The sequence below is a fragment of the Fringilla coelebs genome (genome assembly GCF_963513975.1).
Source record: "Fringilla coelebs genome assembly, chromosome: 4".
NCBI lineage: Eukaryota > Metazoa > Chordata > Aves > Passeriformes > Fringillidae > Fringilla > Fringilla coelebs.
The window spans coordinates 18,597,728-18,741,906 of record NC_140032.1 but is presented as its reverse complement, the minus strand read 5'-3'; the positions used below and the strand labels follow the sequence as shown (position 1 = coordinate 18,741,906).

The following is a 144,179-nucleotide window of genomic DNA, read 5'->3' as shown; positions in this document are numbered from 1 at the left end:
GCTGTAAATCAGAGAACAGCCTTTCTCAATGGCACAGCGAGGGCTGTCCAAAGGGCCTCACCACACATGGTGAGGTGAAGGAAGAGATGATGGAGCATTCCAGCAGCATTTCAGACTGACCAGAACACTGCACAGTGGTACAGTGGTGCAGTTCAATGCAGTGCTACAAAGAGTTTGAAACCGGGGGAAGCAAATGTGGCACTTCAGCAGAGACTAAAACAGCACGGGAGCACCAAAAGGAGCTGTGGACAGCATGGTTAAGTTGCAAGCAGAGGGGAAGAGGACAGAGAACAGGCAATGAGCTGAAGCATTGTTTGCACATTTTGAAAGCTTCTGATGAGTGCAGAGCTCCATGACTTAACTGGTATTGGTTAAATAGTGATAGTCACTGCTGAACTTTGTCCCAGGCAGTTTGGAAACAGAGAGGTGGGTGGCACAACATGTGCCTGTGTCCTGGGTGTGCTTTGATTCCCAAGAGACAGACAGAGAGTCATGGAAGGTGATAAACTATAGTATTTATGCAGGGGTGTAAGAAGCTCTAAGTTTTAAATCATGGGCCTAGGGTGATTACTGCACTTTCAGAAGAAGCCAGTTTATACTTTAGTGCATTAATATCAGTGTTATAAGGAATACTTCTGCTATCTTCATTTCAATAAAGCGTGGTGTAATTGGGAATGAGAGGTGCTTTTGGAGCTGGTTCCTCAGCTACTATTGAGCTCATAATTAGGAAGTCTAATAACATTTTTAATACTCTGTAACACATTTAAAGAGCACTTTTTATTTCTCTCTGTCTGGCTAATTTTAAGCTCCATAGGTCATGTGTGATTTTAAAAAAAGAGTAATACGGATATTTTTGCCAGGTATAAGTCAGACAGCACTCAGGCCACAGGGTATAAGGAGCATTGCAGAGACACTGTTTGCCAGAGAGCACAGGAAGAATCTGAGCCTGGAACAGTGACACAGATAATTTGTGGTGACTTGTCATGCATCCTGTTGCCACAATAGCACTGGCTTTGCTCTTACATGTTTGCCTTCACTAAGGACTGTCTGTAGCACTCTGTCAGAAAATATCTTGACCCACAGAGTTGCACTGAGCAATTCCTTTTATTTTTCTCCATATGAAAATCTCTCTTTCATATGAAAATATTGGACACACAGGTGCTTTTCTCTAGTGCTCAGTGCTAAAAAACCTCCTCATTCTTGCACACAGCATCAGCTCAGGCTAGAACTTGTCTGAATACTTATTTCTCTGCAAGGTTCCATGATAAATATTACAAAAATAATTTTTTTAAACATCTCTTTATTTTTACATTCAATGCATGAGGACAGACAAGATGAACATTCATGACAAAATATAAAGACATATACTGTCCTTGAAACAGTTAAAAGATGAAGCGTTTAAGAGTTTAAAAAAGTATTTTAGAAACATCGTATTTCCAAAATTTCTCATTACAGAAAATTCAAATCTTTTAGAAACATAGTGTTTAATATCCTTGTGCAGTAAGCCATATTATGAAAGTCTATAGTTGTTTTTCGTCTTTAAGAAATCTGTCTCTGCATTACTAACAATCTTTAAGTAACCTATGGATGGAGCCAACAGTCTCCATAATACACAGTATACACAGTTACAAACAATTGAAAAGTTATATTACAAAATATACAGTAGTGCCTTTTTACATTTTTATAGATAAACATTGCATAGTTTTCAAATATGTAATATATAACACAATCACGAGCCTTCTTCTCTATAAGTTATGAAAAATTCTGTACACTCAAACAATTATAAATAAAGAGTAAATATCTTTTATTAAGAGTGTGAGGGTGAGTGTACCAGGATATATCATGCTGTATTAAACAGAAACATTTGTTGGAATCTGCTTAACACAATGGCACGGTATGACCCGGAGCGAGGAGAGGAGAGCGTAGGGGAGACGTTACAGAGAGGAACCATAAAGTACTGATATGCCTGACAATTATTACCCTGACTCGTTTGCAAGAATTGCTTTCCCACAGTTATTATCACTGTTCTTGAAGGCTTTACTTCAAGAAGCAAAATAAGGTGCATGTTGTTAAAGAAGTGAGTAAAAGTAGACTAAAATGTTTCCTCTTTCAATGGGTGGTCAATGGAAACGTAAGATAACTTGAAAACAATTCTGGATATTTTTCTCATATTTTCCCAAAGAAACAGAGCCTGGGAAATGCACATTGGGGTTTAAAGAAACAGATTCAAAAAGTACCCAGAATTGTGAGAACTAAATGAAGAAGAATTACTGAAAATATAAAAATTCCACTTTAAAAATGAGATGCTGACAAAATTGTCTCAACTATATGAAGCATAAAGAAAATAACTTTAAAAAGACCATATGACATAATCCTGCTATTTGGTACTACACTCCAAAAGAGCAGAACTATACCAAAACTAGATGTTTCTGGAATTTCACTCTGATTCTAAGCATTTTGTCACTGGCTCACAATTACAGAAAGTTAGAATCTCAGTTTGAATGCAATTTGCAAACACATATTTTGCCAGTTTTAATGTTAGCTTAAAAAAGGAAATGAAAACAATTTTCACTTCTAAAATATATGTATTTACTTGATTGCTGAATTTAACCTATTGAATTCCAAGCTCTGCAGAAAACAACTATTCAGAAGTAATTGTGTTCTAGCAGCACTGAGTAGCTTTGTTGCACTAAGGGTCTTCTCAGCATTTTCATTACACATTAAATTTAAAATTCAGCCACTTAAATGAGCTTTAAATGACACTTGGTTTGCACTCAGCCATCTAATTTTTTTTGGAACATTAATAATTGGACATCAGATATTGTCTCGTACTCAGTAATATATAAGCTGTTGAAAACCAGCAGAAGTACTGAGTGCATCTTTGAAATGTTCTTCTTCTGACTCTGAAATTATGCCTTCTGTCAGCCCATGATTCAGAGCAGTCTCACAAGCGTTTACTAAAACATCACTAAGGTAAAATTTGAGCACAAGCAGCTTCCTATCAAGTATTGCACTACCCATGGATTTGCTAGGTATTGTAGTGACTACACTCCTAATGGTTTTTATTTGGGATTTGGATTGCTACATACAATTGCCAGTAAAATTCACATTATTTCCAGGTAGGGTGGTTCAGAGCACAAAGGGGTGGTGAAAACCCCTTTCTCTCCAGTAAATGTTACCAGATGCCCTGTGCTAGCCACAATCTGCTCTACAGGCTCCCTCTGTTGTAGACCTAAAGCCATTCTCCACTTCTACCCTGAAAGCTCCTTTTGTGGAGCCACAAATGGAGCCACAGCTGCACATACAGCTCCTGGCATCAGCCCAGGCTGGCACAGCTCTCTCCTCTCCTACTGGTGCTCCTTGCTGCCCCAGTCCATAGCTGTGGGGTTACACGGTGAACAGGACTGAAGAGGACCATCTAGAGGGAGGAATGGCCACACAATCACATCCTCAGTCAGTCAAGACCTTTGGTAGCAACCCAATGTCTCCATACACAGTTCTTAACGTTCAGCAGGCAGAGAGAGCAGCAATTACCTTTATGGTCTTTAGCCTGGGATAACAAAAGATTATAGCTCCTATCCCCACTGTTAGAGGAGACAGAGTGGGCTCCAAATGGGCTTATGTACACTCTTTTGCCAGAGTAGGACTCCAAGAGCTTCTGAAGGACGTCCCAGCATTTCATTTTCCTTCACACACATACAGTAGATTTTGTCTATTCTAGGAAAGCTACTATTTTCCATTTTGACCACTGCAGACAGGCCAATGAAAACATTAGGATTCCCCCTTTTTTTCTTCCTTTTTTTTTCCTCCCCCCACCCTTTTTTTTTTTAAATTTCAAAGGTGTCTTAGGTATTATGAAGTAATTTCTGCTGAGTCAGTAGGTCAGAAAGGCTGTTCTACCAGTGCATTATTTATTGGTTTTTTTAAAGCTTTAATTGATTGCCACTTCTTTCATCCCTCTCTTCATGGGACTACATCAGGATTTCTTTTGTTTGCTACTGATAACATTGGAGGAAGGTACCACATAGTAGATCCTCTGTGAGCAAATCTGTCATTAGCTTTGCAACTGAGCATAGATTTTCTAGGGACTCTGTCAAGCTTGTTTGACTTCCTTCCTTGATGAGTGATGTATCACTGGCTTCAGAAACCTAACAAAATGTTCACTTTGTCCTCAGTGCAAGGTCCAAGGTGGTTTTGATGAGCCTGGCTGTCCTGTGCTGTATCTCTGCTAATATGCATGGATCCAATACTATAAGGCTGTGTTGTTTGTGCCTGTTTTGTCAACACAAGCTACAGCTGGTGCCCTTCTTCCACCTCTTTCTTCATCAGCCATTGCCATGGTGTTATCATAAACTTCCATAGTTTTTAGCTGGTTGTCTTTGGCACCCTCCTGTTCAGCATTGACTTTGCAGCATTTGCAGAAGCCACAGCAGTGTTTCCCACAAAAAGCAAGTGAAGCCATAATTATATTGTCCCAGGGCTCTAGGGAGTGCATCCAGACAGGTAGGAAATCCCAGTTTTGGAGCTTCTCAGGCAGTGAATGAGGTCGCCTTTTCTGCATAACATTAATTACAACCACAGCAATAAAAAGAAGAAACAGGGGAAGGCAAACACCCAGAAGGACTCCCCAGCCTGCCAGCGACAGAGCAAATACAAACAGAGGCAACAGAAAGAAACAGAGGAGAAGATAAAATATAGCAAACCATCTGTACTGGGCTGTTATGTTTCCCAAGGTCTTGCTCATGCGGATTGGCAGGCGGGTATAAGGTATCGGATAAAACAGAATAATCCCAGAGACATTGAAGAAAAAGTGGCACAAGGCAATCTGAAAGCAAAAACATTTGAGAAGTTCATTAACTAAAACATCATTAAATACTCCTACCTACGTCATAACTACTTCCAGCTCTCAGGAAACAGTGCTGTTGTCAAAAAGGTGTGGAAACCATTGGGTTCTGCACCCATAAATTTTCAGTGAAAACATGGGAAGCATAAATTTGATATTGCACACAGGCTACAGAGAAATTTTAATGGTACAAACTTGTATTTTACAAAAAATTAGCTATAAGTTTATAGGGCACTGAGGAGATTCCTGGAAGGTGACTTAGTCTTTGGGTAATTACAATCCTTTGACTCACATGCTTCAAAAATTTTTAAACAAAAATTAGCATTAGAAGGCACAGACTTGCTAAAGCATACAGGAGTCATTTAGACAGAATAAGCATATATTGAACAAAACAGTACATTCCCTGCTTACCTTATCCTATTTTAATTTCGTAACTGTTATCAGACTAAAGTAACTATGAAAGCACAGGTGTTTATTATAAAGGGCATTATAAAACCAGTATGTTATCATGAAATCTGAGCTTTATCAAGATAGCATCTTCTCATGATTACATCTGTTGCCTGAGGACAATAAAATGACTTCTGTAATTTTCTTGATTTATTTCAGCCAGTAAAGACATTCATCCTATTCACCAAGGAAACGTCATTATCTTTTCACTCTTAATCGTAAAGCATTCATTCAAATGTTATCTGCTGCCAGGTTCTTTACTGGGTGGAAAATGGGAGGTCAAAGCCAGGCTTCCTACTTTTTAAATAGTTTGAGGCAAAAAGGAATTCAATAAAACCCAATCAAAGTACATTTACAAGGAGGAAAATAGATGCTGTGATGCTCACTGCAACGTCAGGTAGATAGAGAGCTTGCCAGCTTAAGGATTGTGCAACCTTCACTTGGGTTACAGGAGTCCCTGTACAATTCATGAACTGACTTAGGATCCTGAGAAGTGAGCTTACAGAAATCAATAACCTTCAGAGGGTTCTCAGTACGTGGGCACTGAACTCCAAGCAGAAAAGACCCCAGGCTCAGGAGTCAAGTGGCCTCCCCTGTCTCAGTTCTGAATCAATTCATGCAGATCAAGACAATTTACAAAAGCAAGATTAGCTATATATTGACATTCTGGGACTTTTTAATGCAACACTTCTGCTTTAGCAATTGAAATGAATGCAGTGTTATTAATAGCACAGACAAAATCAGGCACAACATGAACAGCACATTTGCATCCCAGCCACTTTTGTCAGGTTTTTCTTCAGAAAACTTACAACTTCTAAATGAAGTCAAGAAAGCATTGTTTCATACTGACCTGTAATGAATATTTTAATGTACTCCCAGGACTTGCCAAAGCTGCAAGTATAGCTGTTGTGGTTGTGCCAATGTTGGCTCCCAAGGTGAGGGGATAGGAGCGCTCGATGCTTATAACGCCGATGCCTGCGAGAAAACAAACACGGCTGAGTTGGCCTCAGGAGGATGGAGAGGATGAAACATGGGGATAAAGAGCACAGTATTTACAACTTACCAACAAGGGGTGTAATAGCAGATGTGAAAACAGAACTGCTTTGGACAACGAAGGTCATACCAGCCCCTGCGAGCATAGCCAGGTATCCAGCGAGCCAAGTGAAAGGAAATGGAAAATCTAAAAAATAGAGGGAGAACACTGCTGTTAGCATAACAGAGTGATCTATGCAACAATAACACAGCAGTGAAGACTGTTGAGCACTTAAAATGTAGATGTATTGTTTGCATATTGGGTCTCAAATGATGATTTGGGGTCAGTTCTACTACTTTGATTTATCCTGTTTGCTCTATACCTTCTGTGGCCTTGCACCACAGGATGCACTTTGAGATGGATACCAGACTAGACAGACACTTGTCCTGACCTAGGGTAGCATGTGTGTTGTGATACATTTAGGTACCAGAAATGTTTCCTCAGAGGTCAACACAAAACCTTCTGGGTGTTTTGAGAGCCTTGGTTTCAGCAGCCAGGCACCCCTGCATGGATCAGATCTTCAGAAAGCTCTGAAGACCATCCTGAGAGAACCAAGTTGTTTGCTCTAACTAGTTCCAAGCAGGTTATCTCCTAAAAATGCACTTGTAAACTCTTGCAGAGAACAGCTAATTACACTTGTCAGAGAAACTAGGCACAAATGTCCCCTGTAGTCTGCAGATTTATGGAGAGAACTGAGAAGTGAGGACTTAATCAGCTGGGAAGACATGGAGGAACACAGAGCAGATCCCAAATTAAATAAGCAGTAGCTGTCAGCTGTTTGCTTTCTACCCCTTGTTTTTAATTGGGGCAGTGTTCTTTGCCCAGCAGAAGACAGCGTGGGGACCACTTTGTTGCCTTCTGCATTTCTGTGAACCCTCACTTCAACCACAGCCTGAGATCTGTGCCAGGACTGCTTTCCTCTGCTACAGCTTCTAATCCATTAAAGAGAGCATGAAGGAAAAGCAGCACAGTGGAAAAAAAACCATAACATTTGCACTCAATGGATCCATGCTGGAAAAAACACAGGGACAACACAGGGAAGGACAGAAAAACACCACCATTCAAGGCTGCCTTATCCTGCTGAAGAGAGGGTTAGGCAGCAGAACAGGATAAAATCATTAATTACTACAAACTTTTTTCAACTTACTTTAGAAGGAATATGCAGGCCCTGTGCCAGAGCAGGCAATCACAATCTCAGCACTTTGGTGCTATCTTTTGAGGATGGAAACTCTACATTTCTGACAGCTAATGATTATACATCTAGAAACAGAACCTGGACTTTGGTCTCTAATGCTGTTAATCTGCTGCATTTCTCAATCAAGATGTTCACTAATAAATTTTTAAATGAAAGAAAAAAGAATGCTTGGGAGAAAAAATGTTGGGCAGTGTGCATGATTTTCATTTCATAGTATTTTCTTTAAAATATTCTATGATGTCTTCCAGAACAGAAGACATCAATAAACATGCTCAGTGTCCTTGTCATTCCTAAAAACAATCCTCAGGAAAAGCAGATAGTTACCAGTGTTGATTGTCTTCTTGATAACACTGGCCACTTGTCCTTTAAGCACAGAGTTTAATAGCTTAACAATCATTATCAAACAGGAGCAGAGAACAAGCAGGGACAAAGCCAGAAGGATGAGCCCGATGGCAAGATCAGGCAGGTCTGAGTTTACAAAGATGTGTTTGCCTGAAAAAGAAAAGGAAAATTAATTAGCCTACCCACATTTTTGCCTGGGATCCTAAGCCCGGCTCTGGTTTTCATTTGCTCCCCTAAGAAAATTGGACCAAAGCAAAGAGGGTTGATGCAAAGAGAGAAAATGCAACCTTCCCTGCTCCACAAAAGCCATGTCTGAGCGAGGCAGGAGAGCAGGAGAGGTGCTTCTACAGACGTGCTTCCAAAATGCACAGTGGGCACCCCTGTGGGGCAGGCAGGACTTGGTGACCGTGTGCAGGGGAGAGGAGTACAAAGGCAGGAGGAATTTTGGGGTGCTCCAAGCTGCGTGGTGGGTCAGCTTTTCCCAGAGTGGCTGCATACCTGAGCAGGGCTGGTGAAAGTCCTGCAGGGCATGCATAGAGATGGGATATCCTAGCAACCATGACAGCAAAGTAACCATAGCTCCGAGCCATCTGAACATCGAGGGTGACATGATACTGAAGACCTCAATTACTGGTATCAGGCAGCATGGAAAGAGATCCACCTGCAGCCAGATACCATGATGCTGCTGTAACTCCAGCTGTGCAGCCAGAGCAGAGCACAGGCTCCTCAGGCAGCACCTGCAGCAGTGCCATGTGTCCCTACACTGGAGAGGGCTTCTGGATACCTCAGAAGGGGGCTGTTAGCACCATTAGAAAGCTACACACTTTTGTAAACATGTTGCAGAGGAGTAGTTCTACTACTTACATTTAGTGATATAGTCTGTTTCAGTTATATTCTTGAGGGTCCATGTCACATTTCCTTCAGTCCAGCAAAAGTCAGGTGATGTGCAGTTTTCGGAAGGTGGAATTGTGACATTCTGCAGTGTCTAAAGATTGCCAGACAAAGCAGATAGTCCAGTCATCTACAATCCTTTATTAAGAGCTCATGTAGAATTTTCAAATTTTACTACAACCAAGATTCATCAGCTAAAAAGTCAGAATTGTAAGCTGGCACCACATTAATGACATGGTAACATTTTGCATTCTTAAAATAAATTATTATGCTGTTACCCAAGTCAATCAGTACAACATGTAAAGATTAAAATATTCCCAAAATCTTCTACATTTTAATAACATCAGCACCACTCCACTAATAGCTAAGGAACTTAACTACTGATGACAGTTTTTGTGGAGTGAGTTCATGTTTGGCTGCAGTTGTGGGACAGTGGCATTCCTTTTCCAGCCACTGCCACAGCTTTCTTGATGAAAGAAAGATCTCTTTCCTGACATCTCAATGCAGTTCATGATCTGATGAGTCCTACAGGGCTGCGAGTCAGAATTCTACAACACTAGTGCAGCCTCTCTTGCTGGAAGAGCACAAAGTGCTCCAGCTGATTTTCTGTGCCTCAGTTTCCATGTCAGTAGAAACAGAAGTGCTGCTACTACTTTAATTTTCATTTTTCATGTCTAAGATTTACATTACTATGATTTGCAACACTATGATTTGCATTACTAAATTACTGAATTTCTGTGTACACCACAACAAAAGCTTCCTTATAAGCCCTCCTAGGCCGGACATACTGCATTCTGGCTCCAGGTCCATGAGTCATTATGCAGATTCAGGAAGAGCTTGCTGACTGAGCTGTACTTCCACACAAGAGCAGCTAACAGCCAAATGGACTCTGAACCATGCTCCTGAACACAAGGTATCTTTCCAAAGTGCTTGAGTGGATTTTTTTTTGCAGAAATGGGGAAAGAGAAATCATATTTCTTTGCTGGGTACTGCCTACGAACACCTGCATTTGTACCTCTCTCCAGATGATGCAGGTGGGCAAAACTGGGAGTGGATCTAGTGCCCCCACATCTCCAGGGAGCACCTGGGCTCCAGGCACCCCATACCTGGCAAACCTTTACAAGCACAACGCAGTCTTGTTTTGCACCTTCTTGAAATTTTTTCAAACATCTTAGTTTCAAAACAGCTTCACTAGATCAAAAAGTTTGTTTTGCTTTAAACAAATGGGGTCTGCACGTATTTATCCCTGCCATGAGTCTGTTTAATAACTTTTGCTAGAAATTAGTACAACTCAGTAGGAATGCAGATGATTTAAACTATTTTCCTTTTCCCCCCACCAAGTTCAAATCAAAATTCTGGGGGTTTCACATGTTTTCGTAATTTGACTGTAAGCTTGAGCAGCGGGTACACAGCCAAAACACAGGCAACACAGAGGAAAGTGTGTCTAGAAATAAACATTTCCCTTGGCCTGCACTTATTAGTTTCTTGTCTTGTTTTGTGCAGGACTCAGGGGCTCGGGGCTCTGCGGCTGTGCCTGCCGGGGCAGCGAGGGGCGCCGGGCTGCGGCGAAACCTGAGCAGGGTTCAGGGGAGCACAGCCCTGCCCCGGCACTGTCTGCGCAGGTAGCGTTTCACTGCCCAGCCACACCGTCATTCAATAGCAGCTGGGCACCGAATTTCAACCTCCACGGCCTGCAGAGGTTGAAATACTTAAAGACTCCTTAAGTATCTTCTGCCTCAGGACTTCGGGAATTACTTTTCCATACGTGCCAACAGGTAGAACACTCTAATTAGAGAATCAAAGGATGTTTAATGGTGTAATTGGTAGTTAGCTGAACGATGCAAACCAGACACAGCTCCACAGTTAACCAAAATACTCATTGGTGTTGGTCTGGGCAAGAGATTCCTCCAAGCTGTAGGGCTGCTTGGGTGGAGAGGAACAGGACACGGCACCACGGAGGCTTTCTCCAAGGGCGCTTTTCCAAGAAAGCTGCAAAGAGCCAGCTGCCACCAGATCACCCCAACACACGTAAAACCAAAGCTGATTAGATCAGCAGATAAAGGGTGGTTGAAACGATCTTTTCTCTGGCCTATGGTGCAGACTTTTTCCACTTTCAGGGAGTTGGTAGGACTATCAGAGTTTAAAGGCATTTGGGTTTGAAAGGAGTAAAAGGCTTGGTGCCAATCCACCAGTTCTGATAGGCAAGGTCCTGCACAGTACTGAAAGCAGCCAGGTCAAGGTCACCACTGGTGACCATGCTTGGTTTAATTGGAGCAAAAACTGCATTAAATTATTTTCATTCTTTTTCTGCTGATAAAAACCCCACCCTCATAAAAAAAAATCTTATTTTGCAATCCTATGATAAGGAGCATCAGCTACAGATCAGTAATATATTTCCTGAGGTACCTGACAATTAATTTAACATGATACTCACCACATTGGTTTCAGTGACACACCAGAGCTTTACCAGGCTTTTGTTTTTTGCTGATTCATCATTAGTGGCAATTGCATTTATTACTGATTTATCAAGCTTAAAAGAAAGAAGAAATAGAATTTTTAAAATGCTTTATTTCCAGCTTGTATCACATATTTCTGTTCAGCTATACTCAAATAACCCCCTTTGGAAGCTTAACCATATAAAACCTGCATGACTCTTATGCTGGAACTCCAGACCAACAGGTAGGAGGGGGGTTACTCCCAGAAAAAAAAGGAACAACTCTACATGAACAAATGCTTTGTCTCATTCTCCCCACATCATCCACTACCTCATCTCACCCTTTCTGTTTAATCAGCTGCTCTGACACAACTGCCTGACTGTATTTACTGTCACTTCAGAAGCTGTGTGTATCCTCCTGGGCTCTAGATGCACATGATTATGTCCCATAATTTCAGAGTCATCATCAGGTCCTATGCTGATCCTCTGGCTGGGTCTCAGCTAGTGCTATCTGCCAATGCCCAGGCAACAGGCTGCCTTCCCATCCATCCCACATGGCTGAATTTGTCCTCACCTGCCTTCCCAGACCTCCTAACTAGGTCTGCCATTGCTGAAGTGAAACGTGGGGCAAATAGAAACTGCAAACATAGAGCTGGGGCTGTATGAGATGTGAATAAAGAGAAGAATTCATCTGCTAATGAACTTTACCCCGAGGACACAGAGATAGGAGTGGGAAGCCTTCTCATACTCAGAGCATTTTGATTTAGTTGTGACTGAATCAGGTAGGCAGCTTCCTTGAAGTGAGCAAGAGCTTACCTCAATGATGAGCTTTGTGAAGGGGTCTGTGATAACTTTTAGTAGCTCTGGAGCATCCTCACCACTTTCAAGGTGAAAGGACTCAACTATAACATTGGTGAGATGGAAGAGATAGCCAGTAATGACTTCAACGGGTAGCAGCGCAAACACAGCCAGCCAGTTAAAGAAATCATGGATTGTTGCCCCAGCAAAGGCCCTGCAAGAAGAAATTAAAAACCAGAGCTGCTTTTAATTAAACAAAATGTGTATAACATCAATTAGGTATGAAATCGTAAAAGTAGAGATGAAAGGCATTTCAAGGTGGGAACCATTTCATTTCTGGGGTCATACGCGATAGCTTCTTTGTTATGGAGTGCTAGGTTGGCTCCACACTGCTGACCAATTAGAGAGCCAGACAGGTGAGTAAAACAAGAAAAACTAGAAAAGACAAAAGTGATCCATAGCATGAGGCTGCCAAGAGTATTTTTTTGAAGAAAGAAGTGGCTGTACAACCTGTGTTTGTTTTGCCTCTCACCTGTTTTAGTTCATTTTTAATCCTCAACCAGTCATTGCCTCCAGGACCAGTTCTCCCTGACTCCTGGGGCAAGAGGACTTTGCAGCTCCCCCACTTGTTTCTGCAAACTGTTGGTGTATAGGTCCTCTCGATCTTCTCCTCCAAAGCCTGAGGAGCCACAGCTCATCCCCCAGAGGCTTTGGCTAAGAGTATTTCAATATGCCCAGTGCATAAATGACAAGGTACCAAAGTCTCCTATCACTCCCAAGTTTTCTGCCCATCTCCAGTAAGCCTCCAAGTGCTCCATGAGCTCTCTCAGTGGCAATGTCAAGTGTCAGTCTAAAAGATGTCACTGTATATATCTGACAGCCAGAACACTTCACTTCTCTAGAGTTACCAGCTCTAGCTTTCTGCAGACTTCAACTTTGAAATCTCTTTCGAGGAAACCAGACCAAACTTATGTAATATTAACTTCTTGTACAGCCCTCCTATAACTAGAACATAATAAAAGGTGCTTGGTAAAGTGGGAGCACTTGAAAATTCATCCCTGTGTAAGATCATTAAAAATGGTGAATTCTTACAAACCCACAAAATTTCTAAAGGAACATGATATGTTTTTTTTCAAGCATATGAGGCCATGCACATAGGCAGTATTATACCTTTGCCATGGCCATGCTTGTGACTTTCCTATCTAGAAAGGTTGAATGGCTGTAGCAGCGATAGGGAATATAGAAGAAGACCTACAAAAATGAAAAAAACAATATTTTTCAGATCTAGAGTTTAAGTACAATACCTTCTAAATTCATTCCTGTCCCCAGCTTGCATAAGTGCCACAATTGTGTTTGTAACTGAGGTGCCAATGTTTGCTCCCATGATGATGGGAATAGCTGCTCTAACAGTCAGCACTGGAAAACAGAAAAGGAAACACTGAATGAAAAAATCATATTATCAGCAAGCTCTATGCTTCAATGAAAATTACTATTGCTATCAGTGAAATCCTGACTTCCCTCGATGTCAGTGTGATGAGCTGCTTCAATCCCAACAGGTTTGCTTTAATCAAGCCCCCTGGGAACATGGCACTCCCATAGTCCCATGATCCCCACTGACACCGTGGCCCATGGTTATCCATTTTCATCACTTGTTAGGGTTCCCAGGCATTTTCCTACTTACTGCAGAATTTTGAAATGATGCCACAGAAACAATGAAGTTCAGTAACTGCCTAACATGGGAAAATGACGCAGATATTTCCAAAACTAAGTCATTCACTGCCAAGGCTTCCAATTATTTTCATTGCAGTTCTGGTTTTATTATTATTACTATTACTACTACTATTGCTACTACTAATATTAATACCATTATGATTCCTTTTTAAAATTTGACTTTATATCAGGGAAACAGCTGTGAAAAACTTTTCCTACAGTCTCTATTCTTTTACCCAAAGCTTCTACAATTTGAACACAAGTGGGAATGTTTGCACCTGAGACAAGGTTTAGGAGTGATCTCTAGCAGGATTCTGTAGGCAAACTTACACGTGGAGGACACCATGCTGACTATGATGGATGAGGAGGTGCTGGAGCTCTGGACCATCACAGTCACCAGCACTCCAATCACCAGTCCCGCAACAGGATTCGAGAGCACTGAATCATCTTTAAATATGTCCCCTGCTGCTTTACCTATAGAAAAAAAAACATATTCTCAGAGTGGGGGAAGTACAAGGTAAAGTCCATAGAAATTATCAGTGTTTAATTCAAGATCATTCAGCCATTTAATTGATACATATATAATCATGTTTGTTATCCCAAAAAAGTATGATGTAGCCCAGGGATCCAGATTCATGTCCTGGACTCTCAGCTTCTCAGTTTCTAGAGAATACTTTATACTGTCTCATTTTAGTGACTCTGCAGAGAAGCATAAAATGCCACAGCCATCAGCAGAAAGACTGTAGGGCAAAAAAACCACCTACACCTTGATTTAAATGTTATTACTTGGTATTTTTGGACACTGAATTCAGGGAAATGCTTTCAATAATACTGATTAATTCAGTTCCTGTACCATTCTGTGTTTGTAAAATACTTCAACAGAAGTGCACATATTTCTCTGATAACCACTCCTGAGTCCATCACCTGAATTCAACACTTCGAGGTAAATGTAAAAAACACATTTCAATAGTTTTCATCTTTGAAGGATTTGGGGGACATTTCAGTGTAAGATGCTTTGGTCAAGAGCACAATTTTTGTATTTCACCTTGGTGAAATGTCTTTTACATGGGACAGATTTATGTACAGATGTATTTTTTTAAACTGTCACTAAAGTAACAGGAAGCTACTGGGAAATTGGGGCCAATAACCCCTACATCAACTCTTTGGAATTTGAGACAGAAAGACCCTTTTTAACAAATGAAGGTCAGTGTTTAATCAGAGCTGCTTCCTTCTGAATCTATGTCTCATCACATATGAAGAATGTTCCTGAAGAGTGGTAGTTGTAATTAAGTGTCTCAGACAAAATTATTGCCTTATTAATTTATTCTTGATATTTTAGATATTTTCATACCTCCTACCAGTTGAAAAGCAGAGCTCAGTACATCCAGAGAACACACAAACATGTAGAGTAATCCAAGTAGCATAATGAACTTCCCTATCCCATAGAGTACACGAATGACTTTTCCTTTCGTATCCAGTTCTGCAAAACAAATACATTATGTATAAAAGAATCATTTGAATTTTTCTCTGGAATACTCTAGTGCACAAGCAGAGACACTGGAGACAAAGACAGTGACATGGCTCCAGTGTGTGATTAAACCCAAAAGAATGTTCTTAATCACATTTTAACTGCAGAAGCAGGTATTTTGTTTGCCTACTTTTACCACAAAAAAAACCTTTTTGGTATGTGACAAAAGCCTTATGAAATCTGACATTGACCCTTGGTTTTATAGTCATCCTACTGAGTAAAAAAAGACCAACAGCTGCCTGGATATAAAACTGTATTAGTGCTGGACTGTTTTACATATATCTTCTCATGTTTTAAGGAGGGTAAGAAGCATGATTTTGGGATTTTTCTTAGCTGACTGCATATTATACACCCATTAACTCTTGAAGAACATGAGACAAGTGATGGGAAAACAATGAGGGTGACTTATTTACAGAGAAATGGCTACCTGACCACTTGACCCCAGTGTCCTGCAGTTCTGGCAGAGCCCACGGGTCTTCTTCTTCTGGTCTTGTCTCATCTATCAAAGCTACTGTGGAAAATGCAGGTTGAATTTCCCCTTTATTTCCAAGTGAAGCCACATTGCCTGATGAAATAGAACATTTAAAAAATTGTTGAATTACTTTCCATCTTCTCGAAGGATCCCCAAATCCTATATATTTTTTATAGCTCAGAGTGAGCACATTACCTTTGTGATTTTCTCCTTCTTTCCCAGCCATGTTCTGGTTTTGTTTGGAAGAGTCCCCAATATAGTTATTGGTTTCAGGCTTTTCTACCTCCGGCCAGGGAGCCATGATCTGTGACTAACAAAGTAGTGTTGATTGAAATGCAAGTGCAGTCAAAATATTCACCTTATTAGAGTGCATGTGAGAAATATGATCAGGATAAAGAGCACAGGAGATGGAAATTAAATATAAGCAATTTTCCCTTGAACACAAATTTTTACTAAACTTTATGAGTTATTCTTTTTGGGGAATTGATTTCTCAATTATTTTTTTACTCACAGTTTTTTTATTTGTGTACACAATTAAAATATTATTTCAATCTCACATCTATATTTTCATACACTTTTAACTGTCATTAAAGCAAATATTCCTCTGCTTTCCAAAAAGTAGGCATTTCTCCTCTTTAATTAATTTTAATCCTTTCAACAAGAAGTCAGAGAACTGCTTTATTTTCTTCCACCTTCTAGATTTAAGCAACTGCCTGGTAATTCAATACACAGACCTTTACCTTGTAATTCAATACACAGAAATGTTTTAGCAAAAAAATTCTTCCCTAAAGCACTGCTTATTTTGGGTCGTGAATGCTAAACACAATGCCTTGTTGCCTTGACTGGTTCATTCCCATGGGAGCATGAAGAGGAGAATCCTGGACAAGGTGGAAGGAGAGCCCAGGGTTGCTGAGTGCCCGGAGAAGAGAACAATTAGAGAGCAGTGGCCATTTGCAGTATTTGCCTGTAAGTGACAGCTGGTGCTGCAAAGGACACTGAGCTGGTGGCAGCGAGGTGCAGCTCACCCATCTCACACAGCCCTCTCTCTGAACCTCCTCCTTCCTGACCCCTGCTGGGCACATTCTCCATGCACTGTATTAATAATGAATAATAACTTTAAAAGTAAGACAGCACACGTCCAAATCCTGCCAGCATGGGCGCAAGCATGCATGACAGACCTGGTCCAGGCACAAGAGCAGGCCAAGCTTGGAAGAGTCCTCCCTGTTTGCTTCCCCAGTGTTGGAAGCCAGAGGGAGAGACATGAAAGAGGGTGGAAGTGACTATGGAAATAGGAGCCAAAATGTGGCACAATGCTTCTGCCTTTACAGACTTGGTGACATCAGCCAGCACATCTGAAAACTCCGTGGAAAGGATGGGAGAAGTGAGCCCTGCCCAGGAAAGCCCCACCTTCAGGCTGTCTCTTCCACCCTCTCTGCCACACAAGTCAGTCAGAGCTGCTCCATGACCAGCACATCTGGCACCCACACGGCTGAAACACGGGTCAGCAAATTTGCCTCCTATGCTCCTCATACACAGAGCCCCTGTGCCCTGCCTCCAAAAGTCAGAGCTGGTTTCCTGCTCCCATAAATAAGGTTCACCAGCAGTTAGCAGTCACTCTCAGGGAGTATAATTAGTCATTCATTTAATCATAATCCTTTATGTAGCTGATGGCGAAAATGTTTTGTCCCTGCCCACATCAGTAAGCCACACATCCTCCTCCTTCAGCTGGGAAGGAAAAGTCACAGACAAAATCACTTGTGTCTTACTGTAACACAGGCAGGTATTGTTTTCTGGCACTCCACAAAGAAAAGAGTATCTCCTCTTCCACATTACCAGGAAAAGTTATTCTACAATTCCATTAGCAAAAACTTCACGTTTCACATTCTTTATCTGTGGTGTAAGACCCAGAGCAGGTCCCAAGATACACAAAGATCTTCGAACAGATGAAAGAAAGTCATTCTTGCTTGTTTCAACAAGGATTCCCATTTGCTTGGAGCAAATTCTCGCATTTCCATCCATGCCAAAACAACCTCCAGCCCCACCCAGACAAAAACACCTCCATCTTGTTAAACAAGTTTCATTTATATATGTTCATCATTTAAAGAGCTATTAAAAAAATAACTGCTCTGCACAAGGGATTCTTAAGTGAAATGTAATCATGAAAATATATTGGAAAGTCAGATGTGAAGCTGCAACTCATTCCAGCCATGGAGACACAGAATATGCTGGACACCACCATCCCCAGAGATGCCATCAGTACTACAGCTCTTCTGTTACGCTTAGTATGGAAATGAAGGATTCAGCCTGCATTATTACCCTATGGAAACTGAGCTGATGCATTCAGGGGAGAAACTGGAGCTTGAAAACTTCAGCAGACAAACAGCCTCTACGTCTCCTAAATAAAGTCTCTCCAAACAAGAATTCAGCAGAGCATTTTTCCATAATAAGCATCTCCCATGTTCCTGAGGCGCTCAGGAGCCCACAGGTACGTCATGTATTATTATTGTTTTTGCTTTATGTGATTAAACATCATAGAATGAGAGTTAATCACCTCTGTAGAGGAAGTTTTAATAGGTATGTATATAAAGTCATTCATATGAGCCCTAACCAACCTCTGCTTTGAGAAGGTAGAATTGAATACTGGAGGCCTTTACAGCATTTGCCTTGAGCATTTGGGTTTGCAGGGGCATTACTAGAACAGCCCATGCTGTGTGAGTGGTATTAATGACTGACTGATGGCAGCAGAACTTCTATACCCTTGAAGTCCTCCCACAGTTGTCAGCTTTCCCAGGTCCCAGCTCTTGTTAAGAGGAATAGCTGAGAAGATAGTGGAGAGACACCTGATACTCTCTGCTGGAGTCCTAGCCACAGCTACTTACTGTTAATTAATCACTGTGCCACAAAGATAATCTACATTCTATAGTTTTCCCTTTAAAGAATTTTTCCTTGGCCCATGTACAGACATTAACACCTTGAGAAAACACTCAGAGCACAGTCAGTGTGCAGTGGAGGAGCAGAGCAGCGGGGTGGCCAAGCGAGCGCATCGCTCCCTGGCTGCTCACACGCGCCTTGGCAAAGGCTGACGTCAGGTGTGGCAGAAAAGCCCAACACTGCTGACGCAAGGCATCAGTGACAATGAAAACCCTAATAGTGGTTTACTTCTGAGCACCAAAAACAACTACATGCAAAGGAACATCTTAGAGAACAGGCCAATGGCAAGGCACACTGCGACAGCTTGCTGCGCTCAGCTGGACGCACCGGTCCCGGTCCAAAGGCAGGAGAGCCACAATTGCTGGATGAGGTACTGGAGTGATGAGCTCTGCCCACCCCTGTGCCAGCCCAGGTGCCTCAGTGCCACACATATGGTTCCTGCCTTGGCTGGCAGCACACCAGCCAGGGTGCCTGCACCCAGGGTGAAGTCATGGAGCTCACGTCAGGACACGCGTTGGTGCTTTGGATATCCACCTGCTGGGAGCGGTACTGAAACGGGAGCTGATTTCCTCCTGAAAGTGGCAGGTCACAATATGCTATGCATATTGCAAAGGTCTGAAAGCCAATGCCTGTGCAAGATGTAATCCAGTCCGTTTCAGTGAACCTCGTGGCAAATCCTCTCACACCATCGTGTGTGCTTCTTTCGTTGTGAGTATAATCTTTCCTTGCCTTTGGAAAATGCTAACCATGTGTGACATCCTTTCTAACTTCAAAAGAAACTGAACCCTCCCCCTTCTAAGAGGGAGATAGAAGGAAAAAATCAATGGCATTCAAATTTTGAAAAAGTGAGAGAGAAAAACTCAGAGCCAAAGGGGACTTCTATGGTTTTCCTGTCCATACTCTCTCGCTACAGCATTTCAAAGAGTTAAAGTCTCTGGGGAATTATCTGAGCAACACTAGGTGTCATGCAGTTGCCCTATATTGCATTCCTCAGTGACTCACGGGCTGTAACAGCTTTGCCTGTGTTGCAGAGCTGCACTCTCTGTGCTTTGCAGTTCTAAATCAGAAACAGCTGTCAATCTGTTTGTTCTGCTGGACTTAGCACAGCTAAGTGAGCTACCACCGGTGTGTGCCAGCCAGTATTGTTTGTACCTCTCCAGCCATGACTGCTCACCCAAAGGCCACATTGTGCCTGACACAACAACTGTGGAGCAGCAGCAAGCCTTAAAGAAATCTCACTCCTGGGGAAGAGACCCAGTCAAAACAAGATAAAATAAAAAGTACTGAAGAAAAGAGCAGTATTTTCAAGACTAACTGATAATAACTACAACCACCAACGTGACCATACATGCACCTACAGGCTGCTTAAGCAGCTCCATTATCAGATTTTGGGTTCAGCCAGGCTTTCCCCATTCTCTCTCCCTCTCGCTCCCTCCTTCTGTCTCAGCTTTTCTACCAAAGTACCTCATTTCCTTGTCATCCACCACAGCATTATAGTTTTAATCTTAAAAAGTTATTTATTAGCTAGTCTGATATCCAAATATTTTACTTAGTAAATATGAATACTTATCACTCATACTTCATAGGAATAAATACCAACCTACATATCAGCCTTTCTTGTACAAAGTTTGAAGAAATATTGTCTTTTTCTTCTCAAAATGTACTACTTGCAACATAGAAGCACATTATGTAGAGACAGGAAAAGAAAGCTTCTCCCAACACAAATTCATTCAGTAGCTTTACATCAGCTGATAGTTTTGCCCCAGAACCAGTTCCATGGAAGCCACAAAGCCCCAGGTGCAACAGAAGCAGTAACATCTTAAATAAACACCAGCAATGATTCAGCCTTGCTAGGAGCAAGTCCTGTCTTTGCTCTGGCACCAGCTGCTTCCTTGGGGCTTTTTCTTTGGATAAGTCAGCAGGCTTAGCCGGGATGTAAACTTTCAACTCATGCAGTAGTAAAGGCAAAAAGAGATATGCAAAAGCTACAAAAACACTGGGCTCTTATGGATCTGTAAGACTCATTGCTCACAAGCCTGAATCTAACACATAGCAAGACTAAAAAAACACACAAAACAAACTAGAAAAGAGAACTAATATCTAGGTATGTGCAGGGAGAGAATAAATCCCAAAGATTAATTTTTGAATTCACAACCAAGCAAAGCAGTGAGACTGCCCCCGAGGAGCCAGAGCCAGGAAATACCAGTGAACTGCTTGAAATGCCTAGTAGGTATTTAAATAAAACAATTGCTTTTTAAGAATAAAATGCCAAGAAAAGTAATAACTCCACCAACAAAGAAATAGTACAGATCTACCCCATCCCATAGACAAAATACACAGTAAAGAATAAAGAAAGAAAAAAAAATGACATTTAAAAGACTTACTGATCTAATGGAAGAGCTGATAATAAAAGTTACTGAGAAACCAGTTGATTTCTGCCTACTGCCACATTAGTTGAGCAAACTACATCAGAGTCTAATGTATTCCTTTTACCCCCGTGTATCAAACCAAATTAGCATAAGAAAATGTTTCCATCGAGAACAGCCTGACACGGCGGTGGTGAGGCACACAGCCCTTAGAGAAGATCTATGCTAACACATGAACTGACCGTATTTCCTTCCAATGTTTCATTAATCATATCCTAGACATTTTCCATTATCCAATGCTACTGATTACTATAACTTAAAATCTCACTTCTTTTCAAATAATAGTTAAACAAAAACTTTCTCTTGATATAGGCAATTTTTTTGGGGGGGGAGGGTGGTTTTTTGGCAGCTGCTAACAAAATACTTTATTTCTTTATAATATTTAATAAGAATAAAGCTAGCTTAATGCAGAAAAAAAGCACAGTTTATTTTCAGAACTATGTTTTTTATCACTTCCTTAAAACATAAATGCAGTTAAAGGAAAACAAGGTAAAAATGTTAACAAGAGGATGACATTTCACATGCCACTCCAGTACCCCGCATTACCTCTCTCTTGCCATTTCTTGAACTGCAAAAGCAGAGCTTTAGATTTTCAAGCTAAAAAAGTTCAAAAGAGAAGAAAAGAAAACTCAGTCTTAGTTGCTTTTACTTACCACGACTTAATTCCGAGACAATAGAGTGAACGGATCAACTGGGCAGCCACTGAAACCTGCAATATATATAGACAGGTGTTGAGCAAAGTTTGCTTTCATCACTGCACACTAACATTCCTATTTTACAGTCCAGAGGCACTGCCTACCTGCAACTTAATGATCACAATAAAACTTTTTTTTGCAGGAGTGGGAAGCAGCCAACACTGATAAAACTATGGGTTATTTCACAGTTATCACATTCTAAAAAATGTCCCATCAGCATTTAAGTACAAGTTACAAAAGTGTTCATGTGAGTGCTGGAGAACTAATTGTTCCAGCCTGAAAAATTGCCGTCCGCCTGATCATTCAGGAATCTTTTTTCCAATAATAATTTTCCAAAAATATTTTGCAGTCTCAAAAGTCTGTCAAAACAGTGTGAAGGAGATGTAGTACTGTTATTTGTCTGTTCAGGTGCCTATTAATCTGCCTAGGAACAGAAGTGAAGGAGAATCAGATAAAAACGGTGTAAGTAGGAAACACACACGTAAGAACTCCTTAGAACAGAGGATGGAGTTTCATTCTTATCAGTGCTCAATGTTTACAATTAAGGCAAGCTCATTAGCATTTTGGCTGTGGCTCTACTTCCAAAGTAGATTTAAAGGTGTAAGGACACCTTTGATAATCACATTCAGAACGCTAGAGATGAAGACAGATGATGAAGAGATAGGTTATTCAATAAAACAGTGTGGTACTATAGATTAGACAAAGCAGCTGTCAGCTTTGCTGTCTGTTCTAGCGCTGATCATCTTAGCAGGGAGCTGGATGGGGGGCTGCATTAGGCACTGCAGCTTTATTATCTTTGATTTTTTTCTGTTTCAGTAGGCAATTTACACTGGGAAAATTCGCTGTAAACTAGCCATTTAAGCAGCAGATCTGCTTTGTCTGCTTGTATGCAGTCATATCTCCCAGCAGCTTAGTGACTTAGTAACTCAGTAAAGTAAAACTCTTGCTTTTTGCACCTTTCAGTCCCCTGGAGATGCCCAGCCTTTGGAGCGGTGAGTCACAACTTCCCCTTCCCCTGAGTCGGCGTCAGAAATGTTTAATAAGCTGTGGCCAGGAGAGCCTCTGCAGCCCCGTGTGCAGCATCACATCCTGGCAGCAGAACCACCAAGCACCTCCCCTGCCTGCAAGTGGCTCTGCTGGCCTCGACCCCGCTGCCCACACTGCACTGGGCAGGGCTGATGGTGTAGCCCAAGGATGGAAGCACCAGCCCTGCCTCACCCAGCCCGCTTGCAGTTTGCACAGAGGTGGAAAGGATGAAAAGGAAACCAATTTCTCTTCTGTGTGAAGTGGAGAACTGTGCAAAAGTGGAAAGAGGTAATGGAAAAAGGATCCAAGGTCTCCTTGGTGGTTCACAGGCTCAGTTTTCTCAACAGAAATGTACTTTAACATTACATCTAAAAATAGTACATTTTAAGTCATGCCCAACATGCAGGAAATCAGGTGAATCTTTTCATTGGGAATACGTGTATTTCTTTGAGTTATGGCTTATTCTCTTCTGAGTCACTGGTTGTGAAACCCAGCTCTTCTGAGTGGGTTATAAGGAAGTTATAAGATGTGCGCATTTCAAGTACCCAAGTACCCTGCCATGGCTCACCCACAATGTGGTGACGTCCCCCTGCAGTGCTTTTATTTCAACAGAGCTAATTCCATTTGCTAAACACTTTGCTAAGGGCTGACCAAGTTAACAGTTTAGAAAGACAAAAATTCTATATCAGACCTATTGTAGTAAAAAAACCAAACAAACTTTAGAAAAGAAAAAAACTGTCGTTTACACAAAGTCAGACAATCTACAGTCTGTCTTTGAAAGTCCAGGGTGAATCTTCTGCAGAGTCACTCTGAAAGAGCCTCCATAACAAGTTGCTCACAAGGGATGAAGGCGGCTGTTATTTGTTCCAGAAGCCTTCCCTTCATTCAAAATCAGGGGAGAAGAAGCCGATGTTCTTCCCGGAGCACCAGGGCATTCAGAGTGACAGTTCAGAGTGCTTGTCTGGCACACACTCAAAAGATGCTGCTGCTGCTGGTGCTCAGGAAGTGTAAGGCACTGTCTTCCCATTTTAGGGCTGACTTTGAAACAACTGACCTAATTAAAAAAAGAAAATTGGATAGGAAACACTTAATAAAGTAAAATAAGCAAGCAAACTTACAGGGTCCTGGTTGCCTCTAGCAAAGGTGCAGGATTACTCTGCAGCTATTTGGAATACCTGTGAAAGTCCAGCATTTAGCAGGAAGTGCAAACACAGAAAATGTCTTAAACACAGAATAAGAAAAAATTCGTAGCATGTGCAAATTCTGTGAGAGGTGAACTCTGTCCAGTCACTGTTATATGTTGCAAGAAGTTATGACACAGAAAAGAAACACGTCCACATAGCATCTGTGCTACAGGCTCCTTTACGGAACTCCCCCACAAGAGGGGTACCTGCTGTGCAAGTGTCAACCCCACCCATCTTAAGGACCCAAGCCCTAGCACAGCGAACCAAGTGCACCTAATTCACAACTAAAACAGAAATAATTACAAGGAAGTAAAAGAAATGGCCATTTATCCTGCAAAGGTGCGTCAGTGCAGTCCAGGATACATATTCACTAACAGGAATACTAACGTGATGAGGTTTAAGTAGACTCAGCTTCAAAAGACAGCAAGAATGAGCATGGCTCTCAGCTAACACCAGAACAAAACTCTCTCTCTTATATTTTAATTTAATTTTTAATATTACACTAATCCAAAGAATCCACACCTAAACAGTGTACATTCAAAAGGGTAGGAAGCTAGAAAACAGCAATATGACTCTTTATTGAAGAGAACAGGTATTTTTCCCATCATTTGGAAACAGAAGTGTCTATTTTCTCTTGTTCAGAAACCTTGACCAAATCTAGTTGTCTACATTTGGGAACAACATGAGTGTAAATCCCTCTTCCAGATGTGTAAAACACAAAGCCCTGATCATAAAAGAGAGAGGCCACTGCTGATTTAAATTGGAATTATAGGCAGAAGAGTTATTTGGTTAAGGAGTTACGCCCATTCAGCTGGAAAAGATTCTCCTTCTTTGTGTAGTTACCTGGAAAAATTTAAGTCCTGGCTTTATCTATTGTCTGAAAAGTATTCTTCCTATAACACCTTAGCAGTGAACCTTATTCATGAAAACACCCAGTCAGATGTGGTTTTTGAGTATGAACTTCCATAGTGGTACCCAGCTGGTTGTTTATTTTAAACAATATTTGTAGCAGACTTTGACCCTGACATTATATAGGATGCTTTGATTTTGTAACAGAGGGTAAGTGCTACAACTCTGTCGTTCACTAATTAATTCATTTTCCATTAAGAAAGGTAAATTTGTCTTTGAAGGAAATCATTGGCTTTTAGCTACCCTGCACTCTTCTGCCTATTACTGCAATATATGCTCAGAACTTTTATTTCCCAATATTTCTGCTATAGTTGGGAATAGTAAAGAAGAACTCCTAAGTCTACTTTGACAGAAGTAAGAATACCCCCAATTTCATGTATAAAGAAACTGGATCCTATCACAGGGTTCTCTATTATGATTCTGTGCATTTCATCTAACATGAATGATATGCAAAAAAAATTAATGGAGTTACAGTAGTTAACATACTTCCAGAACTGAGTAATGAATAAAGTCATAAAGAGACAGCGTTCAACAGAACCAATGCCAAGAATGGAAGGGGGAAATAAAATGTGAACCAAAGGAGTCACAAAGAGAAAAACTACAGGAAGGGCTTTCAGACATACAAAGGAAAATAAATATTTCAACACCGGGGACATAGTTTTTATGAAGCAATTATAAGGCAAACAATTTTAGACGGATTGAAGTGTGTGGAAGGAAAAAGAAAATCTCTTTTGGTCTTACAGCAACTGAGCAGTTCCTTCAGCATTGAATGAGTCTATTCTTATTACCACCATGTCTCAAATTTTTTTGTCAGTACAAATACATCCTTGGTAATGAGTTAAGGGGGTTATTTTGTTGACATTTTCCATGATAGCTGTGTTTTAATTAAAGTAGCTTATTACAGTTATTTTTATTGTTCCTGAAATATCTTATTTTAACGTCCTATTTAGTCGATGTTTTGCTACAGGATGCACTGTTCTCAACATTTGCTGACATGTAAGGGACTGCTCATCTGGAGGCTGCAGTCCAGCACTGGGGCTGAGGACTTCAGGGCAGGGGCAGTTCTGCTCAGCCCAGAAGCCCACAGCTTCTGACTCTCTCCCAGGCCAGAGGCAACAAGGCACAGGCTAAAATAGGGCAGGAAAAAACAGCACCACCAGTAGCCTGCATTTGATTTCAGCAAGAATGCTAAAAATTTGGATCATGTAATTTGCTTTTACTACTAAATCCCAGATAAATTTTTAAACTTTGCTTACCATAGCTGTTTTAAACTTTCACTTCTTGTCTGGAGTGTATAACTAAAAGGTTTAACTAAAGGTTAAGCTAATTCATTAAAAAATAATCTCCAAAACAAAGACCTGGTGATGCTTTAGCATCAGAAATTTTTAATCACAAAAGAAACCCAATATTATTCCCCTCCTGCTAACCTTTCCTTACACTTTTTATAGTGTCTCCCCTAACCTTACCCTGACACCACAGCCCTCTTTCCCCACTCCTGCTCACTCCCTCAACCAATCTTTTATTCCACAGCCTCTGGTTGCCTCCCAGTTTGGTCACACATGAATGCAAGTAGCACCTTCCCAACAAACAAGTGACAGGGAAGAGGAAGAGAAGTGAAAGGAAATGCGAGAGCTGTTAAATAAATAATAATATTCACACTCTTAGGCAAACCTTAATTTACAGATTCAAGTGCTTAATTTACAGATTCAAGTAAGCGATGTTGGCTCCTTTATTATTCACAGACAGTTTAAATATATGTTTAATTTTAAGAAATCCATTGTTTTCCTGCTGCAGGATTTGTTAACTCTTGGCTGACAGTGGGCATGGCGTTGCTGGTAGCAGGACAAGCCAGTACAATTACAGTCAGCCAGCTGAGCATGATTGCAGAGACAGAGGCTCCATCTCACCCTCCCACCCACGCGCCTGCGCCGCGCAGCCTCCGGCCCCCGCAGGTGCCCACGGGGCACACCCACACTTACTGATCTTCTCCCCAAATTAATTCTGCCCAAAAGGCAGATTTGAGGGTGGCATTAAATGAGGATTTTTGACAAAATAAATAGTCTCTCGAGAACGCACTACTCATTCAAAGGGCATATGCACTAATTCTGTACAAAAATGTATATTCCAAATAAAGCATGAAACACTTCAAACTCCTGGGGAAAAATTACAGCCAGTTTCATCAACGACACTGTTCTGCCCTTATTGTTGCCAAATGTTTGACAGTATCTCCTTTCTGAGCCTTTATTCATAAAACAGCTTTTGGACAGCTCTAGGTGAGTTACCTAAAGGTGATCTGATGCCATAAGGTGAGGGAATAAACCTCTTTTCTTTGAAACTAGTTGCCATACAACTAATTGTCCAACTCCCTAATTCTGTACAAGTCATTAAACTAGATTTCCAAAATTAACAGCAAAATCAAACTATCTGGTATTCAATAAATATCAAACACAGTAACTTTCCTTAATGTACAGTTTATAAGCAATTACCCGTGATTATCATCTAATAAAAAGGTCTTTGAATGTATCTGGAGAAGGGCAACAAAGACGATGAAAGGCTGGAAGGAATGTCCTGTGAGGAGCTGCTGGGGGCTCTGTGTTTGTCCATGTAGGAGAAAAGGAGGCTAGGGAGTGACTTTATTGCTCTCTGTAGCTTCCTGAGGAGGGGAAGTAAAGAGAGAGCTGATCCCTTCTCCTCCGTTCTCCAGGGATAGGACTCACAGGAATGGTTCAAAGCTGCACCAGGAAAGGTTTAGACCGGACATTAGGAGGCATTTCTTTAACAAAAGGGAGGTCAAACCCCAGATCAGACTTCCTAGAGAGGTGGTCAATGGCCCAGGCATGTCAGCATTTAAGAGACATGTGGACAATGCCATAAACAACATGCTTTAACTTTTGGTCAGGCCTGAATTGGTCGGGCAGTTGGACTAGGTGATAATTGTAGGTCTCTTCCAACTGAATCTATTCTATTCCATTCCATTCCATTCCTGCCAGGATAACCAGGAAAGGAATCCAAGTCAAGTCATGTGTGAGGACAGCCCTCTCCTGTGTCAGCACTGCAGTAATTTTCTTACTGCATTAGGCAAACTAGTCTTGCTGCATAGTTGAGAGATCTTGCAATTAGGAGTGTGCCAAACATCAGAAAATTTGTCTCCTTCTTTCACAGCAACATCTCTCAGTGATGCCTGTGCCACAAAACCAGTTTCAATCCAGTCCTGCTGTCAGCCACTGAAACTGTGGATTCTTTTACAGGATTTTATTCTTGAAAACATGACATTGTACATGGTGCAAGAACCATTCCCACTCTCCTTGCAGTATAAATTGGATATAAATCTCAGCCTTAAGTCACACATGAAGAAATGCAAGGCATTTTTTACTACCTTAAATACTATCCCCAGGACTTTCTATAGACGTCAGGTGCCCATCTTCAAGATACATGCAATGAGTGACTTCATTGGAATAAGAAGACATAGCTTCTTACAAACTTTTGAAAGATTAAATCTCCTAGTCACACACAATTACAGTTCCTATTGACTCAGAAGTGTAAATGTGTGTGTCTAAGGCATTATATTGACCAAGGCATGCAGGCAGTAGCTGCTTTTTAATTGTTTACAGTTCATCATTTTACACAAACATTTTTAGCTTTATAAGGGGTAATTAAGGGAGTAACAAGACCAATACTTGCTTTTACAAAGGACAGCTGTAATAGACACAAGGCAAACCTGAAGAGGGACCATAGACAGAAAGCATTTCCTCTTGTGCAGGGATTTTGCTGTTTGCTTCCCTTAAAGGACAGAAAGTGATGGGCTTTTATTGCACTTGTGTCTCTTTATATGAAAAATCATAGAATGGCTTGAGTTGGAAGGGACCTTAAAGACTGCCTGATTCCCACCTCACTGCTGTGGGCAGGAACACAATGCATTGGACCAGGTTTCTCAAAGCCCTGTCCAACCTGACCTTGAACACCTCCAGGGATGAGGCATCCACAGCTTCCCTGGGCAACCTGTGCCAGTGCCTCACCACCCTCGTGGGGAAGAATTTCTTCTGAATATCAAATGTAGACCTGCCCTGCTTCAGTTTAAACCATTGCGCCTCGGTCTGTCACTCTGCTTATGAAAAGTCCTTCTCCCTCCTTTTATAAAGCCTGGAATCTATAAGAGCTTTTCCTACTGAGTACACTAAGCAGAACTCAAAGGTATTAAATAAATATCCAAACCTTCAGGCTGAGTGATGGCAGAAAAATGACAGCAAAATCTCACAACAAAATAGTCTCTGTCATGTTCTTGAGCTGAATTCATGCAACAGAAATTTGAACATTTGTTGGAAATACAGAGTGATACTTCAAGGATATCTGAATACATCTTTAGCTATCTTTCCTAAAGGAAACAGATCTCAGCTTTGGCTGGTTGCTCAAGTGCAAAGAGGAAATACTACAGCAAAGACCTTCTTTTTTTCTTTAAAGAGTGGATCATGTTAGGTTTTAAAAGCATTATAAACAATTCCTCTGCTCAGAAAAATATAATTTTATCTCTTTAAAAAATTAAATCTAAAAAATTAAAATTAAAATCACTGGCTATATTGTTTGGCTGCTCTTTAAAACCTCTTCAAACTTAGGCCCAAATATTATGCTTATTGATAAACTGGAATTTGTCTGGCATAATGTGACCTTATTAACCTCTTGCTTTTAAGTCTTGCAAAGTATCTCTATCAGTTAGCAGAAACACAGTCTTAATAATAATTTAGTGCATTTTCATTGAAGTTTCTGCACTTTCAATAAAAATTATACTATTGCCAACCTATGACTTCCATTACTTTCAAATTAAGTGTTTCTTTGTTTAAGTAACAAGCATAAATTAGTTCAGCGAGAAGACAAGAATTGCTTCTTAATTGTACTGGAAGAACTTCTTTTTTTTAACCTGAAGGTAACAAGTGTCATTTTGCATATATTAAGATTTAAAGAGGTGCTTTTGTTACAGCCGATGTGTAACTCAAGACTTTCAGAGTTGTAAAACTGTAACTTTATGCTAATTTATATAAATAATGTATAGCCCATTTACAATACCTTACGTGCTGTCCTTGATCCTCGCACCATGCTTGGATTGGTCTGCTATTTTTTAATCATCTCTGTCTCCACAGGTCTAGTAAACTGTTGCTGGTTCCAGGAAATAAGGTTTGACCTACCAGCCTTCACCCCTGTCAGTCACAGCAAGGCTTGGCACACGTCGTATGCCACAGAGCACACTCTTTCATTATTAGGTGACTTTGGTTCTTTATTTGAAAAATACTCTTGAATAAAATAAAAAAAAAGTATCAAGTATAGAGCTTGCGATATTCAGAGATGGTCAAGGCAGGCATTTCAGAATAATTATTATGTATGACTTTTCCACAGTCTGAAGCCCTTGATCAGATGTAATTGTTCCGTGCTTGCGGCTGTTCTTTTCACTGAAACTTAGCGGCAGGAATAACAACCAGGATCCTTTTTCAGCCCAGGTGCATTAAGGGCAGCAGGGAACACTGTGCATGGAATGAAAGCCAGTCTGAGGCACCCACTGGGACCCTCAGAGTGCAGAGACAAGCAGTGCTGGGGGTGCAGATGGACAGAGCTGCCCACCTGCTCTCAGGGACATGGACATGGCCGTGCTCCCTTGAGGGTGAGGAGCACACAGTCCAGCAGGTACACAATAGGGTCCTGGCAGCACCTGAGCATCAGTTTCTAGTTGTGGTGCCTGGGAAGCACATGGCTGTTTCTCAGGAGTGAATAAATAGTGTCATGAAATACAAGCCCTGGAAAATTGGAAAATGGGAACACAGCAAACTGCCAAGGTTTCTGATAGGGTTCACAGTGTGATTGCACACACCAAACAAGTGCACAAGGCTCTGTCCAGCTCCCCTTTTAGACACAGAAGCAGTCCCCATAAATGTTGTTTCCAGCTGCAGCGTGTCTTTCACGTGTGAGATACGTCATGCCCTTGCCTGCAAAGCTGCAAGCTCTTCTGTAGCTGGATATTACAGAGATTGAGACAGCAAACCATGACAGCAAAGGGTAGCATGAAGAAGGAGAAATAGCTTTTACAACCCATTTATTTGTAATATCAAGCATGCTATTGTTTGCCTTTTACTGACTTACTGATATTTCCTCTGGAAAGTCACTGACTCTTTTTCTTAGTCCCATCATTTCTGAAAGGTGTCATATTTACTATGTGGCAGATTCAGCCACTGGTCTTGCATTTTGAAAGTTAAAGCAGACCATAAAATGGCATTAGTGCAAAGCCAGCATGACCCGTTCAGGAGGCATATAGAACAGTTTCAGCACATTTTGTGTAACCTCTAAACAAAATACATAAGGCTAATTATGCCTGATAACAGTATAATAATACCTGATTTTTGCATAGTGCATTTCACATTAAAGGGAATCAATCTGTTGAAGATGTAAGATGCATGTTGAAGATACAAGATGGAAATAGCTATAAATGGTGAAGGACAAGATAATGCAGCTTGAGGCAGGTGCCATACCCAGATACTGGCACATCTCTGCAATCCTTGCTTTAAAGTTTCCTGTTTCAGGTGGTCCTGAGCTTAAGATTGTTCTTTGAAAGTGAAGACATGGAGATGCCCATTTGAACAAACATTTCCAAGAATTTTCTGTCCTTGAACTACTTTCTAAAAAGTGACTCAGTGGCAGCTTTATCCAGGCCAGTGAGCACAGGCACATTGGAGTGGCCAGTTTGAGATGGCTGACAAACTTCCGGCTGAATTCTTCAAAATGTGCCGCCTTTCAGTCAGGTGAGAGCATCATATCCTCTCCACCAGTGGAGCAGCTTCCTCTGACTCCCAGTGGCCCCTTGGCCTCCAGGTCAGGCTGCCTGCAGCACCTCAGCTCCTGCTGCCACAATTTGAAACAATATTTGGGTTTTCACAAGCTTCAAGGTAATGGTGGAAACCTTCCTGCTCTAGCCACAGTCCTTGCTGGGATGCTCTGCTTTGAACTGGACCCCCCCAGAGCACCTTCAGTGCAGAGAACTCCACCATCAAACCCCTTTCTCCTCCTGCCCATGCCTCACCCCCTCCCAGGGCAGCCTGAGCACAGCAGCTGCAGCTCTTGCACTGCCAAGAGAAGGGAATTCATTGTGGGTGGGAGCAGCCCTGGGACTCACAGTGCGCCAGGTGCAGGGGTGGCTGCTGCTCCAAAGGGTGCAGGAGCAGCCCAGCACATCACTGCTGCTCACATCACAGCTGCCCCAGCACAAAGTGCCAGCACCCACCAAGGGACACCATCCTTGGGGGACACACTGGGGTTCACAGCTCGAGGATGAGGAGGGGCTGGCAGAGCTGGGCAATGGCACAACAGGGGCACCAAGCCCAAAACTGCACTTCTGACAGAGAGCTGTGTCTGCAAGGACATGTGCAAACTGTGCTCTGCAAGGACAGGCATGCAGAGGGGTGCAGGGGAAGGAGGCTGAGCTGCTCTCTGCTCTCAGTGCAGGAGTTGGTCCTCAGACCCAGCCAGCGGCAAATCCAGCTGTGCTGTGATCTGCTGCCACACTGAAACGTGCACCAGCTCTGATGAGCAGGGTGAGAGGTGCAGCTCTCATCCTCCCCAAAGGGTTTACAACTTGCCAGTAGGAATGAAAGCTCACAGGCCTGGAGGTTCAGGGTGTAACTTGCACATGCTTAGTCTAGTCCACAGATCATGGTGATACAGTAAATTCTTCACAGATAAGAAAATGCAGAGGGTTTTTTGTGGGCTTTGGCTTGCAGGAATTGCAAGATGTGCTTTGTGAGATAACCTCTATCTTATCTTTATTTCTTCTGTTCTAAAGTAGAACAGTCTGGATACAAAAGCCATTTCTGCCACAATATTAACCCCATCAGGTAAAACAAGCTTCACTAAAAGAATTTTAGCCTTGGCCTGGGATTCAAGGAGTTAAAATGTGGCATTAGTGCTACAACAGAGTTTCTAGCACTAGAAGATGTCTCCTTCCTCACTACAGAATGCAGAGAGCCAGAAATAGCTAGATAAACTACTCTCCCTGCTATTCTCCCTACTTCTCTCCTTCTAAACTCTTCTCCTTTCTCTGGCTAAACCAAACAATGGTTGACTGCCAGTACTCTTGCCATCCACTCATTTTGTATATGTATGTATATATATATATGACTGATTTCTAGTACTGCAGTCCTCATGTGGTTTTTTGGCATAATACTCAGGACCAATACCAAGTGACTGATACACGTCTGTCAGATACCTCTTCACCAGCATCACACTTCTCACACCAATATTTCTCCAGATTTAGGTATCACTTTTTTCTGAGAATATATTCAGTTTCACAGGAACACAGATAAGGAATTCAGCAGGACTAGACAACAGATGTTTTTATTCAAAACATTAGTAGGTTAACACATCCCACTTGCACCCAACTTTCTGTTTTGTCAACTTCCATATGTTCATAATTTTTGTCTCAATTTTTTTTTCTGAGGCCTTGCACACTACAACATACCTGCATTGTTTTGGACACCATTTTCTCCCTTCTTTCATGGATAACATGCTACACTTGCTATTTCCAGTCTCATTATCTCCCTCCTGGGCTGGCAGCCATTGAAGCCAGCTGACCCACATTCCCTCTGACCTTTATTACAGAATTTCTTTTCCCTAATGACCAGCCTCCCCAGTGCACTAAAGCCATTCTAGGTATGGTCTATATATTTCCACACTCCTGGACCTCATTGCTTCCCTGTGCTTTTCCCCCTGGAAGAGAAATCTTTTTTTTTTCTTTTTCCCTTCAAAGATGCACCTTCAAAGATCAACCTGGTGATCAACAGGACACAGATACCCTCATCCCTGCATTTCTTTTAGCAGTAAAGAAAGGAAGAGACCATTTGAGGCATGTTTAACAAATCCAATTACCCAAAGCACATCATGGAGTAGATCTCCTATGCCTAGGGGTACAAGCAAAGACAAACTATCTGCCATTTAAAGACAAAATACACACCTATCATTTTCACCGACAGGAAAGGCTCGTATGGAGGATTTATTCTTTTACACTCATGAGCCTTTTGAGGTTCTAGGCTTTTGAAGATAGTAATACTCTATAGAAAAATCCATTCTTAAATCCCCTTTAAGTAGGTCTCAAAGGTAAGGACTGCCTTACAGAACATGCCATCACTCAGCTGTCATTACATCACACAACAGCATGTAAGAGCACGCTGTATTTGGGGTTGCACGTGCAGCATGGAACTCACCAGTATTCACTCAATGCAATTGCATAAAAAACAGTGTTTCCTGAGAAAAAATGCCTGAGAAGCAAAGTGGGGCGCACTTTTAGTCATTGCAGTAAATAATACTTTCCTACCTGACAGCAGAGAACTGTTATTGAAGTGTGTCACACGGAGCAGCTGGCGTAGCCCTCACCTGGTGCAGCCTTCATCCTGTGCCAGGTCACACAGTCACACCTCTGCAAGGTGCATGCTCAGACCAGGACACTGCTCACAGCCAAAGTCACAGCCAGCAGAGCCAGCCCTGGATGGCTGCTAAGCCTGCAGCCACGGGTCCTCTACACCCATCCCAAAATGAAAAGGCTGGGGCAGAGCCTTCCCTCCTCCAAGGAGGAGGAACCACTCCATAGACCTTGAATATAAAACCAGGAGGTGAAAAAGCTTATAGGAAAGTCCTCTTACCTTTCGTGGAAACTTGGCCAGGCTTGCCAGCACAATTTGATCCTTGTCCCATATAGAAATCACTGGGTAGGAAAAGCAGTGTGTCAGCTCTCAGAAATTCTGAGAAGGAAACAACTCTAAATCCCTCTACCTTTAAGCCCTGTCAATTACCTTTGGGGTTTTTACATTTGATTCAAAACAGCTTGTGTAATTTATTACTTCTCTTTTGTAGAAGGCCAACACAGTAAACATGGACTTGTATTCAGCAATAGTGTACATAGGGGTAATCAGGAAATTGGAGTGGAAATTAGGTACAGCAAGATGGTCATCACAGCTTCATGGGAGAACATAATAATTCAGTGTCTTATTGGCCATATATTCAGGGCTTTGTCATTTGAGCACTTCAAGAGAAATGAGAGAAGATCACTCAAGGTGCCTTTCTGAGTTATTCTGTAAAACCCAAGGAGCCAGGAAAGGAGGTTAGAGGTGGAGGAAGGTGTTTGGGACCTTCAACTTATTAGAGAATGCTGATTCATCAAAGCTTTTTGTGATTCATACGTTTTGTAGCAATAAAACTTCAGAAGGAAAGGTTCTTGGGTGGAAAAATGCTGTTCAAAAAAGAGGCAAGATCTGTGGGATGTGAGCCCAGAAAGTTTAGGGCATGAGTAACTCCCAGTAAGGCTTGATTTGTACATTCTCTTCCAACCACGGCTGTCCATGCAAACACTTGTGGACAGGGTCACTGGAAGAGCAACTGCTGGGGACAAGAGCTACTTGAGATATTTTTCCCTTGAAAAGATTAGGAGTTGATAAGCCAAGCAATTGTGCAGCAGAACTGACTTTGGAGCAGAGGCAGCCGTCTGTCAGGGCCTGAAGATGCCCCTCATGTAGCCAACCCAGTTCCCCTTCATACAATGAGAAGTGACCAAAAATTTCAATAGTAACAGCATATACAAATTTTATGTTTGACACCAAACACCAATTGCCTGGTCAGTAAGACTAAAAAGAAACACAATAAACTAGAAATATATTTTTTTATTAACCCTGTGGCCAGAAAATGGTTGCCCATATCAGATGTGTGCCACTCTTTGAGGATACTGAGGACCCGTGTGTGAAATTCTGCATCCTAATAATAGCAATTCACAGCAAAGATTTTAAATTTTGTTTTTTAACCCAAGCATTTATAGGGAAACAAAATAAAGGTCATAATAAAATGAAAGTTTAAAAGTTAGAAGTTCAAAGAAGGCAAGGAAGAAAGGAAAAAATTATGGGTATAGCCAATAATTACAGTACCATGTGAAGAATGTAGTTAAATGCAAAGCTTACTGTGCTTCTAAATAGCCCAAAATAAACAGATGTACAAAGCCGTTTCCAATTTTGATAATTTCCTTAAACATGTCTGTTTTACTGACTCACAGGAGTAATTTGAGGACAACACTTTTAAGAGATGCTTCTGTGGAAACACCTCCCTCATGCTGTTGCTTGCCATATATTTCAGATATAAAAGCAAAGCCACATGACAATTACACCTTTCTTTGAGCATTAGTTTACATTAAAATTTCCCTTTCCTTGAGACTACTGCCCTTACATTTTTATGATTCAGATGTTTAAACTTGATTAGATCTAGCTGTGACTGCTTGCAACAACAACAAGCAATTGCCAAGAAAAGGCAAAAAGTACTTACAGCTGTGATGGGTATCATCAAACAACTCAAAGATCTATAGAGTTTAATGGCATTATTAAAAGCTGGTATTTGTAGTGATACACCAACAAGAAAGCACATTGTGTTTCTAGTGCTGATCTTAACTTTCCCTCTTTAGAAAAATACAGCTTCTCTGTAAAACCTTTGTTTTTAGTTTCTAGTCCTTCACAATCAACGGAGAGAGACCAGCTTTTCCAGAAGGTGTTCAGAAGCTATCCACATACCACAGTACTCCTACAAAAACAGCCTTTTTTTCTCTGCTAATTGAAGAGGCAGCACACAAAAGTGCTTATTTGAATTCTTTCCCCAAACTCATTTTCTGAACTTAACCAGTACTCTGTGACCCCTGCTGACAGATGGGTTATGTCAGGACAAGAGCTCTGGTATCTGGAGCTCCCAGAAGGCAGTGATAAGGATCTTTCCTGTCCCCTGGATTAGGCTGAGGACTCGATGATTTTAGACACAGCAGTGGTGAGCCTTCTCCTTGCCAAGATGGGGCTTCCTGAGCAAAGGCAGTGGGGTCAGGCCAGAGCACAGGGAAAGAAAAGCACTGTGGATATTAGGAGATGATCCCCCAAAAAGAAGAAAAGGGGATGTGGGGTGGAAATACATGCCATGTTTTCAGTTAGGGTGTAGGCCAGACCACAATCTGAACTCTGTCTATCTTAGACCCTTCACAGAGGTCTAAGATACATTTACATGTTCAGTGCAGTCAATATTTAGGTTTTTTAATCTACTGCCAAACCAGCTCCAGAACTGAAACAGTGCAACAGCATCTCCCAAGCTGCAGAGAGAACATTGTAATTATTCTTATTCAAGGACATTGTAATTATTCTTATTCACAATCCTTCCTGCAGCAGCAGTGCTCTCCAGTGCCCCTGCACTGTCCCACGTTAGGGCACTGAACCACATCGATTTCTGCTGCAGGCTTCAGCCAGGATGATGCAGAGTGCTTGGCAAACTTCAGCAGTTTTCAGCAGGGTGAAGAAATATTGGCTGTTGACTTTTCATTTACACAGTTCAGGAAAAAAATGTCGTGGGATATTTAAATAGGCTAAATACTCAGGAACTCTCATCTGTGTCCGGCTGTTGATTGTACACGATACAGAAACCTCAGCTTTGCCTCTGGTGACAAACAGCATGCAAGGAATGGGGAGGTTACCAGCCAGCTTCCCATGATTGCAAGAGGAAAAAAAAAAGGATAAATTAGAAGTTACTTTTCAAAATAATGTTTCTTTCCCTTTTAATCAGAGAATTACAGTTCTGTACAGTTAGAATACAAACCCAAGCCAAACCTAACCAATATCTCCTCAGCTCAAGGAAGTGAGAGGAAGACTAGATTTAAAATAAAGCCACCCTAAAATATGAGTTTCTGTTCTAACTCCACTGTGTTCATCTTTCTGCAGTAGCAGAACTTATTAGGTTAAAAAACTAAAAAGGCATAACAGGCTCCTGGTCAATGTCAAGGGCAGTCCAGTTTCACTGTTTGCACTAGCTCAGGTTTCTAGGTTGAATTTTCTGTAGTTCATTTCTGGTATTTCTAAAAGAATCTGAAAGAGGTTGCATCAGCTTTTAAGGAGCTGTACCTGTTGCTCTGGATCTATGTGTATGTTGCAAAATTCTTTTATGTTTATTTTAACTACTCTCAAAATTCAACTTGCCTTCCAAAGCAGTTTTCTTTATTCCAGAAGTAACATTAAGTCTTTAAATAGACACTTTTACCAGCTGCTGAACAGCAGCATGTCTCAGGCTCCTCACTTGCTCACGTTGGTGTCCATGAACTGCTGGAAGAGAGCACAGATACCTCTGAGGGAGCAGAAATTCAGAGTGGTTGGTGATGCCACCGCACCAGTGCTCAGCAGTGTCTGAACTACCAGGTCATACGTGATGGGGTGCAGCATTTCTGTGCTGCAGCTGTCTTATTTTGGCTCCAAACACACAGCTCAGTGCAAAGGCACTGTTTATGAGCAGAGGAGCTTGAGTTGGCACTGTTCAAGTCTCTCCTGCGCCGTTGCTCAGTGTCTGGGGCAGGCCCTTCCTCTGTGGCTTAGAAGCCCAAATTCCACAGGCATCTAATGAGACTGTTTCTGACACTACTAAGGGCTTAATTTTACTATGACAAACACTCACCTTCTGCCCAGAACAGACAAGTTACAGGCACACATGGGGAACCACAACAGCACATTTCAGGGTACTTCTTCTGTGTCCCTCATTCTCTTAGCTGCTCATGGGGTTGATCACCAACAGTCTTCATGTCTCTGAATATAATTAAAAAAATCATAAAGCAGTATAATAACAATAATACACAATAATACAAAATAGTTCCATTTTAAAAATCTAGCAATTAAAAATAGAAGGTAGCCTTATAAGAGAACAGGCAGGGGTGGGACTGCAGGCAGTGAGACAGATCTCCAGACCTCTGCAGCACGGGCAGCAGGGCTCCAGAGTTACACTTGGCAGCTGAGCAATTTCCAGAGCAACAGAGGATGCTCATAATTAGCTGACAAAAGGCTTAACCTCTGAGGCATTGATCATGTTAAATCCTGTAATGTGGGCTCCATACACTTGCACTTCAGCACAAAACTCCTGCAGAACCATCTCTCTCCTTTTCTGTGTCTCTATGCTCTGCTATTCCCTTGTTAAGATTTTCACCAAACACAGGTAGTAAATTTTCACCATCATTTATAACACTCATGCCTGGAGGGCTTTCCTAAGAGCAACTTGTTTTGTTCTTGTGTTTTCTCCTCTGTGCTAATAGCCTCACAGCCAACAAAACAGATGGAGCTGAAATACAGCTCCAGCAGAAGAGTGAGATTAATGGACTCCCCCCATTTCACACAATGGGAAAAGAACATTAAAAAAAGGAATATAATGTCAGAATATAATTTTTCACGTCAGCTCTAATTCTACTTTGCAGTATCGGAATGACCAAATGCCTCCAGCTGAGATGTCACTGAATCACAGATAAAGACAAAAGCCGAGAACCCTCAGGTTTTTCTGGCCTCTGAAAATGTCAGATTCTGCCCACTAAGCCTTGAACATCTAACCTTGCTTCATTCCTGAGGAGACAGCTTTATGATCTCATTAAAAGAATTGTTTTGTTTGGAAAGCTTGTTAGCCTTCCAGATAGAGTCAGCTTAGCTGAAACCCTATCTATCAAAGTTTTATTTGATTTCAAAAAAGATAGACCAAATAAAAAAGGGTAGGCAAACACCAGCCAAATAAGAAGACTTACATACTCAGGGTTCCCAGGCACTCTCTTTGTTTTCTTTGGATTAAAAGTCATGATTATTCATGACTATTTTTAGCACCAGCCACGTTTCTCTGAATATCAAAGAAACTAGCAGCATCACATTCCTACAAGGAAAGGAAAGTCATACAATACAGCACCTCAGCCTAGTTACTAGCATGGAAAGAGTGAGTCCAAGGAAGTGAATAATACCCCCTGGGAAGTTTGCAGGAACTGTGCCTTGACCAGACCTGTTCAGGTGCAAGCTGGCATGGAATTGGCCCCAAGTATCTTCATTCCTGGGCCATTGATCAAAAGGCACAGTTTTGGGTCAGCAGCAGCAGCAGCTCCCCACCCATTGATTTCTCAGGAAAGAGCTGCAGCTTCCTCCTTCATACAAAGAAAATTTTAAGAGAGATAGCTCTGGATAAAACAGCCTTTGCAAGACACAACTTTGAAAATAACAACAAACAAACAGCAGGTTTTAAATCTGTGTAACACCCAGCACTGCAGGTATTTGCAATTCTGACCAATTAAGCACTGCATGTTCAGGATGTCTAAAGTATAGGCTTATTTTGGAAAATTGAGAAAGTTGAGGGAGTACAAAACAGCAAGCATTGGTTTGCATAGCAGACCTTGCAGGAAAGAGGGGCAACTGAAAGGCTGCAGTTCCATTTCCTCACTCATAGCAAACAGCCCATTGCTCACCACAGTAGGAGTAAATCAGCTGGCCTATAGAAAAGCAATCTCAACAAAAATATTAGAACATAATAGGTGTATTTTCCATTTGTAGACCTGGACCTGCTCCAGACAGACAAGATGAAACATTCCCTTAAAAACATAGGAAAGGAGAACCAGCAAAACACTTGGGTGATTTGTCCCTGGTGGAGAAAGAAGCAGTGGCACTGGCACTTGTTTATTAATAAGTTAGAGCCTGCCCTCCACTCTGCTTTCTCCTCCAAACCAGAGACTGCAGCTGCCATTCCTTGTTGCTTATTTGTGATGATGGTTCTGGTTGTTTCAGTGCCTGAGAACACCTATGACCTTGAAATACATTTAAGAAAGTGTAAAGCTCCCTAACAGCAACAATTTAGGAAAAATTTAGTGTAGATGTAAGAGAAAATTATTATTTATTATCTTATTTCTACTGATTTGCACAGCTGCAGTTTTTGAACTTCACCAAACAACTTATCGTCAAACCCAGAATTTTAGATTAAGTTGAAGCATGTAGAAAATACTTTATCATGGACAAAGAGACCAGAAGATCCAAAAGGCAATAAGTGCTTGAATTGGCTGTTTCCAGGTAAATCATCCTTAGTTAAAACCATGAATGGCACACCAAGCCTCTCTGTCCATCATTGAGATCTTGAATATTTTTCCTCATACAGGGAAATTAAGTATCTGGAAGTAATCAAATTTTGGTTTGAGCATACTTATAACTGTCTGCCAACCTGCCAAACTGAAAAGAAATTGGGAAAAATAGAATTTAAGAGAAGAGCAAGTAATTTTTCCAAGATAATTTTTTACTTCAGAACTGAATGCTGTGGTCAAATCCACATAGAAATCAATTTTTCGTTTTCTGTATTCATTCTACTATGATTATCATTAGAAGATAAATTTTATGCCTCTTAAATTGCAAATAGACATTCACATTCACAGATAAGAAATACAAATTATGTTATAATGTGGAAGAAAAAGCATTGCAAAAATTAAAGAATGGTTTCCATGTCTATTTGTTTGTCCTGTGGTTTCTCCTCCATTATTTATCTTACACATTCCTACTACCAGACCTTTCCCACGTCAAGCAAAGGTGTTTACATTAAAGAATATGACAGCAGTGGCTGACAATAGCTGTGTGTACCAACACCCTTTTCCCATAGCTGGTAAAGTTTTAATTCATCTCCACCATGTATTTACATTTGAAACTGCATCACCTGTGACCATCTGATATCACCTATGCTGGCTGATAGTCAAAGATTTACTTCCCCACAGGCAAACAACTGGATCACACAAGCCTTGTTCACACTCAGCTCTGTTCACCATACCTGGGTTGTAACATCACCCATCAGAGATGCACTCAAACACTGCATATTCCTACCAGAAAGAGCACATCAATTGTGCTGCCATAGAAATAATGCAATCCCTTTGCCTAACCATGAATTTCTATACAATAAATAACAACCAAGCACCTTTTTTTTTATTGTGTTTGCTTTTTGAATCTTTGCTCTTTCCAGAAAGTGTTTACATGCATAAACCCAAAGGGTGCTCAGTAATAAGGAGAACCAAGCCATGCTCAGGTTCCCCAGAGGAGACCAAGGGTGTGACAGGTGTCCCTGTCCCATGCAGGAGAGGGCAGGGGCTGGCACCGTGGGTGCTGCAGTTCTGCACCCCCAGCACAGCTGGCAGCAGGCACCCAGCCTGCCCTGCACAGCACTGCCCAGCACCCTGCACCTCCATAAACCACAGTGGGAGAGACCAGAAAGCTCCACCACATGCAGCAGGGCAGCCATCCACACTAACTAACCCTGGGATGGGTGAGCAGGGAAAGGATTTGTAAGGGTGGCCCCACACCAGTGGCAGTGCTGCAGCCCCAGGTTTGTGGAAGGCTGGCTATCCCACAAACAGGATTTCTCAAACTTGTTTCTGCTGCATCTACACTCACTAAACAAAAGGTATTGGGCCACACCCTACCTCATACTAGGTGACACTCAGATGTAATGCAACATCTAATGTCATGAAACCTGTCTTGCCAAAATTTGTAATGACCTCAGTCAAGGTGCTGCATTCCCACCTTCTTTTGACACAGACACCAGCTCTCCTGCTGAGTAATGTTGCCTTCCCTTCCCTTCACTGCAGCCTTCTGCTTTTTCTTTAACTCTCCTACAGTTCTCACAAAAGGGGCTTGCCTTTTCAGGTCCTCTGCAACTCTCCTCCCCTTTCTATCAGCATCTTACAGATCTCTGACCTTCATTTCTTTCTCTTCACCTTCAACAATTTCTCCCAGAATCCCAAGTGCAAACAAATTATAGCTACAATGTTCATAGCACTGAAGTGTTAAAGAAAATCTTACTTCTTTTTTTTTTAAGTTAGACTCATTCACAAACTAGCAATAGCATCTAGAGAGCATCTCCCATGTTTTGATACAGGTTTTGTATATGACTTCCCTAAAATTTTACATACAGTATAAAAAATTACCCAAGCCAGAGCTACTGCTGAGCTGAACTGTGTTCATAAAATATGCACTTCAATTTCCTAGAATCGAAGAATATCTGAAGTTGGGAGGGACCCATAAGGATTGAGTCCAGCTTCAAAAAGCTGGGGAACAAAACATGACCTGGTAGCTTATTATTTAAGAAATTATATGGTATATAACAAAGACTTACAAGCAAACAAGAAGCAGCATAACTTCTACACAGGCAGGCTTAACAAGGCTGTGCTTTAGCTCATGAAGCTTTTTGCGTTTCCATGTAATTCCTTGAGAAGCACAACCACATGTTGCCTACTGAGATAGCTGTCAAGTGCCCTGCTCTGGGCGTTGTGAGCATGGAGATAAGAAGCTACACCCATCATGAGACAGCTCTTGGCCCTCCTGAAATCAGTGTCAAAACCTCTGCTGACAGCTCCAGCTGGCCTTTCGTCATCAGGTTTAAACCAAGAGGAGCCTATTTCTGAAGCTCGATAGCCTTTGTACAGTCTGCACTGGATGGGATTGTGTCTGGGCTTAGAGTAACCACAAGCACTTCCAAATAGAGCAGAACAACACAACATCTCTTAAAAACACCATCAATAAAGGGCAATAGTTGATTTTACAGATAAACTGATCCGAGCTGGCTTTATCTCAGCGCTGTTCTTAGAGTTTGTGCCCCATCATTGCAAAGTCTGCCTCAGCCCAAAGTTGCAGGGGCAGCAGCAGGTGGGAACAGCACAGGAGATAGGAGTGGGGAAGCCTGGTCCTGTGTTTGTGATGGTCTCAGTGACACTGCCCACCACCAGGAGTGCCATTTCACCTGAAAAAACGTCTGTAGACACAAGAGATTGGGAGAGGAAACAGATTCAGAGTCTGGCATGAATTAATTATCTAAGACTGAGGAGTTGCTGCCGTAGCTGGTCATCAGGGCTGGCTAGATAAGGAGATTAGGGTTTAGAAATTGATGAATTGTCTAGGATGACAAAGGAAGGAGACAAACCTGAAGAGGAGTATTGGTAGGGTTGGTAAAGAGTGTGAGACAGAAAACATGAAAGCTTTGAATGGAAGGGGAGATTGGGGTAAGAAATTACAATTGAGAGGGAGGGAAAGATTAGGGAAAAAGGCATTTTATTTCACAGTTGCTATCCAGACTGCAAAGGTACCAGCTAAACAAACAAAATGATAAAAAGGTCTTGGGGCACTGGTGGGAAACAGAAGAAGGCCACCTGTAGGGGTCCAGAAAGGAGAGTGGTATCTGAGGAGCAGAGAGATTTACAGGCAGGAATCTCAAAGAGCTTGAGTCGTGATTTCCATAGTGAGCTCAGGGTGACATCTAGGCTTGTCTGAAGAAGACTGGTAGAAGATTCCTAAAGAGAGCAGAAGAGCAGAAGAGATGGCAAATCCATCAGGTGCACGAGGGACAGGGCTGGGTCCAGCTCAGATTGTAGAGCTGGAGGGAGAACATGAGCAGCTTGGGGAGAGGGAGGAAATGAAGGAATAATTGAGTCTGTGCCACCAAGTACACACAAGCTTTCTTCATCCCCTGGGATACAATCCAGCACTCAGGACCTTTTTCAGCCCTTTCCCATGGCCAAACTACAGCACTACATTCTACTCCAAAGCAGCACACTTGCTTTGAAGGGGAGTGCCTGCAGGAATGAGTTACTATCATGCTGTTTACCACCTCCTAGCCCAGAGCAGCTACAGTCTGTCACAAGTTGTATCTTTTTGTACATCCCTTTCTGATCTTTGAGTTCGAGCAGTGGGGTTTAACCCAAGTATAATGTTGTTTATTATACTGACACTCATTACAGGAAACAAGAACACAGAGCTTGAGAAACTGTAAACAAGGACCATCAATTTTATCTAATGATTCACCTAACCTGGTTTAGGAAGCTGTAAAACTCATTAAGTATATTTCAACAGTCAATAGGTTGGCCATGACAGATAATTCCAGTTGGCTTCTGCAAGGAAACTTTTTCACATTATTTCAAGCTTAGAAAAATATTAAATTACAGAAAAGTATAATTAATCAAATCTGCTTATTAATTTCATTAGTGGAATAACAAATACTGCTATCAGAGTAGGAAAGCACTTCTAAATCACTGCTTTTTAACAAAGATGAAGTTGAGCTCAGAAGAGGTCATCTGGAACTGGACAATTAGACGTTAACTTGATGAATTTGTTGATTGTCTTTTTCTGGTCTGGCCAGGGTAAGAACATACAGCCAGTGCAGGGGGGAGAGGACAGGGCAGCACTGCAGTGATAACACGTTCTCAGATCAGTGTACATTAGAAATCAAGACTGACCCCACTGAATACAAGGATCATCTTCCTGAATCTAACAATCACCTTCTTCAGCAGCTGTAGACCTGCATTCCTGCATTCCAATCACTCCTGTTTGTGCTTGAGAGGGTGGGTATTACACTGAATTGTTTCATTTGCAGAACAAAATCCTCAGTATTTCATTGGCATTTAGGAAAGAAAAATTAGTAATTTTTAAGGCTGCAAAACTAGATTTTGAGGACCCAGTTTTCCTGTTATTCTTAGGATACACAACTTTTATCTGCTAAGTAAATAGAAATAATGCTCACAACAAAACAATTGGGGTTTTTGGATGTGAATAAGTATTTTTTTACTACACCTATGCTTACATACACATGCACAAGTATTCTTTGGAAAAGACTGCTTGATAGCTGCATGTCCAGATTGTTTTATTTCAGGAAAGACAAAACCAAACTAAACAGCAACCATAAAAACTATTTCCTTACTAAGCTGTGCTGATATGTTTTTGCCAAAACCAGATGAGGATCATGCAGTCCCCTCAAGGAAGAGTTGCTTTTGCCTCCCCTGCCTCAGAGTTCCCAGACAGCCCATTAGCTGGAGCTGGGAACACAAGTTATACAGCACCAATGTGCCAGCCAGAACTTGTGGGCCAAGTTCTGAAATTTTGTAAGGCAAGCTGGAGGAGGAGAGAAGGTTGGGTCCTATCTTCTCCCTCCATCAATTTTACAGTCAGCATTAGAATTGCAATTTCCATTTAGTGCCACTTTCTCAGTACAAATGGCATTAATATTGACAAAGCTTCATGGCAATTGTTTCTATGTCAGCTTTTGGAGTTCCCTTACTGTGTTTGAAGTTAGCACTTTAAAAATAAGATGAAGAAGTTGCTAATTTTGCATTGGGAGCAGGAAGAAACTCGCTAGAAGACTCCTTGTCTGTCTCTGCTTTATGACTGTTCAGTAGGGCCTACACCTTACTGTCATATTGAATCATCTGAAAACTGAACCCTGACCTCATATACAGATACTATTGGACTTAGCTTTGCTTCTGAGCTCTTCATTTAATAGCAACAGTTCTGATATCCTAGACATATGCCTTCATCCTATATCATTTGTTCATTTCAGAATAGTTACAGGTTCAAAATATGAGTAAAATTAGCTGTGATCTTTTTCCATGTTTAACCATCTTCTTTCCATGATGAAGTGTTTGAGCCTTTATTTATTTATGGTAGGAAGGAGCTTGCCATCATCCCTCCTGCACACTTGGAGCTCCTTTTCCTTCTCCAGTATCAGGTGTGTGAAGACCCCCATGAAGGACTGACCCAGGCACAGGGCTCCAGACCAAGTTTGTGCTTGGGCTCTCTGACTGTTGCTAAAACAGCCTGTACAGAATATAGGGAACAGCCTATTGCAGAATATAGGGAACCAAGGCCATGACTTTGTATTTTGGGTCTGCTCTATCTTTAACAGCACTTCTTTTCAAGATGCACTGGCACCTGCACACAGGTAGATTGCAATCCAAAATCAGACTTGAAGAACATTGTTAGCTTCAATCATGAATTCAACATTGGATCAACAGTGGTTGGTAGCTCTGGAAAATACCCTCCTGGAATAAATAATTCATAAAGCTTGTGGTGTTTGGGGCTCCATACACAAAAATTACACAGATTATTTTTGTCAGTCACAGGAAGGACTGATAGTTTACCCTCACTGAAACAACTGTACAAAACAGGTGGAAGGGATGCAAGTGCTTCACCAACTGGCCTGCCAAAGATTTTGCTTTTACCTCTATAAAATGAACTAATTTTGGACTATTCACCAACAGAGGTAGCATTATTTTTATGGATTATTTCATAATCCACATGCTGTGTTTCTGCTCACACTCCTACCTTTTACTTCATGTCTGCACTCCAGGGATGTTGTAGAGCTCAAGAACTTAAAGAGTAACAGCTACATATTCTGAGGAAGCATCAGGAACTGAGGATACATTATACATCTCACTCTCTTCAGCCTCCTTTGGAGAATGATTGACTTCCACCTCTTCCTCTGGGACACTTAAAGAAGATGAATCAACCCCTGACTTGACACACCTAATTATTACATGCTGCTAATATTCAAGGATGCTGCCAGATAAAGCAGAGGGTGTAGCCTTCTTTCAAACGTGTTTTCCAGATCTCAAATCAAAGGCCTTCCTTAAATTACTCATCTAATTAATTTAGGTCCAAATGAGGCTTCAGAGGAAAAAGCAAATTCAGATGAGACATCATAAATGTGCAATTAGAACTTGTTCACTAATCTTATAATTATCAGATACTTTCAAAGCAAGCCTTATAACAAGGCTGAGATCCCCTATTGTTTCTATCAGGAAAGGAAGAAAAGGCTTCCCTAATCATCTTATTTTGAAATGAATTTATATTGAACATTACTAAAATAATAAACACAGTAACCTAAAAAAGTTTAGAAAGCAAATAAGAGAGATTTTGAAATTATTTAAAGCAGCCAAAATTTTTACAGTTATGGGTAATCAAATTCTTTGCTTTGAAACAATTCTAGCAACTGTCCTGTATTTCCTGGATTCCTGATTATTGAAAGGCTGCTCATATTTTTAATTTAGGAACTTCTAACAGAGGGAATCATTAATCCACCCCAAACATCACATTCAGCAGAGATTTGTATTGGATGGCTTTCAGTATTAAGTTCAATATTCAGTTGAATTCTGCTATCAAGCAATGAGTGTTTAACTAATATTTAGGTGTTTATGCAAGTTTCTCCTTCACTTTGGACCAAACTCTCTTTCAGCACATGCTGCCCACTAATCTGGGCAGAAAGGATGGCAGAATGAGTACAACAATATTTTCTCAATCTTTCCTTTTTGGAGGCAGCAAAGAGATGCAGCTGGAGGGTGCTTTATTCTTTCAGCTACAGCAACAAAAGGTGAATGAGATGAGAAGAAAGTGTGAGCTGCAGCATAGCAGGATTTCTGCAACAGGAAAACTGGCTTGTTTCTCTTCCTTTGCACCTGTCTGGTGCTTATCTCCAGGGCAGCACTGCTTACACAGACTATAGAAATACACCAAAGAGTAAAAAATGGAGTGGCCTTTGTGCCAAGGCTTAGAAGGTAAATCCCTGTGCAAGTGCAAGAAAAGAAAGAAGTATGGTCTGTGTTCCCATCTCTGTTCTCATCTCTGGACCCCCACAGTCCACCATCTGGACTAGCACACTAGTCATGTTCTTCCAGGCTTCTTCTGAAAAGCACTGTGAGACAGCAACTAAACCACTGAATCAGACACAAATTTAGGGAGCCTGATACTAATGAAACATTCACAACAATTCTGCTATTTCACCTGAATCCATTTATCATTCTCCCTTCTTGATCCCAGTAATTCAGACAAGCCTCACTTTCAGCTGGAGTTACTATTTTGTGGAGTAGCAGGTTATAATACTCTCAGGTCATTAGCCAGAAGCAGGTCACTGACCTCTTTCAAAGCAAAAGCTAAATGGATTTCAAGAGAGAAGCAATATTTTGGGGCTTTTCAACCAATCTGTTGTGACAACAAACTTTTGAAGACTGAAGAAGCAACTCTGTTTCTTAATGCAACTCTGGGGTTTTTTCCAGCTAATTGTGTTGATCTGATAAACTATAATGATCTCTTTCTATAAATACTGCTTTTCAGAACACCACCCATATATCAAAACTACCACTACAACAAACGAATGAGTTTGATACTAAGAAATCATTTTGGGTTGAACTCTGAGAGAGCATTAAACTTGCAGTGCCAATAACACAGCCACGGCATTTCAGACTGCACAAACAAAGTACCAATTTTAATAGGCCAAATTAAGTTCTAAGTGAGCAAAGTACAGTTCCCCAAAGCACTTTGAGGATGAACCCCAAATGGTCAAAGCAAGATTGCTGACACTGGCTGACCTGCAGAGCCTGGTATCAGAAGATTCCCCAACATGATGATTAGGACAATAGAGAAAGTGTAACGAGGCCTCTGGCAGGTCATTAAACAGAAGACATCGGCATTTGAAGTGTGCACCTGATATAAAGAAAAACATTGCTTGAAGGCTCCAGGAATAAGTGTTTACCTAAGACAAACAGGAATTCAATGGCAGCTTTTACAGTTGGAGAACAATGAATCCCGTAAATATTTTCCACTCGTTTAATTTAAAAACAAATCCACTTAATCTGTGTTCTCATTTTCTGCATTTGCTCTCTGTTCTCACTATTGAAAACAATTTAAATAGGTGGAATATTCTTAGAAACTGACTTTTAAACAATTACTATGAAGAGATCACTTCATATGTAGAGTAGGATATACACAAACTGAAGGCAGGCTGAACTGGTGTAACCTAAAAAACAAAGGGTAAAAAAAAAAAGAAAAGCCATTCTGTGTAGTCAAAATGTAAAAGTAATAAGGCTAATGGGTAAAGCTGCTTTCTTAAAGGTCTATATTCACTTCAGTCACATGCTCCACAAGCTCCTAGTCTCCCCAGAAAGTACAGGAAACCCACAGAAAATTTCTGAAATAAGGCTTCACAACATAATTCCTCTTTTCCACACCTCTCCTGTTTAAAAACACATAGTGGATCTCTGGCTTCTTCTTAGACAACTTCAGTTACTCAAAGAAAAAAATGCTCTGTATTTCTTCTCCAGTTGGGCTCTAACACTCTCAGCCACTCCTAGCTGGGTCTAATGACTGCAGGATCAGCCAAGAAGGCATGGTAACAGTCCTGTAGTGACACATCACAGACATGGAAATGGGAAAGCACAGGGTCTCATCAGAAATCTTAAGTCATAGATATTGGTTTCATCTGAAACAGAAAGGACATAAAGGAAAAAGAACAGCATCAAAAACCTTCCATGATTTCTGTCCCCTGGTACAGAGCTCAAGTTTGGCTTTGAGAAAGCAATGAATAGGCCAGCCACCTGGACCTCTAAAATAATTACAATGCTTTATGTACCAAAATGGGCAAATCATCCAGCAGTCAGGAAGTAGCCACCAAACTTTGAGGATTTCTGTCCCCACACCCTCTTTTTCCCCTTTAGGTCCTGTCTCCCTGTTTTCTGGCTGGGAGGTGGCTGCTGCTCCAGGGGGCAGTCAGGTATCCAAGATACCCCTTGACAATGGCCACACTGCCCTTACAGGCCAGCCTTACAGCGTGGCACAGGCACTGCAGGCAGGCTGAGGGCCAGCAGATTCTTTACCAGAGGCAGTAAACACAAACATCAAGCCTCTCACCAACCTGTTGTGAGAATGCATCAACTCCATATTTCAGATTTGCTCATAACAACAGCAGCATACTCAGATGCTCCAGTCCCATTCTCAGGGAACTTTTCCTGACGGGAGCCCAGGTTTTTCCAGAGGGAGCTTCCTGGTGTGCAGAACCTCTCACAGTCACATGAACCATCCAGTTAGTCCTGGATGGGGTTTTTTCCTGCACATATTCCCACTGTGCTCATCGTAATTATATTAAAAAAGAAGGTTCAGGTTGCTCTTTCACCAGAACCAATTCTACTTGATAGAAAGATATGGAGACATGACACTCAATGAGTTGCTGTGAGCTGAGGCAGGGTGTGTGCTGATTTTCAGCACACACCCAGCATTTCACAGAAGCTGCCCTTGAATGTGCCCTCCTCACACGGTGCTGTGGTGCCCTCACTGCAGGCTGGCTGCTGCTCCATGCTGGGAGTTCCGTGGGAAGGCACTCAGCAGCTGATTTTTATAAATCCAAACACTTACACCCTTATGCCATATCTTGTTTGTGGGTCCATGTCTCCATCCATCCAGACTTCTGAAGGAACTTAGGCCTCTAGCTTAGCTGATAAACATTTAATGGATTGGCACAAGGCAAAATTATGTCAAGGCACTGCTCATATCACAAGGATTACTGTCTAGATTTTCTTTTTTAATTAAGTGATACAGCACAAGACTTTTAAAGCACAGCTCCATCTGCCTGTGTGAAACTTTTGAGCTATGCTAAGAACAGATGGCCTTATTAACATGTAGAAACAGTATTGGGCAGGTATTGGGATTAACCAACAAAGTGTGCTTTATGTTAATTCACTTTTTTTTCAGACAGATAAAAAACTTCAGGTACTTTTTTTTTCAAAGGATTACATACTTGGCACTGCATTAGTATTACCAGCATTTGCTGTCAACAGTCTGAAAAGAAACCTTTCATTATGTCTAGACATGATTTACAGATACAGTCCTTCAAATAGGAACCCAGTGTTAATTTTAAGACAAATAATTTCTTAGGCCCATATCTGATTTACAGTTAGTTTTGTTCAAATAAAAATGTATGACGCACATTTCCAGTTGCATTCTGCCAGGTACTTCTATTTTTAGATGCAGGTCAGCTTTATACTCCTTTAGTGTGCCCACAGCTCCAATACAGCAAAGGATCCACCTTAGCAAGTTTATCTAACATTCTGTTAGATAAAAAAACCTGCAAAATTGCTGACACAATTGTATCAACATTGACAAGAGCAGCGAGGTTTGGACCTCCGACTTGATGGAAGCCTGCTAAAGGAAGTTACTAGGGTTTTTTTCCTTGTCTTTCTTTTTTTTTAAATTGTAATTTATTAATGTGGAAAAAAGCAGAAAACAGAAGCAGGTGCCTGGCTGCACTCCATACTGGAACCACACTGCTCTGACACAAAATGTCTTCCTGAATCTTTCAAGCTGGAGCTGCTCCAGAAGTCTTCCCCGGCTCACGCTGCCAAGGCACAAGATCTCATCTCATCAGCTTCGCCCAGCGTTGCCTCCACCTGTCCCTCCCATTTCCTCTCACACTCACCTCCCAGTCTCCACTCTCTGCCCAAATTACTGATGACTGGCCCTTTTGGATTTTTTTATCCACTCCCAAATGTGAACTTTCTTACATCCCACCCACACTAAGAGAAACAACCTCAGCCAAATATTTCCCCTTCATCAAGGACACTCAGAAAACTTCTGTTCTGAAAAACACTCCACTGTTAAAAATTATGGAAATATGTAGAAAACAGAAAGTGATGGGTACCTTACTTTGTGTCTGATCCTCTGTCTGGCATGTGTTTGGTTACATACAATACAGATAAATACTTTGTTAGCTAAAGGAAAAACAAAAACTATTTCAATACATTCTTTTCCCCAAGTAACAAACCTGGGGTTTGTTTTTCAACAGAAGTGAAAACTCGGTACATATTTGATACATACCTGTTTCTTTTTTCTTCCCTTCCCCATCGAAATATCAAGTCAAACAGAAATTCCTTGATTAGAAAAAGTTTTTTTCTATTTATCATGTCTTTGTGATGGTCTGTAGTTTATAATTTATAAAAAAATGACAACTTCAAATAAATGGATACATAATGAGAGGAATGTGCATTTACTACTCCTCTTCAAACTAAAAAAACTTCCAATCCAAAGTGTGGAAACCCAGACAAAAAGGACTTAATTTGCTAATTCCAGTCTCCATAAGGCCTCTGCAGCATGAGTGATGATCGTGTGACTCAAATGTGCGTTTCAGGAATCTGTAACATTCCTTGCTGCAAGCTTCTGGGAAAGAATCAACTTTTTCTGGTAAGAAGTTCGTCTTTTATAAGCTAAATGAATCTGAGTTATTTGAAACTATAAATATTTGTCCAAATGTTTACATGACTGAGAAATTTTAGGTAAATTCCATCCAAACAATGAAGCAACTTCCAGCAATGTGTAACAAAAATAGTGCCTCCCTTACATTTTTACTTCAGAAAATGTCTAAAAGTGATCCCACAATCAGGAATCACAAGGAGAAATGAAAGGCACTGGGAGGATGGCAACATTTGGAACAAAAACTCTTTTACTGTAATGTAGATAACATATGTGTAGGAAGATAGACTGTATCCAGTTTCATTTCTCAGGGATGTTCTCACTTATCTATTCTTCTCAAAGCTTCCAAATGATTTCTTGCTTTAGAAAAACAGAACTATTTTTAGAGAATTTCTGAATGCTGGATAAATATTTTTAAATAACACTTGGAAAGCCTACTAGAATGGAAATGTCTTTGTGTCCCCCACTGCTTAGTCTAACTGGCACTATAAAATATTTCCCATTTTATTGAAAACACTTCCATAAACTGAGAAAACAAGATCCTGCAAATGATTATACTTAAAGTAAGGCACAATTCTGATCTAATAGGATGCTCTCTGAGAACAAAAATGCAGTCTTGATCACATAAATGACCAGCTCTTTGAAAATCATCTATTGTAGAACTGCAAGGATTTAAAATTAAACATCAGTTTAAGAGCTTTGTCAATGATGCAATTATATAGCATATCCTTACTATTACATGGGTTAAAACAGGAAAACATGAATATGTAGTATGCAGAAAAAAAATATGAACTGAGTTTTGCCTGTAGCCAAAAGTTTAAGTTAACTAAGGAACCTATTAGATTAAAAAAATGCTGTATAGTTATTTTTGTCATATAATATTTTCTCAATTTTCTAAAGAATTAGTGAACAGCGTTGAAAGAAGAGTGTTACCCATGCAGCTTACAAGCCATCTGCAAAAGTACTTTTTTGAAGTCACAGCCTGAAACTTTTGCTGGCTACCTACGAGTAATACATTCCCTCACATCTCAAAAGAGACCTCTGGCTACCATGAAGCTGCAGCACCTTGCATCAGCCCCACATTTTCCATGGGCTTTTAAATATGTAGGAGGAGTCTGAGAATTTAAGCAAAAAACAAACAAACAAAGGACAGTGTGTGATGCAATTACATTAACAATCATGAAATGTGGTACTTGGAAATGTCACTGAGCTCTTTACTCTGAGGGTGCTGAGGCACTGGCACAGGCTGCCCAGAGAAGCTGTGGATGCCCCATCCCTGGCACAGTTCAAGGCCAGGTTGAATGGAGCTCTGAGCAACCTGCTCTAGTGGAAGGTGTCCCTGTTTATGACAGGGATTGGATATAGATGATTTTTAAGGTTCCTTCCAACCCAAACCATCCTGTGATTCTATGGCTGTTGTAAATAACTGTGAAATTTGACGTAGGACTAAATAAGATTAAGATCTACACAGTGGAAGCAGTCTCCAAAGATTTGATAGACAACAGCAATCCAGCACTCTGCAGAAACCAGTACAGGATTTCCACCACTGCTGTTTCCCTATGGGCAAGTTCCCAGGATGTTAGAGAAGGCAAATTCCCACCTCATATTAAGGGCCAGTTTGAGAAGCACTCTTTCACTGTAGAAAATCTGCTATTATTAAATCAGCAGCTGAAGGAATAAAAGACAAGGAGGGTAATGTGTGGCAGGAGCCACAGCCTGCCAGTTGTTTCTCATCCTGCAAAACTTATAATCATACTTTCTGACCTCACCCTGTAGCAGAGTGATGGGATTTTCCAATGTTGTTGAAGTGCTACACAAGGCTAGTAACTCAAAGAGATTGATCAAAGAGACTGATAGAAGAAAACACTCATTAAAGATAGAGCTTCAGGAAACCACCACAACAGACAGCGCTTCCCAGTGCTGACATCTTAGTGACAGGGTACTGTGCTGAAGCTTTAGTTTACTGCCTAGTCTGGTACCTTCTTGAGACTCTAAATTGAGCAATTGTTAATTAATACTTTTAGAGAAAAGGCAACAGAAAGGTTTTGGTGAGCAAAGATACCTGGAGCAACTTATGCTGGAGAGAAAGCGATACAAGAAATACTGACTTTGCAAAAAATCAGCTAAGGAACAGTAAGAAAAATCATTCCAGAAGAGATGGTAACAAAAAAAGGAGGCAATAATGAAGGACATAGAAAAATAATGTAATCACCAAACCAACGTGAGGAGTTTTCAGTGAGGACTCAGGGAAAAATGCTATCCCCTTAAAACACCAGTGCTGTTCTCTATAGCACCTAGAAGTGTCTTGTTCAACTCCCTCAGTCCAGTCATACTTGATTTATAAAATCATAGCAGTTTGCTATAAAATTTCCCCCTTTAAAATATCTTTTAAGGGTTGTTAAAGCTACCACTTCCCTTACAGTACATTTGAAAAATGAAAACAAAACTACCTTTTTTACCTACCATAAATCACATATGCTATAAATCCATAAAACTAGATCACAACTAAAACTATAACGGCCAATAAAAAGTCATTTGGATTTAAAACAAGAAACCAAACCAGTAAACCACAAATTACACACTAAAAATACCCTTCCTAGAAAACCTCCATAAAGTTAAGTTGCTGTGGTCTAGTGGAAGGTGTCCTTGTCCATGGCAGGGGGCTGGAAGTAAATGATCTTAGAGGTCCCTTCCAATCCAACCATTCCATGAGTCTATGATTCTGTACTTCAAGCATCCTGAGATGTTCAAAACAACATGACATCAAAATGTAAGAAAAAAAATTGTCTTATCTGGTAATGCTCAAAACAGGGTATAAATTTGGACCTTGCTGAACACCCATCAAGTGCTGATTTTGCAAAAATCCAGCTGATTTGGTCTGAATTTCCATATTTTCCTTGGAGTCCTTTGGAAGGGAAGCAAGAAAAAAACCTTAAACCTTTCTCTGATGTAAACTCAATAGCTTGTTTCAAAATATTGTCACTTTAATATAAACTTTAGTTATCTCCCCAAGGCACAAAGTGTGCACAGAGTCCAGTCCAGTCTCATGCTGTTGAAGGATCCCAGTCTGAGAGAGAATAGGGAACACTGGAGACAGGTTTCTGTTAAAAGCATTTGCAGATATGTGCAGGCGGGCTGCTTTGTTCACCAAGTCACCTGCAGCTTTTCACTTGAACAAATTACACTCAGAAATAGCCTGAGGACATAGGAGCACCCTTGTGCCTTGTGAGTTCAGCCTGTCCCTAGCACAGCTTTGGAGCTGCAGAGCAGAGCACAGCTCTTCACCCCCAGACACAGCAAAGTCCCACCATGAACCAGAACAACAGACGAACAGGAGAAACACTGAAGGATGCTGTTTAATTAAAACAGACTTCACCTTGTCCAACTCGAATGTGACTTGGCAAGCCAGCAATGTCACTTCCAGCCAGACCTGACTGCACTCAGAACCATTCTTCCCCTCTGCAATACTGCCTGTATATAATTGGTGCAGCAGAAAGGAGAGGCAGCAAAACAAACTGAATTAGTGCCACTGGTTCTTTCAGTGTTTTACTGAAAGTTGCTCACCAAAGATTGGACAATCCCAATCTAGGAAATCAAATTCAAATCAGACTACAAAGTCAACACAGCAACAGCTGTGCTGCATGTGCTTTTGCCATGAGTACATGCATGTTAGCATGTCTGAAAGACATTAGGGGAAAAAAAGGAATGCAATCTCTAATGCAAGCTGAGAAACTGAAAAGAAAGTTTGGGTCTATTACAAGACCTTAAATCTGAAAGTCTCTAGTTGTGACATGGGAAAAGAAAAACACAGTCAACAAACACTGAGGGAAAATGGAAAGTGTAAATTTTACTTACTTTTTTTGGGACACCCTCCCCTCCCTGCACCTATAATTAGCAGGGATACACTTGCTGTCAAGTTCTGCCTGGTTCTTTTTGAGGCAACCCAATTCCAACATGGCTACAGAGATTTTGGCAAAGCTTCCCTTTAAGAGACGGCCTTTGCAATTAAGAGTTCCTGCTGGATTTGTTCTGCAAAGTATGTAACTGGCACTTCTGCTGATGCACTTCATTTCAACAAATTGTAAACAGTTTTGATTTTGTTTACCACTCCTCTTTGAGTGTAAAGCATGCATATTTCTCCTGTTAATGCTATGAAAAGAATCAGATGAGCCTGTTTACTGACATCTTCCAAGCTGCCTATATTAGTAGCTCAGAATTAAGCTAGGAGGAAGGAAAGGAGGGAAGCAGTCTCACTTCCTGAGGGAGCTTCTTCAACCAGGACTTTAGAACCAAAGGCTAACCCCGATTGGCTTTGCTGGGTTGAGGACAGGGTGGCACAGGACTTTGGCTAGAGCTGAGATTGTGCCCATTAAATGTTAATATACTCAACCACAACAGATAAGGCTGCTCCTTCACTCAGTACTGAGCAATCATGGTTCAGGTCAAGGAAATATCAGTAATCTACAAAGATAAAATGCACTGAAGAGACAGAAAACTGGGGACAGAATGTCTCTTCATTCTCTTCTGGTTGCAATTTCTACTACAATTTCTTTCTGGCTTGCAATTTCAAGCCAAACTCACTTTCAGTGGGTTTGCTCTTGCTCCTGAGCAAGCTATCAGATCCCTCAATTTAAACTAAGCATAAACATCCTTAATAGAGACCACAGATAAATCAACACGACCCTAAAACCTAGACTGATATTTTAAGTCTTCCAGAATCATAGAATCATCAAATGATCTGGGTTGGAAGGGACTTTAAGGATCATTTAGCTCCAACACCGCTGCCGTGGGCAGAGATGCCATTCCCTAAACGAGGTTGCTCAGGGTACCATCCAACTTGAACAGCTCCTGGGAGAAGGCATCAGATGCTAAAAATATTTGCATCTAGTTCTTTACCTTAATACTCTTAATAAGAGAGTTCTTAATACTGGGTCCATCCTTTCAAATTTTAAAAGGCACTGGCTCTATCTCTTTGCCTTTGTTTCTTACATAATCAACAACAGCAACATAGCAAACTATAAATTCAGGCAGTGTAAGGGAAGCCAGTTTCATTTTAATACAAAACCAATTTCAGTCACTCACACCCTCATATCCACATACTCATAAGCACCTCAATGTGCATGCCCAAGCAGTCTGCACAAAATTCAGGTGGCAGACTCCTGAATCCAGGTGGTCTGTCCATGAGGACTCCTTGTGACAGCACAGAGAAAAAGGGACACCAGCTATAGTATTGTGAGCATGAACATGCTCGCTCTGGGAGGAGCTGTCAGAATTAAACCTGATAGGATTCTTTACCCTGTAGGGTAAGTGTGAGAACTACATAAAAGTAGGAGCAGACACAATTACACAATCACAGAGCTGGGATGCTGCCAGCGGGGAGCAGAAGCCATAATACCCCCTGTGGGCAGAATGCTGAACACCACAGGACACTTACAGCCCATTGTAACTCCCTTCAACCCTGGACTTCACTGGCACCAATGCTCTACAGATGCTCATTTCCTTGCAGCAACACTACTTAACCTAAAGGAATAGATAAATGTATTTTATTCATATACAAGTGGCATTTTTTCTCTTCAGCTTACAGAGGTGATATGAATTTTTGGCTTTTTTCTTGGAACTCCTCAATGGGGCATTCTCCCTAGAGACCCCTACATCATTCTGCCTCTCTCTTGCTCATCTTACTGCTTTATAATGTGATCCATGGTGAAGTCTTCCCCTCTCCCATATGGGTTTCTTAGACTGCTACCATTGCTCCAAGGCACAAACTAAAACAGCTCTTCTCCTAAAACAGCTTGAGAAGCAAGAAATTGAGATTATAGCCCCAACTCCAAGAGCAACAGCTAGTTCCAGCTAGCATGAGAGATCGCAGATGTTACGGCTGCAGTAGGTGACAAGACACATGAACCAATTCTGACTACAGATATTAAATACAGGCCACATCCTAAGGAATTTCCATGCTTAAAGAAATGGCTTTCCCATTTTGTCAAGGCTTACAAATGGGATCTAAGGCATTTTTTAGGCAGCATTTTCAAAGTCAAAGAGCATTAGGACCAGCTATAGCTTTTGTTATAAAGCTACACATCCCTTGTCCCCTCTGCAAACATAAACCTGTAATAAAGCAAGCTTTTGTTCACTCTAACTCTACAGCCACGTCCTGTGTTTCTGAGCAGCTCAACTGGCTGTTTATGAAGGAAGGTCCAAATGTGCCACAAAATTCATGTCAGTGGGAGGCAATGATACCACAGAACGTCCAGGTTGTGGAGCAAAACAGCACCAGCTGGTGAGAGACTGAAGCACACTTGGCAATGGGGCAAACTTTGAAGAGCTCAGGCAGAACAGAAGAAAACATTTTAGATTTTTAAATGCTGTTTCTAGTTTCTACTGCTTAGCACTACATCATGCCTACAGTAATACATAAACTGCAAGTAACATGATTATGCTGAGAGCAATGCACAACTCCCAGTGCTAAATCAGAATAAAAAAATACATTCTCTGCTGAAATTTTTCATTACAAAAAATCCAGATTGAGAAAACAGGTTTTCAGGAACAAATTCATAGAAACTAGGCAGGCTGAGACATGCAAACATTTGACAAATCATGCACTGCACACACACATTGCACTGAGGACTAAAGAACTGCATAGATTGAAATGCTATGTTACCAAGGACAGATGTTATCCAAAGAGCTTTTAAAGCTATGCATTTCATTAACAGTTGCTAAATTTTGTTGTGTAACTAGCCCTACACTGATTTGCAATCTTATGTTTTGGTTCTACAGGAAACTTTTAAACCCATTACTAGAACACAAAGTCTGAGAAGCAAAAAATTAGGCCCGAAGTTTTGTTGGTTTTATATACAACTTTATTTTATCTTCATAACAGTATCCAGGACTGAACAGACTAGCTACAAAAACTTCAGCTGGTATTTCTTTTTCTCTTCACCTTTTAAAAATGGCAAATAGAAAAGCTTTCAAAGCTTTAGCTGGTACCAAACCATGTGCCAGACAGGAAAGAGTCAATAAATGTACTCTAGAACACAACCTTAGTTGAGAAGCAATACAGAATTCCAGCTTGATTCAGCTGCTTGAGGAGGTATGGGATCCATCATCTCAGCAGCCTGAAGTCAGATTACTTTCTAACTAGTTAGATGACCTTCCAAATGTATCACTCCACATCCTCAGTGCCAGGGACAGTACTGATAGTGTTCCTGCTTACTGTAGCAGCCAGGATGAGTTTGAACTTGCTTTTAGTATTTCCTGTTCATTCTTCAATGCACAATTTCTTTGTGCCATTAAAAACAGCATTTACAGTTCAGTCCTGTCCCTTTTCTATTACCAAAGCCTATTTCAAGGATCCAGACTTGTCTCATGTTCTTCAGTTTCATCAGGTAGTTCTTCAGCAGATGCATCACACACATTGTCCTGGCCATCTGCAGGCTGATTTGGCTCATCAGGCTCCCCAGCTGCAATCTGAGTTGTTTCTTCTTCCTCTTCTTCCTCAACTTCCCCATCATCCTCTACATCCATCTCAAACACCCTGATGTGGCGGAGGTTTGAACTTAGCTGTAGAGAAAGTAAGAAGTTCCTGTTAATGACCAAAGAAGTAAAAATACCACCAGCATTTTAATTGTCAGCCAACAGCTTTGAAAATAACCTTAATCTTTGAAATTAAGGTTTCAAGGGAATTAGCAAACTTTTTTATTACTCTACAGGCTGAGAAGTAAAGCAAGCAGATCTATTACCTTCTGTTAAAGTTTTTCCATCCTGTGCTATTAGACAGGTATGAATGTATCCTGACACACTACTAGCAGATTATGAAAAAATAATCTATTTGTTAAAAAGAAAAAAATTGGTAACTTTTAGGTTACCACTTCCATCAGTACACTTTCTTTAACAGACAGGCTTTTTCAAAGATACTGCACTTACCACACAAGAAACTTTTCTAATGCCATTTACAGAAACATACTGAGCTTTCATGTTCTCCAGCACTCTCCACTGACTCTCCAAGAACACAGTACGTGTGGGTATCTCACTGCTTTGCTCATCCAGCCTGCACACAGCAAGGAAAAAAGCACAAAGCTGCTTCACAAGAAACTACTGCAGTTCTAAGAAAAAACCTCCAGTTTCTTAAGTCTAAATTTCATCATATCCAACAAGCAGATAAGCCTCAGAAACCATCATAATGCCACTAAGATACTCTAGAGCAGGAGATCCAACCGTAGAGACACAGCACGCTCCAATTGAGTTAAAAACATTACAGCAGGTGAGAAGGGAGTTGTAAAGTCTGACCTTCCTACAAGAAATAGCTGTAAGCAGGATGTGGGTGGCTTTTTTCAAACCTCTCCTCTGCACAAAGAGGAGTTTCCAAACACAGTCCTGGATGCAGTACCTTCCCTTACACAGAAGTTTGGCCTCCATGACCTTTCAAATATGCATCACTACCCCATACATAGGGATTGTATGAAGACATTCCCTACCTATTACAGCAGCCAGGATTACTTTCAACTTGCTCTTAATATATTCTGTTCATTCTTCAATACACAATATCTTTTTGGCATAAAAAAGTTAATTTACCGTTCAGTGTGGCTTTTTATTTTGAAATAAAAATGCATCTTAAGCAAACCACCAAAGAAGAATGGGAGAAAAGTAAAAGCAGGGAACACACAGCAACTAAAGGTTTGGATTCACTAATTGAACTATGCTGACCTTTGTGCATGTGTTTACTTTCACCTGATGCTCTCCTCCACCTATGCCAATGCAGACAGCAGTACCAGTTCTGATGTTTTAAGGTCAAGCTGACAATATTTGTAAGGGTGGCTACCAGGGAAAGATCAAGAAATACCTGTGTATTCTTATTACAAGGCAGAGGTATATGAGCACATATGCTGAAAACATCCTGAATTGAAGTATTCTGACTAGCAAAGTTAGCATCTTCTAAGGAAGACTTCTGATTCTGCAAGTTGTCTTCAGCTGATCCTTCCATTTCATGACAGACAGGTATAGAAGTAGTATCAAAAAACTCAAAGTATGAAAAAACTCAAAAACCACAAAACAAACTATTTAGGAAGCTTCCATCTCCCCCATCCTACTCTCCTGGCACAAAAAGAGTTTCTGTCTTTAAAATATTTATACATGCTCAAAGCATGAGTAACTGTACACAATCACAATATTTGCTTCATTTGATTTTCAGTTCTACATTTTCAGATTTGCTCAAGGTTTTTCAGTACCTTCCCATAGAATCCCAGATGAATTTCCTATCTTGGTCCTCATCCGTATATACCGAAGATAAAGGCAGCTGAGCCAAGACTCTCTCCTTGCCCTCTTGTTGCACACTCTCTTTCAGAACTACAGTTACAGTTTCATCATCATAGAAGTGAGCATCCAAACAACTGTAGCATCTATAGGAAAATAATTTAGAAAGCATCAAGTAATATAAGAGAATGAAGAACTAAAATATTTTAAAGTTGACCAAGCATCAAGTAATATAAGAGAATGAAGAACTAAAGTATTTTAAAGTTGACCAGCACTCATGTTAACAATTAGTCAGTACTTAACAATGAGCTTCATTGCAAATATTAATAAGATAATAAAAGAGGTGATAGCCATAACCTGGCAGACTCCTGCATCACGCAGGAAAAATGATTCTGAAGGGGAAAAAAAAGCATCTCACACAAAACCCTCACTAGCAACCTTCACATTTCAGATCGAACATAAGAAACAGCAAACATAATTACCAAAGAAAATTTAGAGATATAGCTGAAGGTTCTGAGGGCAAATCACATCTGGCTTTTCTACATGAAAAGGACAAGTTTACTCTACCATATGCCTTGTAAGATGGCGACATTCAGGCATACCAGCTTTTACCTTACTTAAAGAACATCACAGAGATAAACAATTCTTGTTTCCAGCTAGATTTGTTTCTTGCATATGTGTTAAAGCTTTAGTTTTCAACTGGAAAACTAAAATTTACTTGACACCTTGAGATGAAATGCAAAGTAAGATTTGCACTATTCCGCAGCTTCATGCACCCGTGCCATTTCTTACACCCTGATTCACCCAGGTGAGTTAACTTCAAAGGTAACAATGCAAGAAAACCAACAGGAAATATGATTTTTAATTCAGCAATCTGCAAGAAAAGTCAAATATACTGACCTGGAGTCTGAGCTCTCATTTATACTGTTGTTCAAGAAGTTTCCAAACTCTACTGCAAGAATCCCATTACTGACAGACCTAGAACAACAGAGCTAATTGTCTCAGTGACAAAAGCCTTTCCCTTCACTGGGAATCAAAAATCTCTAATGGTAACTGTGGCACAAAAATGTGTAAAAGCTTATCTAAGCTTAGCCCAACACATGGCTACATATCAAAATTATGTAATTGGTGGATGGGAACCTTTTAAATTCTTCTGCTCCTCAGAAAAACATAGCTAATAGAGTCAAATGGAAAGCTATATTCTTTTCTCTACAGAGAAGAAAAAGACATCATTAAATTGCAGACTGCAAGACATCAATCAAAGAATACTATTTACAGTAAGACAAAGCAACAGTGGAAGCGGGGTTCTTTGTAATTTTTCAAGAAGTTTGCACAAATAAGTAATTCTGTTAGCAGCAATCTAATGGAGTCTCATTTTTTCCTTATCTCAGAACCATCTTGGGTCTTGAGATGAGATTTTCTGAGTCTAATACAACAAAAACTTCTGCTGCAGTTTCCTGCTGCACTTAACGTACTCCTCATTTTCTCTAGTATTCAAGAGGGATTCTATTCATGGTGCTCATTCCTTATTTTTACAAAGAGATTTAAATTGTGTTTCTATACAAATGCAGCAAAACTCACACACCACTTTTTCCCTCTTTTTGTCTTACCTGGAAGTATCAGTATGTCTCCTCAAAATGTGTATTTTGGAAATAGAATTTTCTAACATGGTGAAGAGAACATAATGTAAGTTAGATGTTTTGTCATTCCACCTGCAATGTGAGGGAAGAAACGAAAATTTAGATCAAGGTTTAATAACCTCTAAACTACAAGGAGCAAGGAACAGGAACAAGAATAGCAGCATACTTACAGAAATGGTAACTTAAATAACTGAGGTGTGGAATCTTCACTGCAAAGGAAAGACAAAACAGTTTATAAAATGCTACTCATGCATGAGTTTTAGTTGCACATTTCTTTAGCTGCTTTTAGTAAAGAAATACCTTTGAGAAACTTTGTAGAGAGACAGGCAGACTGCTTGACGCACTGACTTTCCAATTACATCCTAATAAATATAATAAAAATAGGCCATAAAATACGGGCAGTTATTCATAATTATGCAGGTTTTTAAGGAAAAAAACCAAACCCCAACCAACCTACCAACAACACCTGCGTACATCTGAAAGAAAACTCCACCAACATTTATCCTGGAATAAACATCCCTCATGCAAACACTACATACACTATGTCACTTCATACATTTGTTTCATGTTTCTCCATATCAGACTAATGTATTGCCAACTACCACAGTTACCTGCAGCACAAACACACACGCACAGAGACACACACAATTAACATTAAAACCAGATCCCAAAATCATGTGAAGAGAATATGTTAAATAAAAAAATCCCCCACTGTACTTTCCCTGGCCAAAGGCTTGAGATATCCCAGCAGTGAAGTTAGACTCTACCCAAGTCATAGGAACTCAAAGGCAAATATTAAAGCTTCAGGCCTTGCTAAGCATGACTGCTTCCTTCAGTTGACCACTATCCCTAAAAGAAAGTTATCATTTGTAAAAACACAACTTACTGCTGGCTTTTGTAAACACAGATCAATGACCCCTTCCATTTGCCTTTTGACAAAATGCAATGATTTCTCAGGATAATAGGGAAACAGAAGTGGGCTTTCTGTAAACAGAGAAAGTTAATTTAAAAAATGCTTGTATCTGTATAGAAACATATTACACCATTATTAGCTCTAAAACCAGATTTTCTAAAGACTATTTTCCAAACAAAAATGCTACCATTTTCCCCCTTTTTATCAAATTAAATAGGCAGCAAATTCTACTACAAGCAGCTTATGCTGTCAAGGTTTTACAGTCCTTGGTTTCTAAAGTTAAACTAGAATAATTGTCACCATCTGCTTATTATAGTCTCTTACTTCCTTTTCACTACTAATTAACAAAATAGTCTCAGACTCCAGTGAAAGAGAACAAATTAGGACACTTCCCATGGGTACAACCTAAGCATAACTATTACTTTCTTGAACTGGAATTAAGATATCCTAAAATAGACCTCTTCTGAGATTCCTTCCAAGCCAACACTTCTGAGACTGGTACAGAAAAGATGGGGAACTTTCAATATCCAGAAAATGGTAATTGACTGGGTAAGCAGCCAGTTTGCACAAACCCTGTGCAAAATAACAAGGCCCATTTATTTTATTCCACTCAGATGAAGACCAATGAGTAATAAGACAGAAGTAACTCACAAGCATGAAAAAAGATAACTCTTCTACATTGGTTACATTCTGCATATATCTTGCATTCACTTCTTTTTCATGAAAGCACATTACCTTTAAGATGAGTACTATCTTTAAGAAAGTTAAACCACTGGTTTCCCTCTGTATTAGGTGGTGATACAAGATCATCATCTTCATCTTTCAAGTACTAGAAAACAAACACATTTTAAAAACTGTAATTTAAGAATAGGGAACATTAGAATTCACCTTCACTATTGCCCCTAGCAAGAGTAGTAAACATTTTTGGTAAATTAACATGCCATAGTCTTACAACTAAATATTCCACCCCATCTAGAAACAATAAGAAAAATCACTATTGTTTAAGATCACATGATGATATTTCCCAAAGAAACTGATTTTTAAATCAAGTATGAATACAAATGTTTTGAAATGCAGTGATTAATGCCATACAGATGGTTAACCAACATATCAGTTTTACTGAAGCTGGCTTTTAGAGTTTTACTACTGCTGCAAAATATTTTTGTCTTTTCCTAAAAATACAGCATGTGTAAAGTGAAACTACAAAGTTTTAAACCCTCATTTTCCTAATAATAAGGTGAAACAATTTACTCTTTTTTACCATTACTGGTATGTGCAACACAGAGCAAAAAGGCCAGGGAAGCGAAGTGCACACTACTTTAAAAGCATCTCTGCCTAAGGATTTTCTCATTTATTCTTTTTGCATTTATTCCGTAGTCCTTTACCTGGCCAACTCTCTCCACATTGAAGTATTTTCCTTTACGATTGTAAAGTTCTGGTGCCTAAAAAAATAATGCAAACAAACCCATTATTTTAACAGAAAAATAATGAGAAGTAGTGAGCAAAAAGATGATCAAATTATTTCACTCTAGGATTTTTCAGAGTCAGCTATTGTCAGCAAAAATAGTCAAATCATGTACTTGGAAAACAAGTTTCACTGACCTCATTGAAGTGCTCAGTAAGAAAATCAGCAACAAATGTGATATCTTTTTGAGTCATCTAAAAGGGAAAAAAACCAGTGAGAAAAGCAAAGGGTAAGAAACAGATTTCAATGAGCACAGAACACACAATCTATAGGCTGCACAAGCACAGCTCCCTCAGCCTGTGCTCACAGGGCAAACGTTCTAGCCTCCAACCTGCTTGGGAGTGCTCTGCTGAACTCATCCCAGACCATTCTTGTCTTGTACAGGATGGTCCTAAAGTGGAGATGCAACCAAGTGCTAAATAAGGACAATAACTGCTTCCCCTGACCTCCTGGCCATGCTCTCAATACTACAGCCCAGGTCACCCTTGCCCACCTTTGCCAGGACACACTGCTGGCTCCCGCCCAGCGTGCATCCAGTGATTCCCACATCATCTTGGCAGAGCTGACATCTCCCCAGCCGCACGGCTCCAGCGGTGCACTCACAGGGGGTTACCCCACCCCGAAACAGAACCTTGCATTGTGTCCTTCGTGAACTGCAGGGGGTCCCTACCTGTCCATTCCTCCAGCCTAGCTATTTCTGGAAGGCACCTCTGCCCTCATGGGAGGGCAGTGTGATGGTGGCTGCAAATTCGATGCAGGTGTTATTGTATTATTATATTATCATGTTGTTATATATTCCCTCTCCTCTATGGGGGCATTGATAAAGATATTAAGATCTCACTCTGGTTAACTTCAGCATTTAGGGCACTTAAAGAGCTGCTCTACAAAGGCCTTACCCAATGTACTAAATACATCAGTGTTAACAAAGAAAACAGAAAAAGAAATTCAAGCACAACAGCTTATTAGTGTCAATGTGCAGGCATCAACTTTCTCAAAATAATGACACAGACACTACCCTTGAAGTTCTGGAACAAAAAGGAACCTTTAATTCTGCTTTCAAGATGAGCAGAATACCGAGGATATCACCATTTATCAGAAAACTTTACTATTACCTTGTTCAGCTCTGGAAGCACATGATCTTCTGACATCCTCAACATGGCTGAGGGAAAAATTATATTCTTATTGCATTAATACTGTTTTCCTATTATCCTTAATTTTTCACATGTATGTAATAAGACATTGCTGTTAAAAAGGATTAATTCATTAGAAGCAAAAGAGCCTGGGCTGAAGAATTACAAATCAAGACTGAAATTAAGTCTCTCTAGTCTCACTAGCTTACATTACAAAACTTCAAGAATTTTTATCTTTTATCTTCTCCAACTGCATTCTACTCTGTATGAGACTGAAACAAAATTATTATGAAAAGAGCTCAGAAGAATTTGTTCATGTCCATACTAAGAGTACTAAAATAGATTATGTAAAATACATGAAAACTGTCATGCTCAGAAAAGTGTGTTATAAGAGAATGGGATGGGATTAATTTTAAATCTGCAAGGCTTGGATAAAGTTCTCTGCTTAGTCTGAAATGAAACAAACAGTGAACATAACATTATGACAGAGAACTTAGGTAGTTCTGCTTTCTGCAATTTTTAAATTAGTACTATTATATTCCTGCTAGTAAGTGCCAACACTGCATATCTGGTGCTTTTACAATACCTGGTAATAACACTTAGTTTTTTGTAAAGTAGTTCTAAAAAGACCAAATAGAAGTTATAAACTTTTTCATAAACACTTTATAAAAACAAGCAGGGTAAAATACAGCGTGCTTCACTTCCTTCTACAATGTTCTCTGCAGCTAACCAAACACAACTGAAGGCGGCTACTAAGTGCAAGTGGACATTCAGAGACTATTTACATCTGTGCAGAACCTTACAAGTAACTAGCTTTCAAGGAGAAAACAGCAACTAACAAAGCAAAAGAAAATAAGGCGACATTTCAAATTTTGTGTAGACTAAAAAAAGTTTTATTTTTCTCCAAATGAAGACCAGCAAGTTGCTCATGAAGCAGAAAACAGTTTGGAGCAGTATTACAGGTCAAGTATATGCAATACCCACTCTGCATATAATAAATTCAATTGAGAACTGCTAAATTTATAATCTGTGTTTAATATTATAATTACTCTTGCCTCGTCAACTATATTCCTTTATATGTCTAGAAATTTTCTATGATAGAAAAAAAATAGATGGCTCTAACTAAGACTGGCCTAGTTACTTGTCTGCATTTCAATGCCTACAACATAAAACAGATACTGGATGATTACTGTGCGACCAATCTTACCAACATAGAGCCATCGAAAAAATGCCTTGAAGTTTTTCATACTACTGTCGATCACTCTAAACAAGACACAAGAAAAGAAATTACAAAATCTGACTGTCACAAGTCACTGCTTCATGCTTAAGTCCCATCTTTACCACAGAAATGCCTGCAAGCTCTGTCAGTTTTTTTCAAAATGCCCAATGCAACGCTTCAAGTAAGACTATTCTTGTGGTGTAAGTCTGACGTGCAGTGAGACAAGAAGAAAGCTCACCACCAACAGAGGAGTCATTCTCTCCCAACCTCCTCTATTCCCAGCCCATCAACCTCCTCCAATACAAGACTGAATAGGAATGCTTTTTAAACTCTCCAGATTTTATACTTACTGAAGCAGCTCATTTGCCTTCAGGATGAAAGAACCAACAGCAGTAATAGCCTCTGTAAAAAGAAAAAAAAGCTAACCATTACTATTAAGCTTTGAAAAGTGAAATCAGAGCAGGGAGGTAGCACACACACTACTGTACCGTCAATTCCAGATGCATCTAATCCCAGAGACTCATATTTTTGTTTCCATAAAGCCATTCCTTTCAATTCACTCAAGTGGTATAAAAGTGCCTCAGAGCCACTAGGAAGGCAGAGGAAAGAAGCATAATTTTTTATTCACACTCTGGAAATTCAGTGCTGTGCTGCATGCTACATTTTTGTTATTTATTGCACAAAGTGCAAAGCCTTATAAGGTGATCTGACATGAACAAAAGCCATGGGATCACTTCAGAGAAAGGCAGATATTGTCTCAATGACACAAAGTTAGCGTGAATATTTTGCACAGATCCTATAAAACACACCTAATTAAGGCAGCAAATTACAGATTAGACACCATGAAGATAGTTCAAAATACTTCACTAGTTCTCTACTACACAAAAGCAAAATGTTTTGCCATGATCAGTTTCCATACCAGCCCACCTACATAGAAAGCACCAAGACAGCATATTGTCTTTTATCAAAGCATATAATATGCCATTTAATCTAAAATTCATTGGAAATTCTGTGACTTACCTCTGCAAATGACTTATAACCAACTTTTGTATACTAGAATAGGAAGATTCTATGGACTGACCAAGTTTTTTTAAACCCTGTTAGCAAAGAAATACAATAATAATCTGTTAACATAAAATGATTAAAAGATATTGAAAGATTAATTTAAAAAATGTTAACATACCTTTACTGTCAGTTGGTTCATTAGCAGTGCCTGAAGTTCCAGACTGAAGAGGGTAGGGAGAGAACCAAAAAGCCATTTCATTTTATGTTTCAACATCAAGTGCAAAGGCATACTCAGATAAAACAACAGTAACTACCTTGCTTTGCCCCATAACAACAGCTGCATAAACTCATCCTGAACAGAAGTGGTTGTATTCTTTTCCTGTCAGTCAAAATGATTGAAATAGATTGGTGAAGAGATTAAATCCAGCCTACCAAATTATCTCACAAACACTCCATATAAAGTATTTCAAAGAACCCACCCATATCTTTAAATGTTGAAATCAGACTACTGATCACTGAAAATTTTCTGATCACTGAAATTTCTCTAGTATTTCAAGGGATTTTCAACTGCATTACCTAATAAAAATTCTAAACAGTTTGTCACTAAGAAACAATTAAAAAAAATATAAGCAAATTACAAGATTAATTAACTTCTGACCATGGTCAATGAATACAAAATTTAAGCAAATCCAATAGCATCTTAAACACAGATAATTACATGTGCTCTATTGAACTAGGCTGTGTTGTTACTGAACATTTGCAGTGATCAGTTTATCAATCATTTAAGTACAAAGTGCACAGCCTTAAATAAAAAACAACTGATCCACAGCTAGACAAGCTGAAAAGTATGATTTTTAAAAATTCATAATAAATAAAGTATCACAATACAATTATGCTTGATTGTACACAGGTACCTTCAGCATCAGAGCACGTGACACACAATAGCTTCCAGGCTGTCTCTGAACTTAGAGACTCATATCTGGAGGCATTATGCTCAAACATTAAGATATGCAATAGACTAATGAGAACAACAGAACTACTGCAAAAAGTGTTTTTCCAGAAGGATGGTTAATCCTACAGTACCTGTACAAACTTTGTTAGTCGTGAGTCCATCTGCATCAGTATTTCCTCCCATGCTTCACACATGCATGTCAATGACAGCTTTATATACTGCAATACAGAAACTGGCATTAGTATTATTTCCTTTCTCCCTTTCAACAACACAATCAACAAATGGATGTTACAATATAAAGGAAATATACACTGTAGATCTTTTATAAAATTTATCAAATTTCAAGTTGGAGCTCTATATTTACTTAAAACCAACTCAAGCTTCCTATAAGAAAGCATTTATTTCACTTGCATTAGAATGTCAAAGCCTACAAAATCACAAGACTAAAAGGATGGTGTAATACAACTGTACCTGTAACAGAGTTGAAATGTGAGTAAACTTCCGGGCCATTCGAGTTACCTCAGGTAAGTAACTTGATAACAGACTAGTGTCCAGCTATAACAAATGAAAAAAGCAACAGTTAAGAGATTATTTATCTTTTAACAATATATAGATTACAGAAATTAAAAGACAGATTGGAAGAACCCACAGAAAATCTCTTTGTTCTCAACTCCTTACTGTTGATTTTAAAAGGAAAATACATTTAATTCAAAGAAGCAGTAACTATTTTTAATACATCTATAAAAACCCCTGAAAAGGTTCCACATTTTGGAGCTCTAACAGTAATAATTTTAAGGATGACTGTTCTGGAAAGATAGGATAATCAAAAGCATTGCTGCTATGCCCTTGAGTGCAGAATGGAGAAAATCTGAATAATTGTCACTGTAGTTGAATAAATTCACGTTATTCTAAAAGAAGTATTTTGCAAGAATGGCTCAGATCACCATTGTCAGTGTCATCAGTGAAACTGCATGTTAACATCATAATTCAAAAGCTAAACTGGGGTTAATTTCAGAATGGCCGGAACTGGTAGTTTTTGTTATCATGGGAAAGCAATAAAGCTACTAGAATACAATTTAAAAAGTGGTTTTACTTTTAACAGTTTTTAAATTCGTTTACATACCTGAAAATACGTTATCTCGGCTTCGCTGTCTGGAGAGCTTTGTATCTCTGTAATAACTGACAGTGATTTCAAATCACTAGACAAACATAGTCCACGACAAGAACCTGCCACCTGAAGGATTCCAGTTTACAAGTTACTAAAACATTTCATTTCCTCTAAGACATATTTACTGCTCTAACACAAAGATACATACAAAGGTGACTGTGTTCAATGGCAGGTAAAAACAAAGTGCAATTTTAGCTACTGCTCAGGAGCAAACCCACTCTTTTTATCATGTATTAACAGTGAATTTTGAAACAAGAGTTAAATTTCCCAGTTACAAGGTCTTTTCATCAATAACCAACAACCTAATCAATTAGTTTTATCAAATTCAGCAGCCCAGCTTCACTTATGTGTAAGCATATGTATATTTTCACTCAATTCAGCTGCAGTTTGGTAGATCAAGAAGGAAAAAATATGGAAAGGAACCAAACATACCCCATTTACTGTAGCAATCTTGAACATTCCATAAGCATATATCTCAATAAATCCTGAGCTGCCACCAAGGACAAGAGCATTAAGTCTATAAAAATAGAAGAATGTGTTGATAAGCATACTGAAAAGAATTTGAATGCACACAGATTTAATTCTAAGTACTTCAATCCCATCTCTTTAATAATGTTCCTCTAAAGAATCACTGCACAAAAGGAAACATTGTGTTACCTTCCACGAGCCAAGAAATTTAAAAACAAACTTAACAAATTAGCTTGGATTTTATTGATAAAACCAGCCTCTAACATTTATATTAAGAATATTAATTACTACATTGACTGAGAGAATAGGGAAAAAATAGCACAGCTTAGTCACAGAGTCCTTTTCCACCAAAAGTAACAAGTTTCTAGCAACCTTCCCCTTACCAATGCAGGCTGCAAAGCATTATTACAAAGCTACTTTGAATTACCCTGATTATATGTACTTTGAATTACCCTGATTATAGGCAGAGTGAGTTTGTCACACTCACTCAGTGGCATCCCTCAGCACCTCAAAGGCAATGAACATTTGAAATAGGATGCAGCAGCAATAACAGCCACAGAAGTAACAATAGCATCAGAAACAGAAACCCAGTTCAAAGAATACAGTCTGGGACAGACAGATCTATATTTTGCTTATGAACACCAATGTGCTACACTGGCTTGGGAAAAAGCCTACAAATACAAGAAAATTAACTGCAACTTCTGCCTGTAATATATCTTAATAAATATACATTGAAACAGAATATTTCTGTTAAAGCCAACACAGAACTTAGGAAAACAGTATCTTAAAAACTTTTGGTTTGATTAATTGAGCAGATGAAGAGAGCAGAGAGAATTCACAAAGCTCCTACACCACAGACAGCTCACTCTCTCCCAAGCAAGGAAATCCTACTGTAAGAAGAGCAACTGAGTTTTAAAAAGGAGTAACTGGTGATAGGCAGAGATGCAGATTTTAACTAAGGAGGGTGGTTCTGTGTGGTGAGACTGTAAGGAACAGTGAAATGGAAAAAATAAGGCACAGACATTAAGGGCCCCCCTCAAAAAGCAGCACAAGGCACTGCACAAAGCCAGTCTCAGTCTGTTAAACTACACTTCCATCAGCTGCCCTTCATGTGTTCCCTAATAATAGATGTTTATTATAAAGTAACACTGACACAGCTAGTTTCAGAGCTACTTTTAAGTTTAGATTTGTCACGCTCGTACAAACCCTCAGGAATTCTCTGAATAGAAAAAGCATTCAAAAATGTCTCCAAGACCAGCTTAAGTAACACATAAATCAGCCTAAAAATGCACCCCAAGAAATCTGCTAAGATACAACACCAGCAGCAGTTACAGAACTGCCTAATAATCCCTCTAAACTAAGGAGAAAAGGTGACTGATGGCAACTTTAATACAATCTTTGAACTTTATCTTTGTACATAAAAAAAGATATTCCATATAATTTCTCTGAGACTTTAGAAACAATTATGAATAATTTAACAGTAAACTCAATTATCCATTATTTTATTCCTTTAAAAAAGCAACTACACAAAAAACCTCAACCAACAACCCACAGCCAGAATTTACCTGACATCACCCAGAAGCTTCATAATCTCATCTGATTTTTCTTCACTGAAAATATAAAACACATGATTAGGGCTTATGTCGTTTGTCTCAATACCAGAAAACAAAATAAAATGAGAAAATAGCAAGGTATAATATGACAATTTCTTACCTGAAAATTTTTGCAGTGGTACTGTAACTGAAAACAAAATAATTACTCTCAGTAACAATGATCAGACATTTGCAGAGCATTAAAGATGAATAACCGACATAACTACAACAAATGACATACAGTATTTCATCAAGCTTACTAGTGTAACACTTACTTTTTTGGTAGTGCTGGTAATTTAGGCAAAAGGAGGTTTGATTCATCTTCAGCATTGTAAAAAGAAGTGAGAACACTGAAAAAGACATAACACTGTCTTTATTACCCAACATGTACAAATGAGAAGAGACTTTCTTTTCAACTCCAGAGTTAAGAGTATATATTCAATGCATTATGCATATCAAAATTACAAATGTCAGAGAATAATCCTTTGTGGGACCTTTAATAATTTATCAAGTGATCAAATTATTAAAAGAACTGAAAATCCTTTTTTATTTCCAGTGAATAAAGTTTGTATCTGCTGGGTCAGAGGCTTGTCACCAAATCCTTCATTACCTGTAAAGCAGTTACTGTCAGAGGCTTTCTGTTTAAACTCTCTACAAACCTGCAGTACAACCTACCCACACCTCAAAACATCTAAAGACACATTGCAGTGAGAGGAAGATCAAAGCAAAATACTTAAGATCACATCTTAGATATGTTAGAAGGATGAGATTCCCCTTAAGAAGCAAAGCCTACCCCCACCAGGAGAAGAAAGTTACCGTGGTTTAAGACACAGCTATTTTCTTGCTATTTTAAGATTGATGCTTACATCAGTGAGAGGGGAAATCCTCAAGTTAGGAGCTTACATCACCTGCCTCCTTTAAAGAAATGTTTTATTTAACCATGTTCTTGCACTGCTATAAGCTGCATATCGAAGATTTCCTTAAAACAACAGAAATAGGGACCATGATGTCCTCCAGGACACAAGTGCTGCTGAGAATTGTTCAATCACAAAGATTTTGTGGTCACTAGGGATAATCTGACTTCCTGAACAGGATTGCCAATGAAATTGGATGTAAAACAAAGACAAAATATGAATAACGTAAACGCCAAAATAAAGATCCTGAAAACACAGAAGAAAGATTTGAATATAATACTTATTCTAACAACACAGATTAACATAACATTCTTATAATTAGTTTAATAAATTGATTGGTATTGAAGCAAACTGGATCAGAAGACAGGCTATACATACTAACACTAGATTAAGCAGCTCTTAAAAACGAGAAGCACAAGATCATGCTGAAATGTAATGTATTACCCAAAGAACCACAAGACTAAGACATCAGCACTAAAAATAAGCATATAAAAAGTATCTATTCTAAAAAAAGGATAATTTTAGCTGAGTGGTGAAAAAACCCCACAGCTGTGGAGTACTGTATTCCTTTCAGTGACTGCTTTTAACATTCCAAGTACAAATTATCAGTAAAGCGGCATTACACGGCTTGGGATTTATTTCTTTTCAGACTCACCTGCTTTCCTCAGTTACTTCCATCCAATGCATGTAGGTAATAGATAACTCCACAGAGAAGGAGTGCAAGCTTTCAGGCTTTTCTACATCACACAGAATAATCCGCTTGGTATCAGCAAGGCCAAAAGCCAAAACTAGAGAAAGACAAGTAAAATGTATAAATAACAAATATGCAAAATGTGTATCTTACACTGACCTAGAACTGAACATGTTTCTAACACTTCTTACAAGAGTTCTGGATAAAGTAGAGGCTTCCAGTTTTGCAAACTTGAGTCCAATGTTATATACAACATTTTCCACCAGAAAGGTTGGGTGGACAAAAAACACAAATTAGGAGTTGCCAAGCAACTTCTGCACCACTTTCTTCCTAACTTTCTTCATCCATAATAGCAAATAGCAGGCAGAGGTTTCTGTATTTACTTCCTTATAATCAAAGGCAATCACCTAAAAAGAAGTTTCTTAAACTCTTCAGATGACATCATAAAATATGGGTAGTTTTTATCCACATGTCATAGAAGAAGATTGTTTCCATTCTCCAACCTCCAGTGAAGTAAAAATTAACTGATTTCTAGCATAAGTTTATTAAGCTACTAATTTCAACATTATTTCTAATAATAAGGAAAAAGCTACCTTTTTCTTCTCAGGTCTATAATTAGAGTATTTTAGCTTATGAAGTTTTGCCTATGCTAAGTAAGCTAAGCTCTTCAATCAATCCTGATCAGACAGCTTCCTTCTCCCCCAATACACTTTGTAGTTCATACAAAATACCCTGCAGAGTTAAGAGGGTGAAATTTTGCTATACCCTGAAAAACACCATTTGGCACATAAATCTGGCTTACAAATCTTTCTGGCAATTGCATTCAACAGTGTTAATCTCTCTATTGCTGCAAATGAACATACATAAAATAAAGCCACCCTTTCTTCAAACACAGTTGATTTAAAAATTTCCTTCACAGATGAGAGGCATCATCATTCATGATTTCCCATGGGGTTTTATTGCACCCTATCACCTCATATACTTGACATTACTTTTGCCATCTGGTCTCCAAGCAAGAGCAGTCACTTCTTTTCCTGTATTTTCATTTGGAGGCAAACTCCACACGCGTTGAAAGTTTGCAAGACGATGAAGTAAAACCTACAAAGCAAATGCATTAAAGACAAACTTAAACCACGTTCTCCCATTAATAAAAATTTGTAAATTAAAGATGCACAGAGTTTTTTTCCAGTTTTTAACTCCTGTGTTTTAAACACCACCTGCTCCTCTAGCAGATAATTCACTCCTATGCTCTTTTACAGGGCAGCACACAGTTTACAGCAGTACAGAGAAATAAGCTGAGCCTTCCATAACGATACAAGCTCTTAACCAACAGGGGTTACCCATCAGATCTCTAGAAGACAGCCCAAAAGCACGAGTCTTGTTTTCATGCATGATCGCATACTACACGTCCAGGGGAAAAAGTACTTAAAATTTGATTGGATTTAAATAGGAACTTCCACGCACTTTAACATCCCACAAACAAACGAGGAGCGCATCATACGTGAATTTGCTCGGAAATCAGAATGCAAAAAACGAAGGAGCATTATTAAGACTTTTGATTTACAAAACTGCTATCCTTAAATACCTGGCCAGGCTTACGAAAATCATGCCCCAAATAACAGCCAAGGCATCGGGGCCTGCAGGGAGAGGCAGCGCCCGTTCCTCCCGTGCTCCTCACCCGGCACCCGCACTCACCTCCCCCGCCCGGTTGGCCAGGGCGATGAGGTCCCTTTTGGGGGACCAGGACATGAACACGACCTCCTGCGGCAGCTGCTTCTCGCCCACCTGCCTGAAGGCGGGCATGGCTGCGGCACTCCGCGGGGCCCGCCGGGCCTCCGCTCCCTCTTCCGGGGGCGGCGCTTCCCGCCGCGCCACGGAGCGGAGTGGGGCGGGCCCCGGCAGCGGGCGGGCCCCGGGAGCCGTGCGGGGGATTCTGACAGCGAGGCGGAGCCGTGCCACGGGCCCCGGCAGCCGTGCGGGCCTCGGGAGCCGAGCGAGAGACTCTGGCAGCGGGCGGGCCTCGGGAGCCGTGCGGAGACCCCGGCAGCGGGGCGGGCCTCGCCGCAGCGCCGAGCCAGGGCGGGCAAGGGGAGGCGGGGTCAGGCTCTTGCCGCTCAGCTCGCTTAGTACTAAATGCTTTTCTTTTAAGCCCCTTTTTCATTTTGAGAGAATTTTTTTAAAATTCACAAGGCATCCTTTGAGACGACTGTAATTAATAGAGACTAAATTCCTAAAACTCATGCCTTCCCATCACCTACTCTCACTTCCTCCCTTGCCCCACGTCCTCCAATACCAACATAAAATCAGAGCATCCGCCAGTACCTCCCCTCCCAGCGGTAACACCCATAACATTCAACACCCACCAAATTAGACAAATAGCTAATCCTAACTACAAAATTATCACATTATACAAATACATGGTAAGGGCTGCGGTAGTTCACTTAGTTGTTTTGGGTTGGGTTTTTTTCTTGGTACCAGTAATGATGTATAATAAAGAAACTGCCACTTAATTCAATCAGGTTTTATTCTGGATGTTGGCACTTACATTTTTAGAAAATGGAACAAAAGGCTGACAATAAAAAAATAAATTAGCAACTATGTAGCAGCAAGAAAAGTCATGTCTTTTTTTTCTTATTCTTTACTTTCCTCTTGGAGAATATGGCATGTTTCATAGCTAATCTTTTACAGATCCCCATTTTTATCCTCTTTTGAGTTTTCTGCCCTTTCTTTTTGTCAGGTCTGTAAAGCAAAAAAAGGAACATAGAGATTAGAATAAAATGAAAAATACACCCCTCTGTACAAATACATTTGCTGGTATTCTAATTAAGTACATGAATTATGTGACAGTATGTGAAGTACTGTCACAAAAAGTACAATGAACATTACATCTCAAAATGTTATGGTCTTTCAACTCACAAAACTGTCCACTTTATTGCAATTATACATTCATTTTATGTATTTATTCAGCATTTAAATTTACACAGATTGAAAACAAGAAACTCACTCATTAAGTACAAAAAAAGCACACACAGTTTCATGCTGAATATAAAATGCATGAATATATAATAGAAAGACTTAGAAAAAAGTATGTAAAGTTTAACACCATTAGGAAGCATACTGCAATTAGTACAGGACCTAAATGCAACTAGCAAGTGGATTGTTTTCTGCCTCTGACAAAAGATGTCATAATGCAAAACACTGGGTAATTATAACAAAACATTCAAAATTTTTATTAGAAAAAGAGATCTAAGTTATCTTCTGCAATGAATCAGCAAAAGAACTAACTGATGGCCTGAAAATACTAAAACCACTCTGGCACAACTGACAGAACAGTATCTTCCTTGACAGAAAAAACAGATGGGGTTTCATGAAATTCTTTTAGCATCCTTTTTATTTTTTTTTGGTTGAGGAAAAAGAAACATTAAGAGATTAATTTTTTATGAGAGATATATAAAATGAAAAATTGCTGCCTTTTGTGTCTAATACTCCCTAAGCAAAACCTGGTTTAGTATCAGTAGGACAGGAAGCAATACACCTGCACCCATCTGCCATCCAGCAGGCATCTGATGAGACTCTGGATACTGATCCAAGAGGGTAATGGTCTGAATCTCACTGTGTAACATAGGTACAGCTTTTGGGAGGGAAAATTTGCCTTCCACTGCTACAGCCATTCAAGTCCAAAATCACAGAAAAACCCATTTCTTTTGAGAGGAATTAATAGAGTGCAATCAGTTATCCTGAACTGGAAAGACTGAGCCATCTGCTGGACCATCTCTTAGCAAATCCCCTTTCCTCTTTTCAGTTAGCTCCATCTGAAGAAAACCACACACCATTTACTTGGCTCTCTGATACATACAGGTATATGTACAGTGTTGTTCTGTATGTAACAAAAGGAAAATCATGGAAGAATTAAAGTACTCAATATGATCCTCATTAATGGTGGAGATTTAGATCATACTACAAAAAGCAGCAGAAATACCAGAAAGAAAAAAAGCAAAATATGCTACAACAAAGCAAAAGAGACTGGAAGCAGTAACTAGTGACTCTTAGTGCCTCTTATTATAGTGACTCTTCTCTCTGCCGTTTCGTGAGGAATTCAAAGGGGATAAAAGTGTTCCATTACTTCAATTTTCAGTCATCTTGACAGAGTTCCATGCACCAGTCACCAAGTTTGCAATCCATATAAATCAGTTTTGAAAGAAAACCCACAGACAGGGAATTGGGAGCCCCAGTAAGTGACCTGCCTTTTATCCCACCCTCCCTTCACTATAGACTCCCCAGCAATGCAGCAAGTGGGCAACAGGGAAAGCTGACATCAGCACCTAAAGCGAAAAATCATCTCTTTCTGAATCGATTCCCTGACATAAGATCTCATCTCATCTGAATGCTGTATTTGACTGTATAAATGCAATATCACACTTACTGACAAGCTGCTCTGCTGCGGGAGAGACTGGGACAGGCACTGCGCTTGTGACCTGCCTTGCCACAAACGAAACAGCCAGTGTCAGTCTTCTCACAGCTGTGCTTTTGAAGAGTGCAGCAGTTGCAATTGTTACAGTGAAACCAAGCTGCAAAATATATAACATGATTTATGATCCTGGAAAAGTTTAGAACGAACATTCTGAAACTAAGCTTTAAATATAGGCCACATTACCAGGTTTTTAATTCTGGATTAGCTTTACAAAGATTGATGTAGTCACTTTCTGGTCCCTTATCACATTACTAGACATGCTGTTGAATTAAGTGTGAACTATTTTGCCATTAGAACTTTTATCCTGTGCGTCATCTTCAAAACAAAAATAGTGCAGATGTTACAGTGTACTTGCAGATTTTGATTGTTGTAACAATAACAACAATAATGGCTTTAGCAATTTATAGAGGTATAACTAAATTTGTGCATGAAACATAATTTTATCATGATCTCTCAAACATTTTAGTACTTGCCTACTTTTTTAGGAAATTTAAAGTTTAGAAAATTAGGAAATACTTATATGACAAATGGAAATATTTCTGTTTTGCCATGATAAATATAAATGGGACTTAGTGTGCCCTGGCAAGAATTTATTCCACTTCCACACAGTGCAAGTACAGCTAAACTAAAGAATAGTAACTTGTGTGAAATTGAAACTTTTTGTTTATTCTATGTCTTCTGAATTACATTTTACTTCTTTCGCAGAATATTTTCTCTTCTGGTTTGGAATTTCAGTTTCTTTGGACTAAATGCACTTTTACTTAGAAAATAGTTTTCTGTACTTACAAGGCTTTACACATTTTTTGCAAAGAACACAATGTTTCCATCGTCTGCCATCCTACAAAAGGCAAATAAATGGTTTTGTTCATTGAACCCCCCCCGATTCTCTCTTAAAACAGAACTACTCATGTATGGTACCCACAGTTTACAGGAACATCTCCTCTGTAGCAGGGACTATAATTTAGAAACAACAGTCCTGAGAATCTGTGAAATTTCACAGATGAAATTTTGAAATTAGCAAGTTCTACAACTTCAAAGCATAAGCAAAAATGCATGTGTCAACAGACCACAGCTGGGTAAGTTCTGATCTAAGTGGCAAGCAGCAAACGTGTCTTGTCCTCTTGCAACACAAAGGAATTAGGGAAAGAGAAATTCATTCCCAGTGGGTTATGGAAGATGTACTGTGAAGGTAATAAGTCTATGAAACTGAACTGCTGTGGGTTTCCCATGGAACTCAGTATCAGAACAGGTTTTTACCAAAGCAAGTTTTACAGAGGTTGTTTTCTGGCTAATGCAAAAACTTCATTCAGAAAGAAGTGAAAATACTTACTTTTGATGTACATGAATTGCATATCTCACAGTGCTGGTTACCAGAACTAACATATCGCTGACATACAGTGCAAAATCTGGGGAAAAAGATGTACTGGTCCACTATTTGGTCACAAAACAATTAATTTTATACAACCTTAACAACTAATGTAAGGACTGCAAAATCACTTTGTCGAATTAAAAATTCTGTCTTTGCTGCATAAATGACCACATAAGCCATTTACACAAAGTACATTCACACAGTAAAATTTAGGTCAAATTATCAACAGTATCAGTGGTAAATGAAACTAAATGCCTCTCTCCTTGATGATTCTCTTACAAGTTCATTTTTTTACAACTGTATTAACAGCTGATTATCAGATATAGCTGTAAAATTGTCTTTTGTAAGATAGTATTTCCTACAGACAAAATAAGGAATCTCATAATTCCACATGGAAAAATTTAAATGTCTTTTTAGACATTTCAGCTCTCCTACACATTGTTCATATAATATGCAACTTTAGAATGAGACAGAAAAATGTGGTCTTAAGCTTGGCATCCAAGTTAGGCAAGACACTACAGAACAGCACCATCCCAAACTCCTTTGGAGACTTTATGCCCTAGTTAAGAACAAAGACACTCTTTCAAAAGTTACCTGAGCATTACTACATCTTACCTATATCCCTCTTCTTCAGGAAGCACAATCATACTTGGGGTAAGGTTGGTGAAAATACGGACAGGAGACTGTCTACGACCTGTCTTGCCGTGTTTATACAGTGCATGATTATCATAGTCTACCTAGAAAAATAAAACCATAAAAAAGATTCATAAAATGAATGCCAAGAGCAGGCAGAGCTATTTCCATATTCATTATCTTTATAAGTGCCTTATGAAATGTTTGTGTTTATATACAAGACTCTAACCCCAAATCAGATTACAAATTCTACATCAAGTATTTTGTCTCGTTTACCTGTAAATTTGTGCAAACATAGTATTAGGCTAGACTCACTACACTTCAATAATCATATTGTACTTATTCCTTTTTGCTCGTTTGCATGGGGTATGTAAGATAACATTGCACTTGATTACAGAGCAGCCTGCTATTAAAAAAGGATCTATACAGCTCGGTTTGTCAGTACAAGAGATGACATCCAAACCCATCTCAGAAAAATTACAAAGTTGCAAATCTAATCAGCCTGCCTTTTCCAGCATTGCCTTCAGAGACTTGTCACAAAAACTCTCAACTCTGAACACTAGCAGAAATGCAGAGTCTAGCCTAGTATGAGTTTTCCATTTTCTTCAACAATTTTCATTCCACATGACACACTATTCAGAACATCAATGCCAAAATTCATGAAGAATTGTTACATGAAAAAATAAACGTTTAGTATCATGAATACCCATGACTGAGCTCTCAAAACACACTGAAGTAGGTGTGCCTAAACTAGGCACAGAATGGATACAATACTGAAGAACCTGATGCCAGATTATTGCTTTAGCACTCACAAGTTTACTCATTAAGTAATTCCAGACAATTCCATCATTGTAATTGTACTCTGATCCCAGTAGTTTTGCAGATGAAAGACCTTAATTTTGTAATACATATGTATTGTTTTTCCTAGGGCAGGGCACTACCCACTGACATTTAACATCAGTGAAGGATGAAATACTCTTCATCAAGTTACCTCTCACCTCTGCAACAAGCACCTGTCAGAATTAGTGCAAATCTGTAAAACTGAAAGCCTGCCAGAAGAAATGAGTTCATGGATAAATGACAGATGAGTTAAAGATACATAACAGGAACATGATCAAGTTGTCACAGATACAACTAATAGAAATACAGAATCCAGGCTTCACATGAACAAGGCCCAGCTTCAGAGAAGCACTGCCATTGCACCTGCTTTCACTCATATTCCTCTTCGCATTGTACACAACTGGTAATTAGCAGATTCACTGGGTTCAGCCATACCTGGTAATCCATCATACTGAAGCTCGGGAAAAAGTCAAGAATGCGAGACTCAAAGAAGTATGGAAATATCCAGAACATGGGCATCTCTCTGTTGTCATGACCTAGTAATGAAAAAACTTTGGTGTACATAGGAGAAAAACACAGTACATGTAGCATGAGAAATTTACAGTGAACATTCCAAATACATAAACATGGATATGTACATCATGTTGGGCAGAAGAACTAGTTCTCTTAGGCAACAGAAAGTTTTGGCATATTGTACCTGTGGAGATCTAAGTGCCATGTAACTAAACTCTTGACAGCCACTTAGGTTGTTAAGAAAATGTACTGGTTTGATAGCTTATTTTTCTCTACCTTTAAGTCCATTTTAATTGCAAAGTAGATTTGAAAAAAAAAAAAGGGAAAGGTTTTTAAGACAGACTTTGAGAATTGGGCATTACTGAACTAAAAATATCAGGAGAGTAAATCAGGTACATGATAGCTCATCTTTAGAAATTATAACATGAGGCTGCTCACATTCACCTGAGTAGCAAGAATCACAGACTTATAAATAGGTACTTTTTCCTTAAAGCGATGTTACAGCACAAGCCACCCATCTGGCTGTAATACATACCTTCTTTTTCTGTCTTCCTCCACATTGCCATCAGTTTTTTAAAACTAGAAGCCAGTGCTTCCACTAAACCTCCAAATGGGGGATCAGTTACCATAATGACTCTTTCACCATTCTCTTCACACAAGAATTTCCTGCAAGTTTCACATGCAGCCTGTAGGAAACAGAGGTTAATTTCCAGAAATCATGATTCCAGAACTGTAAACATATTGTCTCTGTTAATAAACCAATCACTGCAGAAGTTTCAACTGTGAAGATGGAACTTTGCTCCCCTCTTGTGGAGGTGAATTTCCTCTTGGGTAGCATTAAAAAAAAAAAAAAAAAAACACAAAAAAGGCACCTAGATTTGAAGGACTGAAAACAAGTACCTTGTTCAGCTAACATATAAAAACATTACTGAAAATCAAAGAATGAAACTGCCTCCTTTTCAGCAGTTCTCTTCCATTCAATTCAAAGTTGATTATTAAATTTATGCTAACTAATGTTGCTTACACACCTTAATTGCTGTGTCTATTAAAATGTTCTTAATTCATATTTTCCCATGATGTTTTCTACTAGAGTAGTCATGAGTTTCTTACAAAATTCTGCATCAACAGCATGCACTTTTTTACCAAAGCACTCAATAAATACTTGGCCTTACCTCTCCACCAAAAAAATGATGATTGAACATGTTGTAGTGGCAAAATTCATCCTCTGTGTAAAACTGTGAATACCTGTAAAATAAGTTTTGATAGGAGTAGAAAAATATAAATAACATTTTGTCTATCCTAAGATAGGATATTTAGAGTGAAAACAGGCCTCAGGAAAAACATCATCTTTGGGTTTTGATTACTGACAACACATATCAATACTGAGAAATTATTACGTATACTTACTTTTCTCATCAATTGGATGTCATTTGTGTATGCATACAGGAACAGAGATGAAGAGACAAGAAAGGGAAAACAACCACCAATTTATCTCTTAAAGCAGTGAGAACACCCATCTTTCTATATGTTATTCAGATACATAAACATTTGTTAAAACCTACCTGAAATCAATATCTAGCAGAAGGCTTCTAATGTTGAACTTTTCTTCTTGTGATGCTTTTGACTGGATCATTTCATGAAGCCTGAAGTATAATTGGAAGAAATTTAACACATAATGACTGACTTCAGAAATGATCTTGCAAGACAAGAATGCTGGGTACTTTACTAATGAAAAACCAAACAGATAGAGACAACAGAGTCTAAAGTTAGGTGATTCCATTTGGTCTGTATTACAAGTTAGAAAAAGAGGTTAGCCTTGAAAAATGAGAAGTCAGTGGAGTCTCCTGGATCACTGCACACAAAAAAGCACAAGGTAAGAAACTCAATGCCACTTCCATAACTACCATAAAGATCTGAAGTGTGTATGTGTGTTATTGGCAGTGCTGCCACAGTCGTCTCTGATATAAGCTCAAAGCTAGACCACACTAGATGCTTGGATAACCCCAACCAACAGAGGCTCCCCAATAGTGAACCTCTTATTATGGGGGAATCATTGACTGTAATCATTAGTAAGCTGTACAGCTTTGAGACAGATATATTAATTGAAAGTGTAACAATTCTCAGTGATGTACCTGGGTGTTCCAACAGAGAGGACTCGTGTGAATCCTAAATCTATAAGAAGATTCAGTAGGAACTGGCAACTTCTGTCTGCAAATAAATACTGTGCATTTGTTTTTTTATTCTCCAGTGGATACAGAAGTTGACTTGGACTTTTCAGCTGGGCAATGGTGATATCACGCAGGAACTGGTGATCTGAGTGTTTTTTCCATTCTGCTGGCAATAACAATTGCTGGCATTCCTGACAAAACCTCCTCTTTGATAACGGCAACAGAACAAAATTCTTGTACCTTTAAATACAAAAGACAAGAGGGAACAAAGTTTGGAAAAGGCCTCTCTCAAAGATAGGAAGGGGAGCTATGGAGGGGTATTTTTATATTTTAGGAGTTCAGACATTTAAATAGACAATGCTCTCACAAAACTCCACAAGAATGAAGTATTATTTATTAAAAAAATATTCGAAGGACACTTCAAAATGCATAAAATGCTGCCACCAAATATACTGTGAATTTCCATAAAATAACTGGATTAAAGAGTGAAGACTCGATCAAATATCAGCAAAGTCCTGTAAGTTTACACATGAAATTCAGACATCACTTGTTACTATGTTACCTTTGCTTTTATTCACAATTACTATTTGCCCGTTACTTTTGTAGACTAAAGTCAGGAAGAAATCTTTTTTAACAGAAATTGTTACTAACCTCTTGTAAGCACACTATGAGCACTAACATAGGAATGACTATACATACCCAAAAAAACCCAACACCCCCCCAGGTCCTGGGGTGAAAACACCATGCTCTAGTTCAGTGTTTCATGCTATTTCCTTTCCATTGCCATACAATTCTTACTTGCCCAAATTCATCTTTTCATGTTTTAAAGAATCCTGAAATGTTATCTCTACATTCAGAGCACCCAAAACTGTATTACTACATCTTTACTGCAGAAAATATACATTAACAATACCTGTCCACGTTCTGTCTGTGTGTAAAAAAAGGCTGATGACTTCTATTATATTCTTCACGTGCTGCAAGCCTAGTTTCCGACACCTGTAAAATTTGCATACATGAAAAGTTACAAAACTAACAGCTACTGCTCTGTGTGGTACATCAAATCTCAACATGAAAAAAAGGGTGCATCAAAGGTCTCATGCTTTAGCTACTTAGCAAGGAAAAATGATTACATTTGTTGTTTCAGAAGAACAAGTATGTCTGCAGCACATGGGCTTGCTGCAAAGCAACACAAGCCTCTCTATGCATTTCATTCTCCTATCACATATAATACTCAGAGAAAAAAAACTCAAAAGGGGATTTTGAGGAAGATATAAAAGAGCCATCCTTTCTATTAATGTGTGCCACCAGTTGTGGTCCCTCTGAAGAACTATGACCTGATCCTGAAAAACTGATGACAGCAGAAAAGTTGCCCAAGTCTTTTGTGTGAAATAATTTTAAAAGCATGACAGCTCCTTGTTACGATCTGCACCCGAGTCTTTAACATTTCAGTCTCTCATATTCTTCTCTGAGTCTTCTACCTTGTCCCCACAAGACATACTCATGGTTTCACAAGAGAGCTCCAAAACATTTGGTGAAAACTTATGGAACTGTTTTGCTTAAAGGAGGAGACAATAAAATTCAATATACGAAAAGACATCATAATATAAGTGATATTCAAAATGAATGACGAAGAGAAATGGCTGCAGGTATTCTGAGACTACTAAGCATCATACCAAGCTCCACCATCTCAGCATTTTGTATACCCCACTGTTGTTTGTATCCAATAGATTTTCTCTATCTTAATTAGGGGAAACAAGAGCATCTTGGGATCAGAAGTACCCCATTTTGTTCAACATTGCAAAGCACTGGCAAGTTTCCTATATGTTTTGGCAATAGAATAACAAATGCCAGGTTTGCTCAAAATGTACACAGCCTTTCTTGAAAGCTCTATTTGAAACATGTTCTCCTGACAGAAATAAGTGCTCAGCTAAACACCAAGTATTACACAACATTTAGAAAATAGCACTTGTCAGAGATTTCCACAATAAAATATACTTTTTAAATTGCTAAGTAGAGAAAAAAATAGCCAATGTTTTATAAAACCATAGAATGACTTGGATTGGAAGGGATATAAAGATCATCGAGTGCCAACCCTCCTGCCATGGGTAGGGGCACCTCCCACTACACCAAGTTGCTCAAAGCCCCACCCAGCCTGGCCTTCAACACTTCCGGGGATGGGGCACCCTCAGCTTCTCTGGGCAGGTTTTCCAGTTCATTGCCACCCCCCTTACAGTAAAGAATTTCTTCCTAATATCTCATCTAAACCTCTCCTCTTAATGCTCAAAGCCATCACCCCTGGTCCTTCCACTTCACGCCCTTGCAGAAAGTCCCTCTCCAGATTTCTTGCAGGCCCCCTCCGGGTATTGGGAGGCTGCTATAAGCTCTCCCCAGAGCCTTCTCCACGCTAAATAACCCAAACTCTCACAGGGGAGGTGCTCCAGACCTCTGACCGCCTTCGCAGCCCTGAGTCTTTAGCATAGCCTTAAGCAGCGCTCTCTTACCTTCTCATCTTCCCACTGAAAAAAGTTACAATCCTTTCTATCCCTACAAGCCGAACAAGCATAGAATCTTCTTCCTTCCTCTTTGCCTTGGCCGGCCTTCACAAACAGAAGTGCGGGACCTAGGGACAAACGCGAGGATAGGATAACACAGGGAACGCCTGCAGACCTGCTTCACTGCTCCGCTGCAACACGGCCTTCGCAAGGGCTGCTGCTAACCAGCCCGCGCCGGGAGCGCAGCGGGAGCCGAGCACAGAGACGCTCGGGGGGTGAGCCCCGGGCCCGGCTCACCGTGAGGGCAGCAGGGCGCGCCGGGCGCCGGCCCGAGCAGGGTGAGCGCCGCGGGCCCCGGCGGCTCCGGGCCCGCCGCCGCCATGGCACCGCCTCCTTCCCGGCGGGCGCCGCGCGGGCGGGCGGACGGCGCCCCCCAGCGGCACGGCGGCCCCGCGGAGAGCCCGGGCACAGCCGCGCTGTGTCTGTTATTAATAAACTGCTCGGACAGACACAACCATGGCCAGCTCCCTCCCTTTTGAACGGCACTGTACCGTGCCTTACATTTCAGGTTGTTGAAGTTGCTGACATACTACATTAACATTCACATCCACTCAAAATTATATAAAATACAAGCATTTTATTATTTCTGAGTTCAACAATATTGCTTAGAATTACAAAATACAGCAATGTCTGAAATACTGAAAGTTTCATAAAAGCAGCAATCTTTCTCCCCTTCCCAGTCCTAAATGTCCAGAAAGTTATTAAAATAAAAATATTTCCTACATTACATACGTCACAGACCTAGAAACATGACTGTCAAGTCTTAAACCAGGTAACCTAAACATAAATGCAAATGGCAATTGGCAGGTGAGCACAACATTATTCAGGGCACAAAAGTAATTCTCTGTGCTGTAGGTATTCCAGGTTTTTTTCTTTTTTTTTTTTTTCCCAGTCAAAAAAAACCCAAAGAAACTGTGTTTAGCTAGAAATATAGAAGGCAGACTGGGTTTGTGATGAACACATTAGTGCCTCTGCCATTAGCAGAAGAACCACTCTGGCGACAAGAGATGAACACGTTTTTACACAAATGGCAAAACAAACCTGTAACAACATGGTGCAATTCAATTCCTTCATGGCGATGCATCTCCAAAGAAATATCACAGATCTCCATACATGTGCTTAAATATACAAGTGCCAAACACTATAGTGAAATTTCAGCCTCTGAAACATACACTTAGTGTATTTTGTCACAGTAGAAACTGTGTATTTACTTGGGTTGAATTGTGCTGTAATTCAACTATTTAACTATTTTTGGTCCCTGCGTGCAAAAAAAGCCTACTTGGAGCATTTTTCTCCCTTCTCCACTTCTTTAACTTGTATTTCGAGGACAAATTGATTTTTTTTTTTAAGTGCATGACTTTTCAAGTAACTAGTCTACAAAAACCTATAACCAGTTCAAAATACCAGGAAGAAATTCCAAGAAAAAGCATTTTCACAATCAAAGATAACATTCTAAATGGTTCTTTTAAAGGCCATATAAAAGAAATTTATAGTGTATGGATTCTCACTTTTATATTAAACAAAAAATTCCTATTGTACTCAAAGTTAGTTTCTCAGCATATGCAAATTGTCTTCCCTTATCCAGAATATTATTCAGAATACATTAATTTAGCCTATAAAAATACAGTATGGACAAATTCTTTTCATTCCCTGACATAAGAATTCACAATTTTGACACAAAAATTGTAAACTTTTATTACATTCAAAATACATTTCTTAAGTCTTTAGAATTTAAGTTCTGAGGTGTTGGCAGTCAGAGCTCTTGGTATACAGCAGAAGTACATTATTGCAGAGCCTTTACACAGAAGTAGCTTTCTAAAGTTAAGAGAAACTTACTCTTCCCATGTATTTTGGTTGCTACCAGGAGGAAAAGAAAGGCTTCCTGCTATGAAAGGTCTGTGTGAAAGCATTACTCAGATGAACAATTCGGCCCTGACTTCCAGTGCTACTTCGCTCTACAATCACACGTGGCATCTGAACAAGCTGAATGGGACTCTTTTCATCCTTTAATGCCTGAGTAAGGTTTAGTATCTAAAAAGAGTAAAAGCAGGCGAGGTTAGGGTGCAGAAATAAAACTGTGACTATCATTTTAGTGGATTTAGTGGCTTATCATTTTAGATGCCACTCTTCATTCAATTCTGTAGAGGACTGTACTGCTGAATAAATTAATTTCAAAAGAGCTATTGCAAGTAGAAGTATTTTATTTATTTGGTAACATGAATACATCCTACTGCTGTCTACCCTTCCATTCTTTTCCTATTTCATGCAGTCCTCTTCAAATATTCAGAAAAATTCTACGAATATTTTAAATTTAGCACATCTCTTGAAAGCATTGCACCTTTAGTGAAAAAAAATACCTCTAAGAAAGACATCAACATGATTTAACATAGGATGTACCAGCAGTTTAGCTACAAATTATTTTCATATCAGAAGATATGAAGCCATATAATTAGCTCCTTCCAAACCCAGCGCTAAGACCCAAATTCAGCCCTCAGCTCCCAGGAGTCTGTTATCTTTCTTCCAAAACTTCAGTGCTCATGGACTGCTACTCTATGTTCAATGTTATCCTGCTGAAAACTGAGGCAAGTATTCAATTCAGCTCTAGTGACACATTTGCATTATCCTTAATATCAAGCCTTTTTTCCCATGCACAATGCCCCTTTCTTCCTTGTAAGACTGATCCTCTGCTTCTTCTGCTCTTCCATGGCCACAGAATCCTGACAAAGTCTTTTGCATGATTTACTACAATTTGGTTCTGCCAGCACCTCCACTTGACATTTACATTCTCAAAGTTCTAAGGCAACCTTTTGTAGATGTGTTACCCGTTGCTTAGACTCTACATTCTTGAGAGAACTGTTTCTTTCGGGTTTGAAACCCTTCCCAAAATTTTTCCTACACTTCACAGAAACAGGCTTCTAACTATGTTTGATAGCTTAGACTTAAAGACTCTTGACTCTTCCATACAAGGTATGTTTCCCTACAGTTTCTTTATCTAGATTATTCACTTAAATTCTCATTTTTAAGGATGTATTTGGATACTTTGGATATACTGCAAATTCATCCCAACTTAATGAATCCCTTAGCATGTGATCTAGATAGCCCAGTCTTCTATAATGCCCTTGTAACATACCTTGGTTTTACACCAAAACCAAGTTTAAAATCAGTGCTAAAAGGCACTGTCTGCCAATGTATTTCCAATAGTATCCAAGGATCACTCGTTATCTGCATTTTTTCCATGTCTGAAAACCTGACATTTCCCACAGTGAAACACACTATTGTATAGTTAGAGAGAGGTAAACAAAACCCCAAAACTAAAACAAATATCTGCTAAAATCCACCTGAGGGACAGTGTGTGAAGAAAGGGTACAGATGCAGCCTTTATAGTGGAAAATTAATTTTGACAACCTCAGCTATATCACTCTCAATTATGTCAATCATTTTTTTCCTCAAGCATTTTGTTAAATAACAGATTCCTTGAAGCCTATTGTCTCATCAGAAAAAAGCTACTTAATACAGTTTAGGATGCATGAGTACTTCAAGAACCCACCTTCCAGTAACTACACAAACTTCTCAGGAGAGTTATTTCAGAAACAATTCCTATAATTCAATGAATTTAGTAAGGTTTGCTGTCTTTTAGCTACCACACAAAAGATGTTAACTGGGATTATGTTTGACTAAGCAGAGCTGCAGTCTCATGCAAGGTACATCTTGATACAGGAAATTCTACAGAAAAAACATTGAGTTAAGACACTCTAGGAACTGTCTTAAAACTATCCATGTTGAATTTATGAACACAAGGACTAAGTTTCAATAAATTCAGGGCAAATGGGACTATTAATTTGCCCAGTTCAATTGCCTTACTCTTGCAGAAATCCCTCTTTTATACCTACAATGAACTAAATTTGTTCTTAGCTAAGGCTTTTTCTCTAGTATTTCACATCAGTCAAATTGTAAAATAGGAGGAAATGGAGAAACCCCCTCCTCACTTACTTGAGGGTTTAAAAAAAAACCACAACCCAGAAAACTAAACAAAACAAGCCCAGCATTTAAATACGATCAAATTTCTAAACTGAAAATGGCTGGACTGCTTTGAAGTATAATTTCAACATTTGATAGGATGAAGAAATTTTATTTTATACCTAATATTGTTTTTAATAATCATGTTGACCCTCTAAAATGAAGTCACATTTATTTTAATAGCATAATGAAATCAGACATCAAATTTTCCTTCCAAATGTATGACTCTTTTTAATTTTTAAAATACCTGATTAGAATATACAGTTATGTCCTCCTGTCCCCCACAAAAACAATAAAACAGAATTAGAATAAAAGCATTTTCTGTAAAAATTAAAAAAAAAAAAAAATCGGCATACACTTTCTGCTGTCTTATCTATCCACAAATAAGAACAAAATCTAAAAAGAAATTTAATCTTCTCAGATGAAAATACCTTCAAATGTCATTACAGGAGTTAGTTTTTGTAGCTCTAAAGAAAGCAGCTGAGGAGTGATGACAAATTAAATACATAAATAAAAATGTAAAAAAGCAGTCTTACCTGCCCCCTCATAACAGACATCTGGTTTTCAAAAGTAGCCTTGTCAAATCCTTTGTCAGTCTTTATTTAGAAAACAAACAGTTTATAGTAAATAACCCATTTGTTTTTAGCTATATATTTAGCAAATTCATCAATATCAAAATACACATATTCATATTTACCCATACAATTATAATTTTTGAAAGCTTCAAATTGAATGCCAGTATGAATCACAGAAAGGTCAATTTATTGCATCATGTTTGCATATGTGAAAATGAAGACTGTTCCACATCATAACATAAAATACATCAGTGGACACCAGATTTGGGCATTGGTAAATACCAACAGGTGGTAGATACCAGGCTTAATATTATCACATGTTACAGTGCTCTTTCTCTCATGATGACTCCAGCAGAAAAATACTTCCTCCTTCAGATTTAACAATACTAACAAGCCCAGAGGCATTTTGAACACAAATGAGCGAAAGATGCAAATATAGCAAAAATGTGTTTCAGGATCTAGTTTTGACATTACAGCTGCATTTTCACTAAAAGTTTAAAATTTCCAATTCTTTCAATCCTTAATTGGATTATTTCACTTGAACATCTGACACAAATGCTTACAAAATGTTTTAGAGAAGGACACTCTTTACACGTCAATACTGTAGACAGTTCCAGTATCTTTTAAGTGAGTTTGACTTTCAATTTGATCAGGATTTCAGCAGCAGCTTAGCACAATATATGCATATAAAATTAAGTTTATGAAAGGTATGGAGGTACTTTAAGTTATGTTAAATACATGATTTCCTCACAGCTACACTTAAAGCATATACACACCACATAGGTATGTTAAATGCTGTTTTTACGCAGATCTGTGATGTAAGAGTAAACTAGCTTTAATTAATCATGTGAAACTGAGATATAGAATAATTAATTTAAGTTTTCAGATGAGCTAATTACTATCAATTAACCATATTGGTGACAGTTCCCTTATAATTACATAAACCCTTTCTACCATGACAATGTTAAAGGTAAAATAGCATAGTATCTTGGCATTCAGCAGTTAGATGGTTAGTCCTTTTGTGAATGTAACTGTCCCATGACAAGTATCAGCTACTTCAGTAATAGTCAATTCAAAGAAGCACTTGATTCACCTTAAATAGCTCATAAAGGTCTTCACAAAGGTCCTGTACAAAGTTCATATCAGAAAGGCGAGGAAGAACGAGGTCTCTGGTCTCCTGAGAGAAAGGAACTTTTGCTTGAGGAAGCCAAGCCCAGTGAAAGGGATCTAATGCAGAAAAACAGTGCACTTAAACAAGCAAAAATGAAATTCTGAGTCCAGTACTACCTACTCCAAGTTCTCAACTTGGGCAACACCCCTTCTTCCCATCATTGTCATCCCACACATTGCTTTTGGCTACAGTTACCAGAGCAGCTTTACGACTGCTAAGACATTTTTTCAAACAGTAAAATATATTAAGCAATAAATATTTAGTTAAAGCAATAAGAAATAAAAGGTATATAAATTCAACATGGTAAGCAACAGTCAAGGCCTCCCCCTAGTTTAGTAAGGCAGTTTCCTTTGAAGTAAAATCAGTATTCACTGCCCTCCCCTCAGCCACTGAAGCAGTCATCATTAAAAGCTGCCCAGTTATCAAACACAGTTTGTCCTTGGTAAATCCATGCTGGCTTCCCCATCACCACCTTGTTCTTCATGTGCCTGAACAGCTTCCAGGATGATTCATTCCACAGTCTTCAGGGAGACTGAAACAACCTCTCACATTGCTAGAGTCTTTCAAGAGGGATGAGGAAACTGCATTACAAACAGCATCAGCCAGCTGCCACTGCTTCCACTGCACCCCATCCACTCCTATGAACTTCTGTATGACCACCTTACTTAAGTGCTCCCTTTCTTCTGCCTTGGGGATTCATTCCCAGGGGCTCTACTTCTGAGCTTTGAGATCCAAGAGACAGAGAGCAAATCTTACAAGTGAAAACTGAGGCTAAGTCAGCATTGAGTAACTTGTTTTTCTTATGCCTTTATGTCTTTGCTGCGCTATTCTTCAGCACTTCTTTCACTCCTAATTTACCCAGCCCTTTCTTGTTGCTCTTTATGTCCTCTGTACTCCAGCCAACCTTCAACATTCCAAACTTCACTCTTGCACTTTTGGAAAAATTCTCTATTTTCTCAGGGAAGTCTCTATATCTTTCCTTTTTTAAAAAAATGTACTTAAATTTTGAATGCCAATTCAGTCATGATTTCCCTGTTCATCCCTGCTGGACCATCTTCATGCCCTTTGCAAATTCTGCTCTCTCACTTGGAAAAGGTTATCCTTAGTGACCCAGTAGCTCTAGTCATCAAAATCATGCTCCCGGGGGTAAGAGACTGAAATTTGCAAAAATAATGCTACAAGTTTACTTTGACAAAACTATCACACACCTGTCCATCTGCAAAAGAATTCTAAAGGATCAGGCAAGTTTATTCTTTTTGATGCTGAAGTAAAGATGGTATAAAGTAAGCAGTAATCGCTGTGTCTTTAGAACAGCTACAGAAGTGACTGTAGCCAAGAGATATATAGGACAGCATCTATTTAGTATCAAGACAGAGACTGCACAGAGCTCTGGGTGGAGTATTAACCAGCCTTTTGACAGCATAACTAGCCCACACCTAACTGCCAGAATTACCTGACTGGATAACAGCCCACAGAAGTCACTGCAAGCCCTGTTCCCTCCTAATACTAAAGACTGCTTCCTTCCTAATGATAAGTAGTCAGAGATGTGGTCAAAAATAACCTCATTTTAACAGTAATAGTACTTTCAAGCAGATGGAAAATTGACTAAGTATTAACTTCTACAATGTAAGCTAAAGCTGAAAACAAGAAAAAACAACCTGCCTACTTGTCCACCTACAACAGTACCCTTCATTTTGAAACAGAAATTTGGCCAACAGAGGCACAACTTGCAAATCTTTGCAATCAAGTTATTTTCCACTATGTTTTTCAAGAAAACCTGTGTGAGAAACATGATGCTAAATTCTTCCAATTTTACCAGTACATACAGTACTATGTTTATGAGTGTTCATGTATTTTTTATTGTTTAAAGGTAAAAAATATGAACAAGAACCAGATCACATATACCATTGTAAAAATAGATTTGTTGCTAACTTTCTGAAGAGTATATTATTTGAAAATTCAATAGATAGCTACAGTGATGATTTCTTAGCGCCTTACTACAACAACAAATAAAAATTACTTCTTTGGAAGTTACATTCCCAAAAGGAAAATGATTGAAGAATGCAGTACTTACATGCCCTCCACTCATCAGGATGCTTAAAAGGAAACGCTAAACCGTTGTCAATTGCAGCAATTTTAATAGATTCTTTAGTTATAGTCCATTGGCTATCCTACAGAAGGAATATTCAAAAAGTAAGTGATACATGCCTACACAAACAGCAATACTCATTAAAAAAACACTAAATAATATACATTGTATCTTCACTGGTAAAATTCAACTTAAACAATATAAACAGTATCCAAATAAACTCCACCATGTATAACATTTTACTCTACCACCTTTAAAGAGAAGCCCTTCCCCAAACACAAGATAAGCAGAACACAAAGGGATGAAGAAATGTACCTGAGCAACAGTGGATTTTGTTACTGTTATTATAGCCCAAGCTAGTACAGCAAAAATACAGAACAATAATTTCTAGCACTGTTCTACCTAGTCTAATCATAACAGTTTTTCTGCTCATTTTGCCTACAATAATTTGTAGTTATCATATTTCTTGAGACCATGCACCAGGATTAAGGATATGCCCTTAATCTCCAGAAAGACCAAGTAACAACACTAAACAGTTTAAAGAATGTAAATTTCAAAGTACAATTTTCTTACCTTCTCTGACAGATCAAGTCCATCATCTTGTTTTTCGTACCTGACTAACCAGTTGTCGTTACCTCTGTCTTTAAACAGGAAAATGCATGTCACAACATGTCACTTATTAAAAAATCATCATCTAGAGTGACATACAACAGTATTGTAAACTGACACTTCACCCATGGAGTGAGGCAAAACTGTTCAGAAAGGGTTTTTCCCATCACATGTGGTTTAATTTTACTGAAATGTACAGACAACTAATTCAGTGGAAAGACCAAATTTACCATATGTTCCTAGGTATGTGTTACTTCTTTAGGTTCCCCAACTGGCTGTATATGCAGCAAAATATTAAGAAGGCAAAAAGAAACTATCTTCATACATTTTATGCAGAAAGATTGGTTGTGGTGTGCATTTTTCCTGAGGAAAACACTATCAGACCCAAATGACTTAATTTTTGAGCTTATTTTAATGCTGATGAGGAAATAGAGAAGGCCTCCAAAATTGTAGATAATGTGACCTTTGACTACATGGAGAAAACAGACTCTACAAAGATGGAGAAGGGGCAAAACTGAACAGAAGGGCAAGAAGCTGAAAATGCCTGCACTTGTCAGACAAAATTGTGAGATTAAATACTCTGAGGTGGTCTTTCAGACAGAGGATGACTGCATGCATTTGTAGAACCTTCTGTCATTTTAAGATGCTCCCTTCAGTTTAATCATCAGCAGATTTTCATGTTCTATTATGATTAGATATATTAGATGAAGGCAAAATCATCCATGTAATGAGGTTTTGCCTTTTGAGTATTTTCCTCACAACTTTAAGAATGTCAAAAAACACTGTTTGGAAACACTGAGGCTTATTAGATAAAGTTGACAGACCATGACAACAGCTAGCAAGTATTATGTTCTTATGAAACTTTCTTCTAGTTTCTCTTCTAAAGAGAGAATTTGAGAAAAGGAAAATGAGTCAGACCTGACATGTCTGAAGAAAAGCAAAGATGACCACCTCTGCCAAAACAGCAAAGTAAATATTTTAAACATAAAATTGCCTTTGAATTTCTCAAGAAGTAATTCATCTACATAGGTAACAGAAGAATCCCTGCTCCTAAGTGACAAAAACAAGAGTGCAGGAGAACAGACAGGTACACATTGCAGTGGTACCTCAGTACCTACATAATGAATATGAACTACTGTGAGCTGGTATGAAACTGTGCTATTATCAGCTCCCGTTTAGAAGAAAAGCAATTGTAGTCATGGGTTTTCTTATGGGTCCTGAAACCTCACCATCCTTTATCCTCATTGGGGGAAACAGTTAATAGACTATGCACAGAATTAAAGCCCAATGAAAGCATTTGTTCTTGACTTCTCACATTGCTCAAAAATAGCGAGCAACAATCAAAGAGTTCTTTGGACTGTTTTCATACTGCAATATGTAATGCATTAATTCAACGTTATTTTTTAAAAATTTAAATTACAACTTTATGGCCTTCAATTGTGACAAAAGCATTTGAAATGCATTAAAAGCCTTAAGCACCAGCTTTCAGGCAGCATTGCTTTCTGCCTCACAAACACAGATAGATACCAAGAGATACTAACAAATACCTGTATTTCTGATGACATAATCCAAGATAACCAATCTTTCAAACTGCGACTGAAATTCTTTCCTTGTGTTCTCAGGTAAAGGATCAGCTTCAAATTTCCTGAGCCAGTAGTCAGCTTCCTTATATCCTTCAACAAACAGCTGGAAGGAGCCAACCTGAAATATTAAGAAAGTGCGTTTGGAAAATGCACATGGGTAGGTCACATAAGAAATCTCAACATTAACTGAAAAATGTATTATATACTTTCAAAATTCAGAGAGCAGGAAGTATGACACTAAAAAAATTAAATTAAATAATAAATAGATTTATCTTTCATTCCTATATTCTTAAAAAAAGCTAAGTGTCAAATCATGTGAGGGTGGGTTTCTGGGGGTTCTGGTGGTGGTTTTTTAAAAATATTTCTTTAAATACTCAGTGAGTTTACTAGGAATAAAATATAACCAGGCAGCTCAGTGTAAATGAATAGTTAGTATTACAAGCAAGAAGTATATGAAACAGAGAGAAAGAAGTAACACCTGATCTCTTCTTCACTGGAAAACTTGTTTCAATAGTTCAGAGAACACCCACTAAAATTACAAGAGAAAAGTCTTCCTCTCTGAAAAGCCTTAAAACTTCACTATAAGAACAGCAGCATTAATCACTTTCTTAAAGACAGATGTTTTTTGCAAAAAATGACTGCAATACATTTCCCAAAAGAGTCCAAGGAAGAACATGAGCACTGGCAGGCTCCATATATATGTGTATATATATAAAGGCACTCAAGATTGAAATTCACGAACTTATATTGGAGAACTAAAATGCAGATAGATAAACACACAGCATGTGGAATAACCATGCTCATACAAGCTTGCACAACCCATGTCACATGGATCTAAACTGCTGGGAACTGCAACAAGTGGATTACCCAACTGTATGGAACCTGTGTTTTAAAAGCTTAGGATTAGAACACTGCAATGATATTCTAGGGATACAATAAGGCTCATTAGGCAAGAAAGATGTGAGGTTTTTAGTCAGTGTAGTCTTCACATAAGACAAAAGGGAGGTAGGAAGAACACAACAGCAGGGTACCCAAAAGAATAAAAACAATAGCAGGCAAAAAAAAAAATTTAAAAAAATTTTAATTATATAAACCGCAGGGAAAAAAACCAGACTGACAATATCAAAACATGACACTGACCGGACAGGTAGTAAGCAATCAATAGAGCAAAAATGAGATATATAACAATTAATATGTTGCTACTCCAGCACAAAACTGGACTGTAAACTGAAACAAAAAGTGAAAATATTATTAAAATAGTTCTGAAGAAGGAATGAAGTAAGAGTGGATACATGTTGCATGGAAACAGTTGTTTCAAATTTCAGACAGTTTTCAACAAGCATCACGGTTTTTTTTCTTCTATCGTGGAAGTTACTTATAAATACTCCTTTTTTGAAAAAAAGGTTTTATGTAAGAATCAGGACATGCACAAATGACTTATTTTTGATCTTACCTTAGGAGGTAGTCCAATTCTATTAAATTTTTTAGCAACTTTTGGCACTTTCTCTAAAGCATATCTTTTTCCTCTTGACTTTGCACGATCTATTGCACTGTAATTAAAGGTCTCGCTGACAAGCCAGACAACCTTAAAATCAAACAAAGTTAAACACAGCTCAGAATTCCTCCTTATTTCTATTGTAAATTTACAGTTCATGTTATGTTCAGTTATAAAAAAAATTAAAATAAGAAGCAAGCATTAGGCATTTTCAACAGATAAATTTTATATGAAAAGGTGAATGTTCTCCATTTTACATATCCCAAACAAAAATGGGAGTTTTATATGCTGATTTTTGCAATTTGAATCTCATCAAAACATGAGGCACAAAAGGTATTGGAAGATGCTAGGAAGTAGTTCCAAAGAAGAGATTCAATTCAGATCTCAAAATTATCCATTAAATCCAAAATCACAGTCACTTTTTCTACATCAAACCACTGTGCCTTTGTACTTGCTATAGTTTATAAATTACTTATAAATAACACGATATACAAGGTTATCTATACAACCACAGTTCACAGACTGACAAATATGTTGGCACTTTTTTTTTTAATTCAGTAATTTATGTGTTTTAACTCTTACCTTAGTTTTAGGTACAACTCCAAGCCCCAGCTTCTCATCCACAAGATAGGCACCAGCTTCAGAGAGATATCCCTGATTTGGAACGAGGCAGCCTCTGCCAAAGCAGCAAGGACAACATATTTTGTGAAAATATTTGGTCCATTTTGGATTTAGATGTCCATAAGGCTCTTCAGATTTTGGTTTGAACACTCCAATAATTTTCTAAGGTAAATAATATAAAATTAAAATATAAGCACTTTGAGTTGCAAAATATTAAAATTAGTTTTAAAAGTAGTTATTTGAAAATATTGGTTAAATCCTATCCAGTGTGTTTTACAGTTGTTCGTTTTAGATGATGAAACTAACAAAACAGAATTTCAAATAAATTTATCACTAAGTGCTTCTTTAGGATTAGTACAAATTCAAAATAAGCTCTTCATAGGAGAAAATCCAAGCCAACATTACTTTTTCAAAACATTCTGTCAAAATTCAAAAGAATTGCATTTTAAAATATATATTTATCTTAAGTTCTCAAAAAAGGTAGTTTTAAAAGTACCTTTAAAAACAATTTTCAGCCCACCAACAACACACTGACCAGTTATTTCAGAGATGTAACGGCCCCGGGAAAGCGACAAACATAAAGAACACTAAAAATCAACGGATTTATTTTCTTTTAAATCTACTTTTCTTATTACCCTGAGTTTGAATAGATCAAAATGACCATCAGCCATCATTTACATTAGAGACACACAGTAAATCTTAAAATGAGTCAGAGCCCTGTCCAATTTTGGACACTATGCTTCAAGAAATCTGTTAACAAACCGGAGAAAGCTGGGGGGAAAAAAAGGAATAAGCACAAAATATGTGAATAATGAAGGACAGCAGGAACAATGAATGCTTAAGCTAAGACCAAACTGAGGCAGATGAACTACAGAATGGGTTGCTATAGAAAAAAAAAGAACAACACATTTACTGTTAACGAGCCAAAAAATGACAGGGTTAAAACCCAGCAGATAAGCTGCAAAAAAAGAAATCCTTTAGAAAGTAAAGTGCAGCTCGAGACTGGAACAGCAGCCAGGTTCTGCAGTCTCCTAAACAGGGTGAAACTAACAAAAGGTTAGTTAGACATTCCTCAAGAGTTCTGTTAAAACAATGCTGCTCCACAGCACAAGCATTAAATTGGCAATTTCACAAGGTGCCTTCTACATAGAGTTCTATATCTATTAACCTCAGTCCACAGGGTTATTACCACATTAAAATATATAACCTTTCAATTGTCTGTGATAAACTTTGGTCTAGTACATAAAGTTCTCATAATGACTCTTCAGTAGCTTAAGTGGAATTCCATAGAAATTCTGCATCTTCATCCTTTCTCACTGGACAATGGCAAGTAAATAAAATTCTTTCTGATAAATACTTAAGGACAACTGTTTAAGAAGCATTTTCACATATTAGTACTTTATTAAATCCATATGAAAAAAGTGAGTATTTCAATAAGCTAAACACTACCTGTTGCACCAACACTCAAAGCTGATTCACACTCAGGTCATGAACATGTTTGCTGGCAGTCAGAAACCAGCAGTATTCTTCAGTAGCTGCTGATTCAGCTGCATTTGGGAGAGGATCTGACCAGCTGGTTTAGCTTCTACAGATTTTTCAACCAATTTTTCCAAGACAATCTTGCTTTGTCTAAGACTGCCCAAGACTAAGTAACAACAGAAAATTTAATTCATTCTGTTTGTAAACAAATACACAAGACACCAGGCATTAGTAGTGTCGTATGCCTCATCCATCTATTTTGATTAATTCCCACTAACTAAAGGAAAACTTAGTTACAAAATGCTGTCATTTGCATTCATACCATAAAATTAGTGTCCTATCAACAGTGCCAAGCAACAAATTGACAAAAATTCTCTTGGGTTTGGTATGCTGTTATCAGTGATTCTAAGGTTGCATTCAAAACCTTGAATACAACTGCACAGACAAAATTCGACTTAGACCTATACAAATGCAATGTGAGAGGCCAGCATGGTTTTTGAATGCTTAAATTTTTTTTTTTATTTTTAAATCACAGCATTTAGAATACTACTTTAATCAAAATCCTACTGTTAGGTTTAGAATTGTTAAAAAGTTATTTAATTTTTCCTATTGAATCACATGTATCTACCTGCTTAAAACAAAGCAAGCAGCTTTGCTTTTCTTGGAATCATTGTGGTGTATTTAGAAGTACATGCCAAACCTTTAATTATCTCTTCTGAATCTCTCTCTGGCTAATACTTCCTACTAAGTGCCCATTTAAAAAAGAGCTTAGCTCATTCTGTTACCAGCCTGGACTGTACTGTGCTATACAGTCAAATATAGATATGGTTTTCAAGATTTTGCTGAAGTTAGAACTTTTGCTAAACTTTGCACAGCCACTGTTGTTGAGGACCAGAACAGAACAAAAATGTTCAATCTATAGAACAAGCTACCAAGGGCAGTCTTAATTTTGCCAATCAAAATGCATTTATAGACTGACTCTATTAACACTAGCAATTAGTTTAAACTGTCAGGAACATGTTGCAGAACAATTTGTAACAGACACAATGTCTTTTATTTATTGCTTACACAATGAACAACAAACACAGACATATTCAAGCCTTCTGTAATAGTGCTGCTTAAGTACTGAACTCCATTTCAGTATGCAAATACATAACTTTAGCCAAGAAATGCAAAAAGATAATTTTAATTGTGCAATTTGAAGTTCATCTTTCTGAGAGAACCAAATAAGCATATATGGTGACCTAATGGAAACAGCTTATTTTATCTGTAATTTGGTATGCATTTTGGGCACTTCAGAAGGTGACTAGTAAAAAGGCTTAGCACATCTTTAATGAGCTCCTTCCCAGAATAAGAAAGAGATTACTCAAGAGGAATAGGAGAAAGCAAGTGACAGAACCGGTCTGAAGTGGAATGATGCAATACTCAAACAGGATCTGAAATCCATTCGACACATGAAAGTTGCACTATTGACAAAATGAAGTTTTATCAGACCTTTAATATAGACAGCAAATATATACAAGCTCTAGAACAAAAGCAAAGAATAAAGGCAAAATTTAAACTCTGGTAAGCACTCACTATCATTATTCTCACAGTCCCATATCCCAAATATTTTTCATATTTTGCAATGAATTTTTTCTGAACCATATAAAATAAACAGTCTTCTTCTCTCAATCTCTGTTTCTCCTAAATACTTATATTCAAATCAATGACCTGCATAAGGGAGGAGGGCAAGTCACTACTGGAAACTTAATTAGGAACAAAAACAGCAAAAGAAAAGTAAAATCAATAAGAAAATCACCACATAAGAAACAAGGAATAATATGGCCCTTCCAAAATACTATGGTTACATTTACACTAAAATGATGCACAAATACTCTCTCACCATTGCCAGCGCTCAGTGAGTATCTCAAGCATTTGCTAGTGACCAAAACCCAGCAAAATCAACCTAGATAAGCTTCAGACAAAACAGATTTACACATATGGTATGATTTCTTTTCCCTAGTGATTTGTCTACTAACTTTCTAAGAGTAAAAATATCTTGATTGCACAGCATTAAGAAAAACTCAAAAAACTTAAACAGTTGTAAAGCATTTTTAGCTTGACACTCTAGAATATTGTTTAGATACATCATGCACAGAAATTTTGAAAAACTATAGATTCCAACCAGTAGTTGTCTACTTGCATTTTTTCCTATTGCATATTAAATAAGACATAAACCTACTTTAAAATACTACTTTAAAAAGAGTACCAAGTTTGAATATGTGATAAAAGCACACAACCAGAAAATCTACAAAGATCTAAGCTACAATAAAAGAGAGTGGCCTGAAGCTGGAACTCTGAAGAAGTTTTTATATTTACAGCACTGCATGTCATAGCAAGAATCCCACAAAGCCATTAGAAAAAGGTTTGTTTTCCTTCAGGTTTCAAAAAGAGAGAGAGAGACCCTCCTTTTTATTTTCTCCATCAGAATGAAGGGAATCATTACTAACAAATGTTCCTGGAACACAGGCCCATGAACTGCAGTTTTCAGAAGAGTTTAAAGGGGTGGTTCTGCCACTTTCCATAAAAATAAAATCATAAATTGACATATTTATTCATATTAGTGTTAGGTAGCTATACTTAAAAAAACCCCACTTATTCAATAAAGTGTAAAAACTGTCATCAGAAAATTAGCATTAAAACAAACTAAACAACTATGAGAATTAACTGGTAAAACAGGAATATATTTTCTAATGACCAATAATATGACTAAAACCTAAACAAAAACCATACTACCTCCTAAATGAAAGGGAAATTACTGTTATGGGAATGACAAAAATCTTGAACATGCCCTGAAAACCTAGGCATTCAAAGTGTTCCAACTTCCATTTCCAGTACAACCAGGATCTTCAGGATTAATGAACACCTACATCTATCTAAGAGCTAAAAGCTGTTGATTGAGCTTAAAATAAAATCATATGTGGCAAATTAACAAAAGTTGAGCAGTAAGAGATCTTATTTTATGAAACAGATCAGTAGCAAAGTAATTCTAATTTAAAGAAAACAATGTGAAAATATGTCTGAGACATCATTTCCTCTTACTAAATAATGCAAACCACATGTTACTTTTCAAGACAGAGATTCAGGTAACTACTACTTGTCTCAAAGGACTGATGATCACTATTCAAGGTACCATTTACCAAGCAGAGAATGGAAAACCAAATCTTTCAGAGGGGAAACCAAATCTTGCAGCTAAGATTCAGCAGACAAGTACAAGCTGAAAGGTAGATTTGATTATATCACTCTTCTTGCCTATGAACCAATCATATATGAGAAAGGAGACATGACCTAAATAAAAGGCCAGCTAAGAAGAAAAGCGAGAAAAATATAAGAGGCTTAGCTAAAAAAACTTAAACCATACTGAAATCAGGAGCTCAGTTGGGCAAAAATCAGTTAAAACATACAGAGAACAAGATTCTGCACAAGGGAATTCCTGAATTGTTTTCAGATGTTAGAGGCCCTTTTTTTCTCTCAGATTTCCTTTGGTGCAGATCATTAAAAATGTGATAAAACTGCAGCAGAAATAATAGTTATTTTGCCTTAGCTTATGCAGCTAGATATAATTAGAAATCTAAGTATTACTTGCATTAACTTCTCCAAAATAAATTTTGGCATACAATAAATTATTAAATAACTTATTTAAATTAATTTGCATCTAGATAGAATTTTTTAATTTCCACTTTCTGCTTGCTGCTGATGGTGTATCTGACTTTGCAGTAACATGCTCACCCCTTTTGGATCCTTAGCAAAGTAACTCCCACTGGATCCTTGAGAGATTCTTTCTGGAAAAACTCCACACTCTATAGCTTGTTCTGTCCTCAGAACAATTTCTGCAAATTCTGGATCATCTAAAATTATATTCATATCTGCAGTATGTCCTGTATGCCCTGAAAAACAAGAAAACCAGTCTTAAGTGCAACTTGTACTAGAAATTAAGCATAAGCAAACACACTGATAAGCCAACAGCCTTCCCTGCTGACACCCATCCAACACCAGGCTGAAAAATCTGGTCCACTGAATCAGGGCAAGTTTTTTCCACTGATTTATCCATGTCTAATCAACTTTTTGTTTCAAGTAAATCAGCCAAATCTGCAACAACACATTTGAGACTGCCACTGCTAAGTGTTTACAATTTTCAAGGACTTATCTTTTTAATATTTATTTAAAAAATCTAAGGAACAAAAATATTCAAAGTGACAACAGTAAAAAAAGCATGAAAGATTTTGCATATTATTTTTGTATCCTGACCATTATCCACTTTCAGAATAGTATTGTACCATTCATTTAAGAGCTTGGCTAACATGTTTATTATCTGCTAAAACGCAAGGAAGTTAATCCGCCCAATAATCTGCTACATGTAGCACTCAAGTGGCACCAGGAGAGCAGTGACTACTGCACTCCAGCACCATTCCAGCCTTAAAACACTGTAAGCAACTGGAAGCAATTCTTTGCTTGCAGACCAGAAGTCAGGTCTGTGCAGACATTTGTGCAAACTCTAGGACTCCATGCAAACATTTATAGAGACAAGTAGAAAAGAAGGTGCCAGAATACTACCGGACTTTTCAATTTTTTAAATTGAAATATATTTAAATTTAAATATTTCTTCACAAGTTTTGATACTGTAGATTATTATACCTTCTTTTAAGGCTAGGATTGTTTCACATGTTCACTGAGTGCATTCTAAAGGGCCTGTGCATTAGGGCTCATTTCTCCATTAAGAAACAACTACATTATTTTAAATTAAACATTTACAGATAAAGTTGCTTTGTTCCCATTTCAGCAATTGAAGAAATTCAATATACATCTTTCTGGAATGACAATCAACACAGAATCCATTCAAAAAAATACTCTTTAACAGTTTGTGGAGAGTCAAATATAAAAGAAAAAAAAAACTTTTTCTTTTATAGCTCAGGACAGTTTTTGAGGCTTTTTAGAACATTAGCACTTGCTTGCATGTACCACTTAAAATAGTAACATAGACTCTAAACAAAAGCAGTCAAAAAGAATGAAAAAATAGAAAAATCTTAGTATAAGTTTGCAACAAGGAATAGAAATCTTAAAGCTAATAGATCATTCTTAAGAATCAACAGATACAGCCCATGAGATCAGAGTCTGTTTTAATTATTTGGCCAATACTGTTGTGATAAACTATAAACTACACTTTAAGACTTTAGAGTAGGACAACAAGAGGAAAGGAAGAGGTTCAAAGGTTTTTCTGCCACAAAGTACTCAAATTAGTTAGGGAAATAAACCAAACTTATTTTTATGGAAAAAGTAATTTTAAATCAGTGGTTCTTATTTCACAGTCAAGGCTCAACTATCTCCACGCATCTACATTACCTCCCACAGCTGAGCTCCAACTAGTACATATTTTTGTCAGTGAAAGCAAAATCAGGGTTGTGCATTACACTGTTATCAAATGAAGTGCAACATCCATGCTAACTCATTCCGCACAATTATCTTCCAGATGAAGAAAACCTACAGATGAACTTTGTATCACATGAATTGCAGTTGACTGTGTGGAAGAATCAGAGGTCAGTTTTTAATTTCTGTGCATTTATTCTAGAATCTACAACCAATAAGTAGTCTCACTGTCTGAGGAAATTCTTCAACCATGTCTTTTCTAAAATAAAAGATAACTTCAGAAAAAAAAATTAAAACAAAAAAACTCATTACACTGCATGCTGAAAGAAGAAAAGATAAATAATTTTTGAAGTTCATTATTTGCTCAATATTGTTACTGTGCTGCTACGAAGTGTGTTACAACACTGATGTGTACAAAAACATTTAGGCTGACAAGGAAACTAGCACTTTCAAGGAGTTTATCAACCCCTTCCATATGAAAATAAGCCATATTAATTGAAGATAGTATTTGCTGAATGTGGCAGGGTTTGGGTTTTTTGGAGTTGGTTTCTTTTTTGAAAATTATTTTAATCAAGTTTTCCACTGAGAAAGCATGTTATGTCACAACTTATTCCCAGTAAGTCTCTAGACTTACAACTATAATTAAGGTTCCTCTTGCAATTACTCTTGAAAATTACTCTTCTCATTAAACTCCCACTAAGGAGGCAGGGCTCACGCACGCACAGTCTAACTACCAAGCCTGAGAACTTTTTTCACATTAATTTGAACAAGGCCCAAGTTTGTGAAGCCTCTGTATTGGAATGATGAAGACTTGCTAAGGCAGATACAAATGCTATCCATCCATGTATGCACCTCAACCTGCTCTTCCATCAAGTCAGCATGACATGAGCTAAGCTAAACTAATACACTTTGCAAGAGTAACAGGTATGAACTCCTTCAGCATTAAACTAGATTTATACTTCTTAAACATTAACATGATTAAAGGTAGGCACTTTAACCAATTCCATCTTCTCCTATTCCGACCATAACTCCATTAAGGAAACACTGTGTGTTTCAATAACATACATGAATAACATCTGGTGCACGCTGGTTCCACCTGACACATGAAACAATCCTGCACCTTCAAGGGTTACACATACAGAAAAGGTAAGGACAAGGAAACAAAGGATGAGATGCTGTAATCAATATCAGTTCTGAGATTTTCTTACACACTTTTGGGGCAGATTCCAAGTAGTACACTGCATTCACCACCCTAATTGCTTCAGTAGAGCAAGACCATGGCTCCAGGCTCCACTGCAAAGCATCAACTTCTTTTGAAAGTTTCTAGAAATACTTTGCTAGAAGCACTATCTCCTTAGAAGATCTTAAGTCTTGTAAGAAAAACACATGAAAATCCTAACATTTAATGGCATGTTTACATTACAGGTATGCACTACACTTGAGACCAGTGCTTAAAAGACAAGACTTTTCTGTCTTTATGGCCGAACAAGTAAAAGTTCTCTGTTGTAGTTACTCAAATAGAATTGTTAGCACAACTTATTTTGTTAAACTTGATTGGGGGGGGGGGGGTGTTGAAGTTTTGATTTTTTTCAAGTACTCTATTGTTGCAAAAGAATCAGTGTTGCCATTCTCTGGCAAGAGATCCTACAGTATAATTACAACAGCAAAAACAAAGAAGTGATAGTACTCCACATACTTCCATCAGCAAACCCATCCCAGATGCAAACTTTTATAGAAACTTGCACAAAATCAGAAAGCTTGAAAGTCTAAAGAAAAGAAAGTAAGCAATAAATATCATTAAATATCATGTAATTTATCACGTTACCAGTATATTTAGAATTAGATAATGGGCACCTCCACATCTATTTTCAAATTAATAACTAAGTTCTTGCATTTCTGGACTTTCACATTGTATTTCTCTCTTTAAGAACTGATTTGAAAATACAAAAAGATGATGCATTTTTATGAAAACCAAAAGTATGACAGTAGAGCCCACATCTAAAACTCTTAAAGCATGTGATGGTTACATAGTGAGCATATGAGTAAAACAAAGAGCAAACAGAGACTGACTTGTTTTTCAAGATGAAACGATGGGGGTCACAAAAGAAGTAGTTAGTGGGATAGGCAAGTCAAACTGAAAACTGGACACTTCTCCAGGTGTTCAGGAAGTAACAGTCTCACCACAAAACAGTCTTTAAAACAGGCAAAGCCACAAGTTTCAAACAACATGACAGAAACAAACAAGGCCCAACAAAGCAGCAGAGAGCGGGGAGAAGTGACAGTGGAGACACTCACGAAGATGTAAACGAGTTCGTGCAGCCCTGCACACAGGGACAAAGCAGTGGAATTTCTACCCGTTTGCAGCATCTTCATTATCAGTCAGCGAGCCCATACGTCTAGGGGTCAACACACCTCTGTCCCTCACCGATGCTGTGCCATTGGACGCGGCACAGCGAGCGCACTTCAGTCCCGACAGGTATTTTTGTAGCCTCGCTGGAAGGACACAGCAAGGCAGGGGCTGCCTCTGCCCGCAGAGCCGCAGCCCGACCCGCGCTGCCGCTCCCCGCGCGTCCCGCCGAGCGGCGGCCCCGGGCCGTACCTGCGGCGGCGCGGCGCTCCTTGTCCCAGGCGGCGCCCGCTCGCCGCCCGCGGCCGCTCCCCGACGCCCGCAGGAGAGGCTCGTCCTCTCCATCCCCTTCGGGCCCAGAGTCCTCCGACTCCTCCACCTCCTCGAGCCCCGGCTCCCCGCACTGCCGCACGGCCCCGCCGGGGGCGGCTCTCGCACTCGGCGGCCCCCGCCGGGGCAGCTCCGCCTGAGGCGGCGACGGCAGCGGCGGCGGCTCCACGAGGAGCAGCAGCCGCTCGTCGGGCTCCTCCGCGCCCGGCTCCGCCATGGGCGGCCGGGGCCGAGCGCAGCGGGAGGAGGCGGCGGCGCGGCCGGGCGGGTTCGGGGCTCTCCCGCCGCGCCGGCTCCGGCTCCGCCGCCCCGCGCGTGCGCGCGGCCCCGCGCCCGCCCCGCCACCTGCCTTAAAGGGGCCGCGGCGGGGCCAGCGCCGCCAACGGGGCGGCCGGCGGCGGCTCCACGGGCTGCTCCGGGCCAGCTGCCGGTCAGGAGCTCGGACGGCGGCTTTCAGCGCCGGACGTTTAACAAAAACATCCCTGAAACTCGCTGTAGCTCTACACCTGGAACACGATTTCATCCTGGCCGCCACTTGCTACAGCCAGCTGCTCTCCCTCCCCAAACTTTGCAAAGCGTTGTTCTATACCATCATCACGGTAACTTACAAAACGAAGCCTAAGAACAGCACAAGAGAAAACAGTATGAATACATTGTCGTATTTCCTTGTTCCCCCACTACCCATGCGTTATTAACTGGAAGAAAGTGAATACAGCTATAACCACAACATACTATAACCACAACATCAGATTTCAGCCTGGATGCATTCTCCCAATCCTGTCTATTGAAGACGGGTTTTCCTCAAGTTTTGGTGAAATATGGGAGAAAGATACATGCATTAAATACTTGCATAGTATTGAGATTATGGGTTATACTGTTCTCAGCTAAAAATAGTAATTTTATATATTTATTATTCATTATTCTCATAGTTAAGAGCATGGTATAAGAGTTTAATGTGTGCATAATCTGGATTACAGGGGAAAAATCACTTTTCTTATTTACTGACAAAATATAACCTTACTGAAATGCTGGACTTGTGTTTGTTTTGTCTAGGGTTGCCTGCCAGCCAGTGGACTTTGGAGTTAAGCTGAGTGTCGTTTACCTGTGTAACTATTAATATCTGTAATATTTGATAAAATCTGTTCACACTTGCATTTCTGTTCCTATTCCTTTCTATTAAAGAGAACTCAGTCAGCTGTGACTCCATATTAATAGCCATTTGTTGCCTAGTAAACACAAATATGAAGGTTACAGCAACTGAATGTAATTTTCCATACAGAAAATTAAACAGATGTTAATTTCTGTGTGAAGCAAACAAAAAGATCAAACTAAAAGGGAGAAGTCTGACATTTTCCCCAGCATGCTGTTAAGTAATACTGCACCTCCCTTTAGCTACAAGTGAGTTGCATCTGTTTTAATAATGTTCCATTGAACAGTCAATTCATTAGCTTCTGAAAAGATTGAGAGCTAATGCTTTTGAAAAAAATAAGAAAGAACTCGTTAGTTATTTCACAGAAAGGCCTGGGTTGGAAGGAACCTTAATGATTTTCCTTAAAGACCTTAAAGATATTTGTCCCTGCTTTGTCCCTGCTATGGACAAAGCTACCTTCCACTAAACCAAGTTGCTCAGACCTCCACTGAACCTGGCCTTATACACTTGCAGAGATGGGGCATTCACAACTTCTGTGAGCACTCTGTTCCCGTGTCTCGCCAGCCTCACAGCAAAAAAAAAAAAGGTTCAAAAACCCTTATTTTTTTCTGGTTTATGCGTTCATCTACACATACTACTGTATTTTTAAATGCAGTTAACTGGTAGTTTTCATCTTCTGCTTCAATAAGAATTCTGCAACTTGCTCACAGGTCTTGATCTAACAAAACCTTTACGTTGCCTCACTCTTCAGTAGTGCAGAGTTCAAACACCGTGAGAACTCATAATTTAAAAAAATACACACTACCGTCATAGTAATTAAGAAGCCATTAATTTTAATTCCAAGTAGCTAATACTTTTCAATTAGCCACCTGGATTAAAATTCCTAAGAATTACATCACGTAAATAAGCTGGGTCGTTTTCCTCATGCTAAAACTTTTGTCCCTGTCTTTCTAACCAACAGAGCAAACTCTGTCGTCTGCTCATATGTATTTGAGCACTTTGTCGAAACACTGGCGCGGAAGAAGAAGGAAAAAGAGGAATACCCGCACAATCGGGCGCTTATCGCTTTAGATGAGCGCCCTCTTGTGGTACAGCCAGGAGGAGCAGCTGCTCCGCGGCACATCCAGCAGCGCCGGGGACTGCGGGCGCCGCGGAGGGGGAGAGTTCAGCTTGTGGAGCTCTCTTCTGCTCAAAGGGCTATGAAACTGTGTTAATTATAGTATGAGCCGACAATTCAAACAGGTGGGTAAGATAACTCCGTCAAAACGCTCAAAATATCCTAATCAGGCTAACTAAACTTACAGAATTGGGACGGTCGCTACGTACACTCCACACGCCAATTAGCCGTCTGAGCTTAAAACTGTAAAACAGAAGAAACAGATGAGATTTCATAAAGACATTCTGTCGACCAGATACAGGCTGGTAATAATTAAACACTGGAACAAACACACCACGTACTTAACGCGCCTCTTAAATTTTTTTCGCTCCTTACTAGTTATTTCAAGGAGGCAAATGGGAACCTGCCGGTGCCCGTGGCCGCCGGGGGGCAAAGGACAGCGACGGCGGCCGGCTGCCCGTGCTCCAGGGAAGCTTCCACCTGCTGAGGCCTTACTGGCAGTTCCTAGCAAGGGTGCAAAGCCTGGCCTGCAAATCTCCTGCTGGTGTAACTGCTTTTCCCCAAGTTGTGTAAAAAAAAAAAAAAAAATCAGATCTCGCTGATGTCTTTGTCCTTGTGACCTTGTGATGCAGTTTTGGGATAAGCCCGCAGCCTTAGCAGGCTGCTGCTATTCCCTGAGGATCGTCCCACAAGCACCTGTGCCCCCAGACACATCCCGAGGAGCAGAGAACGCCCTCGCCCCGGCCCTGGCGGAGCAGCGGGGAGGTACGTGGCTGTTCTCAACAGCCTAATGCTAAACTCTGCAGGGCAGAGAAAACCATCCCACCAACAGGCTCTTCCCAGCCTAGCACTCTTGGTTCTGGCGAGCTGCCTCTCACAGCACGACGTCGCTGTGACAGACCCCAAGCTCGGCCCCGCACCTGCACCGGGAGCGGCCCAGCCCCGCCCAGCGGCCGGGAAGGGCCGGGCAGGGGCGGCCCCGCGGAGCGCGGCCCGCAGCTCGGATCTGGCGGCGGGGCGGGGCCCCGGAGCTCCACGGCGCGGCGTGCGCCGCACCGCCCCCGCCGGCCCCTTCCCGCCGGGAAGTGCCCGGCTCGCACAGGCCCGCTCGGCGCGGAGGGGGAGCGGCGGCGGCTGCGCCGGGAGCGCCGCGGCCATGAACGCGGAGAACCAGGGCTGCAGCGAGCGGCTGGTGACGGCGGCCTACGTGCGCCAGGGGGCGCAGGGCCGCCGCGCGCACGAGCTGCGCCTGCGGGCGCTGCTGGAGCAGGTAATGGGGCCGCCGCCCCCCGCCCCTGCGCACCCAGGCCCGAGCGGGCCGCCGCCTCCCGGGCACCATCGAACAGCCCGGTCTCTGCCACCACCGTCCGCAGTGGGGCAGAGCTGCCCCCTCCCGCCCCGGCCCTCCGCGCACCGGGGTTCGAGAGGGCAGAGCGGCCCCGAGCCGCCGCCGGCCCTGCGAGCAGCCTGGTTGGGCGGGGAAGCCCCCCCGGGCCGGGCTGGCCCCGCGCAGCCCCGTGAGCGCGCAGGCCGGCCGGGGCTCACGGACTCTGCCCTCTGGCACGGCGCCGTCGCCGTGTCCGGCCGGAGGCTCGGGAGAGCCGCTGCCCTCTCGGCAGGGACCTGACGGAGCCCCACAGTGAAAGGCCGCGTTTGGGAGGAAGAGAAATTTACTGCCCTGGGTTGTGCATTTGCCGAGAAAGGCCCAGCGAACACATAAATAAATGTTTTAAACAGTGAGATACTAGCACATTCTTGCATGAGGTAAAAAGCGATACTTGTAAGGTGCCAAAACAATGTATTTCGTTGCCTCCAGCGTACAAAAATCATTGTCAGTGAGTTAGCAGATGTTTCTGTTCTTGAGCATCCTCAGTCACGTCATCTACTGTTTCCAACTTAACTTTGATGCCGCGCTTCAGAAACTAATTAGATTTACTGAACTGGCTGTTTTGTTACTGGGGCATGTGAAAAAGCCTCTGAACCTATAAAAAAATCTTCATGGTTTTATGGGTCCCTGCTTTGAGAATGTTGTCTGCAGTTTGCAAAGATGGGTGCGGTTGTTAATTCAGTAAAGAGCACAAGAAAGATCATATTTATGGTTGCAGGTTTTGAAATATTTTGGGAATGGCTTCCTTCCCTATTAGATTATAACTGGAAACGAAAATGTGTAGATAGGAAGATGTATTACATTTAAACTATATTTCCCTTCTGCTCATGTTTTTGGTTCTCTAATACCTGAATATCTTCCTTTTTGTGTAGTTTTTGCTGTTGAGTTTTTGTAGTTGTACATCATGTCTAGAGAATACATCAAATAATCTGTTATCTTCTAGGGAGTAATTAACATGTGTGCCCTGCAGTGGTTTTGTGCATACCATAGGGAGCACTTGAAGGTAAAAGATATCCTGATTGTTTTAATGCCGGGATGTGCTAATGTAATTGTATTTAACACATGGAAAAAACATTATTTAACTCTTCTCTGAATACGGCTTCATAACATAAGATCATATAAAAGGGAGTAATGAAAATACAAACTGCTGCTTAGCATGAGAAAGAAGGGTAACAATAATCAAGCAAGTTGCATAAAGTTTGGTTAATTTTTCATTTCCAAATTTCATAATTATATTATTGTTATTATTATTAAGGGGAAATGTCCTGAAGATGGATGGGATGAAAGCACTATTGAATTGTTTCTTCATGAACTTGCTGTAATGGATAGCAATAACTTCCTGGGCAACTGTGGTGTTGGTGAGAGGGAAGGAAGAGTGGCGTCAGGTCTGGTTGCCCGAAGGCATTACAGGTACAAATTACTGACTGTTTTGAATTATTCAGGTTTATTATTAATGCTTTCCAATGGCATATTTTATTGTGGTTTTGTTTATCTAAGACCTTGATAGCATTTCAGAAAAATAATATAATGTGGTAATTGAATTGATACAGCTTTCTATGTTATGTTGTCATTAATAACTCTGTGGAAAGTCTTGAATGAAGCAAAAAGGTTTTGTCAGGATTGTGTCCTGTACACTGAATTTGTAGAAGCTGAGGTTGTTGAGTTGTCCTGTACAAGGGAAGCAGAGGTCTTACAGCTTTAAAATAATCTATGCCTTACATGCCTTTTATAACAAGGTGCAGCTTTTCATCTGTATATTATTAAAAACTACTGTACATTGTAGTTGCACATTATTGAACGTTGACAGTGAACAGCTATTTGTATTTTTTTATATTTGTTAATAGCTTTATAATGTGATTAGTTGATAAGTAGATGAAGCCCCAGTCCATCTATAATAGATTTTATATGAAGTGAGGAGATCTCTAAAGACAAAAAGAGCTTTATTAGCTTGTAGCTCTTCTGACACTTATTTAATGGGTATATTGGATGCTATAATTTTAGAGGCTCTGCATTAATTTCCTTATGAATGTACTTTTTTGTATGTGTGTGTTGAGTGCTGTGCTGAGTACCTTGCTGTGATGTTTTATCCAACAGTAGTGAAACAAAGTAAAAGTTCCAGAATGTTTCTCCTCGAAAGATAAACACAAAAATATATTAGAGGCCAGAAATTTAGTAAGCTTGGTAAGCATATGGAGGTTGAGTTACTTAGGCTTGATGGCTTTCATAAGACCTACAGTACCATGATAAATGCATGTTGAAATCCTGTGATACATCAGATAGGCTTTTTTAGTTTTGTGTACAGCTCTCTAGACTAGGGGAGGGGTGGATAGCTGAGGATGTTCTGCTTTTGGACAGTGCTGGAGAAAGTGTGCCTGGCTTCTGGCCAGAGGGGGCCTGAACTGGTGTTCACTACTGTTGTCCCAATGCAGCTCTGTCACCTGGCATCTCGCTTCTCCTGTGAGTGTCAGCAATAGCAAGGTGTCCTCCCCTCCAGTTATTCCTGCAATAAGTTTTACAGGTGACTTTGGGAGTGATAGAGGTAGAGGGAGATGGTTTTCAAGCTGTCACTCCTTTTAGTTTAATAAAGGAGTGGTCTTAGGGAGGATTACTTCTTAGGAAGCAGTTTATAAGTGCACAAAATAAAAAGTACTGATATGAGACAGCTATTAAGAACATAGCAGGAATGAGGGAAGAAAATATTTTAGGTGGAGTGAGTATAATATATGTTTCAATTAATTATCAAGTGTTTGTTGATTGCAACTTAGAACTTGAAACAGGAAAATAAATTTAAGCTGTAAAACCATGCTCCAAGAAGTTCTGAGTATTATATACTCATTGGACTGCATTTCATTCTGTTGCTAAGACAAAAAAGTAATTAAAGCCATAAGTAGGTATATACTGTTACTAGATTACTTGAGCAGCTGCTGCTTTTCAGCCATGGGTAAATTCGTTCTGCAAGCTTGTATTCTATAAATTACTTCAGGATCTCAGGATCCTTCACTCCTGAACTAAATAATGTTCAATATTTACAAACACAGTTTATAACAATAATTTATAAACAGAATGCAGAGAGACATAGTCTTTCATGATAGATAACATTGGATAGTAAAATGATAGATGAAGTGAAGATGTATAAGATGGGCATAGCAATACAAATATCCATGTATATCACTTTGTATTATTTCCTTGCCTTATGAGATGAAACATTTGTCAAGGGAGTATCTATAATACTACTATGCCTATGTTACACTACACTGTAGACAACTAATTTTTGTTTTCCTTGGTTGTGTGTCTGAACATGTCAGCATTTATAATGCTATTTTGACAAACATCAAGAAGTGCTGAGGTGTTAAAAGGAAACTTAAAGGGAAAAGGAAAAAAAAGGAAACTTAAAAGGAAACCTGCCAAAGGGCTAAAGGTGTTGCTGCTGTGGATCTTCTCAAAGTTTTTACTTGCATGCAGGAACATTGTTAGTCTGCAGTTTAAAAAAACCTCAAAATTCCATACAAATATGTGTCATTTCTTAAAGTGGAATTGTGGCAGATACTGATGTTGCATTGCATACAAAGTTTTCCACCATTGTTTATCAAGGTAAATTCTCTTCAGTCAGCAAGCTTTATGGCTTTGAAACATGAAAATTTTGATCTGTGTTTTCAACTTCTTTTGTTTAGGTTGATCCATGGAATTGGAAGGTCAGGTGATATTTCTGCAGTACAGCCCAAAGCTGCAGGTTCAAGCCTTTTGAACAAACTTACTAATTCAGTAGTTCTGGATGTTATAAAACTGGCTGGTAGGTGTAAATTTGAAAAATCTCACTTGTTTATGAAGTTACATCATGGATTCTTCATGTTAATTTCTGACTTGCTTTTTACATGCAGGTGTCCGGACAGTGACCAGTTGCTTTGTGGTTCCTATGGCAACAGGCATGAGTCTAACTCTGTGTTTTTTAACATTGAGGCACAAGAGACCAAAGGCAAAGTACATTATCTGGCCACGTATAGACCAGAAATCTTGCTTTAAATCAATGATAACTGCAGGTAAGAAGGTAACTGATTGATGACACGGTGTGTGTTCTTCCAACAGATATGAAACTTCCCTCTATCAGAGTGATCAGTTCATACCCTTGTAGTAAGATACAAGAAAGGCCTAATGCATGGTAGTTCTGCTTTATTTGTGCACTCCTGATTTCTAACTTGTAATTAAAATGTGCGTGCTGTCTTCCTAATGCCTGCAAAATGCAGGTGTGTGCAGTGGTACAGGGGTGTATAAAGGAGTCAAGTGAGAGCAATACTAAGGAAGTTACAGTTAGCCCTCAGAGTAAGATGCTAATCTGTTGTCCTTAGTTATGTAAAACCAAAGCTCATGGTTCAAATCTCTCTCTCAAATTTATGCAAAAAACTTGTGTCCGAGGAATTGTAATCAGAAGGTGACAATCTGTCTGATTTGCACAGTCTTTTCTGTTAGAATCTGTTAAAACAATAGTAGAACGATGTATTTTTCAAATGTATACTGGAACTAAACCCCCACAATTAGTCAGATTTGTTGAGTTATAGTAAGTTCTTGCTTTTTTTGGTCAGGTTTTGAACCTGTGGTGGTAGAAAATGTATTAGAAGGTGATGAGCTACGGACAGATCTCCAAGCAGTGGAGGCCAAAATCAAGGCCCTTGGTGCTGAAAATATCCTCTGTGTGCATTCTACAACATCTTGCTTTGCTCCAAGGGTACCTGACAGGTAAGCAGTCTTTGTAAGAGGTGTGCTATTTGTTACTGTTAAAACAAATAAACATCCTCCCTACCCCCCAACAACAACAACAAAACCCAAACAACCCCTCCACGTTTTGACCATTCATTTTCCTAAAATTGCTTCTGCCAACAATTAGTAAAGGTTCTTTAATCCCCTTTCAGAAAAGTATATTAAAAAAGTGAGAATTACACAGAAGATTTTTCTTCTGTTATGTAAGTGAGGTTAATGTTGCTCTCTTGTGGTCAAATTCATGTCATTTCACTAGTGGTTTTTGTAAAATTTCATGGAAGTAGTAAAAGTAGATTCTCACGGAAACATAATCCAGGAAATGTAGCTCTATAGCTAATGCCTTTTTTTTGATGTTACTGTTGCCTTTTCTACTCTTCTCCACAAGCATAGGAAAGAAATGTTATTGACTCTAAAATGTGGCAAGTAAAAATATATTTCACTCTTCTCTCCTACCTTAAAAAATCCTCCAGTATTTATCATAGGTTAACCTAGTTGCTAGCGGGAAAGATGGGAGTTAAAACCATATAATTCTGTCAGAATACTATGAATGTTGCTTGAAGTTGACTTGCAGATTTATTGGCTAACTTAAATCACAGCTATCAAAACTGAATGGTTGTTTTATAGCTTGGGTAAATGAATCTTCTCCTTATCTGCTTCCTCTTTTTGACATGCTGCTATTGTTTTGTCCTCTACAACTAAGAGATGAATTATTAGGTAGTGGCACTATGTTATAATATACCAGAGATATAGGAAGATTTGAATGTACTTTCTGTTTAAAAGAAACTGTCAACTACTGAAGGCCATAACCTTCGTCTTCCTATGGGAAGGAAAACCCTGACAGCATTTCTGGAGGGTGCAGTTTTAAATGTCTATTTTTAAATATCTGCATTTGTAAGGCTTTATTTAGTTGTGGTGGCTGTGTTTTAAAATTTTTAGTAGTTTTATGGCTGCCATACCTATGGCTTTCCTTTGAAGAGCTGTTTAACTCTATGGGAGTAATTCTCTAGTGTATAAACCTTGTTTCTCAGTAGTCTACCTACTGGTGCTGTAAGGTGTTTGTAAAACTGCTATATTTAAGAGAACCAAAGGGAAAGTGTCCTTTTCAGTTGGTCTGTGTACTTAGCAGAATTCTGTGTCTTTTTACTTTCAGCAGTAGAAGAAAAGAACAAAGCTTTCTTTTCATGAACTAACAAACAGGAGAGAAAGAAAGGAAGAGTAAAGTGGGAAATACTTCTGTATTTGTGACTGTTAAGAACTTCAGTAGCCAACTTACATCAATGCTTTATGATATGATTAGTAGCATTTTCAATGCTGCATTCTAGGCCTTGGAAGCAGGTGCAGGTGCATACAGGTGCTGTGCATCGTTTGCTTCCCTTGCATACTAACACATTCTCTTCAAATTGTAGCATTTACAAAATGGATCTTATTGTTCAATAGAATATTTTTAGGGAAAAAAGACTTTTCTCTTTTCAGTACTTGTAGAAGATAGGTTACTGCTCCTTTAATTTTCAGCAGGTGAGAAAGGTGAACATACAAAGCTGTACACCCTCTGTGTTTCTAGTTTGGTCAAATTCTGTTCCTGCACTTGACAATAAGCCTGTAAGAGGGAAACTGTGTTGCTTTGAGTCTCTCTAGAGGGTGAGGGATGTGTCTGATTAAGAACCAGCAGATCAGAAGGCAAAAACTTTGCCCTGCATAATATATTTCCTCAAGTATTCTATTAATGAGGGGAAGCCACATGAGGAGCAGCTGAGGTCCCTTGGTCTGTTCCCTCTGGAGGAGACTGAATGGAGGCCTCATTGCAGTTACAGCTTCCTCGTGAGGGAAAGAGGAGGGGCAGGCACTGATCTCTTCTGCCTGGTGACCAGTGACAGGACCCAAGGGAATGGGCGGAAGCTGAGCTGGGGGAGGTTTAGGTTGGAGATCAGGAAAAGGTTCCTCTCCCAGAGGGTGGTTGGGCACTGGAACAGGCACCCCAGGGAAGTGGTGACAGCACCAAGCCTCAGAGAGTTCAAGAAACATTTGGACAATGTTCTCAGGTGCATGGTGTGACTCTTGGGGACTCTGTGCAGGGCCAGGTGTTGGCCTTGATGATCCTCGTGGGTTCCTTCCATCTCGGAATATTTTGTAATTCTGTGTTGATAAATGTGAAAAATTACTGGAAATGCAGCTCCTCACAAACATCTTGACTGTAGAAGATCAGTATGTACATCATATTGCTGGTGTTTCCTAATTATAAAGTACTTTTGATTTTTTTTAAGGATAATATGGTGATGATGATTTCCTAAGAATTTATGTTTGGAAAAATTAATATGACACTTGCAGCAGAATTTTGCATTGCAGAGCAACACTAGAAAATGTAATAGAAATAGAATGCAAAGGAATGTCACCTCTTGGAAAATGTTTTCATACTCTGTCACATTTTATATGTATGTCAGTAAATTACAGTGAGAGGCTGTACAGGAGGAGATAGAGTAAAAATGCATTGGAAGTAGAGTTTCCCGATTTTTTTTTTTTAAGGTAAATATTACCTTTATCATCACTTTAAATTATTTTATATTGCCTAATTTTTTCAATTAGATTATATTTCTAAAATAGATTCAAAAGTTTGGGGAAAATCATGAGTATTTTTTTTTTAATATAGCATGATTGGAGTGCTTCAGAAAAGGGTACTGCATATAAGTATGTTTAAAATGCTGAAGGATCTTAAAATGATCAGTGTATTCATATAAATCTTAATTTGACTGATTAATCAATCCAGGTTGAGCTCACTGTGATTTCAGGGGTTCTAAAGGCAAGTGAAGAGTAAACAGCTGAACAAATTTTCAATTTGTTGATGTCAATATTCAGACATTTTAGGGCTTTCCATTCCTTTAAAGAATTTATTTTTTCTTAATCAGTTTATCTGAAGCATGCAAGTGAGATTCCAGCCAAAGGATCAAAATGCTAGTTCTTGGAGATAATCAGAAGTATGTAAAAGCTTCCTGTTACAGGATGCTTTTGATTCCCAAGACACCATTGAAACTACTATACACTGTTTTCACGTTGAATATTAGAGAAAAGAAAAAAGAAAGTGACTAGCTAAAGCTATCTAAGTTAATCATAAAGCAACAAACAAACAAACAAAAAAAAGCTTGCATCTAAAGCTTCATGGTTTGGGATATATTAACTGGTGTCCAGACAAAACTTAAAGTGAAGCAAGAAAAATGTCAGACTAGATCAACAATTTGCAATATATGTAAAAGCCAGTAGAATTTTCATCTTAACTTTATACCTGAAAATGACAAATACTGCCTTGAGGTACTAATCAGAAGAGTTACTTTCCTCATTCTGACTTCCTTGTACACCTTTCAGTCTTTTAATGGTCTGACTTGTAAGTTGAGCTACAGTAATCAATGCTTCTCTAAATTACAATTTTATGCTCACAGGCTGGAGGAGCTGGCTGTAATTTGTGCTAATTATGACATTCCACATATTGTCAACAATGCATATGGAGTTCAGTCCTCAAAATGTATGCATCTTATCCAGCAGGTAGGAGCTGTGTGTTTCCAATAATATTTTTTAGCAAGTATAAGTAAATTTGTGATTGTAGCAAATTTTTTCAGATGCTTCTTAGCTTTGAGAGTAATCCCATGCGTGTCTGATATTTGAACAATTTTCTGGGAAAGCACAACAGACAGAAATAGAATTTAAGCATAATAGTTATTTCTATTATGTGCTTTTTATGTAACCCTAAGTTTATTTAGTTTTTGGTATGTTCATGTGTCTTTATAATGGAAAAATTTCCTTAATAAGCTTTCTTAAAATATTTCCTGAGGTTGTTGACTAAAAGTGACATAATGGATCATACTTGAATAGAAATTAAGCCTTCAACAGAATGAGTTACAGATTTTTAATTGAAGGTACAGAAATGTACAGCAGCGCTTGGTAGATGTTGTCTCTGTTAAAATATTGTTGGCACGGAGAATGGCTGAGGAAACTGGTTTAAGTTCAATGTTGGGCTCAAAAAAGTTTAATTTCTTTTGCTGTTTAGTTTGAAGAGGATGTTGCTTGATATCTAAGATCAGTCATGAAACAGAATTCTTGCATTTTTCCTCATTGTATTGTATGTGCATTGTTCTTCAATATTCTCTTTTCTGTTGCCTAGTCAAAAGAATAGGGGGTTATATTTTAATAGGATCCAGAGGATCCTGAACTTTTAGTAATGTAAAATATGCTAGGGTTTTTTTTTTTTGATTGCTAAGACATTACTAACAGGACACAGACCAGCTTAATGTACAACTGTGAAAGAACCTCATGTTGGCATTTCTAAATCTTGAAAGACTGAGAGAATTTATGAAATAGAAAATGGTATATGCTTTATTTGTAATGTACTTAGTACATGTTTATTGTATTTAACTTGCTCAAGTTTAGTGAGAAACTAACATGAATGAGGCTGTGGAAGTGCTGAGTTTTGCTGCATGAAATGTTCTTATGATAAACACTTCAGACTATAATGCTACAAATATAATTTTTACTGTGTTTGTTTTGATGATTTTTCTAGACTCAATAGGTTGTTTGTTCCTTGCTTATACAAGTGTATATATTTCAGCTCTGACTTGTTTTACGTTTTATTTTAAAACTTATTATTTGTGCTAGAAAATTTTCTGTTTATGGGAAAGTAGTTATTAATGAATACTTAGGATATGTATATGCTGAGCGCAGTGTGAATAAAACTTGCAAGAGTACCACAGGAAAAAGCTTTACATGTTGTGCTTTTTCTCTGGGGTTCTCCTGCCAATTAAATCAGATGGTAGCTGCTGGCATTCGTGTTCCCAACAAAAACCTGACAAACTTAGGAGTGTTCTTCCTGTCTTCTGTCATTTAGCTATCAAAACACAGAACTAATAAATGAGGTTTAGTTGGCTCTGCTTTTTTTCTGTCTGTTTGCCACAGGTATTAACTCTGTTTCTACTTTTTACATTTAGTATGTAGTTTTAAAACTATGTGTATTTGCATATACTTGATAGGTATGGGGTTTAACCTACTTTTCAGGTTCTCTTATGCTTCACACTTTTTAATTGTGCAGTTCACAGTTACATGCTACTCAAATTGAAGGTGTACTGCAGAATCTACATTTCTTCCTCTGAAAATATGAGTGGTTTGGTATGAGGATGTGGGGGATTTCTGCTATAAGAAGGTACTTGAATCTTGATTTTTGAAAGCAGCCTTAGAAGGAGTGCTGTAATAAGCCTGTTTGTTTAATGCAAATTTATATATGTATTGAAAAAAGCTTTGCTAATGAAGCCTTTTATTGTGAGAATTGTAAAAAGTGTTCAGGATTGAACAGTTTTAACTGTATAATTCCATTAAATTTTGAGGGGTTTCTTTTTGATTGTTGCTGAAATGGAGCCACACTTAGACTTGCAGGACCTAAAACTGGCATTTTAAATCACAGCAAAATGGGAATTTGTAAGGTTCCATGTTAGGCAGACAATGGTACTAATAGTAAGCAGCACTAAAAGAGGTAATACCATGATTTTTATGTTTTGATCAGAAATGTAGTATCTGTGACTTTCAGGAATTATATTTATTTTAGCTTCACTTTTATATAATTATTATGCTATCACATTTCCCTGTGTCCTAATGTATGCTGTGGCTTTTATTTTTTTGTCTTTTTTGATAAAGGGTGCTCGGGTTGGCAGAATTGATGCTTTTGTTCAGAGCTTGGACAAGAATTTTATGGTTCCAGTAGGTGGTGCTATCATTGCTGGCTTCAACGAGTCCTTCATTCAGGAGATCAGCAAAATGTATCCAGGTAACTAGTTCATGGGCTGATTTCAGCCATACAGAATTGCTGCAGAAAACTTGATTATCAGCTTTCTTTCACATAAATTTGTTTTTTGCCACTTTAATCTGTATATTGGGTTTTTTTCAGGAAGAGCATCTGCGTCTCCTTCTTTAGATGTCCTCATTACACTTCTATCTCTGGGAACCAGTGGCTACAAAAAGTTACTGAAAGAGAGAAAGGTAAGCTTTTTGGCAAGCAGTATTTTCTTGAAGTCAGCGTTAACAAAGTCTTATTGCAAAACTGTTTTCTGTAGTAAAACCAGTTTCTGTCTAGAAAGCCATTGAACTTATTCTGAGCTCAGAGCTCTGAATCTGGAAAGTCAGTATGATACAATTACTTCTTGTTTAAACAGTGCTCATGAGTAAGCATGATTTCCATGTTGTTGTTTGTTCAAACCAGGAGGCTAAAAGGAGGGCCTGTACTACCTTGTACAGTATTCATGTTTGTTGTTCCTAAATGTGACTAATATAGTAGGATTTTGTCCACAAAAACTTAAATGGAGAAATACTGTACTGTTTTACCATGGTCACGCTGCTTCCAGGACAGGAGATTGGACACCCAGAGTAACCCTGGGTCTGTGCTCTTCCTCTTTTGTCCCTGTTGTGCTTTTGTGCTATGGTAGGGCTTAATTAAATGTTTGTGTGCCACATTCTCTGGAGAATCACAGCTTCTGGTTGGATTATAAATACTGCGCACTGCCGCAAAAAGAGAAGAATATTGTCGTTTCAATTATTGATCTAGACACACAACTTAGTTTCTTCTCTGCTTTTCACAGACTATGGGTTTTAAGTTGGGTATAATTGCACTGCACAAAAATGCAGTGCATGTCAGGTTGGAAATTGTATATCTTGAGTTATCCTTAATTCTGGTATTAAGAATTTTGATTTTTCTCTCTTGATATAGTAATGCAGAAGATTCTTTTTCTAGAGTCTTCATATAAGGAAATGCTGTGAATTAAGTTACTATTAAATAATTAATTTTAAGCTATCCATTATCTGTTTCATTATTTTATTTGAAAAATGTGTTCCCATTGTTTTCTGCTGACACTTTACTGCTGTCTCTGATTATGTGACAGAGCAGTTAGTTTTGGGTGCTCTGACTTATTTCCAGCTGCTTATAGAGGCATCCATAAACTCTGTGCTGTAACTGAGATGCCACAGGAATAGCTAGACTATAGAAAACCAAACCAACTTAGCAGCCTTACAATGACTTAAGACATGATCTGTGCATCTAAAGTGAAACCAGCTGGTGAAACACTGAAAGCAGTTACTTTTGCCTCTACTGCAACATTTTATTCTGGACTGTTGTATGTATTGGGATTTATGTTTTGTGTCTTCATTAAAAGCAAATTGTATTTTTTCCCCTTTACTCTTATGTCCAGAAGAATCTCAAGTGAATTTATTGTTTTCTATGAAGCTGATTTTGTTGTTAGATTTCTACCAGTAGCTGATGTATAAAGGGCATGACAAATATTGTCCAGGTCATAAATAATAATTCTTTCATAAATGTCTTAATGAATAGCTGTACACTTTGAGTCATCTAATTTACTTGGAAGTAGAATTCTAAAGTGAATACAGTATTATATTTTTACAGCTTCAGGTCTTTTTATTTCAAATGTGAATATACTCTATAAACAGAGCCTTATATATGGCATAAATATGTTTCTTTTATTGGATTTGCTGTAGAAAGAGAAACATTTTTGCTTAAATCTGTTTGTTCCTGAATTGTAAAAGTGCAATAGTAGTAGTTTATTGCTTGTGCTCTGAGGAAGCAGAGGCAGAGCTATTAAGTTTCCAGCAGGAACTATTTATAGCTTGACATTGAGTACTCCTTTCTATATTGGTGCAGCTGTACCTACTCACACAAAAAAAATCAGCTATAAAAAACTTCAGGTATATTTTTTTTCTTTCTCTTTTTACCCGATCCTGATTTGTATGGGTGTTACTTCAGGTTATTTGAGCTTAGGCCAGAAAGACAGAATATTACAGAGAAGAGATTAGTCTCACACTAACAACAAAATAGTCTGCCCAGTTTTTATTTTACACAGATTAGCTATTTAATACAGGAAGGGATGTACATGGAGTGAGATTTTTTGACAAGCTGGGAGTTGCAGAGTGTGCAATTGTCCAAGAGTAGGAGATTATATGTAGTGATATGAAGAAGTACTGACTTTTCAGAATTCCTTTGTTTATGTTTATGTGATGATTATAACAGTGATTTTCTGATCTCAGTAGGTGATTTTAGGTCCTTTTGCAGTGCAGAAAACAGCTGGTCCATAGTCAAATTTGTTAATATCTTTGCTCTTAAAGAACTTTATGTAAAGGTTGTATTTTTATAGGAGCTTTTGATGCCTCAGTACAGGTTATGTTATATCCTGTATTTTACATTTCTAGGTCATAAAAGTTGCTATTTTCATATATGTATGTGTCTAAAGCAGGCCATGTGAAGTAAGGATAGCTGTTGCACTGTGTAATGGCATAAGCAGGCTTAGTTATCAACTCAAATTTCATGGAGAACAAGAGCCCTGTGTTCAGGGTTTGCATTCAGAACCCTACAGGCCAGGTTTAATACCTGCTATTATCCAATATGGTCTTTCTAATCCACTTAACTAATTATTATACCGGTGTTATTGAAGAGGTGATGGTTTTGTTTACAGCAGTTATGGATTTCCTCATTAGACTTAACAATCAAGATAATTCTCATTTTCTTTAATGCATTTCTGTGTTACTGTGGGATGTGATAGAGCTTTTTATATTGGTATCCATCTGTCTGCATACTTTGAGAGTAAAACTGGAGTTATTTTTATGTCCTTATGGAGTATGTATCTAAAATATTTAAAACCATACAGAGTGGGAGGAAATTGTTTGGGTTTTACAATTCAGTATGATATTGGGTTTATGTTTCATGAGTTATCATTGATGTAGTTGTTCTGATTGGAATAAATTATTTGCACAGTTCAGTATGAGTTTGTATTGCTGCTCTACTTACGATGGAAGAAGAGGAAAGGCATTTAATGAGGGATATTAAAAATGTAAAGAAAATCAGCTATTCTCAAAGCAAGGTAGACATTTTTTACTCCTCTTTTTTTTTTTCTCCCAGTCAGCTTCTTACACTGTAGCATGTCAAATATGATAATATTGGAGGATTTTCCTCATGTGAGGTATATAGAACCATATTCAAGCTTTAGAGTAGCTGGAGGCAAATTAGTTTAAATAAACTGTTTTAAATTGTGTGTAGTTAAACAAGTGCCAAGCATGAATAGAAATTTCAGAGAGGCCTCCATACTTAAAACCTGTGTTGAAGTGTGGGTCACAGAGCCTGAACTCAAGTGTCTCACAAGTTCTGGAGAAAATGTGTTGATTGCTGTTGTTAAGAAAGACCTTTAAAAAAAAAATGTGACTGTTAGTGTTACCAAATCAGATTGGCAAGGCTTACTGGGCACTTTCTGTTAGACATTAATGATAAAAAGATTTCAAGGTTCTGTAATTAATTTAATGTTTTTAAATTTTTCTAGTGTAAATCCATAACAAAATTCTTGCAGTGCGAGAGAATCTGCCTAGGAGGGTGTGTGGTATATGCAGGTGTCACACACATACACATGTAGCTTGTCATGTGTTTGGCTGCCTTTCAAGAAACTGAGCCTCCTTCTGGGTTCTCATCTGCTGGCAGGTCTTCATGCTCTGCACTGCAGATCCTCTGCTGGGTGGTGTGGTGCTCCGAGTGCTCTGGTCAGATCACAGTTCTGAAGCAGCTGGTCCTCCTGAGGCACGAAGCAGGAGAGGTGTGATGGTTGCATTATAAAGCAGCTGCTGCTGCAAAGTAAGGTGGGACCAGATCAGTCTCAGGCAAGTGTAGGAGAGCTGGCAGTCTCTGTGGAGGGTGAAGAGGCTGTAAAATGACTCCTGTGCCATGTCCTCTTCTGCACCATCCATCCACAGCTCTGTGACCATTCCCTGAGGACAGCTTGTCTTTTCAGGTGAGAGTGACACAGGGAGGAAGGCAGAGTATAACAGACTCAGAGTGTCCTCTTTGTCAGCTGGTATAGGATGGCTTATTCAGTACCTCCATCTTTTTTTTCTCTGGAGTTACTGTCTTTTCCCTTACTTGTTTCCTTCTTGTTATTTTTATTTGCAAGAACAGTGCCTGTCACAATGGAGCAACAAATGAAGAGTCACCTATACTACTGTAGGTTCTATTAAAAATAGTTTTATAGTGTAAATATAGTATGATTCAAATATTTTTAATGATTGTTACAACACATCTTGAAGATATTTTTGTATATGTATGTGAAAATAGACTTTAATCCAAACAATGGAGTTACTTGGCCTGTTTGATGCAGACAGTGTTGTTGACTTGTTCTTTGTTAAGGTGTTTTGTTGGTTTAGGTGTTCAAAGAACCAGAAGTGAAAGACACTTTCACATAGTTTAGCATTCATTTTCCTAGCCTAATGAGATTTTGTGATAAGTTTCTAAGGTAAAGGAGTGAATTAATAATGAAACTTAACTGACATTTAGTGCTTGAGTTGTTCAGTATAACTTCAGCATAATATTTGGCTTCTTTGGAGAAAACTTGAGTGCCTGCTACAGAAAATCTATTATGTAGGAGCTCAATTATATATAATTGCTTAGGGTGCTTATAAATTTTCCATATATGAGAAATATTTTGTAATGGAGGTTGGTTATAGATTTGACCTCACAAAAATATTGCTTTAATGCTTTTTTTTTTTTGAAAGGCAGTTAATCTATTTTGCAGCAAACTTCTGAAACTATAAAATGCCTAGAGGGCTTCCAATGGAAAGATGCAAAACGGTGTTCATAAAAACAGGAAGCTTTGAATTTGTGTTCATGTAGCTTTAGTCAAGCTGATGAAAATACATACTTGGGGGTTTTTTTGCCATCTTTCCATTCTCCTTGTTTTAACAAATTCCTATGTATGTAAGGGCTCATCTAGTAACCTAATCTCATTGAATAGATTTAATTAAATTTAATATATTTATGCAGTGGGTAACTTTTTATACCAACTTTCAGTAATACTTCCAGTATTCCTTTCAGCAGTCCTTTCAGTAATACTATAAGAAATGTATCAGAGAATTTCCTAGATACAGCACACAAAAATCATTTGGAAATTGGTCCATCATTTGGAAATAATGTTCCAGTATATTTTTTTCTCAGTACTAATTTCAACAATAATATCTCCAGAGAATTTATATGTGAATTTATCTCACAATTTATGTGTATTTCTACAATATTTTGCTTCAGTGTTAGAAGTAAATAGCCAGCAGAGGGAGCACAAATTAATTTATGATTTATATTCCAGAATAAATATTAATAAAAGGCAGTATATTAGTGATGCTTATTATGGAAAGTAACAAATTAATAATGTGCTTATATACAGTGAGGGACCAGAGGAAAGGCAGAAGTATCTGAATATTTGAAACATAAATATTTTTCAGCTTCTGTGAATGAACTGTAAATAAACTCCAAACAAAAACCATAAAATCATTTGATTTATGAGGAATAAGAATAATTTTTCACAGATTTCAAGTTCTGATAATTAAACATAGATACTTCCCAAATTTTATGGGTTTTTTCAAGTATTACAGAAGCTTTATGTTTTTGTAGATAGTTGTATCAATAGCCTAATTCATTTAGACAGTAAGAAGGTACTTTTTTCTCTCCATCTGTATTTGTTCTGTGATATTAGGAAGTACAGGTGGGGAGCTGTGTTCATTTAGTTGCTCATGAAGGGAGGCAAGGTTTCCTGCAGAGGTTCAAGAAAAGCAGCTGTAACATTCTTCTGACTTAGGTACCACAAACCTCATTTGGTTTCATAAGACCTTGGGGAGGTTCTGTTCAAAAGCATAATTTCGATCACAAGCTGTAATTTATATCTGTCAGAGTCCATAGGTCAAAGCAGGATACTGCTCTACAAACAGAAGAGGTAATTCTATTTAAAGAATGAAAAATCACTTGTCAGGTCCAGAAATTGATGAGGATGCTTAAACAGGCAGTCACACTGAAGCAGATAAGCAGGACAATTTTTATGGCCTGAAAGAGAAGCCTGGTGTTTAATATCTTTTAAAAAGGTTACTCAGTGTCTGTATGATTTTGCTAGTTTTTATGAGAGACTAAGCATTAAAAAGGATGGAAAAAATGCTAAAGCTTACAATAAGAATGGTGTTTATTCTCACTCTGCCCATAAGTGTTTTGAGCTGTTATCTGAAGAGGAATATATTAAACTGAGGAAGAGCATGAGCAATTATCATTGCTTACTACAGGGGAAGAGGGAGGGTATAAAATACAGATGAAGTATGAGAAACAACCTTTTATGTGCAGTGTGGCTTGTATCTGTGCCAAAGTATTTATGAATCTCAGTCTTATGACACTTTCACAGTAAAGGTGCAATCCAATTAAGTGATAGCAGAAATTCAGATATTTCCATTCTTATAGTCAGCTTGAACAGGAGTGAGGTCCTAGGAAAAGGACAGACTGCTCAACAGAGCTGACTATTCAGGAGACTGTATATGTGGGAAACGAAATACAGTCAAATGTGTACTTATAGCCTCTTTAAGAGACTGGATTTTTATTCTCATACAGAAAAAGAAATCTCTGCACTAGGGGGAAATGTGATTGTATGATACATGGTAGCAAGATATGCTGCTTTTAGTCTGGAATGTATTAAAGGAGAGAAGACAAAGTAAGGAGCCATCTGAGGTGGTAGCAGTTCATTGTCAGTTGCTTAGGGGGCTAGAGCATGGGGAGGCTCTTGAAAAGTAGTGTGGGGTAAGACCTGCTGGGCAGTGGGAATCTCCTCAAGGCTTTTTGCCTCCCTAGGTTTCAGGGCCACAGAGAGAATGAATGACGTCCCAAGCACATATATTAGACCAGATAGAGACTTTTGTATCAGCTTGAGAGATAAGAGCAGTGCTCAGGAAATGGAGCTGTTCCTTTATAGAATTATTTCAGAGAATTGTCTGATCCACTTACTTGGTACACATGAAAAGAGAATCAGCTGAGCACCTGTAGGATGTAAAAGAGACATAACAGTTTCATGAAATAGGTGCTATTTTCTCTGTTTGATAGTTAATAACAAAAATATTGCATCTTTTTTTCAGGAGATGTTTTCGTATCTTTCAAGTGAGCTGAAGAAGCTGGCAGATAACCACAATGAGAGACTGTTAGACACACCACATAATCCCATTTCCTTAGGTAATTGTTGGGGTTTTAACTTTAAAAAAAAATCTAATATGTTGTGGATTCATAATGCACTTCCACATACCATTCCTATATATTAAACATCACCACACCCTACTCAATTGAGTAATAATTCAATAAGGTTACCAAAAAGGTAATCTACTATAAAAGGAGTGTAGCAGCTTGGACCCATTATTTTCCTCCTGTCCAACATATTCATTTGACAGAAATGAATTCAAGGCTGAAGATGTTAGCGTGCAGTAATACTTCATAAAAATTAGATTTAAAAATAAATTAGGGTGTAATTACTCATCATCTTAGTTGTAAAAGAAATTATGGAATTCCTACTCAGGGTATTTGTTTTAACCAAAAATTCTGCTGAACACCAAAATAATAATGCCCACCTGTGCGGAATCTGCATGCAGTCTAACCAAGGAAGTAATCTATGACAGCTTGTGGAAAAATTAAAAATTATATGTAGTCTTTCTTTTTTTTCTTTGTATGTGAACACAAATATGTAACTAGATTCTTGCTGTTGGAAAGCAACTTGTCATTTGTGGTGGTTCTTTGGAGAAAAACTAGCTTTGTAGCAGTTTTAACTGGACCTTATGTTACTTTAGCCATGTCGCTGAAGACTCTAGATGAAAGTAATGATGCTGCTGTTACCCAGCTTGGATCTATGCTTTTCACAAGACAAGTTTCTGGAGCAAGGTAAGGATATTATGAATTTAAAAGATTGGGGACTGGGGGGGTGTATTAGCAGATATTGTATGAAATCCTGTGAAGTGTTTTATACCAATTGTGTCATGATTACAGAAGGCAGTCTAACAAGTTAGAGAGTAATCACCCTTCGTCATCACTGTTATAGGGCAGTAATGTCTCCCTGCCTGAGTTAGCAGTGAGGCTTTCTATGTCTACTTTGGTATCCTAAATAGATAATCTATGCCCATTTAATTTAATAGATAATCTATGCCCATTTAATTTATGCCCATTTAATAATGACATTTAATTAATGTCATTATTCCCTAGTATCCTTTAATTTCATTTAGTTTCCAGATGTTCTCTGATCTTACAATATAGGTGTAAGCTGCAGTGGAGGATCTTTGTTTTGTTTATTGCAGCGCAAATATGGTTATGCCAGATGTCAAGGGAATAAGCTTTTGATATCCTACACAGCTTTTTGTCAAATGGAAAAAAATTCTGCTTTCTGGAACTAATTGTGTCTTTAAAAAATTTAAAATTAAAAATCTATAACCTGAGCTGAGCTGAATTTATTCTTAGAGACACTGTTAAAATGAAATGGAAGCCAAATAATCTTTAATGATTTTGGTTTAAACCTTTTAGAAGAAGAGAATGATTTAAAATTTGTTTTGGCAGCATTCCTTAATCTGAATATTACTGCTGCCATGCTAACTTCTGCCATAGACTTAATGTTATTTTTTTGTAGCAGAGCTGAATATTTCCACATCAGAAGGTATGCTTCATTAGCTTGGATTATTCCACTTCCTGCACAGATGAATGACAGTAAATCTATATGTACTGTGGTTAGATGCTCTTTTTAATTTGCCTGTCCTAACATTGGCTGGTCCTGTGATTTTAACCATCTTTGGTTGAAATTGTTTGAGAGTTTAAATTTTTGAAGTTAAAACTTTCAAAATCTTTCCCTGATGTGAAGGTTTCAGGTTTTCCCTTTTGCTACATAAGTAATTATTTTGTAATATATGCTGTTTGACCTGGCATTTCAACAGATTTTAAGTTATGCTGGTATTGAGCATCAGTGGTAGGAATAGCAACTCCCTACTTCAATAGGAACTTGTTTTCAACCTAGAGTACCACATAAAATGTCAAGGCATCTTTAACTGAATCATGATTTTGTTTGTTTGTTTCAGGGTTGTTCCCTGTGGGTCTGTACAAACTGTGAATAACTACACTTTTAAAGGCTTTATGTCACATACAAATGACTATCCTTGTGCTTACCTCAATGCTGCCTCAGCAATTGGAATTAAAAAGCAAGATGTAGATGTATTCCTGAAAAGACTTGACAAGTGTTTGAAGACTTTTAGAAAAGAAGCAAAGCAAGAAAAAAGTATGAATGAAATCAGTGATGCTAATGCAGCCACAGAACAACTTGAAGCCCAGAAGATACAGATTTAGTAACACAGGAACATCAGGTTTTGTCTGAAGTATTGGTTTTGTCAGATTTGTATTGGGTTAGGACTATGCATCTGCAATGCAGAAATTTATTCTTAATCTTGTGTTCTTTTTATTGAAAACAGTAATAAAAATTTGGATGGAATTCAAGAAAGTAGGTGATGCTCTCCAAGAACAAAGGACCAGGCACAAGTTTTTTGCAATGTATGAAATGCACTTAATATCTGCCAAAGTAAAGCTTTATGTTCAAAGACTTACAGTTTGCCTTTCAATCTGTGTATGGCTATTTGGACAGTGTTTATCAAATCACAGTATGTTTATTCACATGTTTTTGTTTCACAGTATTGCCTGTGGCAGTGACTGAATTCCCTCCTAGATGTAGACCATCCAAGCAACATTTCTCTGCTCTCAAAATACTTTGTTTTTCATCAATAAATGTGTCACTTTTAATTTCTTTTCAAAGATTTATGAAAATGTTGGGATAGCACTTACTAACAGTGTTCAGACTGCATGGGTAAATGACAGAGTTGAAATAGGAATGTTTTCCAGGCGTTCTCACCTGTCATGAACTACCTAGAACTAGTCAGCCTCCAGTGGCAAAGAGGAACCTAGAGTACCTCATATCCTGTCAGTACTCAACTCTTGAAAACATTTGCATAGTTCAGCAGCCCAAAGGAGCTTTAATACTGAATGTCAGGGGTTGTAAAGTGAAGAGGTACAGTCACTGCGGGGTTTTGGCTTTGTTTTTTTATTTTTGTTCTTCTGATTTGATAGGGTGATCAGATCAAAAACTCTCTGGAAAGGAGGAATACCATGTAGGAGTAATGCAGTTTTAAGAGCCAGTGAGGCCTGAGAGAATTTTGGCATTTGTAGTCCACTCTTGTTGAAATAGATATTTTTACATTTTTGTAGGGTCTCTTGCCATTAGCACCCTTGTTTCTGTGGATCTGTGCAGTTGCTGATTTGAATTCATTAAGCAAATAATAGATTCAGAGTCTGTTCCTCAGACAAAGGTTCCATATCACTGGAGTGACAGTGCTGCATGTTGCAAAATGTGTAGTTATTCTTAAATGTGGTTACTACATTGTACATAGCTTCTATGTAATTTACTGTTCAAAGTAAGCAGAATATTCAAAGACATTTTTTTTGTCTGTCTGTAATGTAGTGTTGTTCAGGATACCACCATTAATGAGTTCTAAGTGTCAGGAAATGTTTTAGTTACTTTATTGAGTGGGATCTGAGACATGTATCCTTCAGAGCCCTCTCTAAATCACTTTTTCAAAATAGTGATGCTTTTGAGAGATTCTGTCCAGCACATTCAAATGAATTCATGCAAGAGGTGATGGTAGTATGTGGGAGTTAATAACGTGCTAATCATCAGGAAGGTGCTCTCACTTAATGAGGTCCCTTGTATCTTCAGCTTAAGTTGAACTGCTGCTTCCACATTGTTATTGCTGGAGTTACACATTAGATTGATTAAAGCTTGTGCAGGTACAGCTCCCCAGACTGCAGTCACCATTGTTGTTTGCTGTACAAACACATCCTAGGAGACATGTCAGGTAACTTGGCCGCTGAGCCCTTGTGGCTGTAAGGAGATGTAAATAGCTTGTCTTTTCTTTCTTTCTCACTCTCTCTTCCCCACCCCTTCCCTCCCTCCCTCCCCGCCCCCCCCCCACCCCCTTTTTTTTTTTTTTTTTTTAATGAGACCATGCTGTACCTCAGTACCTCAGTTTTCCCGTCAGTAAAACTTCCACAAACTTTGGAGCCACATCTCTGCAGCTTACTGCCTCAGTATTCTGTATGTTGGAGCAGCCAGTGAAAACCACCAGGCCTTAGTGATACCTTTCTTCCTGGTTTTTATATTGCCTGAATGAGTGTAAGTTATTGATTTAGATGACCAGTCACAGAATGAGAATGTTAACACAATTAATAAAAGAGTTTAGGGAGATGTGTGATAGCAGCTAAAATAAGCATTTTGATGAGTAGTATCCTGACTCTGAATAAAGAAAATAGCATTTGCCTTTTACAAGAGGAAGACATTTCTGCCTTTTTTGGTCTCATAATTTATTGTCTGCTGAAAGTAATTTAGTCACTTCTAACACAGATTGAACTGCTTCCTCAATTAATGTTTTTTTCTGTCTTTGAAATGTTTCTCATTTGCAATCAAAGCTGAAAATTCCAACAAAGCTCTGAACAAGAGTTCATAGACCTAAATAGTTTTTGGGTTTTACTTCTTACACCTTTTTTATTAAAAATAAATAAGGTGATGGCTTTAATTGAAAACAAATACAGAATTTAATTTGTGCCATTCAAGTTCTTCACAGATCTTAGGGAAGCCACCTGAAGTGAGAAAATCTAAAGTATTTTGAGAAATGTGTCCCACCACAATGTATGAACTCTTGGACTAAGTATTCATGTTATATTGCTTTGTTAAGTTTTGTACCAGTTTTCAGTTTTGTTTGCTTGCTTTATCCCCATGTCTTCAGTTTTAATTAATATTAATTTTTTAGAGACAGAACCATTCTATAATGTTGTATAAATGCAAGGAAATTATAAGTAATTCAAAAGGCAATATCCTTCCAAGTAAGTGGAGAAGACAGGGTTCTTTACATAGTACTTGAAACAGGAGATTCAGTAGAGGATAAAAAGTCTTTTTCAAGTAAGGGTATAAATTTCCTAGTTGCTATTCAGTAATGTCTATAATAAAGCAGTGAAATAACACTGGAGCATGTACCCATGAGCAGAGGTTTTATTTCCTTTGTGTAACAGTTACAGGGAGATTTCATGGCTATGGCAGCCCTTGCCCACTAAAAGCAGTCCTGTGAAAGATGGCAGTGGCCAAACTGCAGCATAAAACAAATAATGAATACTTCAGCAGTATTTGCCTTCTATGAAGATCTCTCCAAGACTGTACAGTGTAGTAGAAAAGCTTCTTAAGTTGCAGCCCTTTTTCAACCCTCTACATACACACATCACTAAAGGCTTTCACGTGGCTCAAAAATCTGTAAGAGCCAACTTGCTGCCTCCAGTTTCTACATTATGAGGGAGACGTCTAGGAAGGCTGCCTGGGCTCCAGAACATACTTAGGGCTCATAGAGCAGGAGAAACACCAAGCAGAGATGCCCATTTAGTAAGGCTGTCTCACAGCTACTGCTTCTGTATCTACCTTTCTCCATCATCTTCTAGGTCACAGCATGTAGCTTGGGTGCAAGGATAGGCAGGGACCACTCAGGTTGCTGCAGCCTGAATCACCAAAGTGACTTTTCCCCCCTTACAGGGCCTGCAACTGCTGTGTGAGATGCTTTTCTTTCCCTCTGATGTTGCATCTTAGACTCTCTGGATCTATACAGGTGGAAGAAATGAGGGAGCAGATGGTTCTGCCTTATGAAAATAGCACTGGGATAATAGAGTGCAAGTGAATTGACACTGAATGACCCATCTCACAAGCCCACTCTTAGTTTACTTTTTTTTTTTTTTGGTAGTATCTGAGATAATCAACAAAACAAAGGACTTGGAGCAATAATATTGCCTATTTGTGCTTTGCTCATAACAATTGCCTAAGATACAAAGCAAATAAAATCTACCAGATGCAGCAAATTCTCTTGAGCCTAAGAAAGCAAAATTGTAATGTTGCAAATGTAAATGCTGGCATTGCAGCTTAATACACATATAAACTGAGCAATCTATATTGTGTGATCATCATTTTTTAAGAAAGGCTGGAGCCCAGAGACTAGCAAATGTTCTCATCTGCAGTGTATCAGCAGTTCTCAGTCTTCAGCTGCTGTACAGATAATAATTCTAATTGAAGAATCATTACATGGATCCATATGTGAATGATAGATGGGCTACAGCCTTTTGTTCATGATACTTTAAAAACTGAGTTGCTGCCTTTACTTTTATAAGGGGAGTTTAGATTGCCTCCCCCTGCTTTTTTTTTTTAATGCAACGTTTTAATCACCCTGGTCTGACAGGATTTGGAATCTGAAGGGAAAACAATTTCTATAGCTGACAATTTTTTTAAACAATAGCTATTTAAAACCTTGAATTGGTTACAAAGTGACACTCCACAGAGAACCTTTGTTCAAATGTTTTTAATTCTGAAACTAGTGCTTGAAAAATTGTGTTCCATGTGCTCTGTAATAATTGTTTTTCATATATTATAATTTTTTTCCCCCTCAAAGATAACAGCATACACTTTAGTGCAGTTTAATAATCCTTTTAAAAAACCATAGTTAAAAAGGCATTTGCTCCATTACTCATCAAGCATCTGTTGTATCAAAGAACTGGTAATATATTTATCTTGATGGATAAGCTTCAGTGTTCTGGACCAAGTTCAGTGTAACTGGACCAAGCTTTCAATACTCCTTTGGGGATCCTAAAGTCAAGTTCATAGTCTAATTAAGATGGGTGTGATGATTATATCTGCTGCTGAACAGGAGTCTTTCATCAAACCGCTTTTCAACTAAATTCAAAGGGGATCCAGTTCAGAAGCTGAATTGATTTCTTAATGTGGATGGTGAAATTTAATTTGCCTTTAGTTCCTGTATTCTAATCCAGGCTAAGTCAGTTATAGCAGAATTATAACTGTTTGATTTTTAAGATAATGTGAATAGAAAGAATACATGGGTTTCAGCTGGGTGCTACCATTCCTATTGCTTGTTCTCAAAGGGCTACAAATATTAGGCTGCTGTCTTACACCTGTGCTGCTTGGAGGGTGTACATGCTGTTTGGTCATGTACATGTACAATGACAGCAGCAGAGGTGTGTGTTATTGATCTTTTTCTGGGCACCTCAGGTAGGAGCACACTGCTTGGGAATTCAAGATGAACACATAACATTACTGCTGATCTGTTTTCTCCAAAAACTCTTTCTGAGGTAAATTTCTTGTGATTGAAGTGTACCAGAGGAGTTCATGGCCAAAATACAGGAAAAAGGAGCAAGGTGCTCCATTTTTGAAGCTTTCTACGTTGGTTAAATGTGTTTGGCTCTTGCAATGTATAAAGCTCATATTGCTATGGAAACTCATGTAAAGAATGTTGCAGCCGTTCTTGTCCCTTACCTGAACTATTTCTGAGCTACCTCTGTAGGCACTGGGGCAAGGTGCACTGCTGCAGCCCTGCAGCTGGCAGGTCACAGGTGCTGCCCTGAGCTCTGGCTGCAGGAGAATTTGATGCCCAGTACAGAAAAGCATTCCTGCTTTGCTTTGATATTGGGCTGCCAAGCTCATGTGAAGTAGAACTAGTTTGCAGACACAGCTACTGTTGAGGAGTTAAACCTGCAACTTTCTGGAGTCTGAGGAACTGCAGAAGAGAAAAGAGCTTTGTTTGGTCTACAATATGTCAAATTGAGAAATGTCACTGTTGAGGGAAAATAATATGTCTGTTATTTTCTATAGAAATGTCTTTTTAAAAATTGCAACATACTGTGTAAATTCTTTATTAAATGCAAATCTGCTTACTACTCCCATTGTTTTCTTGTGGCTTCTGATTCCATACAGCATCTATTTCAATAGTGGTAGAGGAATTGCAAAAAGCTTAGTGGGTGGAGAGGCTTGGGGTACAGTAAAGACACATTTTTAAATGGAAGATGAGGAAAGTGTCTAGAAAGTTCATAAAAATAGAAATAGCCTGAAATGCTTGCTATGCAGTTGAGGAGGTGTTGAGTCTCCAGGAGGATCAGAGTATGGATAGTGAAGTCTTGACCTCCTGCACAGTGCAAGCACCAGAGAATCCTGTCAAAATGTAGCTCTCATTTCATCACAGTGGTACCCTACTCTCTAACAGTATGCATTTCCAGTACTCTGTTTGGCCCTCAGCCCACTGAGTGATTTTGGGTGTGGTTTTTTTAGACTTTCTTTACTAGTGCAGCAGAAAAAGGATGGGAAGGGAGGAAGGATGCCTACCAGTGAATTGCCATCCCCACTGATGCAGAACCTCCTATGCAAGAAGTCAGCTGGAGCGCACAACAGCAGCAGGTGCAAGTGCACATGCCACTAGCTTTTTTTTGTTAGAGGCTTTATAATCAGTAAATGGATTTGAATATAATTTTTTTAATAATGTTTTAACTAGTATCATTAAAACTCATGCTCATATCCCATGCAGATGGCACAAACTGTCACGCTCTGGTTTTCTCTTTGGTTTGGTTTCTAAAAATTTCTGCTGAATGTTAAGTCTGTGCCTAAATCTGTGAAAGGATAGCACTTCAAGTTTCAGAAAAGATGCACCTCATGTTGACCTAGCAGTGCATGTTTTCATTGGGCTCCACAGAGTTCATTTTCCATCTCTGGAGACATGCTTAGGAGTTTCAGCCTCATTAAGCCAAAGCCTCTTGAAGGGAGATATTTCTCAGTGGTGCTGTGTCACTGAGAAAGTGGAGGTCTTTGTGGGCTCTTCAGAGTGTCTTGTGCAGGCTTCACCCCGTGACTTCTGGATCCCTATGCTCATTTCCAAGTAAATAGCTTTCTATCTCTTTTTGTACTGCAATGGGCGGTATAAATGCTTCTTCATTGCTTCCACACCCTTATCAGTATTTAAAGTTATGGCAAGTGGAACACTGCTGCTGCCTCAAGCAAGGCTGTAAGGCACGTGTGGATTTGCTACTGGGGTGGAGCAGGACCCGAGGTTGTTTGAGCTCGGATGATGGCACAACCTGTGCTCCTCCTCCTGAAATGCCATTGCTCTGCCAGGTGGGGCAGGGCCTCCGTGGCCCTCCTGCAGGTGTCAGCTAGGCAGAAGCGAGGTGTGCAGCTGGCCTTGGGGTGTCCGCTGTGCTGATGCTGAAGGGAGCGGTGTTTTCTCTCGCCTAGTCGGGATGGCCCTGCCGGGGGCTCAGGAAGCAGGGGCAGTAACAATGTATTTTTATCATGGAAGGTGGCAGCAGTGACTCAGGACTCCTGGGGCACCACTTAGCCGAGTTAAAAGATGCCCCTTTCATTTAGTTGCTATATATCTGCGTTTCTGAGTCTCCCTATTTGCTTTGTTCTTGCATAAACCCCTGTCCCTGCATTTGCACGCCCCAGTTTTCCTCTGCCTTGAGGTTTTCGTAGATTTTCACATCCATGCAAGTGGTGGCAAAGCTCAGCTCTTTTGCTGTGAGAGCATTTAGCATGTATGCTGCATTTACTTGGCATAAGCATAGAAGGCCATAGCAGGGGCAAGACAGTGGGGAATCAGCCAGTTGTTTACATGTTCCTCCAAAGGACTGGCAGGTCAAACATCCTTCTCCTGTCCACAATTCTCTGCCATTAACAGCTGCTAGCGAGTGTTAGCGCATCATATTTTTTCCCCTGGAGGCTGAGTACATTATTTCTACAACACTCTAGCACCTTGCTGGGAACAGCCACAGCTCTGTTTTCAAAGTGTTTTGCTAATGCTAGTGACCTTGGTGGTGTGACCACAACACCTGCTTTACCTGATAAGATCATTAATTTTTTTCTCTTCAGCCTTTGTGTTGAGCATAAGCAAATCTTCATTTGTACCTGGGAAACGTTGCCCGAACATCAGCTTACTGGAGCACTGACCTGTATCTTCCAGTATTTTTTAATGTGTTAAATAGACAATTAGAAGAAATCACTTCAATAAAGGCAGAGTGAACACAAGCCTCTCGTTAGCTGCAATCGAGCAAGACGGTGTTGGAATCAATGACGTGGCTTTTCAGCTGTCACTCTGCCACAGCAACAGCTGTCTGTCAGTCGAGGTGACAGCAGAGAGCTGATCTATTCTCTGCTCTGAGCTACAGAGATAAGCTGCACGTGCACAATGAATGTGTTCTCAAAATAAACACATTGGGAAGAGCAGAGGGGTTTTTTTAATGATAAATCTTCTCACTCTTCTAACAGTTCCTCCTTCCTGATGGATTGAGAACTGGCTGAACAGCAGATCCCAGAGGGTCATAAATCAGGGGCATGGGCTCTAGCTGGAGGCCTGTCCTGTCACAGGTGGTGTCCCCAGTGTTCAATACTGGGCCCAGTACTGTTTAATTTATTCATCAGTGACTTGGATGAAGGTCCAGATGCCTCCTCAGCCAGTTCATGGATGACACAAAGTGGGTAGAAGCTTTGGGCTGATCCCCCCGAGTGCTGTGCAGCCCTTCAGAAGGACCTGGGCAGGTGGGAGAGATGGGCAGGAGGGACCATTTGAAATTCCACAAAGGCAAATGCAGGACCCTGCACCTGGGAACAATAACCCCAGGGAGCAGCACATGCTGGGGGCCAAACTGCTGGAAAGCAGCTCTGCAAAGAAGGACCACGGTGGGCACCAAGTGTCCGTGAGCAGCAGTGCCCTTGTGGCTAGGAGGGCCAGGGGTACCCTGGGGTGATCAGGGAGAGCATTGCCAGCAGGCTGAGGGAGCTGATCCTGCCCCTCTGCTTAGCCCTGCTCAGGGGCATCTGGAGTTCTACGTCCAGTTCTGGGCTCCTCAGTATGAGAGAGACATGGAGCTCCTGGGACAGCTCCAGAGGGGGCTACAAGGACAATTAAAGGATGGGAACACCTCAATTACAAGGAGAGGCTGAGGGAGCTGGGCCTATTCAACCCTAAGATGAGATGACTGAGAGGGAAGCTCATCAATATGAGGAAGAACTTCTTTATTGTGTAAGTGACCAGGTGCTGGAACAGGTTGCCCAAAGAGGTTGTGGAGACTCCTTCCATGGAGCTACTCAAGAACCATCTGGACACAATCCTGTGCCATGTGCTCTAGGATGGCCCTGCCTGAGCAGGGAGTTTGGACCAAGTGACTGTGATCCTGTCCAATCTTACCCAGTCTGGAATTCTGTGATTCCTCCTCCTTTTTCAGTTTACCAGAGTGCTGTCACCCCTGCCTTTTTTCTTGCAGTGGCTGTGTGTTGTTCTGCTTTTTACCGTACAAATTTGGGGTTTTGCATGCTGTTGCTTTGAATTTTTGTGATTCCATCCCACCTTCTGCTGTGTTCCACCTTCAGTCAAGGTGGGGTCTGTCAGAGGAGGACAAGCAGGTGGTGCTGCCTCCAGGGCTAATGTCAGTGCCATGGCTGCAGCTGATGTCCATAAAGTGCTGATTGGAATTGTTTGGATAAGGTCTAAATGGGTCTTGAACTCAGTGAGGTGTAGAACTGTAAGAGTTTGTGAAGGGATTAGCCTTACTTTAGGCTCTTCTCCAGTCCTTTGTGTAGGTAGGTTTTGCATTTGCTTTTGCTCCTTTGTTAATCAGGCATGAGTTTATTAGATTGTAAGGTCCCTTCAACTTTCCTCTCCCCACTGTTTGTCCCAGTTTTTTTGTTCCTACACAGCAGGGCTGATATTTTCATGTACAGGGCAGTGCTGTAGTTCCTTTCTTTCTTCCTCACCTCTGTGCTGGCTGGAGAGAAACAGATTTCCTTGGCAGAAATCCTGTGTTTAGGGTCTTGCTACATGGCCCCATGCTCACGTATGTCCTGGGGGTGTGTTCCTATGTGGCAGGAATTGTAATTGCTCCTGTTTTTCTGCCTTACTCTACAGGAACAGGCATTTGCACTTAGCAATCTGTGAGTCTCAGTAAGACATAGCAGTGTGTCATGAAAGCCTAGGGATGACTCAGAAGACTGACCATGTCACTGGTCCAGACTAAGAGCACATATGTCATGAGGGATTTGGTTCAAGTCCTTCCAAAAAGACCAACAGAAACTCACAGTGGCACAAAAAGGGGAGAGCTGATCTCAGAGAAGCCTTTGCCTGTGCAAAGAACCCCATAAATGTTTTCACTTAAAAATTCAGTTTCATTCTTTATTTTATCATTTTGGTTGTACAACACTTGCTTTTTTTTTTTTTTTTTTTTTTTTGCCTGAGGTCTCCAACGGCTGAAATGGAAAGGATGGATTTTTCCATCAGTCTGTGAGATGGAGCTGAGTAAGGATCTTTCCCATTTTACAGGTAACGAGGACAAGACAGCAGGATCTCTTCAGAAGGCAATTGCCTTTCATGTGGCTGTGCTGGTTATGCCCTTTGGCTCTGTCTCAGCAGCCCAGGTCAAAGCGTGAGGTACAAGATGGGTAGCTCAGGACACACACTATCCCCCTCTCTCTCTTTCACATGCAGATTGCTTCAAATCTTCCCTTTTAAACTGTTTTCTACTTAAACAAGGAAAAATACTTTTTTGCCTGAGTAATGTTTGGTATAGGATCAGCAAGACTGAATACCACCTTATGGCAATATAAGGGTATAAAAATCAGCAGCTCCCAAGGTGCAAGCTACTGGGTTAGACTAGATAGCTCCTTCAATAATTTCAAATGGCCTAAGGTGAAAGGAGCTTAGAAAAGATCTCTGATTTCCTACCAGAGGGATGGAGGAGCAGTGAAGAGAGTCATCCCCATTTCTGCTGCTCTCAGTTTATTGAATATGCTCTGCCAGAAAAAAAAAAAAAGTCAGTTTTCATGACAATTAACAGATACTTCAAATAATTAAAAATAATATCTCAGCAATTATAGTTACATAGCCTCTTGCAGGCTACCAATCCTACCTTTGAAATCTATAGTTTTAGGAAAATTTAATACAAGTTGCTGAAAATTAGGCGAATAACTTACCAACATTATAAAATCTTATCCTTTTGTAAGCTGTTACTTGTAGCTTTCCAGAAAACAAGGTGTCTAAAATAAGATTTTGTCAGGAAAAATTTCAATGCTATCAGTTAGTTTGAGACATTAATTCTCTTTCTGGTTCCATCTCAGGATAGAGCTTTTATTTTTAACACACAGAGTGCAGAACAGAGGAATCATATGCTGCATCTGTACACAGAGATTTGGGTTGTTTTCCAAAGAATTTATAATTTTTGTCCGAAGTTAGGTTGTTGCTGAGGTCTGCTTTCAGTTTTACTGCAAAGTCTCAACTAAGGCAAACATTATCCAAACTGGTCATTTCTAAAGCATCTTTTATTTTAAAATCCCACTAAGAGAGCAGTTCAAATCATTAAAATATAGGTGCCATAAGTCTTGGTCACAATTCATCCATACTACACAAAATTTCCCCTGAGATTTCACATTCTCCAAGATGTATATACAAGTATATAAGTACCTTTCCAAGTTTTTTCCAAAATCCAGGTAATAATTCAGCTATATCAGTTTATATTATAGTTATATTATCGCTTTATACATAACCGCATTGGAGCTATATAATGTAACAGTTGATGGAATGAACCACTGCATTCAGAAATGTCAAACAGAAAGAAATTAGGCTGCTTTTCCTCCAGAGGAACCTGCAGATGCAGCAGAGAGCTGGGCTCTGTGTCTCAGGCCAGCCTGCATGGGTACGAGGGCAGCAGCACGGGTGGGTCGCTGATGGCTGATCACTGATCAATGATGGCTGATGGCTGATCACTGATGGCTGATGGCTGATCACTGATTGCTGATCACTGATTGCTGATCACTGATGGCTGATTGCTGATGGCTGATTGCTGATGGCTGATCACTGATGGCTGATCGCTGATGGCT

The 144,179-nt window shown here is 39.3% G+C and overlaps 5 protein-coding genes across 6 annotated transcripts; 1 reads left to right on the top strand and 4 right to left on the bottom strand.

The window, feature by feature from the left end:
* Window positions 1-4,249: 4,249 nt before the first annotated feature.
* SLC34A2 (solute carrier family 34 member 2) lies at window positions 4,250-15,997 on the bottom strand (the record flags this gene model as incomplete). Its single annotated transcript, XM_084204588.1, has 12 exons — window positions 15,889-15,997; window positions 15,649-15,786; window positions 15,045-15,173; window positions 14,024-14,167; window positions 13,288-13,399; window positions 12,002-12,197; window positions 11,186-11,281; window positions 8,725-8,845; window positions 7,843-8,010; window positions 6,354-6,470; window positions 6,141-6,265; window positions 4,250-4,825 (listed from the first exon to the last, which is right to left on the bottom strand). Exons 1-12 carry the CDS (start codon window positions 15,992-15,994, stop codon window positions 4,250-4,252), a joined length of 2,028 nt encoding a protein of 675 aa, XP_084060714.1. The 5' UTR covers window positions 15,995-15,997.
* A 43,340-nt stretch (window positions 15,998-59,337) lies between these two features.
* ANAPC4 (anaphase promoting complex subunit 4) lies at window positions 59,338-76,721 on the bottom strand. The gene is made up of 28 exons (XM_084204412.1): window positions 76,589-76,721; window positions 75,886-75,991; window positions 74,858-74,990; window positions 73,564-73,638; window positions 73,410-73,436; window positions 73,262-73,306; window positions 71,661-71,745; window positions 71,184-71,294; window positions 70,532-70,615; window positions 70,192-70,278; window positions 69,423-69,487; window positions 69,287-69,329; window positions 69,124-69,200; window positions 68,592-68,692; window positions 68,454-68,505; window positions 68,092-68,147; window positions 66,867-66,913; window positions 65,892-65,948; window positions 65,675-65,731; window positions 65,025-65,118; window positions 64,263-64,360; window positions 63,677-63,738; window positions 63,547-63,585; window positions 63,347-63,448; window positions 62,637-62,714; window positions 61,712-61,882; window positions 60,411-60,534; window positions 59,338-60,047 (listed from the first exon to the last, which is right to left on the bottom strand). Exons 1-28 carry the CDS (start codon window positions 76,694-76,696, stop codon window positions 59,832-59,834), a joined length of 2,400 nt encoding a protein of 799 aa, XP_084060538.1. The 5' UTR covers window positions 76,697-76,721; the 3' UTR covers window positions 59,338-59,831.
* A 677-nt stretch (window positions 76,722-77,398) lies between these two features.
* Window positions 77,399-87,778, bottom strand: ZCCHC4 (zinc finger CCHC-type containing 4). 2 transcript variants are annotated; one of them, XM_084204954.1, is made up of 13 exons: window positions 87,677-87,778; window positions 87,389-87,507; window positions 85,801-85,883; window positions 84,852-85,127; window positions 84,282-84,362; window positions 83,892-83,964; window positions 83,255-83,405; window positions 82,642-82,742; window positions 81,349-81,470; window positions 80,695-80,770; window positions 80,151-80,202; window positions 79,317-79,461; window positions 77,399-77,632 (listed from the first exon to the last, which is right to left on the bottom strand). In XM_084204954.1, exons 1-13 carry the CDS (start codon window positions 87,759-87,761, stop codon window positions 77,509-77,511), a joined length of 1,488 nt encoding a protein of 495 aa, XP_084061080.1. In that variant the 5' UTR covers window positions 87,762-87,778; the 3' UTR covers window positions 77,399-77,508. The 2 variants fall into 2 exon arrangements, with proteins under 2 accessions (XP_084061080.1, XP_084061081.1); XM_084204955.1 differs by lacking the exon at window positions 80,151-80,202.
* A 386-nt stretch (window positions 87,779-88,164) lies between these two features.
* Window positions 88,165-109,437, bottom strand: PI4K2B (phosphatidylinositol 4-kinase type 2 beta). Its single transcript, XM_084204433.1, has 10 exons — window positions 109,084-109,437; window positions 104,850-105,007; window positions 99,561-99,761; window positions 98,937-99,068; window positions 97,448-97,601; window positions 95,865-95,932; window positions 95,277-95,373; window positions 93,125-93,258; window positions 91,993-92,052; window positions 88,165-89,470 (listed from the first exon to the last, which is right to left on the bottom strand). Exons 1-10 carry the CDS (start codon window positions 109,376-109,378, stop codon window positions 89,297-89,299), a joined length of 1,473 nt encoding a protein of 490 aa, XP_084060559.1. The 5' UTR covers window positions 109,379-109,437; the 3' UTR covers window positions 88,165-89,296.
* A 3,075-nt stretch (window positions 109,438-112,512) lies between these two features.
* On the top strand, window positions 112,513-133,320 carry SEPSECS (Sep (O-phosphoserine) tRNA:Sec (selenocysteine) tRNA synthase). The gene is made up of 11 exons (XM_084204163.1): window positions 112,513-112,698; window positions 114,071-114,225; window positions 116,487-116,605; window positions 116,694-116,852; window positions 117,393-117,546; window positions 120,996-121,098; window positions 123,235-123,364; window positions 123,485-123,576; window positions 130,513-130,606; window positions 131,212-131,302; window positions 132,481-133,320. The coding sequence occupies exons 1-11, from the start codon at window positions 112,585-112,587 to the stop codon at window positions 132,743-132,745; spliced, it is 1,476 nt and encodes a 491-aa protein (XP_084060289.1). The 5' UTR covers window positions 112,513-112,584; the 3' UTR covers window positions 132,746-133,320.
* Window positions 133,321-144,179: the final 10,859 nt, after the last annotated feature.

Excerpts from the sequence above, each read along its gene's own strand:
- ANAPC4 (XM_084204412.1), bottom strand. The coding sequence starts at position 76,696 with ATGCCCGCCTTCAGGCAGGTGGGCGAGAAGCAGCTGCCGCAGGAGGTC. Across the intron at positions 65,732-65,891 it reads TTACTGAGCACTTCAATGAG|GCACCAGAACTTTACAATCG; the intron begins GTCAGTGAAACT and ends TTATTTTTTTAG. Across the intron at positions 63,739-64,262 it reads TGTGTTTACAAAAGCCAGCA|GATGTAATTGGAAAGTCAGT; the intron begins GTAAGTTGTGTT and ends TATATTTATTAG.
- PI4K2B (XM_084204433.1), bottom strand. The coding sequence starts at position 109,378 with ATGGCGGAGCCGGGCGCGGAGGAGCCCGACGAGCGGCTGCTGCTCCTC. Across the intron at positions 95,933-97,447 it reads TTATGTCATCAGAAATACAG|ACAGAGGTAACGACAACTGG; the intron begins GTATTTGTTAGT and ends TCCTGTTTAAAG. Across the intron at positions 92,053-93,124 it reads ACCTTTATGAGCTATTTAAG|ACTGACAAAGGATTTGACAA; the intron begins GTGAATCAAGTG and ends TTCTAAATAAAG.
- ZCCHC4 (XM_084204954.1), bottom strand. The coding sequence starts at position 87,761 with ATGGCGGCGGCGGGCCCGGAGCCGCCGGGGCCCGCGGCGCTCACCCTG. Across the intron at positions 83,965-84,281 it reads CTGCTAGATATTGATTTCAG|GTATTCACAGTTTTACACAG; the intron begins GTAGGTTTTAAC and ends CTTATTTTACAG. Across the intron at positions 82,743-83,254 it reads GAGGAAGACAGAAAAAGAAG|GTCATGACAACAGAGAGATG; the intron begins GTATGTATTACA and ends TTTCATTACTAG.
- SEPSECS (XM_084204163.1), top strand. The coding sequence starts at position 112,585 with ATGAACGCGGAGAACCAGGGCTGCAGCGAGCGGCTGGTGACGGCGGCC. Across the intron at positions 116,606-116,693 it reads GGATGTTATAAAACTGGCTG|GTGTCCGGACAGTGACCAGT; the intron begins GTAGGTGTAAAT and ends TTTTACATGCAG. Across the intron at positions 117,547-120,995 it reads GCTCCAAGGGTACCTGACAG|GCTGGAGGAGCTGGCTGTAA; the intron begins GTAAGCAGTCTT and ends TTATGCTCACAG.